This window comes from Pseudorasbora parva, chromosome 20 (genome assembly GCF_024679245.1).
Source record: "Pseudorasbora parva isolate DD20220531a chromosome 20, ASM2467924v1, whole genome shotgun sequence".
In the NCBI taxonomy this organism is placed as follows: Eukaryota; Metazoa; Chordata; class Actinopteri; order Cypriniformes; family Gobionidae; genus Pseudorasbora; species Pseudorasbora parva.
In genome coordinates this window covers 24,922,392-25,066,570 of record NC_090191.1, presented here as the reverse complement: position 1 = coordinate 25,066,570, position 144,179 = coordinate 24,922,392, and the positions used below count along the sequence as shown (strand labels likewise).

The 144,179-nt window shown below is 37.2% G+C and overlaps 4 protein-coding genes and 1 long non-coding RNA gene across 5 annotated transcripts in view; 3 read left to right on the top strand and 2 right to left on the bottom strand.

The window, feature by feature from the left end:
- Positions 1 to 1,812: 1,812 nt before the first annotated feature.
- On the bottom strand, positions 1,813 to 5,030 carry LOC137049805 (uncharacterized). Its single transcript, XR_010899722.1, has 6 exons — positions 4,892 to 5,030; positions 4,311 to 4,403; positions 3,559 to 3,701; positions 3,255 to 3,376; positions 2,628 to 2,741; positions 1,813 to 2,187 (listed from the first exon to the last, which is right to left on the bottom strand). It is a non-coding gene; the product is annotated as an uncharacterized lncRNA (long non-coding RNA).
- A 29,011-nt stretch (positions 5,031 to 34,041) lies between these two features.
- Positions 34,042 to 37,244, top strand: myf6 (myogenic factor 6). The gene is made up of 3 exons (XM_067427179.1): positions 34,042 to 34,555; positions 34,709 to 34,802; positions 35,852 to 37,244. The coding sequence occupies exons 1-3, from the start codon at positions 34,046 to 34,048 to the stop codon at positions 35,965 to 35,967; spliced, it is 720 nt and encodes a 239-aa protein (XP_067283280.1). The 5' UTR covers positions 34,042 to 34,045; the 3' UTR covers positions 35,968 to 37,244.
- An 8,338-nt stretch (positions 37,245 to 45,582) lies between these two features.
- Positions 45,583 to 48,883, top strand: myf5 (myogenic factor 5). Its single transcript, XM_067427262.1, has 3 exons — positions 45,583 to 46,075; positions 47,923 to 47,998; positions 48,125 to 48,883. The coding sequence occupies exons 1-3, from the start codon at positions 45,623 to 45,625 to the stop codon at positions 48,316 to 48,318; spliced, it is 723 nt and encodes a 240-aa protein (XP_067283363.1). The 5' UTR covers positions 45,583 to 45,622; the 3' UTR covers positions 48,319 to 48,883.
- A 7,518-nt stretch (positions 48,884 to 56,401) lies between these two features.
- On the bottom strand, positions 56,402 to 118,236 carry lin7a (lin-7 homolog A (C. elegans)). The gene is made up of 6 exons (XM_067427253.1): positions 118,079 to 118,236; positions 90,548 to 90,666; positions 75,411 to 75,482; positions 64,999 to 65,208; positions 62,654 to 62,869; positions 56,402 to 58,327 (listed from the first exon to the last, which is right to left on the bottom strand). The coding sequence occupies exons 1-5, from the start codon at positions 118,116 to 118,118 to the stop codon at positions 62,654 to 62,656; spliced, it is 657 nt and encodes a 218-aa protein (XP_067283354.1). The 5' UTR covers positions 118,119 to 118,236; the 3' UTR covers positions 56,402 to 58,327.
- A 10,051-nt stretch (positions 118,237 to 128,287) lies between these two features.
- The window catches only part of acss3 (acyl-CoA synthetase short chain family member 3), a 44,196-nt gene continuing 28,304 nt past the window's right edge, over positions 128,288 to 144,179 (top strand). Inside the window, exons 1-8 of the mRNA XM_067427568.1 lie at positions 128,288 to 128,775; positions 129,799 to 129,943; positions 130,357 to 130,545; positions 130,666 to 130,800; positions 133,506 to 133,646; positions 137,056 to 137,136; positions 138,666 to 138,761; positions 141,656 to 141,807. Of these exons, the coding sequence (XP_067283669.1) occupies positions 128,375 to 128,775; positions 129,799 to 129,943; positions 130,357 to 130,545; positions 130,666 to 130,800; positions 133,506 to 133,646; positions 137,056 to 137,136; positions 138,666 to 138,761; positions 141,656 to 141,807 (1,340 nt within the window). The 5' untranslated portion in view covers positions 128,288 to 128,374. The remainder of the gene's footprint in view (positions 128,776 to 129,798; positions 129,944 to 130,356; positions 130,546 to 130,665; positions 130,801 to 133,505; positions 133,647 to 137,055; positions 137,137 to 138,665; positions 138,762 to 141,655; positions 141,808 to 144,179) is intronic.

Here is a 144,179-nt window from a genome sequence, read left to right as displayed (position 1 = left end):
TATATATATATATATATATATATATATATATATATATATATATATATATATATATATATATATATATATATATATATATATATATATATATGGGCACTACATTTGTATTTAAACTGTTTGACATTAAATATTGGAATATGCTTACAAAATTGTGTGCATTCATTGTGCTTTTGTTATATTTGTTTTAATTCCAAGAGTTCAGATTGTAAAGGATGGCTTAAAGAAGTTTATGCTTGTAGACCATTGCATAGAAAAAGGTTTCTCTTTCAAATATATTTATTATGCATCAGTTTAACCACACAAAGAAGACTTTCGTTTTAAAATGTGAGTTTTATTATTTAATTAGAATAAATAAATATTTAGCAGCCTAAATATTAAATATTTAAGGAATCTACCCCTTCAGTTGAACCGGATGAGATGTGATATAATTTACCATAAATGGACAAGGAAGTGTGACGCCTCTGTTCAGCTGGGTTGTCATTGGCTGTGACTTTATCGCAGAACGCGCTGTGATTGGACTATCTGTTTTAACCATATAAAACGGCGTTTCATTTTACAAAGTATGTTTTGGTGTTATTATTACGTCAGTTATACGTTAAGCTAACTACAAAGTGTCGCTATGTTGTGAGAAATGACTCCTTTACTGAGAACCCAACCCTAACCCTAAGCATTTCAGCACACTTCTATGAACTACAGCGCCATGTTTCCCATTGCATTGATACAATGACAGATATATGGGTAATGTAGTTTAAAAGGTTTCATAATGAAACAATAAATGTTAAGTAAATTACATATTTAATGGACAACTGGATATTAAAATATGTTCATTGTGTAAACCTTTATGACATATATGAGGGCCAAGCTGAAATTGTATATTTTACTGTGAGCACTTTTAAATAAACCTTTATGGCAGCTTTCCATATATGTCTGAAAACTGTGGCCAACATTATTTAGTAAACATTGCATATGCAGTTGTCCTGCCAATTTTCTCTGTGATACGCTAACCAGACTTTGAGTTAAAGCCATTTGAAATATGCTTTTTTTTTGCTCTTCCAGGGGCCACTACTGGGTCCCTGGAGGTGTAAGGGCAGTACAACATACACAGATCTATTCTCCTCATCACGTACAACAAACTTTGAGTCACATTTAAATATCAGAGTATTTTGTCTTTTCTATTCTAACGTCATGCTTGTGTACAGGTTTTGATATTGTAAGACCATCTGATGAAATACAGAAATATTTGAAAGAAATGTTTTAAAATTATAATTATTAAGTTTTCTTTTCTTTTATGGATAAACACTAATAAATATAATGGATGAACCTGCAACAACTTGCCATTATCCACTTTCCAGAGTAAACAAAAACTATTTATATTATTTACACTTCATTATTACTATTAAATATAGGACAATGCACCATTAAGTAAAATAACAAGAGACATTGTCACAATTTCATCTACACCCTCTTCACGTACCTGGCATCGAAAATGTGCATGCTTTAATTCTTATTGCAGTAGTAGATGTACCAGAATGATCAACATGGATCATCTTCAGTTAAGCTTGAAGTGTTTGTAATCCTTCCCTTTATTTCACTGAAAACTGACATACTTGTCACAGCATGCAAGTATATACAACTTTTTGGAGCATTGTACCAAATATAATATAACCAGATAAAAAATGTTTACTTCTCAAGTAAAATATTCTTGGTAATTAATAAGATAACCTAAATAAACTGGTTGAATGTGTATTTACTGTACCAAACACCATACACAATACTCACCATACTTTATCACTCAACACTTTATTGGAGGATACAGTATACAGTTAATAAAGTAGAATAAAGTCAAATAAGATTCAAGATAAATAAAAATGGGTTTTAAAAAACACATTAACATCATATTAATCCATTCACAGCTGCTGAAGCCACACAAATGAGTGCCACATAATCCCATCCAGTCAACTATGATACAGAAAACAGATTCGATATAGTGTTGGAAAATAATGATTCATTATTACAACTAGACTGGTTTCTGTCTTTTCCCTCTATCATGTTCTTCTTCTTCTAAACAGTTCGCCCACTTGTACCCTACAGTATAATCAATGTACAGATGATGTGATCACTGATGTTGTGTAGCCTTATTTCAACCAGAGGAAGAAGTCGTATAATCCGGCGTTCTCCAGTCCTGGTCTAAAAGTAAAACAACAAACACAATTCAGATTAAGTTTAATGTACAGTCAGGTTAACCTATGTTCTTCAGTAAACTCTCCACCTCAAAATGGGCAGAAATGCCAATTCCTGATTTAAATTTACAAAGCAGCAGTCAGTACATAAAATAATATACACATTGAAGCATTATGTATAATATTTAAGCCCATAATATTAGCCAAGTACTGAACAAAAACTAATTTACCCATATCAACAGCAACCTTTTAAACAGTAGATCTTTTAAAAGATCTTTTAGAAAGGCATGGTCTCTTCTGAGCCTTTGTCAGTGATGCTAGATTTCTTTAGTTACTTGTTTCAAGAGCATCACTTGTGATAGCCTTTACAATATAAAATTGTTCAAATACTGCAATACAACTTTCATTGACAGAATTAAGAAATAGGTACCCAGGCACCAGACTTACCATGCTTATGAAGCACCCATGGCCATGTATAGTTCTCAGAGTTTTTGCCTCTTGTATTCCTCCTTGGCAGCACATCTTTTTCCTGTAGAATTTGTGCCTTCTCTTGCTATCCATCTTAAAACACAAATGCAATGTGTTTAGTCTGTGGAGTATAAGGCCTTGTTTCAAGCCAAAGAACTAACCAGATATTACACATAATTCAAAGAACATTTACTATTTGATTCCTAATATGTCCCAACTCATTATCTTCTAAAGCTACCCAGAACCATCCATGGTCTACAAAACAATGGAGAAATACATGGAGTTTATAACAACTAAATGCTTTTTCCCACACTTGTCTGCTTTTATCTAAGACAAACAGACAGTGCAGTTTTTAAGAACTGAAGGCCAAAAGTGTAATAATAATTGTATCAAAAAGGGAAAACAAATATTTACCATTTTAAATAAATCCAAGATACAGAAACTCATTTGCTTGTTTTAGGAGTTATTAAAAGATTTAGACATGAATAATGGTACGTATTTTATCAGAGTAGAAAGAATGATCACTGTTGAAATGAATAGTCCTTTGAGAGATCAACATCAAATTTTGTACTACATATTACAGCATTGCTTCAATACAAGACATACCAATGGACTTGCGCACTTTTCTGTCTTCTTCGGGCACAAGATGTCCATCTTCCTTCCTCACCCTAAACAAATGACTTATTTTCTTAGCTTGCTTCGATATAAGGTCTGGTCTTTCTTCTCTTCTGTAAAACAAGAAAGTCTCACTTACTCTGTGCAAATACTATTGTTTTTAAAACATATAAATTAAGACAGTTACAATAAAGTTAATTTACCATAAGATTAAGGTGAGCATTTGATGATTATATATACTAAAAACTGTATATACTTTAGTATATATACTGATACTGATAATATTCAACTTTACCTGTGAAGGGCTGATTACGGCAAGATTCGCTGAGAATCACTAGAAGCTCTTGTGAGGGTTGACTCTTAAAAGAGCTGTTGAGTTTGATATTGTAGAGATCTTTTAAACAAAAATAAATAAATAAAAGTAATCTGCAAGTAATCCTGCAAGACAGAAAGAAAGAGGAAATTGTATTACATTGCATGCAAGTTGTGAGTTCATACATAACTGTTTCTTGCTGTAAAAAAACGTTGCATAATTAAATGTTAAATACATTTATTTAGTAAGTTCACAGATATGTGTGCATTCCCATTATTAAAAGTATATAATAGCAAGCTATATCATATGAATTTGTTTGAAAATGTAGATAACTCACTTGATTTTGTGATCACATAAATTATTTACATGCAAACGGGACGTTATAAACATTGCAACTGATCTGATTAAGAAAAAATAATCGAATATCTGATGTCATGTGACCGAAGTGGCTTTTTGAGGCTTTTGCATCTGAACTCGTCATATACAAATACAGCTCTGGAAAAAAAAATCAAGAGACCACTTAACATTTAGAAATCCATGTTAAGTGGTCTCTTAATTTTTTTCAGAGCTATATGTACGAGAATCATACGAATTTGACAACTTGTTAAATCTTGTGAATTATTAAGACTTTGGGAATATGTTCTTACTGATTGAGCTATAGGATTTGTAAGAATAAGTAACAACAAATGCTAAATAAAATGTTTGATAAAGGGTTCAAACCAACTCATACATACCATTACAAATATTTGCTGTTGCAGCTTTCGGTTTTCTCCGTTACTTCTCCACAAACAAGAATGGGTTGACTGAGTCCGAGAGGCTCTTTTGGTCTTTTCAGGTAAAAAAAAAAAAAATAGAAAGAGAGAAAAAAGTCATAATATATAATATATAGCATTATAAAGTATACTATTTAAATAACAATATTTGGATTTTACATTAAAATGCATTTAAAGCATGGTAATTGTTGTGGCTACTGTTTATTTACAACAAATATCACATTAAAACTACCAATACTGTGGTAAACGCATGGCAAGTGTTGTTTTTTTTTTATTTTTATTGTGCTTCTACTACAAATGCCACGTTGGAACTACACTAGTAATTATTATTAAATATTAACAACTGTTTAAAGGTCTATAGCACGTCACGTGACAGTGTTAAATTACCCTATTATCAAGGTGTGTTTATTTAGAAAGGAAAGAAATGCAAAGCCTCAGTGGAGATGATGACAGATACAATGCAGTGACTGAACATGATCAATAACGACAAGCAGAAAATACTTTATATCAAATATTAGGACATAATATGTATGACTACTCACCAACATGTGGCACACGTGATCTGATGCCAAACATCGCGATGTGTTCTGAATGAGACTTCTTCAGCGCGATTTCATACCGATAGAATTGCCGTCTAATGTTGACGCCAAAGGTTTCCCACTGAAAGCAATTGGGTTCCCAGTTCGTCCATCGCGTGACGCCGAGGGGTCTACCTGTGGCGTCTTCAGTGTGACACACGGGCGCGGGCCGCGCGCTGCGCGCCGCGGATAGAGACGGTGATTGCTTTTGGGTCTTTTCTTCGCACAATTCAATCGTTTGGCCTCGGAATAGTTGGACTTTTTCAATAAAGTGTGCCTGTTGTCTGTTACAGCCTGTGTTTTATATCATATAATACGCAAATGGGTAGGTTTAGGGCGGGGTGGGGTTTGACTACTGTTTCAAACGTGTATCATAGCGTAAATAAATGTAAATACAATTGTGCTGGCTGATTAAATTGAGAATCACACTCCAACATGTCATAATGGAAAAATTATAACCCAATAAATTCCATCATGACGATAACATGCACATGCCCAACACGTCTGTTTATGACGTCCTAGGTTTCTCATTGAAATCAGTGGATTACCCAGTACGTCGAAAAATGGCGATTTAGGGGTACCCTGTGCGTCAACAGCTGACGACAGGGTCCCTTGACCGTTCGGCAACATTTGACGAGTAGGGGTGAGACTGTGTTGCTGTATCTGATTAAAAGCCATATTTTTATTTTGAATAAAGTTTTTCCCGCTGTTAGGGATGACACAGCTTTACGACGCACTCAACACAATAGCAGCGGCGAGCACACGTCATTATTTAGCTCCGCTCACACGATACGCCCCCACCCGCTCTGCTTTTTTCGGAAAGACTCGGAACAGCGCATCTTTCTTATATAATTATTAAAAAAATAAAGACTTTTCGGAGATATGCAGGATGCAATGCTACTCTATAGGTACTCAAAATTGACATGACACTGACTGAAACTGAGTGTTTCACCCCCCCTTTAAGTTTAGGTATTTGATTGGATTAAGGATGTTGAAAATGGCCATGCCAAATAAGGCATTAATATGTGCTTTAAGTACTAATAAACAGCCAATATCCTAGTAATAGACATGCTAATAAAAATAGTGACAATTGGACCCTAAACTAAAGTGTTACCGATTGATAATTTGCTTAAAAGTTAAGAGAAGTATAGAGAAGTATAGTGAATTTTTGTGGGATCTCAATACTGTATCATCTACCAGACATTAGATAGGAGTCCTTTCCTTTGGTCAGATGTCTGACACGTCAACAATAACAATACATCAGGATTTAGTCTCAAATCGGGGTTGTCATCTCTCTCTTCTCTCTCTCTCTCTCTCTCTCTCTCTCTCTCTCTCTCTCTCTCTCTCTCTCTCTCTTGGCTCACTCAGGGGTCATCCTGCTCATCTGTGAGAGGTAAAGTGATCTGATCATTGTGTCATTCGTCATGTAACCCAAGTCCTTCAACCATAATAAAAAGGTTCATTTAGAAGTTCGACAGGCTGACCTGCAAAATGCAGATAATTTATACCTAATAAACTGTCAAATTTGACAATACATCTCTAAAAATAAGACATTCCTAGAGCTTACATTTATGGGTGCATGACCTGTGTATTCACAGGATTAGTGCTTGGTATCATGTGACGTCTTTTCGGCCTTGTTTTCTTCAGTATGTTCGATTTAACTGTGTATAAAATGTAATTACTCAGAAATGTAAATTAATATATACCCTTTACCATTTTAAGAAATTCATGCTGAAGCACAATTTAGCGCAAACTACTTTCAAACATTCCTCTCCAAACAGTGTTTTTGTTAAATCATGTGAGTGAAGAATGTCCAGATTTAGTGTATGTTTATGAAGTCATCTTTACACATATTTTTTTAACGGCGTATCGCATTGGTGAAATGTTACTATGGATTTGACCTTGTGAGACACTCTGAGACCATTTGATAGCCTATGAAGGGGGTCTGTGTGAGGAGGAGTTGACCCTAGAAGAGGGTCGAGGTTCCTGAGACTGACCTCACCATGACCTCTGTTTGTTTTTACAGGTTTCTGTGCTCCTCTTTGAAACCCAGCCTAAGACACCAGCCCCTTCCATTCGGTCCTCTAAAACCAGGCAGAACATGGGCTTGACAATGTGGCTTTGGGGGGAATGAAATCACTAAGAATGAAATGCACCTTTAGTTGCTTATAAGCACCTGATTCGCTAAAGGAACTATGCAAATGCGGTAGTGATGCAAATACAACGAATTGGACAATGCAATACCCAATCTTGGCTCAATCTCTTTCCTACCTTTCTAGGCCGCTATTTGCCCAGAATTTTAAAGGGATAGTTCACTTTAAAATGAAAATGCTGTCATCCTTTACTCACCCTCAAGTTGTTTCAAACCTGTATGAGTTTCTTTCTTCAGCTGAACACAAGGGAAGATATTTTGAAGAATGTCAGTAACCAAACAGTTAACTGGAGCCATTGACTTCCATAGTATTTTTTTTCCCCTAATATGGAAGTCAATGGCTCCAGTTAACTGTTTGGTTACTGACATTCTTCAAAATATCTTCCCTTGTTTTCAGCTGAAGAAAGAAATTCATGCAGGTTTGAAACAACTTGAGGGTGAGTAAAGATGACAGCATTTTAATTTTAAAGTGAACTATCCCTTTAAGTACTTTGGTTAATTTAATAAGCTGTGTCTGAAATCACCGTCCTCTTGCCCTTTTGGGTCGTCTCTGAATCCCCAGCTTCTGACTCCCTCAGGAGACGGATACTAAGGCACTAAGTTCAGAGAAACCTACAACTACTACTTCACTCTTTCATCATCTTTATTTCATACATCTTTGATGTATGAAGTGTGAAATGACCTGTGTTGCTGATTATATTTAAGAGGGTGAGTCTCTGGGAAAAGCCTATAAGGTTTATTTTCCCCCCAGTCAGTTCTCTGGCAGTTGATGCAACATGCCTGAAACTCTTCTTGCACAGCTGAAATACAATCACAGAGAACTTTGGCTTCATCCAGCTCTTATGTTTTATGTCTGCGTCGACTTTATTTCAGATCATGAAATCTTTCGGCAAGTTGTGTCTGGCCAGAACGAGCAATTTCAACTTGTATGTTTTTGTGACAATGTGTGATGTAACACTGCAACTTAAAATCTCTGGGATGCAGCCAGAAAAGGCCTCCATAAACACGCTGTATATGTTGTGCTTTTTAAATTTGGTAACCATATATAAAAAACAGAGACTCTTTTGAAATGATTACCTTATCAGTGACCCTAATCAGTGTAATTTTAGTATTATGTATAATGGTATAATATTTATTAATATTTTAAATTAGCTTTAATTTTTATAATTTTAGCTTTCATTTTAATTTAGTTTGAGTTTTAGAATTTTAATGTCCTTTTGTCATTTTTAATACAAAACAATATATATATATGTGTGTGTGTGTGTGTGTGTGTGTGTGTGTGTGTGTGTGTGTGTGTGTGTGTGTGTGTGTGTGTGTGTATGTATATATATATATATAGTTTTAATTAATTAATTAATTTTGAGTTTTAGTAATTTTAGTACTTCTTTTTAGTACTACAGTTCTTCTTTCAGTTAGCTGCCATGCTAAAATTTTAATGCTATGCCATGCTAAGCTCTTATTATAATATTAATTATAATATTCATATTTTCTTCATTTCAGCATTATTTCAATGGTAACACTTTATTTCGATCGACATTCTACTCACTAAAAGTAACTTTGCAACAGGCCCGGTTCTACAGGGGTGTTAGAGGGTGCTAAGCACCCTTAAACGTAAGCAAGAGCCCACTCAGTTGATACTGTAATAACATATTGGCGAAACTGATTTGGCAAGCGCTCCAGAGTTTCTGGAGAACTTCAAATGACATCTATATATAAATGCTGGATTCACTTTGCACGGGACAGAAATATGACATGTTAAAATAGTAACACATTAAAGTAATGTGAAGGCAGACTAATATATTAACAGAAAAATATATTTTTTTAAAAATCAAATTTTATTTCTATGATTTCTAAAAGTGATGACTTAAGTGTCTCACAATACACTGCTATGGTGAAGTCATTGCTTTTAGCTTACCTTTGCACTTTACTAGAACACCCTTAGTAATTTCAGAAGCACCTTCAGTGATCTGATTCTGGAACCAGGCCTGCTTTGCAACTACATTCAAACTAGAAGTTATGAGTATTAGTAGACTCCTTAATATCTTTATTTTGATGCTCCCCGACAGACATTATACTGACTATAACTTTGCAACTACTTGTCAACTTATTTTACTAAACCAAACCCTAAACTAACACTCTACTATAGTCTACTAACACCGTATAACTCGTACTACTACTCTAATGACTGGTAAAGGAGGGCTGTTTGCCATATCTAGGGACCAACATAGAAACTTGGGCCAGCTAATACCATTCAGGACACCTTCTGGGAACCACTTAGAACACCTTCACAACCACGAAGAACACCTTAAAGTTCACCCCAAAATGAAAATGTGATGTTTATCTGCTTACCCCCAGTGCATCCAACATGTAGGTGTCTTTGTTTCTTCAGTGCAAATGAAGATTTTTAACTCCAACTGTTGCTGTGTGTAGGTCATATAATGATGTGAATGGGTAACGTTCTATGAGAGCAAAAAAAAAAACAAACATGCTTGGAAAACATGCACAAAGAGCCATGTGGCTCATGACGACATTGATATATTAAGACACAAAACGATCAGCTTGTGTGAGAAATCGAGCTGTATTTATATAATTTTTTACCTCAAATACAACGCTATATCCAATAGCCTGGAACGCGCTTCACTTCCGGTAAGGTCAACAACACACGTGCTGGATAGACACGCTTCACTTCTGGTAAGGGGGTAAGCAGATTAACATAAAATTTTACATTTTTGGGGGAACTATCCCTTTAACATTGCGGTAGTAATGTTTATTGTCGTAGTTGTAACGTAGACTCACTGTATTCTGTACATCACGGTATTCCGGATACTTAAACTTTTCCGCAAATTCTATAAATAAACACTTCCTGGTCACGGCATCTATATATATCTGTGTAATCTTTGCCTCCTCCTCTTTCAATTCCGACCAACCTTGTGTTCATAGAGCCAGCCATTTTAAAGAAATCAACGTTAGTTTCTAACATACACCAATGATGACTGTTCCGAAGATGGCAGGGGGAGGGTTTAGCAAATATTTGTAATTTTTTAAGGCATAGACACGTTCAATAAGGCACTTTGTGTGATATGAATTTGAGTGGCAAAAGGTAGGTAGTGAGGTTTTAAAGGTAATTTCAACACATCTGTGTAATTTCACGTTATCTGGTTAATGTTAGGACAGCACACACTAATAATAACATGTAATTTAACAACATATCAAGCCATTAAGTTAACATATGTTTAAGTTAAAGGAACTGTGTATATACTGAAATACATTTCTGTATGTAAGAAATGTATTTCAATTAATCATAAAATGGCCCTGATATGTCACTAGACATTAAGAAATCATGTTAATTTCAAATACTTTTATCATTGACAACAGTAGTCCGGCCAGGATATTGTCATTTAAAAGTTGTTGTTACAGCTCTCAACTGATGTTGATGTTTTGGCCTGAAGCTCCGCCCTCCACCTATCTACCAATCACAAAGTCAGTAGTGATTCGGCATCCGGGGGGAGGGGGATACACCGCTCAGCAGTCATTTGAAAGTAATTGCAGTACCAGCTTTGGCCCCAATCTTACATACACTTCCTTTAACATTACTTATAACTTAAGCCATAAAAGTAACGTTAATCATTAACATTAATCATAACATAATTTCTATAACAATAAGTTATTGACCTAAAAGGTTCTCAAAAGGTTTAGAAATTTTATTTCTAAAAGGAACTTTTAATAACATAAAAAATTAACACAAAAAACTATATTTATACTGCGTCTACTGGCAGTTTTTTCAAGTTTCTCCAAAATGATTTGTCCAAAATGTGTCAATCAAATTTTGAAGTGTATGGAAGGCATGTCAGATTAACCAATCAGGTTTATTTTACAGCGGATTGATATCTTACAGGACTTTTTACTGTGCGAAATGTCCGGAATACAGTGAGTCTACGTTACCAAGACTCCTCTTTTTAAGTTTGCATGACTTGCTTGTTGTGTATCACGTTTCATATTTGATGTCGACCTCCCACTCTGCAGAATCTGGGCATCTGAAGACCAATCAGGGCATCTCGCCAACTCTACGAGGAGCATGACCAGATGAGCAAATCCATAGGAATGCTCCTTAAAAACAAATTGTGCATGGTGCTCAGCACAATTTGTCTCTTTACACTATCTACTGGGACATATCCTTATCCTCAGACCGCGCATTCTGCTGGAATGTTCACACACCAGTTTTTGCTTTTGAAAGCATTCTTCATTGTGATGAATGTCATTGGGAATGTTATTGCTGAGTTGGATGTCTCTATTGACATAATCAGCGACTTCTTCCCAACTCACGCTTACAGAGAACACAGTCGGCCTCAAAAGAAGCAAAATGACAGCAAAAGCTAGTTTTGCTGGCTCTCAGGGCTGGTAGGCATGATGATGATTGGGAAGTGGCATCCGCAGAATCTCCAACACTAAAGTTACACCGCCCCACTGTGTGACACGGTGGGTGGGATGGAGATAAAACAAAGTGGAATCCGCAGTTTTGTTTTCGCTAGCTATTTGTGACCTGTTTTCAGACACACACCGAGGTGTGCAAAAGGTTAGTCACCCAAGTTTTTGGTTGCCTAGAAAGCCAAATTCACAAATTGAATCAGAGTGGATCATGACTGGAAAATTTGAAACGTCTTAACATGCTTGCTAAGTTTGCTTTGGGTGTTTTTAGACACATTTAAGAAACCCGCAAATTTTGAGGTGTGAAATTATCCACTGGAGGTCTCAAAGATCAAGCTTTGACTGTGTGTGGCGTTCTGTCCCCCATCTGTCCCCCGTGCCCTGAACGAAGAGGGTCAGTAGTGATCTAAGAGGGCTGTCCTTTCCTTACCCAGACTGTCCTCACCTCCATTACACAGTGTGAAACAACAAATTAACCAGCGGCCTTCCAAATGACACCCAAAACCAGCACGAGTTTGGAAAAAAAAAACTCTTCACCCTCCTGTGTGGTCTGATTTTTGAGCACAGTAGCTTTACATTGTAAAAAAATATTTAAAAAATAAGTTCACTGGTTGCCTTCAAATGTTGAGTTCATTGACTTTAAAAATTTGAGTTAATACAATGAATATTTTTGAGAATCGACAACCTTTATTCAAATATTATTAAAAGATTTTTATAAGCGTATTGGGTAATTGTGTGTGTTTTATTTGTGATGACGAAGTGATCTTCGTCATCACAAAAGATTAAGTATTTTCATGATTTATCACATTTTTTATGTCGTTCTGATACAATAATATTTTGAGTTTCTATTTATTAAACCAATTTCCTGCATTGTATCAAGTTAAAAAAAAACTCAAAATATACAAGTTCGATACAAGTTCAATAAACTCAAAATCAAAAGGCAACCAGGTTACTTACTTTTTTAAGTTAAACCAACAATATTTTTTTACAGTGTAGAATGAGGAACATAAATGTGTTTTGTGCTGTCCTTTTTTATGGGAACCATGTGAGTGGTGCATGTCCATACACTGGCCCAGTATTTGAGTACTTTAGTCACCCTTTATATATTTGTGCTATCAAACCAATGAAAAATATCAAACCAAATGGCACTATGAAAGGACAAGCACACTTATTCACAAAGAGTTTTTTCAGGTTTTATATGATAAAACAATAGATATATTGTTGGCAATGAAGACACAAAAAAAAAGGATATTTATGGTAGTGGTTTTCATATATTATTGGAACATGTCCACAGTTAATGTGATGAATTAAAACATGATTACTCTACTAGGACACCACTTGAGGAAAACTGACTTCATACCTTCATTAAAAGGACCTTGACACCAGATGGTTAAGACTATTTGGCATGACTAAATGGCTCAAGTTCTGAGAAATATGTTGTATCTATTGCAATGACATTCATGTAAGTCTGATTTAAGTGTACAATTTTATATACAGTCAAACACACACACACACACACACACACACACACACACACACACACACACACACACACACACACACACACACACACATATATATATATATATATATATATATATATATATATATATATATATATATATATATATATATATATATATATATATATATATATATATACTAGTGAGTTAATTTATCTAAGTTAGGATAGCAAAATAAAGTAAACTGTGACATATTATACCCAAAATTCTTCATACAGTGGACAACCAGTAAAACTGATAAAACTTTGAGACCCAAATTATTAAATTTGGGTCTCAAATTATTTCAAATTATTTCAAACTATTACTTTGACCTGACCATGTTTTGCTCAAGGGTTTTTTCTTTAACTGCTAATGTGACCTTTTACACCACAGGCTGATCAAAATGAAGCATTGCTTGTTAATTGGTTGACCTAAATTGGTATTATCTAATTGTGCACTTAAATTTGCTGACAGCTGATTGGTTGATTGTAATCCGTTGCATACCTTTCTATCAAAGTTATCTGACATTATAAAGATGAATCTGTTCTGACAGACTTTAACCCTGAGTTATTGTCATATTTTATTACCATTTTCTAAACTATAGCGAAATAACAGTGATAATGTAAGAAAATGTTAAAGTGTCTGAATACATTTTGGTCTGACTATATCTATAAAGTGTACAAAGAGTATACAGTATAATGTGCTAGCAACTTTACAATCAAGGGTTATTCTCATGGAAGTGCATTTATATAGTTATTTAGACCACCGTAAATGGTTTGAGTGGTATTCTTACTTCTGAATATGCTTGTAAAAACTCACACTTAAATTATATTCTGCAATTTTGGGATTATTGGCCAATTAAAGATGCTGGCCTGATGTAATTTATTAAGTAATAATGCTTCTTTTAAAATTAAATATATACAATATGTTTCGGAAGTGTCCTTGAACTGCTACTGGGATGACATAAATTCAGTATCACTCTGGGAAATGGGCATATCTGTGTGCTCCCATATATTCTGAAAAGACTTAAATAAAATAAAAAAGGTATTGTGTGGCAATGCTATAAATGTGTGTGTGTGTGTGTGTGTGTGTGTGTGTGTGTGTGTGTGTGTGTGTGTGTGTGTGTGTGTGTGTGTGTGTGTGTGTGTGTGTGTGTGTGCGCGTGTGTGTGTGTGTGTGTGTGTGTGTGTGTGTGTGTGTGTGTGTGTGTGTGTGTGTGTGTGTGTGTGTGTGTGTGTGTGTGTGTGTGTGTAAAAGCAAGGTGAGGTGACTGTAGGAATGGGTAGAGGGGTGGAGGGAGAGTATGTGCTCAGATTCCGGGGCCTCGCTACCGTTACACACATAAATCAGCGGAGCGTGACTAAATCCACGGTAACAGGAGCCGGAGCTGTGGTCCCCCCAGACCCCGCAGTGCACAACAGTGTGTGAGCACGCTGAACCCTCAGCCCCTGCCTCCAACCTCAGCGCACATCGCTAACCCAAACACTGAGGTCAGGCGTGGACCCCACTCACGGAGCACAAACACACACTGACACCAGGACCTAGACTCAGATAAAGCCATTAAAGCCATTAGAGACAGACATCACCTGAAATCTGCACTGGGGACCCACTGTGAGATCCAATGACGGATGGGAGGTTAAGAACCAAGGACACGCTATAGAGGAAAAGCAAACATAACTATTCATCATCTCCATGTTTGGCTGTATTTTAACAATGCATCATCAGTATTAAAATACTGCGCATGACTTGTGTGGTTTTCACTCAGTTTGTGTAGCTAGTTATGGAGAAGTGTTTAGTTTTACAATGTATTGAGGATATATTCTTTTACCTAGCAGATGATAAAATGAAAAAATCTTTTAAACCTACATTGAAGGTGGGGCTCGAGAAACCTGTTGTAGGGGTAATAAGTAACCACCTAGCAATCCTCAAGAACATTCCGCGGTGTTAGGCAGTAACTCGTTACATGTAACTTTGCAATTTAATTACAAAATAAATGTAACTGGAATCAGTTACTGAGAAAAAAATGTAGTTAAATTACAGTTACTTGTGGAAACGATTTCAAAGGGGGTTACATCTGAATATTTTCAGTAAAAAGTTAGGATATGTTGAATAATATGAATTTGTTGCTTTCCTTGTTTTTGACATGCAAGATGCCTCCTTCCATTTAAAGTCCGTTTAGTAAAGCGATGCTATTTCTGATGCTTTTTAGCATCTATCTTTTGAATTTCAAGTGCACCATGTCTGCCAATTACATCAATCCATATTGCTGCTAAAAGCTTTGGGCTACAACCTGTCTGAGAGTTGCCAACATGGCGAGTGATAAAAAGGCGTTTCAGTGCTGGAAATTAGAAAAGTAATCCAAAAGTAATCAAATTTAATCCGTTACATTACTTTAGTAATTGAAATGATTACATTTTAAATCGGCTAACTCCAAAGTAACCTTCCCAACATTGACATCCTAGTATTATCGTGACGACAACTTCTGCAACTTCTGTGATATTAAAAAATATAAAAATTCCTCATCACTCAACCCATCCTCATCATGCTGTGATCTCATCTTACTGTTATGGTTGTAAATATGATTTTCTTTTAAAAAAAGAGGAAATTTAACATGGTGAATATTTTCATTCTCTGACAGTATTATAGTCTAGATTCTCAGTTTCCCTCCCCATCGCTATGACTACAGTCACCTATGTCATATAATACCTCATAACACTCAACCTCACAATATCGGTACAATCTTTACTGTGTCAGAGCAGCTGGGCTTGACCACCAAGAGACTACGAGTTAAAGTGTGATGTGTTCGTGTGAGGGTAAGCAGCTGATCCATCTTGTCCAAGTCCTCTACAAGTTTGTTGTTTGTATTCAGTCTTGTTTACTAGAACCACCCCGGTAGTGCATGTACTACGAACCATGCTGTCGTCTAGAAGGAATTCGTAGAATGTGGGCTGCAGTTGGCACTGACAGATAATCATCCCTCTCACACCCCTTACCTTACACCCGTCCCCAACGTGCACAAATACACACCTCCCGATTCACAATCTAGGTTTACACAGTAAATTTAGACTCAAGTAAACCTGTTGAGAATAATTCACATATTGTCAAAATTAAGAACCCGGGGATACTCTTACCATTGTAAATTCCCTCACCTAAATGGTTGGACATAAAGAAGATCCTGTTTGTCACCATTATGGAGACTGGCTGGAACTCAGATTTCATTTATTACCAAGACTAGACACATACATTGCTGAGCAGACAGACACTGTAGCTTCTAGTCAGACCCAGATGGCCAGCTCAGGTCTGACAGAGGCTGTGTTACAGCACTTTATCAACATAGTGTGTGCAGCACGGTGCAACTGATATATCTGAACCATCCCAACAAGCATTCAGCCAGAAGTAAATGGTGGTGGTAATGCCAGAATCTTGAGTTTGATTCCCAGGAAATGGAAGAACTACTAAAACACTTACCAAGTAACAAATTCTGTGTTATGGACATAAATGATACCTCAAATTGTGTAGACTGTTGAGGAGAGGGGTTTGAGGTGGGCATACACCCAGAATCACATCTCAAGGGTACAGAATACCAAGAATAGATTCCAGTTGTGGCAAATTAGACTAATTTGTGGCAAGTTTAGTGAATGTGATGCTTCTGGAAGTCAGTCTTTTAAGAGTTGGAAAATCAATACAACTGCTGAGTTGGCTGTTATGATAGTGTCTAGGAGTTCATTCATAGATGAGAAAACAAGGAATGAATTTCCTCAGCAAAAAAGGGGTTGCTGAGAAAATTCTTCAACAACCCAGTGCACCTTACTAAATGCAGAACATATAGCATTACAGCTGTGGTGCAGTAGACTGCACATATTCTCAGAACACAAAGAACCTGACCTGCATGGGCCATGTCTACTTTTCTGTACCCTCTCCACTGTTTTAGGGTGCTTTTACATCTCTAGTTCGATTAATTTGGTCCAAACCAAGGGCAAACAATTATACAATGTTGCATTTTTCCGATTTTTTTGGTTCCTTTTCACACCACACTGATTGCTTTGGTCCGAACCAGTGTATTTACCACAGTATGCAAACAATAAATATAATCTGATATTTTGATATAATCTGAGAGCTTTCTGACCCCACATAGACTGCAACATAACTTTCAAGCTCCAGAAAGATAGTAAAGAAATGGTTAAAATAGTCCATGTGACTACAGTGGTTCAACCTTAATTTTATGAAGCGACAAGAATACTTTTTGTAAGCAAAAAAAAAGAAAAAAAGAATGACTTTATTCAATAATTTATTCTCTTCTATGTCAGTCTCCTATGCTGTTCACGTAGTAAACACAGTGCAGCGCTTCAAGGTTCAACGGCAGTAAGCTGGCTCAGTATTGGCCGGCTCCTGTGTCAGCACTGCACACTTCGTCGTGGAACTCACTTGGAGACAGAAGAGAAGAACTTGTTGAATAAATGTGTTTTTGTTTTTTTGCAGACAAAATTGTATTCTCGTGGCTTTATAAAATGACGGTTGAACCACTGGAGTCACACATACTATTTTAGCAATGTCTTTACTACACTGAAAACATTATTCAGTTGATTTAACTTAAAAAAAGTGAGAAAACCCATTGGCTTATAATTATTAAGTAATAAATGTCACCCGTAATAGAAAAAAATAAGTTATGTGAACTTGACAATTCCACATACATTAATTTTTCCAATAACGCATTAAGTTTATTTACTAATGTTTTCCTAATAAAACTAAGTTAAGTCAACTGATCACTTTTTACAATGTACCTTTATGTTGCCTTAACAATAAAACAATAAAACATTTAATGTACCTAATTATGTTGCAGCCATATGTGGGGTCAGAAAGCTCTCAGAATTCCTTAAAAAATATCGTAATTTGTGTTCTGAAGATGTTCTTACGGCTTTGGAACAATTATGAGGGTGAGTAAATGATGACAGATTTTTATTTATTTTTATTTTTTGGAAGAACCAACCCTTTAATAGTACCTTTAAGGGGAAAACAATGAATTATTTACTTGACTCGCTGAGTAAGTCCCCTTTGTCCAGTGGTGAAGCAAGTCCAGTTCCAGTGTTTTGTTTAATGTCCACGCTGCATTATGTGACATGACTGTATATTTTACCCACTGGGGTTAAGCAGGGATAACTTTCAACAAGCCATTAGGACAAAGCTGGTTTATGTTATTCCACCAGCATAAAGCAGACAGACCTAATAACACATGCCAGCAGTGGCTGGTCTCTTTATCTCCTCACTATAGAAGACCATCATTTATCAATATCCTCTTAGTTTCTTTTGGAAGCAACCAATGTGTCCCTAAAAAGTCTGTTGTTGTTTCTGTTCCATGGCTTAATTCTCGTAATCTTTGTTATAACACAGATTTGGTGTACTGAGTTACCATATATCCACACTCCTCATATTAGGAGACTGTTCCCTGCATTGCTGTTATTATGGGAATGGTCACACTCTGGTGGCTAATTGGTTTTATGGTGCCTTATCGTCAGTTGAATCATACACTCCCTGAGGCGAGCAAGATATTAATGGTCTTTTACAGGGTTTTACATCAAAGAACAAGCATAGAAGAAAGGCCAAAGGACTTGGTTGCATGGATTGTTTTGTTGGAAGTCAATGAGGGGGATCCCCTTAAAACATGGTGGATATCAGAAAGAACAAACCAAGACTCAATTTGCCAAACATGTAAGGGAACGGAGGGGATACAGACTGGATGGAGGTCATTGGTCAGGGAGTTGTCGACAGAAGTGGAAGTAAGGTCAAAGAAACAACGGGCAATACTATTGACACACTTAATGAAGGTAGAAAAGTAGGTTTAAACTATCCCCCATTAATATGCTGGGCACTTGCCACAGACTAAAATTTGATCCTTATTCTTTCAGAATTTCTGACTTAGTAATTGGAAATCGTGGGACCGAGGACTTTAGTTCTATCCAGTCGGTGCATTTTCTTCGGTCTCTAATCTCATGTGAGGTCATCGCAAGTTGGCCGGCCATGGAGACGCTAAACTTCGCTCCAGTGCTAACTGATGCACTTCAGCCGTTGTTCCTTTGAACCAACCCCCTTCAAAGCCCTATCCCATCAGGAGAATGCAGATGCCATCATTATTTTCTTGGCTAGCTTTGAAACTCAAACCCCCTCATCTCTGACCTGCACATCGGAGCCCGGTGATGATGACTGTGAGAGATGGCGTCTGTTTGCTTTGCTTTAGCATAGAGGAGCTTCACTCTGGGCTCTTGAGCCAGACGGGGCTAGTTGCAGCCACTGGAGGCCAAAGTGTAAAGGAGGAGATGCTATCACACCAAGGAATGGAGCCAGAATGGTCATGAGGGACTTGAGTCCTGGATGGGTACGAGGAGGCCAGGAGGACCATGTTTGTGCAGGCTTTAGTCCAAAGGGTAGAGAAAAGGGTCGGGCTTTGCACTGTGACTAGTGATAGCCTCTAAAGAAATACTATATCAGGAACTGGTTGAGCTCCTAATGCCTTGTGAAGGACAAAGGGTTTGGCAATGCTGAAATGTAGCCAAGGTCTTTCTGGATGAATGATAAATGATATTTTTTTAGGAAGGTACTGATTGAAATAGAAAATTTGGTAACACTTTATTTTAAGGTTCAGTTATTAATGAAAGGGCGATTCTAATTAACTTCATAATCAGAACCTTAATCAATATTTATCCTATATTATTATAATGATTCTTTCCAGTTATGATTTTGCTTTAAGTTTCTTGTTTTCTAAAGTGTATATTTGGTCTCTGAGGAGTGACTGAGGGTCTGGCCTAGAGGTCGTGTGTTTGGTTTTTTGAGGTATCACACACCCATAACATGTCAGGAGTGCAGTAACATGGTTCGCTCACTTAGCCCGGCTTCCAGAAATGAAATATGGATTTGTCTTTCATTTACTTTATTATATTTTATTCTTTTTATATTTCCTTTTACTGAAACACTAAAGAGTAAAGATGAATATTGCCTGTACTATTGTGTGTCCCTCTCACTGAAAGAATGCACGTTATCAGTATGCTTTGGTTGGAATTGGTCAGAACTGGAGCTTAATCAGCTCCAACCTTGAAGAGACTGTGTATCTGTGTATGTGCGCAATATTGTATGTTACACAAATTTACCATGACTGTGCATTTTCTCTGAGCCAATCAGAACCATCCACATTGCAATAATGACGTGGATAAAACCTTGAAAACAGTACAACTGTTGGGACAAATGTATATACGATATGGCGAGGCAACGAAGCGGTGAGAGAGGGAGCGCAGCCTACGAACTCCTTGTGAGACTTGAAGCTGGCTTCTGCTTTTGAAACTGCAAAATATTCTTAAGTCAATTTTTCTTTTAATTAATTACACTCCTGACTCTTGGTCTTCATTTCCTTACTACTGGTCCTGGGTCATAAGCTGTTAACCCCTAACACTATTAACTAGATGCTTATTAGCATGCATATTACTAGGATACTGGCTGTTTATTAGAATTTATAAAGCACATATTAATGCCTTATTCTGCATGACCTTATTCTACATCCCTTAATCCTACCCAATACCTAAACTTAAATGCTACAAAACTACCTTATAACTATTAATAAGCAGTAAATTAGGAGTTTATTGAGGCAAAAGTCGTAGATAATAGTGAATATGTGTTCCCCATAATAAAGTGTTACAGAAAATTCTATCGTCAGCATATTTGTATACAGTTAATGATGTGAAGAAAATGGGATGTGAATGAGCCATGATGCTAACGTAGCCTGAAAACATTTATCTCAGAGGGTAGCAATAATTCCATCTCTGAGTGCACTTAACCATTTAGTATCTATTTTGTGAAGGCATCTACAAAATAACTGTGATGTAGATGTCCTATAGACTAGCGTGTTGAAGGGTTTGGATTAGCTATGGTAGCTGTTAATATCTTGTCTGTTTCCTGATTGTACATATGTTGAATGACCTTGTTTCCACTTCATCATGGCAAATTGGAGCAGAGCTATATTTTACCCATAGGGGGACTTGACCTTTGATCTTACGGGTGAAGGAGGTCACAACCCAGGTGGGGCATTGTCATCACTGCCGTGACGTGGCAACTTAACCTCCAATTGGATGGTTGGATTTCCAGGTGTGAACAGAGTTAATATATGAGTTGTCCGTCATGCTGAATGAACTTTTCTCTGAAATTAGCCCATGATGTTGGAGCCTCCAGAATATGATGAGTTTGACCTGAAAGCTCACTGTGATGATGATTTCAGATTTCGGCTTCGTTCACACTCTGTTTATAGCTCTATGTGTCATAGTGATGCGCTGTGACCACATTCATGACTCCATCATTATTAACCAAATTCAGCAAGGTCACATCGAATGAGAGATGCATGGGGGTTAATGCAGTCAGTGGGGCCCAGGGTTGAGCAATCCTTATGGTGGATCTTATAGTTATAGTGAAGTTAGGAATATTGGTTAGGGCATGAAATCATGACTTTGCGTAAACATACACGCCACTTTCTAAAACCAAGTGGCATGTTATCTGTATGCATTTTAAACTATCTGTATGTATGTCTACGCAGTGTGATTATGCATAAATGTCTACGCCGAAACAAACCATTAAGTGTGTGTGTGTGTGTGTGTGTGTGTGTGTGTGTGTGTGTGTGTGTGTGTGTGTGCTTGTTTTTGTGAAATAACAGGATACAAATATGTATAATGACGTGTGTGTGCGCGTGAGTGTGTGTGTGTGTGTGTGTGTGTGTGTGTGTGTGTGTGTGTGTGTGTGCGCTTGTTTTTGTGAAATATCAGGACACAAATGTGTATAATGACATAGGTATGACAATATGAATACGAAATATGAGGACATTACCCATGGCCCCACTTTTCAAAATGCTTATAAATCATACTGGATGATTTTTTTGAGAAAGTAAAAATGCAGAATGTTTCCTGTGATGGGTAGATTTAGGGGCAGGGGCAGTGTAAGGGGATAGAAAATACAGTTTGTACAGTATAAAAACCATTTTGCCTATGGAATGTCCCCACATTTCACAAAAACAAACGTGTGTGTGTGTGTGTTTAAATTAACACGCAATCGCAAGGTAATGTAAGTCAATGGAGGCCAAATGACGTTGATAAACACGCTAAAAAGCGATTATGCATCTTGATAGCACGTCAAAATGGCATACGAATTGGCGTATCGTACATGCGCCAGTTCATGAGATCAGTCTGGATGGGGTGGGTTAGACAATCGTCAGCTCCACCATAACTTCTGATGCTGCTGTCACATATGATGCGCTGTGGTTCTGCAGTTAGACATGTCCTGTTTATTTCACAATTGAAAACTAGCAAAAACATAAGCAACGAAGGCATTGTAAAACATTTCCAAACATTTTAATGTGACTTTCATATAATAATAGAACAAACAATTATAGCCTATCTGTTCTCTGAAACCTAAAATCAGTCCCTATAGGTCATAAAAGTGTCCCTAGTTGAAGTAAGACCCTTACATTTGTGTGCGACCTTCATTGGAGGTATTGTCATGTGTATTTATATCTTGACTGCAATGCAGAAAAAGGACACTAGCTCTAAGCATATTAAGTGTTACATAATGGAAAGTTGCCATAAAACACAATAGTGCCTGTACATGCGTATTATAACAATGCTAATGCCAGATCTAAATCAAATAGAGATTTGTGGGATTATATAAAGGTGCTATCTTTTCATGAGCACACTCATCTGACATTCATTTGGACAATGTTTAAGCCAGTCTTCAAATGAAGTTTTGCTCACTGAAGAGTTTAGTTTAAGAGGTCATAATTGTTTCGATTGTTCTGAATGCATGTAGTAATTACTGTCAGTATTTTCATAAATGTAGCATATGTTCATCAGGTTGTGTGAACGTGTGCATTACAAAACGTGAGGTACCCACAACCTGGGATGCAGGACAGAACGACTCTCATCTCCGCCACGAATGTAGATGAGCTCTCTAACGACACATCCCTAGAGCTTTATTCCCCTTGGCAGGATATCCCATGATTCTCTCTGACAGCTGAAGCACCAGCTCCTTGACACGTGGAGAGATTTATCAGCAGAGGCGTGACACTCTGGAGGGGCACACTTGAGAATTAAGGAACAGACAGCATTCTCTATTCACTGCTAATCAAACATAACCTATACGTGCTTGCTAATGACTTTTTTTGAATGACTACACTTCCTGCTGAACAAAATGATCCCATTGCTCTTTAAAGGTGAAGTGTAGAATTTTTGTACGGCACAGATGCATTATGTTTGGGGTTTTGCAGAAAGCCATTCACAGAAATCACTCTTGTAGAGTCACGTGAAGTTCAATGATTTCACAGCATTTTTTGAACACCGATTTATAGTTTATAGCAAAATGGAAGAAGACGGGTGTCAAAATGTTCATTTTCTAGAGTATTCACATAAACAAAGTTGATTATGTCTTAAGTTAACGTAAACAGTTGGAGAATATCAGATATGTATCAGTGTATTGGATCCGTGCATTCGGACTTAAAGTGATAGACGCTTTGTAAAGAGCTTTGTAACTTTTCTACAAGTTTAAATGAGTTTAAGTTAGTCGTATGCTATTATGTCAGATGTAGCATCACTGACTGGCTTAAACCATCATGATGGCATATTTGACATTCATACAACAACAATAAAATAATGCCCTGAGATAAAAAAAAGAAAGTTTTTTTTACAACTTTCACTTAGCGGAGTAATATTTGACCAGTAGTACTTTTACTTTTACTCAAGTAATGAAGTTGTTTACTTTGTCCACCTCTGATACACACACACACACACACACACACACACACACACACACACACACACACATATATATATATATATATATATATATATATATATATATATATATATATATATATATATATATATATAATAATAATAATAATAATAATGCATTTTATTTAACAGCGCCTTTCAAAACACCCAAGGTCACTTTACAGGGAAAAACAGCAATAACAATATAAATACATAAATCAACACACTTAAAACACACATGCATCATAGAGACAGAAAAATAAGTAGTAAATCATAAAAAAGCCTGTGTAAAAAGGTAGGTCTTAAGACGAGATTTAAAAGTATGCAGACTGTCAATATTACGGATATCGAGAGGGAGAGAGTTCCACAAGCGAGGGGCCGCATGGCTAAAAGTTCTAGCTCCCATGGTCTTTAAGCGTATACGTGGTAAGACAAGAGAGAGTGATAGTGAGGATCGTAAAGTGCGTGAAGGAGTGTAAATATGAAGAAGATCAGTAAGATAGGGAGGAGCTAGACTGTGAAGTGCCTTGAATGTGAGAAGCAGGATTTTGAAGTCAATTCTATATTTCACTGGAAGCCAGTGAAGTTGCTGGAGAGTTGGTGAAATGTGCATGGTAGAAGGAGTTCTAGTAAGAACACGAGCCGCAGAGTTCTGAACCAACTGAAGTTTATGGAGAAGTTTGGAAGGAAGACCAGTAAGAAGAGCGTTGCAGTAATCAATACGTGAGGTAACTAGTGCATTAATAAGAATTGCAGTGTTGTTCATTGAAAGGGATAGACGAAGGCGATTAATATTACGCAGATGAAAATAAGCGGTACGTGTAATATTATTAATATGGGCTTCAAATGAAAGTGTGCTATCCAGAATTACACCCAAACTCTTAACCTGTGAAGAGGGATAAATGAGATGTTGATCAATATCCACAGGTATATAGTCAGAGTTTTTCAATGTGGATTTTGTCCCTACAAGTAGGACCTCGGTTTTGCTACTATTAAGCTTAAGGAAGTTAGCTGAGAGCCAGTCTTTAATTTCAGCCAAACAACGGGACAGGAGAGGTGGTGGAAAAAAGTCAGAGGTTTTGGAAGATAAGTATAGCTGGGTGTCATCGGCATAGCAGTGAAAGTGAATGCCATATTTCCTGAAAATATGACCAAGTGGAAGTAGATAGATAATGAATAAAAGTGGACCCAAAACAGAGCCCTGAGGAACACCAGTAGTGACTGTCGATGATCTTGATCGGAAGTGCTTTAATTGGACAAACTGAGTACGGCCAGAGAGATATGATATAAACCAGGACAGGGGTATGCCAGTGATCCCAATAGAAACTAACCTGTCAAGGAGTATTTTGTGCGAGATGGTGTCGAAGGCCGCACTCAGGTCGAGAAGGACAAGAATGGTTAATAAACCAGAGTCAGCTGCCAACAACAAGTCATTAGTGATTTTGACAAGAGCTGTCTCTGTACTGTGGTGCGGACGAAAGCCAGATTGAAACTGCTCAAACAGGTTATTTTTGGACAGATGATCATTTACCTGTGTTGCAACACATTTTTCCAGAATTTTAGAGATGAATGGCAAATTAGAAATCGGACGGTAATTATCTAGGTTAGATGGATCCGCCCCTGGTTTCTTAAGGATTGGAGTAATAATAGCAGATTTGAAATAGGAGGGTACATAGCCAGAAGCAAGTGAACAATGGATAATATATATATAACACTATGTGGAGATTTGACTGTAATAATGTGTCATAAATCAAAATATTGTTATAATAATAATTTTATAATGTCTAAAAATAGATCTAAATAAAAACACTTGTGAAAAAAATAGCAAATGAGCCATTGGGCCCTATCTTGCACCCAGCGCAATTGACTTTGTACACCGACGCATGTGTCATTCCTATTTTGCACCCGCGCAAAGCGCGCTTTTCCCTCCACAGAAGCACGTCGCTAAACTAGTGAATGAACTTGCGCTCCCTGGGCGGTTCAGCGCAAAAAAGGAGGCGTGTTCCGGCGCAAACAATCCCTGGTGCTATTTTGCTGTTCCATTAAACAATTGCGCCACTGACCAGAAAAAAACTGGTCTAAAGTCAGTGGCGCGTTGTTCATTATGCTTTTTTAAGGGCGCATGCTTGACCATAATGTATAGCGTGCACAACGCGCATACACTTTGCTCATGTAATCTACTCAGATGCAACAGTTATTTTTGCAAATCATAAATTGTTACACTAAAAAAAGTGCCACGAAGATGGGAAAAAATAGGCATAAATCTAGCTTACAAATTATTCAGGCTAATTGTAGTAATTAAGGATCAGACCTGTTTGCCCAATAGTGGCAAGACATATATGTATATAAGGACATCTGACAAATTGGTTTGTCCGTCAAGAACCAGGAAAAAAAATCGACTGAAAAAATAAAAAACTGTTTAACCGACGCTATTTTGGGTGGGTTTCTCCCATCCCCATACAACACAACTTCTCTGTCTTTCACTCCCTTACGAAAGAAAAATATATTTACCAATATATTAATTGAAATATATTTTAATATATTGTAAATATATGGAATAATATATTGATGGTATTATAAAATATATTATATATTCATGTAATATATTGCAAAATATACAAATGATTGCCGCTTTCAATATATTGCAATATATTGAAAGATATAAATATTAATTCCCATAAATGTTAATATATTTCCTAATGTATTGCATGAAATTTTCCAATATACTGCAATATATTTTTGTTTCGTAAGGGCTGCTCTTACAAGAACATCTCCTCGGCTGTGAACCGCTCCTGGTAAATACGCCATAATAATAGCAATCCATAATGGAACTTGCGCACCTGCTTTTAAAGGGAATGTTGGATGCCACTCTGATTGGTTTATTCACGTTACGCCCAAACCACACCTATGAATAATGAAGCTACTTCAGACCAACCCATTTTAGATTTGCGCCGGGCGCAAGAGCCATTTATCCCGCTGGGAAAATAGCAACAGCGCCGAGATCCGCCCACAAAGTTACTTGCGCTCCGCGCTTTGACACTTGCGTTTCAGATCGTTAAAATAGGGCCCATTGAGTGATGTGGAACTTTTTCAAGTGAATTTTACACAAAAAACTATTTTTATAAAAACTTTTTATCAATGTATATAAATCTGAAAACAATCTCAAAACACTGGGCATAGAGTAAAAACATTAAAGGGGGGGTGAAACACTCAGTTTCAGTCAGTGTCATGTCAATCTTGAGTACCTATAGAGTAGCATTGCATCCTGCATATCTCCGAAAAGTCTTTATTTTTTTAATAATTATATAAGAAAGATGCGCTGTTCCGAGTCTTTCCGAAAAAAGCCGAGCGGGTGGGGGCGTGTCGTGTGAGCGGAGCTAAATAATGACGTGTGCAGCAGCGCGCTGTGTGTTGAGTCGAGTCCGTCATCCCTAACAGCGGGAAAAAAACTTTATTCAAAATAAAAATATGGCTTTTAATCAGATACAGCCATACATCTATGATCCGGAATCAGACCCAGAGGCTGCAGTTGAACAGGAGCAGCAGCAAAAACGACTAGAGCAGGACGTCTGTATGTGGTAAGTTACAAGTTATACACTAACTATATAATATGCTTAGCGGCTTGTGTTATTTACATATTTATACTTGAATTATATCGTCGTATTTTTGTCTTTGAAGGTGTACATGTGGGAAGTGCAGTTGTGCACGTGTGTTTGTGTGTTTACGCGTGGTTTGTGTAGACAGTAAGCGGACTAAAAAAACACAGACATTTGAAGCAGTCTCACTCACCCTTCTAACGTTGGGACTGCTCCATCCTTCAGCATTAGGCGATTGGGAAAATGCGGCGTCGAGCTGGGCCTTGTTTATGAAACAGTCGGCACCGAAATGCAGCGAACAGATATAAACATTCGCGCAACTCAGTTGCTGATCCGGAAAAGCAAATTACATCCACTGTTGCCTTAACGCGGGGTTTTTGGCGAATCTGTGCAGGACTGTCTTGGTCTGGCAACCAAAAACGCACTTTTTTGGTGACATTGTTATGTGCACATCACCTGTCCAGCATCCTACAAACCAGCGCTTTGATGGGCGTAGGCTGTTGCTTTCGCTCTCTCCCTCGCTCTCTCTCACGCGCTTCCGGTAGAATTGTCCGTAAGGCCCATACAAGGAAATTCCGCCCCCACTAACGTCAATGGGGACGCATGATCTCAAAAAACTTGCCGAAACTTATGACTAACCGGAAGTAGTATTTTTGACAAAGAAATACTCCCATCAAACGTCCACCTTAACTTTTGAAACTTTGTCTATGTTTAGTATGGGATTCCAAGTCTTTAACAGTGTAAAAAGATCAGTATGCATGAAACAGCATTTCACCCCCCCTTTAATAAAAGTGAGTGATATTACATTTGTTGAAAAAATCACATTCCATTGTCTGGGGACTTCCCGAACAAATAGCTTATAAACATGATATAATGAAATGCCATGAAATAATAACACACCATCTTTTATAAAGAGAATGTGTAATAATTTAATACTTGCCTCAGAATAGGTAGTTCTAAGAAATAATTGGAAAGCCGCCAATGTGGGATTATGTGTTCCCATCCTGGAGTTGTGGCCATCCATTGGGAAGTTGTTGGCATATATTTGAGTGCCCTTCATCTATGCTTATGCCGTGAAGTGTGCATGCTGCCTGTTCAAGATTGTTTTATTGTTAGATATTACAGTGAATGAAAGAGACAAAAAAGATATAAGAGAGGCGGGACCCAAACTCATGTCACCAAAAGCACTCTTGTACCATCTTTAATATCTTTTCACATCTATACTAAATAAACAAGGCCCTTGCAGGGTAAATGCATTATATGATTTAGGCCAGTATAAGTCTATAACCAAGAACAGGTCTTAACTGGATCTATTCACAGGAAACTAATAAAGCCTTATTATATCCCCACATCTTAACCGGCAATAAACAAAAGGACTCATCCTGTATCACACTACATGGAAGAATTCTCAGAATGCAAGATATGTTTACTGCAACACATTTTATGTGACTAGCCTTTTACAACAATAGGATGTGGTTTACAAGAATGGATATGACTGAATTAAGAAGACTTGACTTTGTATTGCCTATTAAAAACAGTGCAAAAAGGGGTAACACTTAAGAATATATTCTAAATATAATATTACTAAAGTGATTAGATAACGCATTAACACTCTAGTAACTACTAACTAACAAGAACTCAACTATTTGATTAACAAACTACTAAGTAATAGTGCTTAGTCGAATGTGGTAGTTCATTATTAGCTATCAATAACTCTAGAGGACTACTAAGAACTATATACAGGTTCATAATTAACATGAATAATGTATAATATATATTTCATTCTGAAGTGAAGATCACCGTAACCCACTAGTAATGACTCAATTATTACCAGATCCTTCAGAGAAAAGATGATTAATTATTTGGATCAGTTTTCTAAAATTAAGTCATTGTAAACTTTTGAGGTTTTTGTACAGTTTTGGATATAATTCCTTCCAATGGATTAACACTTGAGTCATTACTTATGGGTTATCATAATCTTCACTTTAGAGTACTGATGGAGTGTATCGATTTAGTCCACTAGAGGCAAGCTTGCAAACCCAAATGCAGTTTTATTCTAAAATCCAAAACAGAAAACAAAGACTTGGCTTGGCAAAACAAGAAACAAAAACTAGCATGGCATGGCTAACAGAAAACACTCACCGAACCGCAGGCTACAATGTTAACACCAGATAAGGGGACAAGGCAAACATGAGGGCTTGTGCTGCGTTTCGGACAGGCTTTTGAGCCCGTAAGTTAAGACTTCAATACTCTAAAAAATGCTGGGTTAAAAAAAAAAAACAAGTTGGGTTGAGAATGGACAAAGCCAGAAATTGGGTTGTTTGAACCCAGTGAATGAACCTATTCAAACAACCCAATTTCTGGGTTTGTCCATTTTCAAATCAACTTGGGTTGTTTTTAACCCAGCATTTTAAAAATTGAAACCACGACTCACGACTTTGTAGCGTTCCAGGCGAAGTCACGGCAAACTGCCTGAATGCAAGGGATTGCGGTAGCTAGATGTAAACAAAGCATGGTGGACTGTACGGGGCTTATGCTCATTTACAATCATTTCTATCACCAAAGGTGTTTACTCCCTGCTTATTTGAGGGAAACAGAGGAGAAGAAAATGATGCATAAGGCAAAAGAAACTTTTATACCTTTTATTTTACGTTATTTGTATATTTGGAAATGTATTTGGTATTAATTTATTCTTGAACTCAATGGACTGAAAACTAGCTAGCGCTAGAAAAGCTGCTGATAATGCATACCATTAGCTGATAAATAACCTTAGAGTACCTTATTTTAATTAACGATTTGGCTTTTAATGTAGGACTTTTATAAACACTGCAAGGACTGCCATTGTTGTTTCGCAGGCTATGTAACGTCAAAACTCGTAACAGGAGGTACATCGATATAGTACGAGTTCACGGGTGAGGAGTCACAGGTTTGTTTGGTTACGGGTTGCCTGGAATGCAGCATTAAATACATAAGGACCAATAAGTAAGACAAGGGACACATGTGAAGAAGGATTAAACAATGAACTAATGACAGAACAGAACTGAGAACCCACATGACTAAATTAACCAATGACAACATGACACAAGAGACTAGCCCTGCGTCCCAATTTGCATGCTATCCTTACTAAATAATACTCGAAAATAGAATTAATATGTCCCAAATGAAAAGAGTATTCCAAAGATACCCGGATGGTTTACTATTTCCGGTCTGAATTCGAAGTGAGGATCGGTGCGCACTCTAACAGCTGATATTGCCCACAACCCATTGCGAGTTTGGACGAGGATTCGATTAGAACTACAAACGTGGATAAAAAACGTTAAAAACTACAAACATGACTGGTGCGAGTCGGATGGTTAAGTGGAGAGGTTTAGATAAAGGGGTTTGAGTGACCAACTATCAGTATTTACCCTAACAAAAATATATTTATTCAGTGTTGTCCACATTATATTTCACCTGCAGCAGCATTGTGAACTTTTGTAATGACAGGTTTGGCCATTAACTTTTAAATGCGTCATTACTGCAAACACATGAGGGGAGTCTCTGCATTAAAGACCCACACATGGCAGATCAACGAGCGGCTACATTTCTCTCCGATACGGTAGGAAATTAAACTGAATGTGGAGGATTTGAACTGTGTGATGATTGACAGAGCAGTTTAAATGGTGACAGGATGGATGCACGTAACTAAGCAACAGAGTCCGTTGACAAAGTAGAATGTCCCGAAGTTTGCATACTTTTCTGCTACACACTCAAAAGTATGTATTTTGTCTTCACAAAAAGGGTATACTTTTAGGACGTAGTATAATTAGGCGAATTGGGACGCAGCAGGGAATACATTGCAATAAAGCACATGGCAGGATCACATGAAAAACAGGAACAAACATGAACATGACCGTGTAAAAATGATTGTCTTGTTTTGGGAAAAAATAACTCAAAATTAAGAGATTTTTTGCTTAAAATAAGCAAGACAATTTTTACTTGTCTAGTAATTTTTTTTGAAATTTTTACTAGAAACAAGACAAAAATAACTTTTTAAAATAAAAACATTAAATAAAAAAAGTTTTTAAGTTGCAGTGTATAATTGTTATGTAAATACACACACATGCATGTACATATTTAAGAAACATGTGATTTATATATGATACATTATATAAGATAATTATTTGCATATACAGTATACATGCAAATATTTCTTGAATGAAAAAGTATGCATTTATATATACATAACAATTATACACACACAAAACACACACTTTTATTTTGGATGTCATTAATTACGATTAATCGATTGCCCAGCACTAATATATATATATATATATATATATATATATATATATATATATATATATATATATATATATATATATATATATATATATATATATATATATATGAATGATTAACACAATAGCTAGCACATAGGTGCTGACACGTTGCAGACTTAATTTTTAACTTTCTCCAGAATCACTTTCTCACAGTTTCATTTGTGCCTGTTTGTTCAACTGATTCAAGTAATATCTTTAAAAGTGGCAAAGCAATGAAACGCATTCATCACTCTTGGGCACATGCATCTCTATGGCTAATCCCTTGAGATCAAGTGAACATGCGTGGGCTGCTCTTCCTATGAAAAGCCTTGTAAAAGAAAACTATGTTCCTTCCCCGAGTGGTGAATGACCAGCTGATGGACTTCTGGTCGCTGGCAATGAAGCTGTGCTGATTAGATATGCCTGTAAAGCTTGAAAGAAGACAGCAGTCGGATTGTGGGAAAACGGTACTATTATAATATCATTTTAATGCCGATTAGTTTGCACATAATTACATGTTTGGAAATAAAAAAGCTAGTGTTAATAAAAGCAGCATTTGTATATCATTATGTAGAGAATTTGACATCAGTGACATTGCAGAAGATCATCACCTCTGTCACAAACTTTGAGATTTATTACAGAGTATTGAGCCTACGGGCCATAACCTTTCACAACAAGGTAACGGGAGATGTGTCCACTACGGGAGATGGCAACTGAATGATTTAACCCTATGCAATGCAGAAGGGTGAAACGGGTTGGTGTTTTCCGCACTTACTTAGAGATAAACAACAACGTTTTACACCCGTTATCGGCTATTTATCTTATTCCTCTGATATGAATAAATGATGATCAGTTCAGTAATCTATAGGTGCATTATTTGAAGAGGATGAAATTTAAACCATATGGGGTGTTTTATTTTTGCCTTATCCTGCCAATTGATCTGTTTGAATATTTAGGAACCGCATACACTAAAATGATCTGCCTAAGAGCAATATGAGCGGTCAACAACTCATACCCTTCTATAAAAATCACACACTGATCTTGTAGAAAAATTTCAGAACTCTGACACATTACACTTCGGAAAGGCTTTTCATGTGTTTATGGATTTAAGATAAATGGTTCTTATAGCTATTTTTACTTCACATGCGTGAGCTTTTCAAAAGCCATTTTGACTGCGCACATTCCAGGCTATTTTTATGGGGCGTGAAAACAAGACTCTCTTTCCAGTGTCCAGCTTTTCTATGTGTGTTTCAGAAATTAAGATTTTCATGAATTCAGTCCATAATGCAATGTACAGTAAAAAACAAAGTCTGTGATGTATTTGTCTTGGTAAGTTACTTATAGGCCTATAAAATCAAATCAAGTCACTAGTTTTATTTAGAGAAAAACAGTAATACTGTGAAATATTTTTACAATTGAAAATAATGTTTTTATTTTTATTTTAATGTACTTTAAAATATAATTCATTTCTAGGATGCAAAGCTGTATTTTCAGCATCATTAGTCTTTGGTGTCACATGATCCTTCAGAAATCATTCTAATATACTGATTTATTTTCAATATTGGAAACAGTTATACTTTTTAATCTTTTGTTTATATACTTTTATGTGAAATATTAATAAAAAGTAAAAAGCATTTATTTAAATATTTAATACAAATATTTTGTGACAATACACACCACCATTCAAAGTTTTTTTTTTAAAGAAATTATTTTATTTTTATTCAGCGAAGACATGTTAAATGGATAAAATTGATAGTAAATATTTATATGATATTATTTTTAATAAATGCTTTTCTTTTTAACGTTTTATTCGATGAATCCTGAAAAAACGGTTTTATAAAATACTTTTTCCAACAATAACTAAGTATCAAATAATCATATGAGAATGATTTCTGAATGATCATGTGACTGATGACTGGAGTAATGATGCTGAAAACACAGCTTTGCATCACAGAAATAAATGATATTTTAAAGTATATTAAAATACAAAACCATTATTTTATTTGTAATAATATTTGTTCTGTGTTTTTGATCAAATGAATGCAGGCTTGATAAGAGACTTATTTATATATATAAAAAAAAACGTTTCCAAATTTTTGCACACACAGACTGTCCATTTATTATAGTTACACCTATGGCCTATTGTTTAAGGTCGTGGACAATAATGTAATGTCCCCTTTAGTTATCACTCGGACTCCTGTGTTCCTGAAGGCCTACTGAAATGATTCTGAAGCCCTGCAACAGCTAAGCACTGGGTAGAATTTCACATTCTATATTTAAGTCCCCTGACTTGTGTCACAGGGCTATTTAAATGCCAACAGTCTTACTGTCAAAACAGCCTACAACAACATGATGGACCTGTTTGAGACCAACACTTATTTTTTCAACGATTTACGTTATCTTGAGGGGGACCATGGGACCTTGGATATGCCTGGTGTGTCCCCGCTCTATGAGGGTAACGACAGCCCTTTGTCCCCGGGACAGGATCCGGTCCCGTCCGAGACAGGGTGCGAGAGCAGCGGGGAGGAACACGTCCTTGCGCCACCGGGGCTCCAATCGCATTGCGAGGGTCAGTGCCTCATGTGGGCTTGCAAGATCTGTAAAAGAAAATCTGCGCCCACCGACCGGCGAAAGGCCGCCACTCTGAGAGAGAGAAGGCGGCTCAAAAAGATCAACGAGGCGTTTGACGCGTTAAAGAAAAAGACGGTGCCCAATCCGAACCAGAGGCTGCCCAAAGTGGAGATTTTACGCAGCGCAATAAACTACATCGAGAAACTGCAGGACCTGTTGCATACGCTGGATGAGCAAGAACAGAACTCTGACAGTGACCCTTACACGTACAACGCGAAAGAAAACCATGTAAGAACATAACCGAACCGATACACGTGCTCTGACGGCAGATGGATCCACGTGGTGCCACGTCTGCTTCCGTCTAATGAATGAATATTGATTAATTACTAAAAATGTAATTAAGAGAAATATTAATGTTTACCATCATGATTGCCTGTTCAGGTGGCTCCCAATGAGTATCATTGGAAAAAGACCTGCCAGAGCTGGCAGGGGAATCCAGATCATTCCAACTCCCAGATGGCCGGTCACAGAGAAGGTCGGTACCGAGAAACAAAGCTTACATTTTAAGGTTTTAACATTAAGAACATTTAATGACGGTCTTAAGTTGTTGGTGGTTGTTAATGTTCCACGCGCTGGGGATGTGCATACAGTGTAAAAAAATATTGTTAGTTACATTTTTTATTAAAGGGGTAGGGGTAATAGGAGGATATAAGTTTTACTTCTTCCTACTCCTTTTTCATACATGAAAAACATGCATAGCCTACATGAAGCATGTTTATACAGGAAAGAAAGATACTTTGCTGTTTTCCCTCTATTTTTCATCTTTACATTTTCTTTTTAAAATGTTTGAACATTATTGTATTTTTATTATTCTCTCATGTTCAAAAATAAAGATATCAATCAAACTTAAAAAAGTAAGTAACCTGGTTGCCTTCAATTTTTGAGTTTATTGAAATTAAATATTTGAGTTGATACAATAAATGAAATTGTTTTAATAAATAGAAACAAAATATTATTGTATCGGAACCACTTCAAAATTTGATAAATTAGGAAAAAATAGCACGTCACTGTCACTTTCTCTGTCATCACATATAAAACACACACAATTAAAATCTTTTAATAATATTTGAATAAAGGTTGTCAATTCTCAAAACTGTTAATTGTATTAACTCAAATTTTTAATTTCAATGAACTCAAAATTTTAAGGCAACCAGGTAACTTATTTTTAAAATCATTTTTACAGTGGTCTGAGTTTGCGCATGATTTTCCCTAAAGAAACGCAGCAGCACTATGATTTCAGACTCTCGTTCTCTCCGCTTTGATGATTGAAAGTTGAAACTATGAAGAAATTCTTTTCATTTCCGGTGTCGGTGCATTGCATTTTCTAATTTGTAGGGAAGATTTGTCTTTGCATTATTGCTTTGCGTAACTTCCAGTGCGTAATTATGTGTGCGAAATTTGTCATGCATAATTCCCTGCACGCAAGTGTACTTATGCAAGTCATCTGCGACTAATGCTCGCTGCATAATTACGGGTAATTTGTTTCTCTAAGCAAACATGACCCATGCCTAACGTGTGTTCCAGGAGCCGCGGTGGAGTCTTCAGCATCCAGCAGCCTCCGTCGCCTCTCCTCCATTGTTGACAGCATTTCCACTGAAGAGACGAAAGCTCGATGTCCCGACCAGATCTCAGAAAAGTGAAGCTCAAGCATCCCACCTCACATTTCCGACTTGTATTTATTTCCATGAGCTAGTGTGAATGTTTTTAAATGTAATAGGCGACACTTTCATAAACATGTCATTAACAAACATCCTTAACGGTTAGTTCACCCAAAAATTATTTAATTAATTACTCACCCTCATGTCGTTGGACACCCGTAAGACGGAACACAAATGAAGATATTTTTGTTGAAAGCTGATAGCTGAGAAAGGCTTCAGAAAGGCCTCCATTGGCATTCAGTACATTTCCACTGACCCACTCACAAGACACATAAAAGGCACTAAAGACTTCATTACAAAGTCTATCTCACTACAGTGGCTGTACAATAATGTTACAATGTGACAAAAATAGTTATTGTGCGCACAAAAATCAAAATAACGACTTTATCCACCAAGTTATTGACGTGAACTCGATGCATGCGCGAGAATATGAGGTCTTGTGAAGGGAAATGTTCTGAATGCCAATGGAGGCCTATCTGAAGCCTTTCTCAGCCATCAGCTTTCAACAAAAATATCTTCATTTGTGTTCTGAAGATGAGTCTTATGGGTGTCCAACGACATGAGGGTGAGTAATTCATTAAATAATTTTCATTTTTGGGTGAACTAACACTTTAAAAGTGATAATGGACCCACAAAACCAGTCATAAGGGTCTATAAGCTTTCCATTGATGTATCGCTTGTTTAGGACAATATTTGGCCGAGGTACAACTATTTTAAAATCTGGAATCTGAAAGTGCAAACAACTCAAAATATTATATACATTTTTGATATAGTTAAAGTAGGAATTGTATAACATATCTTCACAGAACATGATCTTTACTTAATATCCTAATGATTTTTGGCATAAAAGAAAACTGGATAATTTTGACCCATACAATGTATTGTTGCCACAAATAAGACTGGTTTTGTGCTCCAGGCTCACATATGATGCCTAACAGGTCATGTTTAATCTAACAAATTAATATAATTTGGCAGTCTATTTGAATGCAACTATGTGATCTGTTAAGCATTGGATGAAGTAATGTTATTACATTGCAAATGTTATGAAGTGTTCCAGTGAACTATGATTTCATTTTCATAATTGACCATTCAGTGTAGTTGCTGCAGGTAATTCCAGGTTCATTTAAGGGTCATTACTATCAGCAAAATGATTCCTGTCAGTTTTTGTGGTCTTCCTAAAATGTACATATTTTGTAATATATTGCTGTTACTTAAATTATTTTATAAATGAACAAGAAAGAAAGAGCACTTGATCACTATCGGATATCTTTCCAACATTAAACATAAAAAAAAAAAGTTGTACTCTGTATTTTTATTTTTTTATTTATTTAAAAAAAATCATTGTTATTTATTTAATTTACAAATATAATCAGATTTTTTATTTTTATTTTTATATAATGTTACCTTGGATGTCCCTGCATCATTCCAATGAAAGATTCCCTTGTAATTTTAAAATATACATTCGTATGTATTGTCTAAGAGTAGACATTCAACCTTGGTAAAGGGATAATTCACCCAAAAATGAAATTTACCTCACGACGTATTGGTCTAGGTGTATGACATTCTTCTTTCACATGAATACAATTGCCGTTATATTACAAAATGTCCTGGCTCTTCCAAGCTTAATAATGGTTTGTAAAGTTTTAAATATGGATATTTTTCTTACAAAAATGCACTGCTTCACTTCAGAAGGCCTTTATTAACCTCCCTGGGCTGCGTGGATTACTTTTATGATGATAGATGCACTTTTATAGCCTGACGTGGTCATACTCAATTCTAGTCAGAATGAGTCTGAAACTGCTCCATTGGGCTGTGATTATGGGGTGTTTTTCAACCGAACCAGGAAAGACATCAATTGGACAGACCTACAACCAATCAGAGCAACGAAGCGACGCATTGTCAAATGTCAACAGAGCGCAACTGCACTGTGTTGCCAAGTCCGCGTTTTTTTCCCCGCGGGTTGTTTTCTATATGTCCGCGGGTTGAATTTTAGCAGGCAACCTTGCCAAAATAGCACACATTTTACCCCCCAAACACCATTTTTCCCCGTAGAACCAGGGAAGCTATTGTTTAGGGCTAGTGGCGGGTTTTGTTGTAAAAACTTGGCAACCCTGTCTGCACGTGCGCTGAAATCAGGCTGGAATAAACGATCTTTGCCGGTGTTGTAAAAAAATAAAATAATTTAATGATACACAGAGTACTTACCCAACATGATCATCATTTCTGTGAGAAATTGTGAAGGTGAATGCATATACAAACAAGCTCACCGTTTAGGATTCGAAAAAATATAATCCAAGCCCCTTTGATGACGTGCATGATTACGTTACAATTTATCATCTGTCCGTCATTGTCTAAAGCCCGCCCTGATGTTTTTATTGGTCTGAACAGTTTCTGTTCGGGGATAATTACTCCTCTATGGAGCAAGGCCAGACCGAACCGCCCGACCTAAAAAATGTGTGGGCGGGGCTAAGTTCGGCTGGCATCCAGGCTAGCACTTTTATGGACTTCAAAACAGAAACAGCCATTCGCTGTCATTATAATGTCTGAAGAAGAATGTCATATACACCTAGGATGACTTGCGGGTGAGTAAATCATGGGCTAATTTCATAGACTGTAAACAAAATATGGACGTAGTGTCCGTGACGTCACCCATAGGATTCCGATAAGCCCTTCTGAAACTTAAAGTAGAGATGATCTCGGCGTCGCCATCTTGCGAGCGAGTCATCGCGCGTCACTCCCGGATAACAGAAAATGGGCAAAGAGGCGGGATGTGGGCGGAGCTTAGGTGACACAATATCCACCTGTCACTCAAAGTAACCACGTCCGTAATTATGCAGAACTTTAAAGGTCCCGTTCTTCGCATGTTTTTGAAGCTTTGATTAGGTTTACAGTGTGCAATATAACATGAGTTCATGTTTCACGTGTAAAAAAACACAATATTTTTCACACAATTGACTTATCTGTACAGCGCTGTTTTCTCTGTCCTAAAAACGGCCAGAATATTTCCTTGTTCTATGAAGTCCCTCCTTCAGAAATACGTAACGAGTTCTGATTGGGCCAGCGCTTCCCGTGTTGTGATTGGACAGCAGCTTAGCGCACTTTGCCCGGAAAGGTCCCGCCTCTTACCATAACGGGGAGATGCATAACGCGCTGAATGCGCACTCCACGTGAGAGCAACAAGACCACGCCCCCTATTTTGCGTGTACTTGTGGGCGGAGGGTTAGTCAACAAACGGTTCTAGTGACATTATTCAAGCAAGGAAGTGCAGGGGTGTAGTCCAAACCGGCCGTTCGCTGTAGGCTTGGAAAGGGAACTTCTGTTAAATAAAATATCTCGCTTTGCATTGAACTTTGAGCTTTATAATTTTACAGGTATTATTTATGCTCCAACAGCAACATTTCACACTAACTAAAGTTTAAAAGATGTAATCGCGAAGAACAGGACCTTTAAGTCTTTATATAACGTAAACAAATTAATTATAAAAAAATGCACCCCCCTCACAGTTGTTATGAAGGGCAAAATTAGCCGTATAGGTCAAAACCACAATTTGTACCAGGCTGTAAATTTGGGAATTTTAACATGGGGTTCAATGAGATTCTGCTCCCTTCTGGAGCCTGTCTCTAGTGGCTAGTCGAGGAATTGCAGTTTACATTACTTCCGTATTGGCTTCAAGAGAGATCTCGGGAGGTTGCCGCTTGGCTAATTTTCATTTTTGGGTTAACTATCCCCTTAAGCTTTAAAGTCATTTAGCACCCATGTAAAATCTTCATACTTGTTCAGTTGAATCTATTTTAATTCGTAACATTTACTTAAAGGTCCCAAGCTGAAGGTAACAGGCGCGTTTAGCTCGCAATAATGGCAGGCCACCAAATGTCCTCATTAAAACCCATTGAATTAAAAGCCCTCCATATTCAAGCACTAGCCTTGACCAGACAAGCCAGAAGCTACTCCAGATTTACGAGCATTAACGGAGTGTTAAAGTATGACTGGCCCTGAAATAGCCCTGGCCTTGCCTGTTAGTTCCAGCTGGCAGGGCCGGACTCGGGATTGGCTGCAATGAAACCCGCCGTCTAGCTCATGATCAGGAGTAGAAGGTTGGTCAGGGGAAAATATCGCAAAGCTGTAAGCAACATGACAGCTATCACAATGTTACAGGCTGCGAGGGTTTTCCCCTTGGATGAAGCATTGGGTTGCATTACATGCGTTGGTCAGGTTTAATTTGCAAGTGCGAATGTGTGTGTGTGTGTGCTTGGCAATTATCCATCGGTAGTGCTGATTTGTTGGTGTTCCCAAGTTCCACCGCGGCATTTCCATCTTGCACAGCGTGCTTTCTGTCAGGACCGGCTCTCTGATCTTTCCATTTAACACACTACAACCTTTGACCTCATCACAGACACAAGTTAACTTATGTACTCAAACTCTCAAATGACTCGGAATGACCAGTGACCTGCACAGCTCACATCTGGGAAACAAGGCCATAAAGAGAAAATTCATATTTCAATAGACCCTATCCTTTAAAAATCATTCTAATATGCTGATTTCAATGTTATCAATGTTGGAAACAGTTGTGCTGCTTAATATTTTTGTGGAAACATTTGTTTAGGATTATTTGGTGAAAAGTTCAAAAGAACAGCATTTATTTGAAATGATTTTTTAATTATTATTATTTTTTAAATATTGCAAAGTATTTTTAATATGAATATATCAGCATGTTATTTGACACACTCAATGATAACATTAATAATAATACCCTCAGCATAAACAATGCTAAATCCGCGGCCTTGGCGTCAGCACACGTCGGGTGATTGTCTGATAAGTTATATGGCATTAAGATTGGGACACTTCAAAGAGATTCATTGCTCTCTGCTTAGTGAGCCAGACTGTAACCAGATAGCTCTGTCTACAGTGTTGTTTTAATAGGATCTCGGAGATGTGTGATTTTATTTGGTTCTTTTTTTTCTTTTCTTTTTACTTATAATGCTCGACTCCTTTAGGAGAGAGAAAAAAAATCCCATTTGAAAGGTCTTGACAGATACATTGCTCCATTTGCATATGAACATACTCTGAAATACATAACAACTACAAATGTGTCATTAGCTACCATGAAAGGGAGGCACAGTGAATGTGATTATAGCATCACGCCATCTGGGATTCATCCCTAAAGAACACTGTATTGCTCAGAGGGCTTGAGAGACTTCATGAGGCTTTGTTTAAGCATCAGTTTTCTCTCGGATGCTTAAAATAAAATTTCAGATCAGATATAAAATTGGAGATCTATCTATCTATCTATCTATCTATCTATCTATCTATCTATCTATCTATCTATCTATCTATCTATCTATCTATCTATCTATCTGTCTGTCTGTCTGTCTGTCTGTCTGTCTATCTGTCCTATCTATCTATCTATCTATCTATCTATCTATCTATCTATCTATCTATCTATCTATCTATCTATCTATATATCTATCTATCTATCTATCTATCTGTCTGTCTGTCTGTCTGTCTGTCTGTCTGTCTGTCTGTCTGTCTGTCTATCTATCTATCTATCTATCTATCTATCTATCTATCTATCTATCTATCTTGTCTGTCTGTCTGTCTGTCTGTCTGTCTGTCTGTCTGTCTGTCTGTCTATCTATCTATCTATCTATCTATCTATATATCTATCTATCTGTCTGTCTGTCTGTCTGTCTGTCTGTCTGTCTGTCTGTCTGTCTATCTATCTATCTATCTATCTATCTATCTATCTATCTATATATCTGTCTGTCTGTCTGTCTGTCTGTCTGTCTGTCTGTCTATCTATCTATCTATCTATCTATCTATCTATCTATCTGTCTTATCTATCTGTCTGTCTGTCTGTCTGTCTGTCTGTCTGTCTGTCTATCTATCTATCTTATCTGTCTGTCTGTCTGTCTGTCTGTCTGTCTGTCTGTCTGTCTGTCTATCTATCTATCTATCTATCTATCTATCTATCTATCTATCTATCTATCTATCTATCTATCTATCTATCTGTCTCATCTGTCTATCTGTATGTCTGTCTGTCTGTCTGTCTGTCTGTCTATCTATCTGTCTCTCTGTCTGTCTGTCTGTCTGTCTATCTGGTAAAGCAAATATCTATAAAGCAAATTCCTCATGATTATTTTGAGATAGTGAAGAGGTCTGGAGTAAAACAAAGAGGACATGCAACTAAAGTTAAAGGATATGACTGAAGATGTGTTTTGGAAGAGAATAGATGGGATTTACTGACATTCCTTTGAATACCCAGTTATGGAGCCATTCTGATATCCCACATCACTGGAGCTTACAGAACACTTCCTCTAGCTGCCAGACAAATGCTGTTGCCAATCACACCATCAGATCATGTGATCAAATATGATACTGTTATTGCTGATGGAAAAAGTGCAGCCAATGGCTGGTCTTGGCAGGCAAAAGGAGGCTGGAGGGAAAAAAAACAAGAGGCTGGAGAAAACTCATGTCTTTTCGTTTTTGTCCTCAAAGATTGTGTATAGTCAAAAATGAAAAATTCGAAACAGTTCGACATTAAGTGTGTAATAAAGATATCAAATAAATGCTATTTTGCATTACTCTCAACAAACTGAGATCCCACACAGGAAAGAAACTTTAACGCCCACCCTCTCTGCCCTACACTTAACACAGTTCCTGACCCTTGACAACAACCGTCAGAAGAGCCCAGAAGTTCCCCAGAGACATCGCAATGTTCACACATCTCAGAGCAGGTTTGTGCGCTCACTCATCACAGCCGTCTCGGGGACCTTTGCGCGTTCGCCATATGCTTACGCAATCTGAGTTGGACTCAGTTATCGACTGCTGTCAGGTTTTCTCGTTGTCCACGATGTTAACAGTCAATTGTCTTTGATCTGAACGACAGCTAAGCAGGATTATCCCTGGCCAATGTCTTCTTCAGCTGTGCTCAATACAATCTACACCGGCTCTCCGTGTTTTCTTAGGTGCGCGCCGTTCCCAGACACTAGAGAGGCCAAACGTTTTAGCACGTTGTGAGAAATATCCGCATTGTATCTTTATTAGCTGTCAACACTGATGACTCGAGTAATGACCTCTATACAGCAATAGACGGTGAATTTAAGACACCCAATCAGTGTTACGGTTATAAACCTTGTGTTTTTATTGTGCAACTGCCATTACGCACCATTTGTAAGCGTTATTATGCACGTTATTTGAAGGGAATTACATAAAAATGTAATCTAACAAGCTGCTATGCAAATAAATGTACACAAATTGAACATTTCTTCAGCTTGCAGTACATAGTCAGATCCTAAATAATACAGTTAGTGCAGGATGTGCTCATGTTAACAGAATGTGATCATGGCCTTGGCCAGCCTTTAAAAGGATTCTGGCACACATTTACATAATGTGGATTTCTGATTGTGTGTGATGGCAGTGACACATTTTATTTATTTATATGTATTTATTTATTTATTTTTGAGTAAAAAGCTGGGCAGTCAGACCAGTCGATTATTTCAAAAAGTTAAAAACGATTCCCTGATTTTAATGCTTTTAACAAATTCTTGCAATTCCCTTTGATTTTATAAAGTGTTGTTAGTAATGATTGAGGAAAAGTACCCAAAAAATAGTTTGGATAGGGGACTTCTAATTAGGAGACTTTTTTTATATTATTTAGAAGGGGAGAGAAAACTTCCCAAGGTGAGGAATAACCCAAGTACATATATTAAAATATAAGCGTCGTAAAATCATTATGTTTAAAGATGTACAACTCACAATGTATTAACTTCTTTCTTCAACATTAGAATTTGAGGTAAGAAAAAAAACATTTTTTAGTAAGGAACAAATTAACTTTAGTACAGCCGTTCAAAATGTTGTAATCTGTAAGATTTTTCATGTTTTTTAAAGAAGTTTCTTCTGCTCATCAATGATTGATTTATTTGACAAAAAAACTGTAATATTCTGAAATATTATAAAAATGTAAAATAACTGTTTTCTATTGTAATATATTTTAAAATGTAATTTATTCCTGGGATCAAAGCATCATTACTCCAGTCTTCAGTGTCACACAATCCATCAGAAATCATTCTAATCTGATGATTTGCTGCTCAAGAAACATTTCTTATTATTGTCAATCTTGAAAACAGTTGTGTAAAAAAATTTTTTTTCCAGGATTCTTTGATAGATAGAAAGTTCAAAAGAACAGCATTCAGAGTCTTTTCTAACCTTTTTAAAATATCTATACTGTAACTTTTGATCAGTTTAATGCATACCTGCTGAATCATTGCATTCATATCTTTAAGTCCACCCCCCCCCCCCCCAAAAAAAAAAATCTTACTGACCGAAACCTTTTAATAGGTAGTACAATGTTACAAAAGCTTTCCATTTCAGATAAATATTGTTCTTTTGAACTTTCTATTCGTCAAAAAATCCTAAAATAATGTTTTACTCAACTGCTTTTAACATTAATAAGGATCATAAATGTTTATTGGCCAGCAAATCATCATTCATCAATGATTTCTAAAGGATCATGTGACACTGAAGACTGGAGTAATAATGCTCAAAATTCAGCTTTGATCACAGGAGTAAATATATATTTTTTGTATTTTTAATCAAATAAATGCAGCCTTGGTGCAGCCTATAAGGGCCTTACTAAAACATTAAAAATCTTACCAATCAAAAACTTTTGAAAGGCAATGTATATAAAATTCAGTTTAAAATTGTTTTAGTACAATGTAACAGCTCCTGAGCAATATATATAGTTAAACAATATAAATAAACAGTGTTTAATTCCACCCGAATAGCAAAGAGAAGCTGCAATCTTGCCACACAGCCGCTAATGAGCTACTTAAAAATTTAATGAGCGTGAACTAACACGGACACGCTGCCTCTGACACCTTCATCCACTGTCCGGATCTTGAGTTTTTATCTGTGTGAGTGTGTGTCTCTGAAACGCTACACCAGCCCTTACAGCTGGGCCGCATCTGCAACGCTGCTCTTTTCTCAAGCGTAAAAAACTGGCCAGCAAACACTGGAGTCATTCTTGACCATTTCGTTTTGAGGTAATAGAAATGTATGTTTGGTTTGATTTTGAGCGCACCGTTACTTAGGGCAAACTAAAATAAAACTCATCTCTCAATTTTTCAAAGGGCCCCATGCAGCGTATATATATTGCAGGGTAGTCAGTTCTTAGAACTGTGCATATATAAATGCACTCAATTGTCAAAACTCCTAAAGACTTTTAATAATCAAAACAAGTCTTGGACATAATGCAGGTCAAAATGTGTGCAGCTACAGATAAAAAGTCTGCATGTTCTACAATTTTCAAAGTAAAGTAAGATCTAAAGTAGACTTCTAAAACAAGAGTTTCTGCACATGAATGTTTATTGATGATAATTCCCTCTTGTAATGACCGTCACGCTGTTGAACTGAGTGAGAAACCACCCCTCCACACAGATGTGGGAAACTCAGTAGGGGTGTTGGGTTTGGGTGGGGATCTGGGTGGTGAGGGAAGGGGGGTCGCTGAGCCCTGCCTTGGCCAATGGGGGCATGGTCATTAGGTTTGACCAGTGCATATAAGAAGGGCCGTATGGCACCGGAGAAACCACATCACTCAGAGGTCGCCCACTCCCAGATCTCCTTCTGCGCCACACCAATAATGGACGTATTCTCCACATCCCAGATCTTCTACGACAGCACCTGTGCCTCGTCCCCTGAAGCTTTGGACTTCGGCCCCGGAGGGGAACTGACCGGGTCTGAGGAGGACGAGCACGTCAGGGCCCCCGGGGCTCCGCACCAGCCGGGACACTGTCTGCAATGGGCCTGCAAAGCTTGTAAGCGCAAAGCCAGCACGGTGGACCGCCGGAGAGCCGCCACTATGAGGGAGCGCCGCAGGCTGAAGAAGGTGAACCACGCGTTTGAGGCACTGCGGCGGTGCACCTCGGCGAACCCCAGCCAGCGACTTCCCAAGGTGGAGATCCTGAGGAACGCCATCCACTACATCGAGAGCCTTCAGGAGCTGCTTAGGGAACAGGTGGAAAACTACTACAGCCTGCCAATGGAAAGCAGCTCGGAGCCTGCCAGCCCCTCCTCAAGCTGTTCAGAAAGCATGGTAAATATTACTCCCGCTCTACTCATGTCGCACTGTGGGCTTTACATCGATAGACATCATATTGAAGGTCTACCAAAACTCAAAGGGAATTTTCTAAAGGTCAGGGCCCAAATACCCAGAAAGAGCCTTTTGAATCTAGATTTCTGAGGTTTTCATCTTTTTGTATGGTCCTTGTACTCGTCTCTCTGTGTTTTGGTCTTCATATTTTATCTCAATAGCGCACAGGGGATTTTACCCCTCAGATGGAGTCAGGGCTGACTCAGTATCAGCATGACAACAATAAATTGCTGCCCACATCTGGCTCCTTTTATACGCTAAGAGATATAAGCTTACTGCTGTTTGTCAGGGAGCCTGAAATCTGCAGTATATGCGATATTTTGAAACATATAAGGTTGATTTTTGGTATTAAAAAAATGACCAAATCAGAGTTTATTAAATAATCTTAGTTGTGTCTGTTTTAATGCTCACTTGACCAGCAATATACTGTTTATCATGCGGGCATTCTTCTCAATGCACATTTACTAATGACGCCCAGAAATATTTTAGCTAACCCTGGTATTTATGATTTTTTATATAAACTTGGTCATGTTCTTCGTTTTGGTTCTCGTAATACAGAAAGCACCATTTAGTTTTGCTAATTTAGCTTGATGCTAATATTTTAGCTAATAATTTGTTGACAAAGACTATAGTATACAAAACATTATGTAGATGTTTCCACATGAAGCACATTTTTAGGTTACCTGACAATTTTTTTCAGGGTATTTAGTTAGCATTTATTTATTCAAGTAAAATACTTTCTGATGTTAACAGTTTTTGCAAGTATGGCATGGCTGTTTCTACATTGTAAAAAAATATTTCAAAAATAAGTTAACTGGTTGCCTTAAAATTTTGAGTTCATTGAAATTAAAAATTTGAGTTAATACAGTGAACATTTTTGAGAATCGACAAACTTTATTCAAATATTATTAAAAGATTTTGTAAGCATATTGGGTAATTGTATGTGTTTTATTTGTGATGACACAGTGAAACATGCCAAATTATGTCATTTTCATGGTTTATCAAATTTTTTATGTGGTTCAAATACAATAATATTTTAGGTTTCTATTTATTAAACAAATTTCCTTCATTATATGAACTCAAATTTTTTATTTCAATAAACTCAAAATTTTAAGGCAACCAGGTTACTTACTTTTTTAAGTTAAACCAACAATATTTTTTACAGTGTAGGAAAGATTGCTAGTCATTGGTTGACAAGGGCAAGACTTCTAGACGTAATTGTTCTGAGCAAGTTCATGAGTTCGTAAACCTTGTGCAAGTGTGACCTGGCCAAGAAGACCGCAAACAGCAATGTTACAAACAATATGAAATGTTGATTCACAAAACATGACAAACTCTCAGTACAGGGTTTAAGATGTAGGCTAGTATATAGGTGGATATAGTAATGGCTTTCCCACTGGACTCTTTATAGCCTAATAAAGCCTCAGTAAATCCGGCCAACAGAGACTGGCAGGAAAGTGGCGGCCGTGCCGCATTCCTGACTGACTGCATGAGCTGCGCTGCTGCCAGGATTTTCTGCAGATTTACTCGGAGAAAGTGTCATCTTGCACAAACTGGTGTGGCTTCCACTGACTCAATCAATTCGCCACGCCTGAAGCCCAGCGTAGCGTGGGAGTCCCTAGCAAAGTAACCAGCCTGTGAAAGAAAGAGATACAGTGAAGCATACTGAACAACGCAGTGCTGCTCACTTGTGGCTCCAGTGATGCTCAAGTTGTGGTAGAGGAAGAGAATCAACCCATGTCTCATATATATTTGTGTATGCTGATGGATCCTTTGTGTTCTTCATTTAGGTTGACTGCAACAGTCCTGTATGGCCTCAGATGAATCCAAACTATGGGAATAACTACAACTTTGATGCACACACTTGTAAGAAATTAGATAATTATTATTATTATTATTATTATTATTATTATTATTATTATTTTAATGTGGAGCTTTGTGTCATATATTTGTTCATCACTAATTCAATTCCGTCTTTCTTGATCGATCCAGCTAGTGCGGTGGACAGAACTCCAGGAGCGTCTAGTTTGCAGTGTCTGTCCAGCATCGTGGACAGACTGTCCTCTGTGGACACGGGAGTTGCAGCGGGCATGAGGAACATGGCTGCTTTCTCTCCGACTGGAAGTGATTCCCAGTGCAGTTCTCCAGAAAGTCCCAGCAACAGACCAGTCTATCACGTCCTGTGAGAGGAGCGAGATTATCTGCTTGAGAGATTATCCAGCCTGGTTATCTGCTTCCACAAAACACTCGTCATTCACATTGCATGTTCATTTGGGAGTATTTTGGATATTTTCGTAATGCTTTCAGATATCAATCCTCTGTTTAGCACAATTACCAAGATTTGCCCTCAAATTTAAGCTTAAAAGTGTGCAACGAATATGTACATTAATTCTGAGCCTGGTTGTAATTTGGTTTATGTGGTCAGTCTTAAAACTAAATGGCAAAAAAAACAAAACAAATATCCATAAAATATATAATATTAAGGTACGAACAATGGATCTTTTACCGTGTTGGCTGACTATGTAGCTTAACTACACTGACATTGGTTTTATTTATCAATAATAATCGCTGTGGTACTTAGTAAATGTAGTTTTTTCTCTAATATAAGCTTGATGTTGTCCACAACCTTCCATCTCTGTGTTGTAAATAAGATTGTACATAATTTTAAATGACTGTTATTGTATTCATGTAATGTTGTTTCTGTCATATTTAATGAACATTCTCACATAAAATGACTTTTTTTCAATAATAAATCTCAAAAAGTTGTATTTAATAATACCATTTGTCACTATTTGATTTTAAATGAGGAATAAAAATGTTGGGGGCTTCTTGCATCTCTCAGTAAATATTGACTGCAGGTTGGGCACAATCATACGCCATTTGTCAGCTGCTCGAAAATCGTGGGTGTTGGAGGAGGACAGTTGATAATGTGATGAGTTGGATGTTGAAGAAATAGAGAGAAAAAAAGGAAATGAGCTCAGTGTGCCTGTTTGCTTAATGTAACCAAATGTTACACATCATTCACACCCTCTTAATACCATTGTCATGAACAAATGGCCACATGCTGACACTTCAAGGTGCTGCTTTTGTGTGTGTGTGTGTGTGTGTGTGTGTGTGTGTGTGTGTGTGTGTGTGTGTGTGTGTGTGTGTGTGTGTGTGTGTGTGTGTGTGTGTGTGTGTGTGTGTGTGTGTGTGTGTGTGTGTGTGCGTGTGTGTGTGCGTGTCTGTGTGTGAGATAAAGAGTGAGGGAAAGAGGAAGAAAGAGAGTCTTTGCACGAAAGCATATTAGTTGCATTAGTTTAATTTCATTAATGCTCACAATATTGAGTGGGGTAAGATGAGTCAGTGGGTCAAGTTGTTTCGCCCAATTAATTCACACAAGTATTGTTTTTGTCATGTGACCATATATTCAAGTAACAGTGGTAAAACCTATTAAAAAAATTATGAAAATATACTAAAACTATACCCAGAGAGAGAGAATTTAACACTGGATAATCAATAACAGTAAATAAAAAGCTCCATAATGTGACTTTATGTATTTTACATTTTTTTATTGCTATTTATAGAAGAAAAAAAAACACCTAGAATTTAGAATATAGTCTTATGTCACTAAATTCACTTTTTAGTGACATAAGACTATATGTAAGAGATCAGTAAAATATGGAAACTATATCTTGTTATACAATAATTTTAACAACAATACTAATAAGACGATTTGTAAATCAGTAAAAAATAAATAAATGATTAAATAAATAAAACCAGTGAAATACAACATTAGATTAAATTCTAACCTTTATCCACTGTTATGGCATATTTGAGTGTAATGTGCATTAATATTTAAATTTAATTTTGAGAATTTCTATCATCCCCGCTCAGTCCTTTTTTTTTAGTGTTCTTGTTAGTGAATCAAAAAGAGAAACACTTAACCTTCAAGTAAAAAAAATACTTGCAACCCCCATTAAAGTATTTACTTTCACATTTTAATAGGTGCCTTTTCAGACTCTGAGCCAGTTTTACTCTTGTAAAAAGTTTCAGTAATGCATTAGAGGATCTCGCTTAGAATCTTTCAAAGCGCTTTAAGTACAGTAGATTCAATTTCAGTAAGCAATCCTGTCGCCCACCTGGCTATAACTCCAAATGCAATGCGGGAAATATCCTTGGCTAAAGCTGTACTATAATCCATTAAATGACTCCTATATTGGATTTATTATTAACCCTTTAAAGGATTTGAAGTTAAATACCACAGTCTGCTTTGACATGTTACAAGTTTTTCGTTGTAGACCATAAAGGGTCTTAAAACAATGTATATATTCCTTTGAATATTTCTTGGGGTCAGGTTTTTGTTGTGTATTGGCGTATATCTTAATGTCTTGACAAAAAAGATTAACTTTTTAATCTTTTACAAAGATTAACAAAAAAGAAACAATATACTTATTTAGAAATAATATATTAGAAATATTATATATTCATTCTCTAGGAAAGATTGTTCACTGAGCCCACATTGACCTTTCTGCCTTGACAACAATGCACTTAAGAACTTTGGCCACTAGAGTGCAGTATTTTCTCGAGTGCATTCACAATGTTGTTGCTGCATGCGACTCCTGGTAGCACAAGGCCCTATATGCTTAGATGCTTTTTTAATATAAAATGTAGTTTTAATGTAAAATAACATTTAATATTTAAATGTAGTTTGTACTTAAGCAACTTTTTACAATAAGATATCATTTTTGTGACCAAGTTATCTGAAGCAACTTCTTTGAGAATTACTTATTTAGCAGATCATGGTCAAATCTAATTTTCTAGAAGAGAAAGTAGTAGGCTAAATTGTGCAATTCTTACAACACACACAAAAAGAAAAACTCATAAACTAGTTTTCATAATTTGCTCTTCCAATAATTAGATGTGCAGATCACAATTTGAGAGGTCCAAACAGTCAGTCTATGGAGATTTTCAGGCTTTCTGCAGATTACAACGTTACACCAGTAGGTGGTGGCGACGCGAGTCATTGAATCACTCAAATCAAACGATTCCTTAAAAATGACTCACAAGTGAATCACTTGCTCGGAGACAACGGTTGATTTAGCTTTGGCTTCGTTTGGATCTGCTTTCGTTGGCGCCGTAAAAATAGACAAAACAACGGCCCGCATTGTGTCAAAAATGTAAGTTGCTCTATAATAACCTTTTATTTATTGAACAGTTGTTGAAACATGATATGTTTGACATGGAATATAGCACTTTTTAAGGCTACTTTGAACAGAATCAGTTGCTTCCTCGCCATGTGGCAACCTTTCCGCCGACTGGTCACTAGACAGGCTCCAAAAGGGAGTCAATCCTGTTTGCCCTTTATGACAACTATGAGGGGGGAGTTTATTTTTAGTTTTATAACTCATCCATTTAAATTATAATAAGCATTAAATTTCTGCATAATTGAAGGTGCACAATGTAACTTACATCCGCTACACTCGTGCTAGTGCTGTCACTCGGTACAAAAGTGAAAAGGTACATCTTTGTGGTACATATTAATAATAAATGGTACATATTAGTACCTTAACAGTTACATATCAGTACTTTAAGAGTGCTAATTAGTACCTTAAAGGTACATAGTACCTTTTCGGTTTTGTACCTTAGGTACCGCCTCATTGACAGCAATGTACATTTTTTTTCTGACAGTGTAGAGTTCATAATTTACTGTAGTATGTAGCAGAGCAGGACCGAGTGTTGTGGGAGCTGAGCAAGGCTGCTGGAGCGATTGTTAATAAGATGAATGCAACACTGGATAATCAATAACAGTAAACAGAGTCACAAGCAACGGGACTTTTATTATGCCACAGTCGTCAGCGCTATTTCCGCCTTTCCGGTCACAAGTATGAGGTAACTCTGTTTATCACATAAGAAACATTTTAGTGTTTAAAATTATGTTAAGATGTTACTCTGCTATGAAACTTATTGCACACTGAAGTAAGAGTAAAGAGTTTCTGCAAAATAAAAACGGAAACTGAGGGTAACGCAGAAATGACAGGCGACTCCCTCACATATCCCGGTTCCTCACAAATAGTAGGAAAAATTTTGGATATTGTAAGTGTACACAGTGGCCTAGTGGTTTTTGGATATTTTACTGAAAAAATGTTACATAGCTCACCTTTAAGGTCGTGGTCACTGTGACAGGTGGATTTCCGACGCTGTCACTACTAGCCGTTTGTCTGCTCCACCCACATCTCGCCTCTTTGCCCATTTTTGGTTATCCAGGAGTAAAGCACTGCCAAGATGATGACGGCCGGCTTTGCTCACTTTTGGGCTTCAAAAATCTACGGACACGAACACTACGTCCCAATTATTATTTTTATTTTTTACAGGTTATGTTCTTCTCACTTTCGTAACTTCTCATAACTTGATCTTCCGCAAAAATGCTGTTTGAAAATGATGGAATGATGTCACTAGAACAGTTTGTTAACTAACCCTCCGCCCACAAGAACATGCAAAATAGGGGGCGTGGTCTTGTTGCTCTCTCACGTGGAGAAGAGTGCACATTGAGCGCTTTCATCTCCCTGTTAAGGTAAGAGGCGGGACCTTTCCGGGCAAAGTGCGCTAAGCTGCTGTCCAATCACAACATGGGAAACGCTGGTCCAATCAGAACTCGTTACGTGTTTCTGAAGGAGGGACTTCATAGAACAAGGAAATCATCTGGCCGTTTTTAGGAAAGAAGAAAACAGCGCGGTACAGATCAGTAAATTGTGTGAAAAATACTGTTTTTTACACGCGAAACATGAAACCATGGTATATTGCACACTGTAAACATAATCAAAGCTTCGAAAACACAAAAAACGGGACCTTTAATGTTTCACATTTATCTGACAATTTGAATATCATGCCAATCTTTGGAATTTTATAGATTTAAATGATGATAGGCTACTTATCTCAATTAGACAAGTATTAATATTAATAAGGCTATAAATGTGAATACCTCGTGATTTACTCACCTGCAAGTCATCCTAGGTGTATATAACATTCTTCTTTCAAACAAATGCAGTTGGAGATATATAAAAAATGTCCTGGCTCTTCCAAGCTTTATAATGGCATGAAGAGAATAGAGGATTTGATTTTGAAGTGCCAAAAAAGTGCATCCATCCATCATTAAAACAATCAAAATCCAAATAATCCAAATCTGTTTTCTCTATCCTCTGCACTTCCACATTTGTAAATATACAATGAGTCAGGTCAAGGGTTAATCTTTCCGCCGTAAATCGATGCTGTCTTTAGTTTATAAAGTTTTAAAAGTGGATATTTTTCTCACACAAACACACCGCTTCGCTTCAGAAGGACTTTATTATCCCCCAGAGCCATGTAGATATCTTTTATGATGGATGGATGCACTTTTTTGGGGCTTCAAAATCAAATCTTCTATTCACTGCCATTATAAATCTAGGAAAAGCCAGGACATTATTTAATATATCTCAGATTGCATACGCCTGACTCTGAAAGAAGAATGTCATATACACCTAGGATGGCTTGAGGGTGAGTTAATCATGGGCTAATTTTCATTTTTGAGTAAACTATCCCTTTAATGAAAGATTTCATATTGTAAGCCCTTGATCAATGAGAAAAGCACACTCTGTTTTATTGTATACCTACAGTTTCGACTCCATACACAAGCCCTCAGCAAGAGCTATTTTCCAATGTAATATTTCAGAACACAGAACAACTTTTTTTGAAAAAAAGATTGTAGGCTAATAATTTCCTTGACTTGTATAGGCCTGTAAATATCTTTTTTTTTTTTAACTCACTGACATTATAGGCAGTGTAGACATGAATATCATATTTTATCTAGTTTAACACTGAGATAAAACACAAAAGAGTTCTGATCTGCTGAGATTGATGTTACATTACGTTTAGATGTAAAGCTCTGATTTAAAATTCACCAGACCTACAAATCCGAATGCAAATCCACTTTAATCTAAGTAAATCAATCAGCTGCCTTGGGCGTATGTTTCTTAGTGATAAATAAAATATTTAAAAAGGTCTTCGCTTTTTCCAGTGGATATAATCTGTTGTCTGTTGTCAGGATTTTGCTCAGCCCTGTGGATTTTCTGACAGAGAATGTTACATAGACAGATTAGGTTTGTTTATTCTTTTAGAACAGATTTTGAAAAATTAAAAAGCACATTTAACAACTGGATCGCATCAGTGATTCACACTTATCCTGGGACTGGGTGCCCATAAACTTAGTTTCATTTGTCAAATGTTTTTTTCAAGAAACAGGTTCATTGAAAATGTATAACTGTCGTATGCCATGTTTAGACTGTTATAGGTGTAGATGAAGATTAGAGCTTTTCCCTGACATCGTTGCATCAAAATAACATTCATCATATCAGATTATACACTATGACATGCATTATTTAAATAAAATTAAAAAAACTACAGAAACCTAAATTTGAAAAGATAATTGAGGACATTTCTGGGCTGTTAAATTGTGGGAAATTCCAGACTGTTAAACTCCTTCTAAAGAACCAGCAAATTTCTGAATTAGTTTCACTGTCAGGTTCATCTGTAGCAATAGGACGAGGGCAGTTGGTCTATTTATCAGTCCATTGGATGCCTGATGAGTGCCAAAGAATTTCACTGCACAAGCCTATGACTTTAACCCCAGTTAAACATATAAACAAACTGGTTGTGTGTGTGGATAAAAGTATTTTCTCATCTTTTCTTATTTTTGAACCGGTTTATGTATACAACTCATTTTCTAAAGAAGACGTGAATAGTAGTGCAAAGCGTTCCAGCACGATGCATGAAGAAATTCATTGGGTCATTGAATCTTTTACTCAACTGATTAATTTAATTGCACGGATTCAATCAAGAATGACAAAACCACTAACACCATGCAACAGATTCAGCTGTGGTTTGCAACTAGTTTTGATGTCTTACACACTGCAATAAGGATAAATCTGTTAAGTATCATCATCATCAGGTATTTTGATTAGAACAAAGTATATTGATAATGCAATGTTAATGCGAAATAGCCTTTATCACAGTAGAATGCTACAAAGTAATGTATTTTTTGACTCAATCTGTTAGAAGCCTCAGATCATAAAAATGTATAAATAATTATTATAATCGGGTTTAATCAGCAGCATGCTTAGATAAGTGAGTTAGCATTTCAGTCTCCTTTAGACAAAATCACATGGCATGGTCTAAAAAGAAATCATTTAAATTAAGAGTTTTAGAATGGTCCTTTGATTTGAAAGAAAACATGGTCAGAACAACATTAAGCTATACCTATTTTATTTTATCACATATCCATGAAGATTCTCGTTGGAAACCAAAACACAACGTGTGAGAACAACTCCAAAATTTAAATTTTATCATGTGCATTATTCTTAATGGGGAAAATTAAGTTAAATATAAATTCCAATTAAATATGGAAATATTTAAGCTGCTGTAGTAGCTTCTAAATCCAGAAAGTGCTTCGAAAAAAACTCTTTAGGGACTTACTAACAGCTTGCGTCAGCGCAAACCCTCTTTTTTTTACTTTCAGGATTTACTTAAGACATGCAGTGATAAATGAGCTCTGAAAAGGAGTGGAAAGGGTTATTTTTGCTGCTGACTTTATTGCATATGTATCTGTAGGAGTTTCCCTTTCAGGCACAAAATGAATGGGAGGAGAGTATTTAAATGAATCATGTGAGGTGTTGTCAATTTACTAGTGTTTGCGGCATTATTTACAGGCCAAAGATAACGCGTCTTTAACCAGAGGCTAACGGGTAGATTGTGCTAGTCATGATGGAAATGATACGGCTGCGTCTGTGTTCATTAATTTGCATGTCGTCAGTAGATCACATGCAGAACTGTCCACTCCCATCTGCACTTTTATGGAATTGCACTCTCACGGTAATTTGCCCTAAATCCTTAAAGCCAACGTAGGGCTTTAAAGAACAGTTAATGAACAAAGTGCAGAGCTGGCAGCAAAGGAAATAGGTCAAATGTTTGCAAAACTCATTAAATTGCGCATGGCTTGGCCATTAAACTTGACCCTTCTCTGTAAAGGATGGCCCTATTGTGACTCACATGTTTAAGAAAAATCCTAGATCCGCCACTGGACTGACAGTTTGTGTCTAAAATGTAATTACACAATATCACCTTCTTGCTCATTTTGTTGAATAGTCATCAAGACTTTGCAATATGTGGTTGCTAAAGTGTTCTAAGTGGCTGTTAGCACATTGCTATGCATTCGCAAGGGTGTTCTGGATGGTTTCTAGGTAGTTAAAAAGACAAAGATTTGAAGCTTTGCACACACGCACATATATTTATTTATACAAATATAATATGTATAACAATTGCATATCACTTGTTTTTTTTCACTGTATAATAAGATCAGCTTGTCATTCATTAATAAGAAAGTCTGTAAGTAAACATATAAAAGGGAAGAGAATCCACTGACATGAATTGATTGACAATCAAGGAACAAATCAACTTGGCGTGATTTTGTCTATTAGGATGACACGTTTACATGTTACCCACAGTCTGAGATTACTCAAAAACCAACCAACAAAGGAACTAGCTAATTTAAGTATCTACCAAAGTCCTATGTCAGGAAAACCATCAAACCAAATTACAATAACACAGATACAATATTACCTTTGATTACTGGTGGTCATCAACTACTTGCTGATTTACAGTTTTGCTTATAAGACTTCAACTAACAGTACATCTACGGAGCTGCAATGGATAGACATTTTGCTAGCTTTTGACAGCTTGAGTTGAGGGAAAGATGCTGTGAAATAAAAATGCAATAAAAAAATGTTAGGAAATAAAACAAAATGCAGTACATTAACGCTGGCTTTTTAAATTGATTGTCAAAACAGGACAATGTTACAATGTTTCTAATGAATGAGGTGGTTGGTTATGTGAAATATAACATAATTGCACAACACCACAAAATAATCTTTAGATAATAAACTTGAAAATAGAATTTTAACATAACAAAGTACTGTTATGATTTACCTCCATTTGTAGATATCATGTATCTGTGTTTGACATTCTGTTTGTCCTCAAAGTAAATAATTTCATGATATAAACTATAACGTAAATATATAATTTCTAAATTCAGTAGTGATGTCACCATAAACCATAAAATCGCATCAAATCTGTACAGCTGTTATGCACGAAGGACCTGTTAAAGGTCAAGTGTGTAATTTTTGCGCCACTTAACGAAATTGTGAAAATAAGGACTGCTTTCAAACAGGTTTCCAAATCACTCTCCCTTTTTGCCATTGGTTTCCAAACAGGAAGTCTAGCCCAAACTCACACTACTTGTTGGATGCGCCAACAAATAGTGTGTGCAATGTTTTTGATCTACCAATGCAGTTTACACTTTTTACTTATGGTTTAATTTTTATATAAGTTGGTAAAATACACACTTTACCTTTAAATATGCCAGGCATACAATATGCCAAAGTTCTCTAATAATCTCTGTAAATGGCACTGTGATACAGTGATCTCATAAGAAAATTCTGTGCAAATGGTGTTTATGGTTTAGTCTGACTTATGTCACATGGTGCATAAGATACAGTTTTGTAGTAAGTTTACCCTTGTAAGATGAATCTTCTACGCTTAAAGTTCACTTTTTACCCATACTTTGACAGTAGAATGTGACAAAACAAGTGTTATTGCTAAATCTACTTTCTTTACAAAATATTCCTTGCTACAATATGGTATAAAATACATCAGTGTTATCCAATTACGGACTACTGACATAAAAAGCGCTTTCTTTTCACAGAGACACCAGCACCAAAAGAACCCTTCGTTACTGTACAACGCTGTGGCAACAGAAACATAAGAAAAAGAAAACAAACGGTTGAACGCTTTATCACATTATCACAAAACTACAAGAGGGACTTTGTACGAGGGTCACAACTTGCGACTGGTTCCAGACAACTGAAATATGAACAAGTAAGTGTAAAACAATGTACTCAGTGCTAGCCTTCCTTTATGCCATCATGCCACATTTTTCCAAGCACCAATTTGGAACACAGATTATGGAGTTTTCAACCTTTTAGAGGTGTAGGTAGTTGACTGAAAGAGGATAGTCTTCACTGGAGAACAGTAAGGGTCCTCTTCAGAGATCTCTTGGACCTCCTTACATCACGTCTGTGAGATTAAGTCTCACCCAGTGTCCTCTACTTTTTCTTCTTTTGGAACAGCCTGTGAAAAACCGAAAGGACAAAAGCTGAGAGACAAGTTTAAAGGCACTGTCAAAACCTTTGCTGGTATTTTTTGGTTATTTTCTTTATATAACACAAACACAGGGATATGTAACAGGCCAGACTTGAACCTTTGGCTCTATGTGAACACTATGGCCCAAAATGTCAAGGGCAAGTACCAGTCTGAGTCAAGCCCAAGGCAAAATTCAATAGCCAATAGCCCTGTTTCCACAAAAACTACCTGGAACCAGGGCCATAACCACCATAGACATTGAGGGGGACAAGTCCTCCCGAATAATTAGAAATGGCCAAATTGTCCCCCCTCAATTGTGTCAATATTCTTGATATTATTAATTCTACTCTGCTGTACTCCATTACACATCACTGTTTGTTGCTATAATTATAAAATTGCGGATAAAATTGCTAGGATAAAATTTCATATTTAAAAAAAAAAATATTTGTAAATAGTTTACTTCATAACTACAATAGAACTGGAACTTTTAACATTCTTATTTATTTAGCCGCTTTTGCACCGCAGGAACTTTCCCCAGGAACTATGGACTTTGGGGTGGTATTCAGGGACCAGGGTCTTAATGAAGTTCCGGGTAAATATTTCCTCCTCAAAACGGCCCTGCTCGCAAGGTAGTGCTTTTTCAAAGTTCAGGAACTTTCCGGGGTGGGACTTGGGTGCTGAACATGCTTATTCGATGAATTCACGCAGCATTTTGATTGGTCGACTCGACGCAGCATTTTATTTCAACCACTATTTTTAAAAGTATGTTACGGTGCATGCAGTAAGAGTTGATTGCTATTTAAATCAACAATGGAGTTTAAAAAATATGACGACGAGGTTCAGGCTTTATTACATTTATTTGCAAAGGATGAAAGCCTGTGGTAACTGTAAAGTCGACGCATGCAGTCCTACGTCACCGGACTAATCTTCACGGTACTTTAGACTGCGATGGAAAAGAAGACAGCAGCAGATCTGGGGGGAAAGAGTTCCTGAGACAAATGGTTCCGGGTAATTTCAGTGGAAATGAGGCTTTTTTCTTTATTTTCTTAAATCCCTTTTAATCCTTTAATAATTTAATTTCTTTAAATAAACCAATAAAACCAAAGTCCCACCCCCAAAATTTCCTAAACTTTGAAAAAGTACAACCTCATGAGCATGGACTTCATATGGGGTAATTTTTTATCTTGAACTTCATTTAGATCCTGGTCCCTACGGTCGAAACACACAGAGTACCACCTCAAAGTCCCTAGTTCCTGGGGGAACTTCCTGGCGGTGAAAACACAGCTTTTGACGAGATCATGAACATTTGGTTTTAGACTTGGACTCAAGACATACTTGAGATTTAGTTCAGACTCCAGTACTACAACACTAACAATTATGTGAATAACTGAACACTAATTGGGCTTTTCTAATTCTTTAGCTTCATAACAAGGTTTTCCTTGGCTGTCTAGACAGTGTGCTTCTGACATTTATGGCCGTACCAAAATTTATATTATTCAGAATATTCCTTGTTTGGGGCAAAAGGTGCCATTGCATGTTTCCTTCACAGACAAGTCATTTCCAGAATTCATTATGATAAGCTTTGAATACATTTGACATTTTCTGCATATAAAATTTGATATTTATTTGTTGGCGGGCTATATATCAGCCCTCTTTTTTTAAACTAGGAAAAATACAGTTTTGAATGGTTTCTATCGGACATCATGAACTTATTTTAGAGTTGGTTCTCAACTCTTGTAACTCCAAGGTCGCCCATTGTTAAAATCAATGCACACAGACCGCTAAAACCCCCAATAATCTAAGGTGTATCCTCTTGTACTGCTGAAATAACAACAACACAAGTTATTAACAGAAACTAAAGCCAAAAGCATACTTCCTTTGCAGAATTTGGCAATAAGCCTTTTAGTAAATTAACAATTTGTTAGTCAAGAGTTGTATGTTGCGTCCAACATTTTTTTAGAGAGCTCAGCAGTGTACGTTTTTTATATATATATATATATATATATATATATATATATATATATATATATATATATATATATATATATAATATGATAATTTAGTAGTCAATTGTTAAATAATTTATACCTGATAAACATTTAGCGCACACCCATCCCCCCAATCTACAAAAGATCTTGAACCGATCTATTTAGTTTTTCAGATGTGTGTGTGTGGTGTGGTTTAGTTTAATGTTGGCAGAGTGCTCTCTGGTCACTGCGGCTTTGCTGTTCGCATGCCAGTCTTGATAGGGGATGATCTGGGCTCAGCTCTCTCACCATGATCCTCTTGCCCAGACATAATGTCCCAAAAATACTCTGCAGCTCACAAGCACATATGATTTTACAGCCGAGGATTTAGCCACAAGCAAGAGATGCACACGGAATTCCATTAGGCCTCTGGTGCTAAGTGTACAGAGGACAGTGCCTCTGTGAGAAGTGTATCCACACGGACATGCTTTTGAGTCGGCACTGCTTATAGCTTCATTTTAGGCTTGGATGGTTTCTATAGCGAGGTTACAATGCTGCCAACTATACTGCTGCTCAGAGCTAACTATGGTGTGAGGAGGCAATGAGGCGAGAGATGGGCCGAATATCATTAATACAAAGAGATGAGCTTTGGTCTGTGGAAAAGACTCTGACTAATAGAAGTCTCTCCTATTGTATTGCATTTGCAAAGATGAAAGACATCTTGAGATTATGAGAGTGCTGTTATTTCAGAGCAGTGATAATGGACATGATAAAGGATGACATACTTTCTCTTTTTTTATTGTAAAAGGGACGCACTGTTTTAGAAGTTAATGTGTGATGAAAAGTTACTTGCAATGACATATCAATTAGCACCAAACAGAGAAAAAATATTTTAGCTTATATATATATATATATATATATATTAATTTAAGTAACTTTATTTTAGTGTCCTTGTTACATGCTACATGCACTACTACTTACCATAGTAATAATAACAACAACAACAACAACAGTAAATTATGCATAATTACATGCAACTCAGTACTTAAATATATATTACCCTGTAACAATGACACCTTAAAATAGTGTAACCAAAATGTATAATGACTCATAATTGTGATACAAATAATCTTTTCATAATCTTTACATGTATTATAGGAATTTTGCAAGGTTAGGTCCTTACACAGAGTACATGTTTGAATAACATGACGGTAAGTAAATTTCAAACTTCCATTATCCGCTTTTCCATATAGCAGTTCCTGTTATTTTTATACTTGAGCATGGTTCGGCACAGCACACTTACAAACCATTCTAGCTAACTGTGCTGGTAAAAAATTGTGTAGTGATGTCACCACTCAGAAATGGTCACTTTTCTGTTGCCTGTCTAGTTTTTCTGTAGCTGGCTAAATGCACTATTTGAGTGAAGTCAAGAATAAATGAATCCGCTCATCCTGTATAAGAGGTTGCTATTTACATCTCATATGTCTGTAAACTCATGTGTTACCAAGACAACAACTGACTTTTTTTTTTTTTGTATTACATTGTAAAGATCTCTATTATGAACCGCACGAGGGAAAATTTGCATGGAATGGAACGGTTAAGCAACGACAACGGATTGGCCCGATGGTGGAAAAACGGCTATTCTAGGCTAAAGAATAGTTCAATAAAAATGTTTTGTCATCATTTACTCCCCCTCATGTTGGTCCAAACCTGATGACTTTCCTCTGTGGAACACAAAAGATGTTTTGAGGAATGCTGTGGTTCAAACCACACTGGACCCCACTGACAGTATCATGTATGGGACCAAAAATTACTAAGACATTGTTCAGTATATCTTTTGTGTTCATCAGAAGAAAAAGTCAAAGACATTGGAATGATATAAGGGAGAGTAAACTATCACAGAATTTTCATGTTTGGATGACCTATGCCTTTAACTTAAAGCATTACTAACACACATGGTTTCATCAGTGAGATTTACTGACTTAAAAGGCCCTTTAGATGCTGTAATAAAATATTATTGATTTCCCATCTAACTTGTTCTTAATTTTCCCTGGAAAGTTTCTTAAATATGATCCCTCAATGTCTGGACAACTGCCTGATAAGCAAATCCTTTTTATTGAGTTCAATCTGTGATGTCATCAGCACTCCTTGCAAACTTTTTCAATTCAAATGACAACAGCTGAGCTTCAGACACAATAGCTGTCTGTTTTCAGAACAACGTTGCACTGGTGACAGGCCGCATACGGTACCAGATCTCTCACGGGCCTCAAGGGTTGGTAAGGCAGCTATCTCTCTGTGTGCCACCCTGTTGAGGTCCTGTTACCCTTAAAGCAATGAAAAGCCTCACCTACGACATGTGGTTCTGCTGGGCGGCCAGGTTTTGCTGCTGCTGTTGCTGCATGAGCAGCTGCTGCTGCTGGCGTCTGCGGGCAGTGCGGAGCTTCTCGAACCTCGCCTCCATCTCCTCCAGGACTTTAGGGGTGTAACGCACCACCAGTTTGACACTGTCCTTGGCTGCTTTCAGTAACTCCACAGCCTTCTCGTGGTGTTCACCCTCGACGCTCTGAGGGAAATAATTCAGTAGTCAGTTTTTCAGAGCAATCTGCTGTTTATTTTATCTAAATCCGTCTCTCTTTTTATACGTTCCATGGTTTGTTGATGACTCCTGGAACTTAATTATATCCAAGCTTAAAACTGCACTAGAAAATGCTCCATGGTAATGAACATTCAATTACATTTTGGCTCAAAAGAGCCATTAATTTCCTATTAGCTCAGGAACCGTAGCATGTTTAGTTTAATGAGAAATTGCTTCTCAAATGCTGTCACAAAATGCCTTCCTTTACAGTCTTTGACGCAAATGAAATCTAATGTATCATCTGTCATCTTCGAGCGAGTAAGCAGTGGACATTAGTTTCTATAAACTCAAATGACTCCTTCATGTGATACAATTGTAACAAAGTGTAATGTCGGTAGAGAAGACCAAAGAGACTAGCTTCAAAAGGCTTCCCTGCAGCAGTGACTTTATAAGAGTAGACAGCTTTTTTACTGAAAGATTCATTCAGATTGAGTCAAAGATTCATTCTCGTCTGGTTTCAATGACAGTCTCTCACATCTTAAACATTTACAGTGAATTATGAAAAGATAAAGTCTTTTAACATCTGTCCTTTTCAGTTCTCTCCTTTACATACAGTCCTGCTGTAAGCTTTCAGTCTTATTTGTCCAATTTTAGTATTTTAAAATGTCAAGCAGCCTTAGTAAAATGAAAGATTCTGAAAATTCAGTCTCTAATGGGTCTGAGATAATAACAGCTGCAAAAAATGATTTATTGGCATATTATGCCATGATGGGATCTGCCTTGTAGACTGTTCATTGAGATCAATGTAAAAATCTTTCTGCTGTAATAATCTCACTTTAGCCCAAACTGATCTGTATCGATTAAAAAGCCAGTGGGCCCTCCAGCATGAAGGCATCTTATGAGACAACTCTACACAGATTTAAAAAAGTGATCTAAATGCTGACAGGTCATTCTTACTTTGTAGTAACTTCATGTTGCCATCTTATGTCTAAATATATTGGATAAAATATATTAACTAACTAAGTGTACCAAGAAGTGAATTTTATATAGTTTTACTACTGTAGTTTAAGGGGATTTTTCCGTTTTGTGTTTTAACTTGGCAAAAAATGTAGGTTTTCACTTTTCACCCTATATTAATAATATCAATTTAACTAACAAAGTGATGACATCATCCTCAAAGAAGTTAATTTATTTTTAAAAATAGCATCAGTAAGTATAAGCAATGCATTGATAAATGTTGTGATGTTATGTGGTATTAGTTTATTTGTCTTAAAGGGGTGGTTGTATGCAATTTCACTTTTTTTCACTTTAGTTAGTGTGTAATGTTGCTGCTTGAGCATAAACAGTATCTGCAAAGTTACAGCGCTGAGAGTTCAATGCAAAAGGAGACATTGTCTTTTAAAGTTATGGATATTTTATTGCCTACAAAAACCGCCATTTCGACTACAACAAGCTTCTTCCTGGGTTGGTGACTTCATAAACCCTTGCTAGTCACCACAGATGTGACTTCTGCCCTGAAGGGTAAGGGGTGTGGCATTTCCAGCAACCTGTGCTTGGCACTTCAGCCAATAAAAATACAGGAAACTACATTTGGCCATCTAACCAATGTAAGACCATTGCGTTCTTCGGAGGGATGGGCTTCATAGAAGCAGGAAGCAAACGAGCCGTTCAAAGGACAGTGGAGACAGCGGTGTGGAATAAAGGTCAAATATAAGAAAAATACGGAGTAAAAAAAAGAGAAAAAAAAGAAGTATTAAGACATGTTATACTGCGCCCCGTAAACACAACCAAGCCTAGAAAAAAAAACACGGAACCACCCCTTTAAACATTCCATCCTGTCTTATACAAGAACAGAAATGATAGTGATTATATATATTATGAAATATCTAAATATATAAAATATCAAACTATTTTGAGTTAATACCCTCATTTATTTTGCTCTTTATTTCCATTTTGTTAGGTTTCATCCTATCATGCATCCTGTTCATTTTCTTGCCATTGTGTGAATAACCAAATTAGAATTAGTAAAGTGCCTCAGCTTTTTATAGAAGTATGTCCTTAAATTAAACACATGCGTATTCATTTTACAGAGTACAGGAACATCCCTGGCAACTCACCACTCCATTGACGGACAAGAGTTGGTCACCTCTCTTAAGACCACCATGCCTCTCAGCCACGCCCCCAGGGATGATGCGTGAGATGTAGATCGGTGAGTTCTGCTCTTTTCCCCCCATCACATTGAACCCAAGCCCCTCGTCCGTCTTGGGTAGCTCCACCACCCGCGGGTGAGAATGACCCTCGCTGGCTGCGAATGCTGCCACTGTTGCCTGTTGGAAACCAGTCAGTTCAAATGTCAGTGAATGTGTGAAACGTGACCGAGAAATATTGATTGAGCAATATATCATCAAGCATGATTTACAATATAATATGGCCATTTTGAGATGATCAGATCTTAACTTAACAGTATCTCTGTTTCCATCCACCTGTTTTCATGGTGATTATATGTAATTGTGGTGAGTGTGATTGAGAATGAGCATCACCTGCGAGGCACACCGGTCTCGAGTCCTCTCATGAGGGAGCTCGGAGGCATATAAGGACGAGAGAGGAACAGACCTGGACTTTTACGTTATGTTCAGTTTACGTTTATTATGTGTGTGCGTGGCAGCCGTCCGTGAGCCGCACTTTCAGTTTGTTCATTTATTTGATTGAAGTCTTCTAAATGTTTGCCGGTTCCCGCCTCCATCTTTTCATAACAACATACAGTATTACAGTAATTATATTACATTTTGGGATATTGCATAAAAAAAACGCTGAATGGAAATTCTAAGATGCGCATAAATTCTAAAAATGATGAAAACACATTTAGTGGATTAATTCCTTGATACGCATCAGAGAAGTCATGTGACTTTTTACGCAATGAGACCACATGACTGGACTATCTAGAGGACGGATCTTGTTCCACAGCATCTAAAAAGCTGCTCTGATCATTCTGGAGTCTATCTTCTAAGTGGTTCGGTGTAATTCCCTCCAAGAACTCTCTTACATGTAACGGGTATCCCCCTCCGAAAGCAACATGTCTGTATTTATTTGCATTTCGTCTGCACGTTCTTGGATGCAAATAGTTTATTATATACGGAAATATACAGTGGCTTCTCCTATTTTTCTTAGTGATATTTAGTGCAAGTGACGGTGGAAACGGTGCTTTATTCACAAATGTTTTATGCAATATTCCAATTTTGTGCATAAGTTAAATTCACAGTTTGGATTGAAACATAGCTATTGATGCACATTTCATTGATTTGTGATCAGTTGTACATTAAACTGTATCTTATGTAGTCTACACATTATTTTGGCCAAACTATGCCAACCTGCTCTTCAGAAACAAGCATCAATATGATCTCTTTTTTTAAAAACAACAGTTGATGTTGCTAAGAATAAGGAATCTCTTACATTCAAGACAGCAATTCTGGTGTGTTATTAGCATGATACCCCTTTCTCTTGAAACACTTTAAGGTGGATTGATTGGTATTCAAGGACCAGTAACCTCTAAAGCCAATATACACACAGAGCTTCGAATACTACATTCTTAAAAGCCAAATTAAAAATCTCCACATTGGCTTTTTCAAAGATCTTTAGATTGACCTTTGTGGAAGCTGATATACACTCGCCTAAATGATTATTAGAAACACCTGTTCAATTTCTCATTAATGCAATTATCTAATCAACCAATCACACGACAGTTGCTTCAATGCATTTAGGGGTGTGTTCCTGGTCAAGACAATCTCCTGAACTCCAAACTGAATGTCAGAATGGCAAAGCAATTTTGAGCGTGGCATGGTTGTTAGTGTCAGATGGGCCGGTCTGAGTATTTCACAATCTGCTCAGTTACTGGTTTACAAAGAATGGTGTGAAAAGGGAAAAACATCCAGTATGCGGCAGTCCTGTGGGCGAAAATGCCTTGTTGATGCTAGAGGTCAGAGGAGAATGGGCCGACTGATTCAAGCTGATAGAAGAACAACTTTGACTGAAATAACCACTCGTTACAACCGAGGTATGCAGCAAAGCGTTTGTGAAGCCACAACACGCACAACCTTGAGGTGGATGGGCTACAACAGCAGAAGACCCCACTGGGTACCACTCATCTCCACTACAAATAGAAAAAAGAGGCTACAATTTGCACAAGCTCACCAAATGTGGACAGTTGAAGACTGGAAAAATGTTGCCTGGTCTGATGAGTCTCGATTTCTGTTGAGACATTCAGATGGTAGAGTCAGAATTTGGCCTAAACAAAGTGAGAACATGGATCCATCATGCCTTGTTACCACTTAAGGGTGCTGGTGGTGGTGTAATGGTGTGGGGGATGTTTTCTTGGCTCACTTTAGGCCTCTTAGTGCCAATTGTGCATCGTTTAAATGCCACGGCCTACCTGAGCATTGTTTTTGACCATGTCCTTCCCTTTATGACCACCTACTTCCAGCAGGATAATGCACCATGTCACAAAGCTTAAAACATTTCAATTTGGTTTCTTGAACATGAGACAATGAGTTCACTGTTCTAAAATGGCCCCCACAGTCACCAGATCTCAACCCAATAGAGGGATGTGGTGGAACGGGAGCTTCGTGTCCTGGATGTGCATCCCACAAATCTCCATCAACTGCAAGATGCTGTCCTATCAATATGGGCCAACATTTCTAAAGAATGCTTTCAGCACCTTGTTGAATTAATAACACATAGAATTAAGGCAGTTCTGAAGGTGAAAGGGGGTCAAACACAGCATTAGTATGGTGTTCCTAATAATCCTTTAGGTGAGTGTATTAGCAAAGAGCAGGAGTCCAGATGTTGCTTCACTTCTGGTCATGTAGTGCATCTCTGAACGTTTTTTCTTTACAGCTTATAAGAATATCTCAACATGTTCTATGTGTGCTGTAAATTCAGCAGTAAGAGAAACTGCATCCGATTGCCTGCATTGTCATCCGAATTCCTGAGACTTCAGAGCTTGTTAGCCAGGCACAACCACCAGGAGACAGAGAATGTGAAAGAAGACAAAAGTACTTCCCGCTGAGCCACACTGTAGCTACAGGTGCAGCACTGTGGGACCCTGCTCATTATTAAGGCATTCATACACAGGAAACTGAGAGAAAAACGCACCAAAGATTTTCAGAGAATTTTCAAGGCGCCAGATTCCCAAATGGCAAACCAAGCAGTTTTCTGATCTGTGAAACTGAAAGAACAGCGCCTTCCCTGTCTCATGTGTTTTGTGCCACACTGAAAAAAATGCTGTTTGAAAGAGCTCGGCATGCAAGACACCCCTTTCCCAGATTTCCGACCTTTACAGCTACATCAGAAAGACACAAATATATAACAAAAAATATATAACAAACATTTTTAAAGTTTAGACTTCAATTTGCTTTCGTTGAAATGTAAATCATCAGGTTGCAGTTTTAAAATATGATAACTTTTGACACACTTACACTTGCCTGGTGTTATTTATTAATTTTTAAGATTTGAAGAATCTTCATGCAACTCTATCAATAGTTCATAGTTACAACAGCTGTCAAGACCCCCAAAGTGTAAAGAAACACCATAAAAGATTAAAATGTTGTTATTCATTGGTTTGGAAGGGACTAAATTACAGTGTTTATTACAGAGCTGGGGCTGTTTTCTAGACGTGAGCGTTACAGAAAGTCATCTGCTGCGTTTGTGTACATCACAGATATGTGACAGATATTAATTACTTATTGATGTAACTTTAATTTATTATTAAAATCTAATTTAAATAAACTTTGCTTTAATTTTTAGAAGTGGCTGTTTGCAAAAAAAACCACACAAGTAAGCAGAGACATCCAGACAAGTATAAGTTCCTGATATTAAAATGATATTAAAAATCACAGTTTCTGTGATTTGGCTCCATTTATGAATTTTATTAACAAGGCTAGCTAACCATGCTGAGAATCCCAGGCCCGGGAATGGGTTGTTATAGTGCCGTGCCGTACCAGGCTCAAGTTGAAATATAACTCGAACTGTTCCTTGCCGTACTTAGAACCGGTTGACACGACAGTTGGTAAAACTTTGACCAAGGTAGTTAATTGTTTTGTGCTATTATTTATTTATTTTTTGTTCTACAGCATTCACCTCTATTTATTTCATTGCATGGAAAAGAGCAGCATGAACATTTTTCAGAATTTCTCTTTTTGTGTTCCTCAGAAAAATAACAGCATAATGTGTCTGGAATGACACATGGGTGAGTGAAAAAAGACAGAATTGTAATGGGGGAAGTAACTCTTGAATGGCAACTGAAAGAATTATAGGACATCAGATAACCCAGTAGTATTCATAATATTTTGAGCAATGGCTCATTAAAGCCAATTGTAAGCCTTACAAATGACATCTTAAATAATTACACACACTTGACAAAGAATCTCCATTGGCAGTGAATTTTGGCTTTTAACATTTACATCAGCTATGCACTCGGAATGCACTTGGAGTATGGATGAACAAAATGCATCCCTGAGTAGCCAACTGGAGCTCATTGACAATTGCTGCAGGGGATCCCAAAGGAAAACTGGGGCTTTTAGAGCTGTTCTTCATCCTATTTATGTGCTATCGATTGAAAACTGTCCCAACGGCATGCAGACTCAAGCTGCTCACACATGCTAATTGCCCTTTTGCAAGTGATTTGAGTTCAATATGCTTTTTCGAAACCTGTAGTAACTTTTCAAAGTGACCAAGTCGGGTGCTTTGAGACTTTTGTAATTTACATCCTACATTGGAACTTTAATTGATATGCTAATTCTGCTCATCTTGCAAGACCTGCTCACTAAGCATACTAATTACAATAAGTGTTGCTGTTTTCTCTATAAGTGCCATTGTTATAGTATAGCTCTACATTGTTAACACCACTCAAATCGGTCACACTATCTGAAAAAGTTATTGCTTTGTTTTTTTATTATGTTCAAATCAAAATACCTAAATATCACTGACAATAACTGCAGTCTCTAAATGGCTGCAAGTGCCATTAAAAATGTATTATAACTCTAAATCAATGACAAGGACATTAATTCATAAAAATTCAGAAAGCGTTTACTGTGCATGAATTGCCAACCAATCAACAGATTAGGCAGAGGAAAGTCATCTTAGAACATAAAACCATAGTACTAAAATACATGTCACCTCTGAAACGTGTCTTTCAGCAATGACAGGATGTGGGCCTAATTAAATACTAAGGTCATAAATTTGTTTTTCATTTTATATTTCCCCTGAGGCCCACTTAAGTCAAGGTTGTTTGTTTTCCACTTACAATATAAAAGCTGGATCCTTTCCTCCCCCTTGTTTACTGTTGCTCACTCACACAAGCTTTAAAAAATGCCCTAGAGAAAAGAATAGGTGATTCCCAACGTGATTTTCAGTTAAATGTGCTCCAAAACTGGGTAGAGTGGGCTGGAATGAAATGACATCTAGCATTTTGTTAATGAAATTGTTAAATTAAGCAGTAACGTCATTACTTTTACTTTCTAAAAATAATCTTTAGTCACTCGCTTTACAAATGTTATGCAGAGCCTCATGTTCAGCCAGGAAGAGAACAAACTTCAAGTCTCTTATGCTGCCCTCAAATGCACCTGAAAAACCTCGTACTCATACCTTTTTACGTCATGTCATGCTTTGAAGACGTAAACATAATGTGGAGCTAGCCTAAACAAAACAAAATGATTATAGTGAACAATAAACCCATCTGAAATCAAAGTAATGAGAATTATTTATTTATTTTATTATGTATTTATACATGATAACAAAACTAAATGTTTGTGAAATTCAAGTGATTAACTTTATAAACTTAAAATTATTTTATTTCATCATGTTAAATTAAAATAACTTGCCAAATTCAGACCTGCTTTCCACTCACTGATCTCTATTATATATATATATTATCTATATAAGACCAGGGTTTTCACAATGTTTCAAATTAACAAGCACAACTCAGCAACTGATCTAGAAATCAGAGTTTCCCGATTTTAAATATGACTTTGTTTGGTCATTCATGTGCTCGGAACTTGTAATTATTATATTTACAACCCCACTATAATTACTCTGATCCTGCGTCCCAATTCGCATACTATCCATATTAAATAGTATTCAAAAATACAATTAATATGTCCCAAATCGTAGTATGTTGAAAAGAGTATTCCAAAGATACCCAGATGGTTTACTATTTCCGGTCCGAATTCGAAGTGAGGATCGGTGCGCACTCTAACAGCTGATATTGCCCACCACAACCCATTGCGAGTTTGGACGAGGATTCCGTTAGAAATACAAATGCGGATAAAAACCGTTAAAAATTACAAACATGACGGATGTGCTAGTCCGATGGTTAAGGGGTTTGAGTGACTAACTATCAGTATTTACCCTGACAAAAATATATTTATTCAGTGTTGTCCACATTATATTTCACCTGCAGCAGCATTGTGAACTTTTGTAATGACACGTTTGGCAATTAACTTTTAAATGCGTCATTACTGCAAACACATGAGGGGAGTCTCTGCATTAAAGACCCACACATGGCAGATCAACGAGCGGCTACATTTCTCTCCGATACGGTAGGAAATTAAACTGAATGTGGAGGATTTGAACTGTGTGATGACTGACAGAGCAGTTAAAATGGTGATGGAGTTAAAAAAAAATTAGATGTTTATCTGCTTACCCCCAGTGCATACAACATGTAGGTGTGTTTGTTTCTTCAGTAGAACACAAATGAAGATTTTTAACTTCAACCGTTGCTGTGTGCCAGTCATATAATGGGGTGAATAGGTAACAAGTCTATGAGAGCAAACAAAAAAAAACATGCTTAGATAACAGGCACAAAAACCCTGCTGCTCCTGACGACACATTGACATGTTAAGGCACGAACCGATCGGTTTCTGTGAGAAACCGGACAGTATTTATGTGATTTTTTTATCTCATATCCCGACGAGTCTCATCAAGTTTTCCCATCGGCTGTAACTTCCGTCTAGTGAGGTCAAGCTGATCATAGATATACATATAGAACCTCTGTTGTGTCTGCGTAGATTGGTCGAATGAGGATTCTACATAATATATATCTATGATTGTGTCCGTTTGACCTCACTAGATGGAAGTTACAGCCAATGGGAAGACTAGATGAGACTCGTCGGGATATGAGGTAAAAAAATAACATAAATACTGTTCGGTTTCTCACAGAAACCGATCGGTTTGTGTCTTAACAAATCAATGTGTCGTCAGGAGCAGAAGGGTTTTTGTGCACGTTATCTAAGCATGTTTTTATGTTTGTTTGTTTTGCTCTCATAGACTTGTTACCTATTCACCCCATTATATGACTGGCACACAGCAACAATTGGAGTTAAAAATCTTCATTTGTGTTCTACTGAAGAAACAAACACACCTACATGTTGGATGCACTGGGGGTAAGCAGATAAACATCTAATTTTCATTTTTGGGTGAACTAACCCTTTAATGTGTAAATGTGGGCGGTCATGTTCAAAATGGTCTTTTTGGACTAGGGTGATACAGTCAGTCAGTTTCATAAAGTCTTTTTTAAAAGTCTTTCATTTAAATTAAGCCAAAGTAAAATCAAGTACAATTCGATTTCTCATAATATGACCCCTTTAAAAAGCACTAATTAGTCAATCTCAGTAGACATTTTAACATTTCATTCATTATTGAAATGCAAAGAATGGCCTCGATAACTAGGGAAGTCTTCTGTTTTTACTCAGATTTGCATAATTAACAGACTATTACTCTGAACGTAAGCCTAATTGGGATCAAAACACTATTAGAACAACACCCACAAGAGCAAGCCTATTGAGCTATTCAAAACAGGTATCGCATCCTTTGTAGCATCCAGGCGCGCTTTGTGTTTTCTGTCTCGCTTGCCATTCATCGCTTGGCTCTTTGTGTCTAGAGGTGTAATTGTGCACGAGTCTGCTGGTCTGTGCGTCTGTGCAGAGAGAGAGATGTGGGCGGAACTCTCTGGACGGTCCTGTGGCCTTTAACTGGCAGGACTCTCGCATTTGGCCGATTGGTATATGTCCCAATTAGGGTCAGGATTCTTTCATTCAAAAACAGCAAAACATAGCAGGAATTGAATAGAACAAGGTGTTAAGATACATATTTAAGGTGAGTTTCTGGTCAAAAGTCAATCTGAGACATCGTTTAAAAAAAATGCCATGGGGAATGTGACCCATCCCTTAAGAAACCAGTATTGTGGCGTGGCTGAAATACTCCCACTAAAGATTCAGTAAGGCACTTCTGCTCATCCAGTATTGAGCAATTCTATCCCCCCTTCTTTTTATGCCCCCCTCTCTTTCTCACAAGAGTGCACTCTTTACACAGTATGAATTTGAATGAATTCTCTTTCAGTGACAGTGTCTGAAGAGCAATTGCCAAGTGTTTGCATGCAGGTCTGGCTAATTGCTGATTGTTTATCAAAGACGGTTTGCGGAGAAACATTTGAAAATGTTTTTAGTTAATGGATTTCTTCTTATTGTAAGGGTAGGGACACACCAGACCAATGGGAAAGAACTAGCGCTGATGAAAGCTGACTTTATTGTCGCCTCGCGTCGCCTGCGGCGGGGGAAAAAATCTGTGCTTGAACACACTGAAAGGACTGTCAAATAGCATGCGCGTTCTGCTCCTGCGTGTAAAGGAGATAACTGTGTATTTAAGCATATATATTCATCTATATTTATTATTCAAAAAGGGAAAGCAGAACTAAGACTGTGGGTATACAAACCATAAAAAAGCATCAGTTGCTCACTGTTTTGTATATCAATCATGCTAACCACGTTCTTTATTTCACTCCGCCCATGCTATTATGAAAATATTCGCATAGAGGAATTCTCTGGTAAGATAATGTCAAATTAAAAGAGCGTTCTGTCTGTACCGTCTTGACTTCTTGCCTAAATATCTTGCCTGTACCGGCTTGCTTGCTTTAATCAATTTTGCTCTTATTCTTATTCTTGTTTGCTAAACTAAACAGTTAATCAGAGTTCTCTCTCAGCGACGGCAATTCTACAGGTTGAATCAGCCAAAAAACCCAGACTGCTTCTGACTAGAACCAACGGGGTGGAAAACACTGATAAAAGCAAGTCAGCCGACAGTCGGCGTAGTGTGTCCCTAGCTTTAGACGTCAGGAAAGGGCTGCTATTATTTTAGTGAGATACAGGTCCTTCTCAAAAAATTAGCATATGTGATAAAAGTTAATTATTTTCCATAATTTAATGATAAAAATTTAACTTTCATATATTTTAGAATCATTGCACATCAACTGAAATATTTCAGGTCCTTTATTGTTTTAATACTGATGATTTTGGCATACAGAAAACCCAAAATTCCTATCTCAAAAAATGTGCATATTTCATCCGACCAATAAAAGAAAAGTGTTTTTAATACAAAAAAAGTCAACCTTGAAATAATTATGTTCAGTTATGCACTCAATACTTGGTCGGGAATCCTTTTGCAGAAATGACTGCTTCAGTGCTGCTTGGCATGGAGGCAATCAGCCTGTGGCACTGCTGAGGTGTTATGGAGGCCCAGGATGCTTCGATAGCGGCCTTAAGCTCATCCAGAGTGTTGGGTCTTGCGTCTCTTTCTCTTTATACTTTCTCTTCATAATATCCCACAGATCCTTCAGGCATTTTGGCATTTCCTTCTCCCCAGTCTTCCTCCAGACCTTTGCTTTCATCCGAAAAAAGTTCTTTGGACCACTGAGCAACAGTCCAGTGCTGCTTCTCTGTAGCCCAAAGTGGCTTGACCTGGGGAATGCGGCACCTGTAGCCCATTTCCTGCACACACCTGTGCACGGTGGCTCTGGATGTTTCTACTCCAGACTCAGTCCACTGCTTCCGCAGGTCCCCCAAGGTCTGGAATCGGTCCTTCTCCACAATCTTCCTCAGGGTCCGGTCACCTCTTCTCTTTGTGCTGCGTTTTTTGCCACACTTTTTCCTTCCCACAGACTTCCACTGAGGTGCCTTGATACAGCACTCTGGGAACAGCCTATTCATTCAGAAATTTCTTTCTGTGTCTTACCCTCTCGCTTGAGGGTGTCTGGCCTTCTGATGGGCCCTCTGATGAGAATGATGGCCTTCTGGACAGCAGTCAGGTCGGCAGTCTTACCCATGATTGCGATTTTGAGTAATGAACCAGGCTGGGAGTTTTTAAAAGCCTCAGGAATCTTTTGCAGGTGTTTAGAGTTAATTAGTTGATTCAGATGATTAGGTTAATAGCTCGTTTAGAGAACCTTTTCATGATATGCTAATTTTTTGAGATTTTGGGTTTTCATGAGCTGTATGCCAAAATCATCAGTATTAAAACAATAAAAGACCTGAAATATTTCAGTTGGTGTGCAATGAATCTAAAACATATGAACGTTTAATTTTTATCATTACATTATGGAAAATAATGAACTTTTATCACATGTGCTAATTTTTTGAGAAGGACCTGTATGTGTAATACAGAAACACAGGGCAGGTAATGTGGAAATAAATAAACTCAGACATACCTTAGCCGTGGCACGTGCTTGATACTCCGGACATCCATTCACTGTTATCGTTTCATGCATATATTGATAGACCTACAAACAGGGAAAAAGAGACTTTTTAGTTTCAGTTAAATTGTTTTCAATGTGACATAAAACATGGTTGTTATGTTAGAACAATGTTCTAATTTAATGTTTTACCTTTCTCCAAGGTAAAGGCTTTAAACAAGTATGTCAACCAAATGCCTGTAAAGTTTGATTTCACATATCTTGAAATAAAATTATTCGCAAGGCAATATCGCAAAAAAAAGTGTGTGTCAATGTGGCCACAGGGGACGCTGTAGTGAGTATTAGGGTAATGAAACTTTACTATGGTAATCAGATCGACTACGGCTGCATCCAAAATTGCTTACTCTTTTGAGTAGGTACCACTAAAATTTCATGAGCACTAAAAAAATGTATGTCCTATATAGGCCTAGTATGAATGTGCATCTGCAAAATGTAATGGAGATGTAAAACATTCGCAATGTTACCCTTTTTTCTACTCTTGTATATGTACTGTAAATTTGGACATACTGCTTTTGAGACATACTGTAGACATTCTTCTCTACTATAAATAGAGAAGTATGCGATTTTTGTATGGAGCCTACTGTCAGGGCAAAGATTTAAAGTTAATCTTGCTTCTTGCAAGATTCAGTTTCTGCAAACCTTTGTCATGCTTTTATATTGTTTGGTCTAAAGAGTAAAGTGAGATTAATCCAGTTCCATAAACTCCGAAGTCTCATTTCTAAAGTTCACACATGCAATGGCTTTCATCACCGATTCTATATTTTCACGACCAGGTGCATGTACACAGCCCTTATCTGCTTTCACATCACTCAGGGATGAGACTATTAGCTTGAGGTCCTTTGAGGATTTGAAGAACCTATGTTTATCTCATTAACCAGTGCTTCTGAAACACAGCTGGTGCTACAAATTCAGTGCTCTCTCTCTCTCTCTCGCTCTCTCTCGCTCTCTCTCGCTCTCTCTCTCTCTCTCTCTCTCTCTCTCTCTCTCTCTCTCTCTCTCTCTCTCTCTCTCTCTCTCTCTCTCTCTCAAATAACAAGGTTCTCTTAAATCTGTCCTCCAGCACCTTAGGCAGAATCTTTAGCTTTTTTACCAACCTCCTACTGAGAGATTAGAGTGATAAAATACATAAACGTCTCTTTCTATGCCTGTTGCTCCGTAACTTTAGACCACTTACTCTAAACGTTCTCAACATACAGAAACTATTGGATGGCTTTTAGAAATGAAAGAGGCTGCTAAGTGTCTACGATTACAAAATAGAATGTTACTTAGGATGGTTGACATCCTGCATGTGAAATATACTCTCTGAAAGCTCCACTGTTTAAGCAAAGCATATTCTACAGAATGTTGTACAGATATTTATTTATCGCAGTTGTTATGTTTTTGTGTCTGACTTGTCATCTTTTTAAAAATACAGCATGTTTGGGAAGCCTCTTGAGGTTTTGCTCCAAATGTGCAATAAAGTCTCACTCTGTTAAAGTAACAGTTCGCAGAACTTTGCACCCTAAAAATTCACCCTCAAGTCCTTCTGTACCTGATTGACTTTCTTTATCGTGGAACAACCAACTATGGCATATTATATGATAATTTGATACAGTAGATTTATGGCTCCTGACTGTAAATTTAGGTAGGGCAGATTTTGGGTCTAGTTTATAATAAATATTGTGTAAACTTCATACTCTAATCTCTGAACACATGCAGACACACTTTTGCCAGAGGTCTAACATCTTTAAGTTATTTAGACTGAGGGAGTTGATTGACAGTAACACATAGATTGCTTTCTAATATTGTCTCCAAATGTTGTTTTAGAATGTTACAAGTTATGGAGGAATTCCAGTGAGGAAAATAGAATAATTGAAGTCATTTAAATAGAGTTTTATAGAGGTCTATAATTTGGACGAATATTTTGGGTTCTGCCTTTAGAAGCTGATTTAATAACAATAAAAGCTATAGTGCCTTGCGAAAGTATTCGGCCCCCTTGAACTTTGCAAACTTTTGCCACATTTCAGGCTTCAAACATAAAGATATAAAACTGTAATTGTTTGTGAAGAATCAACAAAAAGTGGGACACAATCATGAAGTGGAACGAAATTTATTGGATATTTCAAACTTTTGTAACAAATCAAAAACTGAAAAATTGGACGTGCAAAATTATTCGGCCCCTTTACTTTCAGGGCAGCAAACTCTCTCCAGAAGTTCAGTAAGGATCTCTGAATGATCCAATGTTGACCTAAATGACTAATGATGAAGATAAATAGAATCCACCTGTGTGTAATCAAGTCTCCGTATAAATGCACCTGCACTGTGATAGTCTCAGAGGTCCGTTTAAAGCGCAGAGAGCATCATGAAGAACAAGGAACATACCAGGCAGGTCCGAGATACTGTTGTGGAGAAGTTTAAAGCCGGATTTGGATACAAAAAGATTTCCCAAGCTTTAAACATCCCAAGGAGCACTGTGCAAGCGATAATATTGAAATGGAAGGAGTATCAGACCACTGCAAATCTACCAAGACCTGGCCATCCCTCTAAACTTTCAGCTCATACAAGGAGAAGACTGATCAGAGATGCAGCCAAGATGACTCGCTCTGGATGAACTGCAGAGATCTACAGCTGAGGTGGGAGACTCTGTCCATAGGACAACAATCAGTCGTATACTGCACAAATCTGGCCTTTATGGAAGAGTGGCAAGAAGAAAGCCATTTCTTAAAGATATCCGTAAAAAGTGTTGTTTAAATTTTGCCACAAGCCACCTGGGAGACACATCAAACATGTGGAAGAAGGTGCTCTGGTCAGATGAAACCAAAATTGAACTTTTTGGCAACAATGCAAAACGTTATGTTTGGCGTAAAAGCAACACAGCTCATCACCCTGAACACACCATCCCCACTGTCAAACATGGTGGTGGCAGCATCATGGTTTGGGCCTGCTTTTCTTCAGCAAGGACAGGGATGATGGTTAAAATTGATGGGAAGACGGAGATTTGTCTTCCAACAAGACAATGATCCAAAACATAAAGCAAAATCTACAATGGAATAGTTCAAAAATAAACATATCCAGGTGTTAGAATGGCCAAGTCAAAGTCCAGACCTGAATCCAATCGAGAATCTGTGGAAAGAACTGAAAACTGCTGTTCACAAACGCTCTCCATCCAACCTCACTGAGCTCGAGCTGTTCAGCAAGTAGGAATGGGCAAAAATGTCAGTCTCTCGATGTACAAAACTGATAGAGACATACCCCAAGCCACTTACAGCCGTAATCGCAGAAAAAGGTGGCGCAACAAAGTATTAACTAAAGGGGGCCAAATAATTTTGCACGCCCAATTTTTCAGTTTTTGATTTGTAAAAAAGTTTGAAATATCCAATGAATTTCGTTCCACTTTATGATTGTATCCCACTTGTTGATGATTCTTCACAAAAAACAATACAGTTTTATATCTGTATGTTTGAAGCCTGAAATGTGGCAAAAGGTTGCAAAGTTCAAGGGGGGCGACCATTTTCGCAAGGCCCTGTGTGTGTGTGTGTGTGTGTGTGTGTGTGTGTGTGTGTGTGTGTGTGTGTGTGTATATATATATATATATATATATATATATATAGACTTCAATAGAATCAATTGAACTTATATACTACTTATATAGTATATTACTTTATATTATACATATAAGCTGTATATAATATTGTGTGTATATATATATATATATATATATATATATATATATATATATATATATATATATATATATATATATACATATATATATATAGACTTCAATAGAATCAATTGAACTTATATACTACTTATATAGTATATTACTTTATATTATACATATAAGCTGTATATAATATTGTGTATATATATATATATATATATATATATATATATATATATATATATATATATATATATATATATATATATATATATTTTAACATGTGTGTGTATATATATATACTATAAAGTGTATACTATTACTTATATGTATAATATAAAGAAATATATAATATAAGTAGTATATAAGTTCAATTGATTCTATTGAAGTCTATTGACTTTACAGATCTATTGAAGTTGAGTCAATAAAGGTAAATTGATTGAAGTAGTAAAGAAACTTCAATTAATTTACCTTTATTGATTCAACTTCAATAGATCTGTGAGGGATCAATGCATCCAGATGGAAAAAATCAATAGATTAAAGACCTAAGTAAATCTTTCAGGAGCTATACATGCGTGCATGTGTCCCCCCATGGGTGGGGGATTGTGTGTCTTTGAGTTTGGGAAATGCATAAATATCAATAAAAGGATAAGCCTTTTCAATGTGTAATTCATATGTTGTGTACGATAAAAGCTAGTGGTTGAAATACAAATTAGATTAATAAGCTTTTAATTAAAGCTATAAAACAAAGCCAACAATAAAAAACATAATTGAGGCGATTGCTGCATGTCAAAATTTTTGTCAACATATTTGTGATCTGAGATTGAGAAAACAGATCTTGGGAACTATTTTGTTGTACTTTATTGGAAGACAATTTATTTGTGGTTGGTAATGTGAGTTTTGGACTCTATTTAATCACTGTTTTCTATTTCCACTTTGGTGATAATGCCCTGCTTTCAATAATTTATGGAAGGAAAAACAATATAATAACATTTTGATGATTTTCATTACCACATTATGATAATGAGAATTTGCTGAAAATGAACTTAAAGGGATAGTTCACCAAAAAAAAAAAAATGTGATGATTCTCTGTTTAACCCCAGGGCATCCAAGATGTAGGTGTGTTTGTTTCTTCAGTAGAACACAAATGAAGATTTTTAATATAATGCATGCCAATGGGGTGTTTTCTATGACGGTCACTATGAGAGTAAAAAACACACACGCTGCGTCCCAATTCGCCTACTTATACTACGTCCTAAAAGTGTGTACTCTTTTTGTGAAGAAAAAGTATACCTTTGAGTGTGTAGCAGAAAAGTATGCAAGCTTCGGGACATACTACTTCGCCACTCTGTCGCTTAGTTACGAGCATCCCGTCACCGTTTATCTGCCCTGTCAATCATCGTCAGATTCATCACAGTTCAAATCCTCCACATTCAGTTTAATCCCCTACCGTATCGGAGAGAAATGTAGCCGCTCGTTGATCTGCCATGTGTGGGTCTTTAATGCAGAGACTCCCCTCATGTGTTTGCAGTAATGACGCATTTAAAAGTTAATGGCCAAACGTGTCATTACAAAAGTTCACAATGCTGCTGCGGGTGAACTATAATATGGACAACACTGAATAAATATATTTAGTCAGGTTAAATATTGATAGGGTCACTCAAACCCCTTTATCTAAACTTCTCTACTTAACCGTCGAACGCGCACATCCGTCATGTTTGTAGTTTATTAACGCTTTTTATCCGCGTTTGTAGTTCTAATCGAATCCCCGTACACCTCGCAGTGGGTTGTGGGCAATATCAGCCGTTAGAGTGCCCATCGATCCATACTGTGAATTCGGACCGGAAATAGTAAACCATCCGGGAATCTTTGGAATACTCTTTTCAACATACTACGATTTGGGACATACTAATTCTATTTTCGAATACTATTTAGGATGGATAGTATGCGAATTGGGACGCAGGGACAGACATAAGAATCCTTATTAAACCCAGTAACAGTATTTATGTTATTTTTTACCTCATATCAGACGAATCTCATCCAGTGTTACCAATACCATTACATATATATATATGTATATGTATGTCTTAAAACACAAAGCGATCGTTTTTTGTGAAAAACTGAACAGTATTTGTGTTATATTTTTATCTTATATCAGACGAATCTCATCTAGTATTCCCAATGCAATTACAATGCCATATTCGTCTGATATAAGGTAAAAAATAATACAAATACTGTTTGGTTTCTTGCAGAAACCGCTCGTTTCATGTATTAAGACATTCATTTGTCGCCACAAGCCACAGGTTTTAATATGGATTCTTATATCTGTGTTTTTTACTATAGTGACCATCATAGAAATACACCGCATTGACATGCATTATATGGCAACAGTTGGAGTTAAACATCTTAATTTGTTCTACTGAAGAAACAAACACACCTACATCTTGGATGCCCTGGGGGTAAGCAGATACACATCTAATTTTCATTTTTGGGTGAACTAACCCTTTAATGCTTAAAATTGTTACAATGAAGAAGAAAAAAAATACCTTGATGAGCCTAAAAACAGGTATACATTTCTTTACACAAAATATAATTTCTTATTTATTTCTTTTGGTCTACATTTTTGTGAGATTTAGTGTCATTCTTCCAGGTTTCCTTTGTCTACCTACAGTCATGCCCTTGTTTCTCTGTCTTCCTGCCTCCTATGTCTCGAGGGATCACTCTATTTCCTCTCAGCTCACTGGGTATTCGGTTGGCTTTTATCTGTTTTAACTCCAGTGAGATCGGCACACACAGAGGTGTATCACTCTGCCTTCTCACTCCCGATTGGAAAAACCCACCCACAGGCCTGCAATGAGGTACTCTGTGTAACCATGGTGCCCTGTCTATGAAGAGAAATATGATTTCAGTCGTTTTCATTTGAAACCTTGTTCTCCCTCCTCGCTCTTAAATCTTTCCATCTTCTCTCACCGCTCAGAGACGGGCAATTCAGTGAAGCCCGATTCACAGCAAAGCTTCTAATTTGCAAATCCATCCTGCCAAGCACATAAAGGCTATTCCACAAAAACGCACACAATTAATAAAAAGAGAGGGTGACATCTCTGACCCTGTAGCAGCGCGTAGGCATTGATGGACTAAGCTCTCAGTTGATAATGGCCCTGTTGTCATATTCCTCTAAGAGTTTCATTTGAAATCATACACGTTTGCTGTGGTGATGCTCTGAGAGACTGGATTGTGGGAAATGGTTTTCACAACATAAAAGCATCCCATCTGAATTCTTATTTGTGAAAGAGATCCTTGAAGGTCAGTCCGTTTGTATTCCTGAGAAGTGTGCAATAGATTATACCACTAGAAATCTAAAATTAGACTTATTTTGCAAATGCTGTACTGTAAACAAAAATGTTGAGATGCGGTAGATGATGTCCATGTATAGCTAACCTTTTTGAGTAGAGATGAATAATGAGTGCATTTTGAGGATACGTTCTGGCCACGGTTGTCCTTTTTCTGGCAATCATTTCACATGGCTAAGTGAGCTTGATAACTCATCTGAATAGGCCAGACTAAGACCTCTTGTCATGAAGCACTAGGTGTGTGACGAGATCTCGTGCCATGAGATCTCGCAAGACTAATCTGTGAGAAGATTTGATTTGCAATGTGATTTGCAATTTTTCTGTGATGGGTAGGTTTAGGGGCAGTGTGGGGGATAGAAAATGTGGTTTGTACGGTATAAAAACCATTACGTCTATGGAGGTCCCCACAAAGATAGTGAACCAGACGTGTGTGTGTGTGTGTGTTGTAAATATAACTTATTCTTAAGCAATATTCTCAACAGTTTTCATTCAGCTTTGACATATTAAAGGTGCACTATGCAACTTTCCGTCTGCTAGAGGGCGCCTATTCAAAACAAAGGTGTGGTTTGATGATGCAAATTTTGAGCGCAGCATCTTGGGACATGTGGTCTTCACCTCACAGCCGGTGGAAAATAGGACTCGGTCAGAAATCACGTTCATGGATGCGGTTATTAACGTTACTGTAGTATGAAGCAGAGCAGGACTGAGTGTTGTGGAGCTGAGCACGGCTGCTGGAGAGATTGTTACACAAATACCCGCCTTGCGAGCACCGGGACTTTTATTATGACGGGACAGGACATAGTCGCTGGGCGCCCACACTATTTCCACTTTTCCGGTCATGATTATGAGATAATGTAGCTCTGTTTATCATATTAGATACATTTAGGTGTGTTGAAAATGATGTTATGACGTTACTCAGTGCATTCATTTGTTCACATTGCTATGAGTAAAGCGCTTCTGCCAAATAAAACCCGAAACTGAGGATAGCGCAGAAATGACGCAATTGACAGGCGACTTCCTCAAACGCTATGCTGACACGTCTCGGGTCCTTGGTTAAAATAGCAATTTTCTCACAATTTACAAATAGTTGGATACATTTTGGATATTGTAGTTACTCAACTGAACACAATATATAACACTGGCCTAGTCATTTTTGGATATTTTACTGCAAAAATACCACATAGTGCACCTTTAAATCTGCATATATGTGATATTTTTACCTTTATAAAGGGCATTTCCTCCTAATCTTATTAAATATAGGCTATGCTTCAGGTTTCATATTATATTCTTAAATTTGAGGTATAGCCTATGTTAAAATAAGACACTATAGGGCTGTTACAAATCAAATTAAATAATTTACAAGAAAAAATAACAACTGCATTTAATAATGTTATGAAATTTATATTTTTGAATAAACAAAATAAATGTTGAAAAATATATGAATTTAAACCACCAGTAGGTGGCAGCAGGTGAGTCTTAATGAGTGAGTCATTGAGTCATTAATTCAAACGATTCATTCAAACGACTGATTCATTCAAGAATGAGGCAGTCGTTTACGAATGGGTAATTGTTTGGAACAATTTTCGCTGCTGAAATAGAACAAAAACACTCAATATTGCATCTAAAATGTAAGTGATTTAATAAATAATAAAAAAATGTAATTACTTTCTCTTTTTACCATACTTTCCCGCTGCCCTCCCGTATTAGTATTTTCCTGTAAATATCCCGTATTTTAACCTGCGTTATTGAAAAACAATTATACCGGAGGAAAAAAACAAAAACATTTACAATCTGATCGCGATAACTGCCATCTGCAGTAGCCTACAGTACTGTGTGAGGTCAGATGACGAGTGATAACGCGGGGAAAAAACAAAACAAAATAGAGACAGATGATGGACGTAAGACGGAATGCACTCCTGCCAAAAAACCATTACCCTCATGTAAATACCGTGATCAATGGGACAGCGGATTTTATTTTCTGAAGAGGAACAGGGTGAGGGACAGTCACAAGTTTTGTAAGTTTTGTAACTGCGACTTCAGCATCTCACATCCGCATCATGTGCGACAGCGGAAGATCTTTTAAAGTGACAGTAACCACTTATAATGACAATGTAAAGAAGTAAAGTAATTGCTCACTAAATATGCTCTGCTCTTGCTACCTTTAATAAGGATTAACCTATATATAATTCATAATTTATGCAGTGCAAACTGATAACAATTTATGTATATTTCCTACTTGTTAAGTTGTTTTACAAGTAGGAAGAGAACAGGTACAAATTAAAAGTATTATTATGGGTCTATGTGAGGATTTATATTTTGTTATTGGCATTTTAAGCAGGCTTTTGTCCGTTGGGCAAGTAAAATTCTCTTTCACTTGTCCCTTCAAGAAATCCACTTGTCCCGGACAAGCTTAATGTCGAGCCCTGATAAGTTAAAACATTTCAAATGCACCAGCAAACAATTTTTCTGGTCATGTATTTCATCATTGAGGATTTCTTAAAGGGATCCCATGGTGTTGAGACTTGTATGGCTTAATATAACATAAATGATGTATCTTACTGAATTATGTGGTAGAAAACCCATGAAAGATCTACGTTATTTAAAAAATCGATTTTATATTTGGACCATGGGCGGCGCCATTTTGTTTGCGTTCTAGGTTGATGACGTAGAGTGGTTGAACTCCTCAATCAGCTGGCGTTACCCGTTGCTATTTTTACCACAACGCAACTCGAAAATTGTTTCAGAGTTAAACAAAACAATTGAATTGCTTTGTAATTGTACTTAAAACACACTCAAACATACATGTGCACACAAACTCACCTACACAAGTCACAAACAGATCGGCGGGCGCGCACACACACACCTGCTCTGTCTCAATCGCATGCATCATCACCAAAACATCCTGCCTCTCTTCCTCACGTTACTTTATCCCATCGTCCTACCTAGATATTTCCCTCTGCTGGTCACATTAGGCATTATAGTTAATCTACTATCAACAGTCTATCTAGGGAACAGGATGTGTTGAACAGGATATCAACACGTACAGGGAATAGATTGAGGGTTATTTATGCGCGCGCAGTGCGTGCGTGTGTGTGTGTGTGTTCGCGCCGATCTGTTGGGGTGTGTGTGTGTTCGCGCCGATCTGTTGGTGTGTGTGTGTGTGTGTGTGTGTGTTCGCGCCGATCTGTTGGGGTGTGTGTGAGTCTGTGTGAGAGAGAGAGAGAGTTTGTGTGCACACGTATGTTTGAGTGCGTGAAGTCGGACAGCTGTTTGTAAATCGGCTTTACTCGTTATTGCGGTGGAACGTGAGACTGAATGACTGCACTCGAACATGTCCACTATGGTGTCGGACAACACTACAAATGGCCGTCCCTTCAAATAATGCCCTATTTAAGGGTATAGGGTCGATTTCGGATGCAGCCCCTGTCGTGGAGACTGAGCAGCCCAACATCTCGATTGAGACAGTCGTGTGCGCGCCCGCCGATCTGTTTGTGACTTGTGTAGGTGAGTTTGTGTGCACATGTATGTTTGAGTGTGTTTTAAGTATAATTACAAAGGAATTCATTGGTTTTGTTTAACTCTGAAACAATTTTCGAGTTGCGTTGTGGTAAAAATAGCTACGGGTAATGCCAGCTGATTGAGGAGTTCAACCACTCTACGTCATCAACCTAGAACGCAAACAAAATGGCGCCGCCCATGGTCCAAATATAAAATCGATTTTTAAAATAACGTAGATCTTTCATGGGTTTTCTACTACATAATTCAGTAAGAGACATCATTTATGTTATATTAAGCCATACAAGTCTCAACACCATGGGATCCCTTTAAAAATGCTATCTAAAAAATCTTCTCGTGAACCCGATCTCGGGTCTCGTCTCGTGAGATTAATGTCTCATCACACCCCTATGAAGCACCATAGTTTATGATAGCCTTGATCTTGAAGTTTGTGGCATCTAATTTCCCCCTTCTTTAAATGTTTTTGGTAGAGGACGTTTTCACAACACATTTTATCATATTGACATTGCCCATGCAATGCAGAGCTGTGCTGTTGGAGCTGTAAATTGAGTCGACGCTGTGTCCTTTCACACCCTTGTTACGAGAATGTAAGAGACAGATTGCGCCATATGATACCTTGTGCAATTGCCGGGCCATGAAATGAGCTCATAGGGCATCCATGCACAGCTCGGTGAAACTCGGCCTGATGGATCTTGGGAGTGTGAATTGATGTCCTAAAAAGTATTATTACATTAATGGACCGTGAATCGCTTTGATTGATGAGAAACTTTGCTACAAAATGATACTGTACTTAACAATTTATCTGTTGTGTCATATGGTGTGTAGCAACCTATAAACTGAATCTCATATCCAATTTAAAGCATTTCTCTACAGATGTTCCAAGTCCGGTTTTGGCACATTTCCTCATGCATAGTTATAGCAACATTAATCTCAGCCACAGACTGTATACCAGCAAACTGTTTATGGACCATCTGATGCCCACAAACACGGCAAGAGCTTTTTCAAAATCACAAGCTCCAGTCTTGTCTACACAGTTCTTTTTTTCTTCTAACAACGGTTTACTGTTTTTCACAAGGTATTAGACTTCGCATTTCTGAGACAGAAAGGGAACACAGAGGTATAAACAATGGTGGGAAGAGCCAGGGTGGAGACAGGAGTAGCCAGAGGATGACGTGGAATTAAGCCAGGATGAAGGCCGAATGGAGGAGCGAAGATGGAACCAGAAGCCCGACCGAGTGAGGTGGAGGTGTGCAAAGTGGAGACCCAGGCAGAGCCAGGGAGACAAAGTCTGAACAAATCTGTTTACTTGCTGAGTTTCTCGATCACATAACCTCTAAACAGCCAGTGAGAAGTGTTTGAGTAAAAGCTGAAAATCTCTCAATTTTTTCCGTTTTAATTTAGTTTAAAGCCAGTTGAAATTGTGCTGACTTAACCAACAACACTAATGTGCAAATCAGGAGAAACATTGAGCCAATCCAGTTTTAACCAACAATTCAATTCACCAACATTTATGGTAAATGAACTGCATTTATATAGCACTTTCAACAGACCCATGGCCACCAAAGCGCTTTACATATTGCCTCACATTCACCCATTCATACACCGACGGCGGTGTCAGCCATGTAAGGCGCCATCTAGCTTGTCAGGAGCAGCTGGGGTTTATGTGTCTTGGTCATGGACACCTCGACACTTGGTCAGGTGGAACCAGGGATGGAACCACCAACTTTACGGTTTGTGGCCAACCTACATGAACCACTGAGCTACTTCCGCCTTATTTATCATGGATTTACTGTAGTAACACTAACTGTAACTCTGTTTTGTGAGTATTTTTCCCAGCTATTTTTCATATAGCTGGTCATGATTCTCCCATACTGTTTCAAAATAAACAAGCACAAGATTATATGTGCTCTGCCCGCTAGTGACAGAAAGCACAGCTGTGGTGTCATACTTAAAGGCAGCATATAATCATCCTTGTAACAATGAATTAAATAAACAAGCTAATTAACATAATAGGTTTCTTTCCTCGCCCATGTGATGTGCCGCACACGCACACACTCCTAAATGGAAGAGGGCATTTCCACCAGAGTAACACTGTTCATATGTTCACTTGCTCAGGCAAAAGTACAAAAATGTGTCTGTGTAAGATTGGTTTTTAGTTGTTTGCTAGTGCCGTTCTGGTGTTTGAGCATGGAAATGGACGATGGAAACATCTAAAAGCAGGGAGGATGTTGCCCCGGTGCTGCTCTTAAAAACGCAGTGACCCGGGTCAACCTTATTCTTTGAATAATTGCATTTCTGCAAGTTCACTGCAGGAGCAGAGTAAAACAGGCACCAGTCGCCACTATCTCTGCCTGACAGACACACTCCTGTCATCGCACCCTCAACGCACATCTGTCACTAACGTCAACCTCAGATGATGCCGAGATCCCGTCCCATAATTGATTCTCGGTCTATTATCTACCAAAGCCTATGATGCTAAAATTCTTCATATACATTACAAAAGTGACTGTCTGCTTTTTATTGTCCTTGTAAGGCTGGCTGGATAAAAAACTAGCAAATGCCAGGCTGTCTGATTGAGGACCGATTACTCCCCGAGAAGACAAAGGACACTTTCTGGAAATAAATATCTGAACTGACTCTTACAAAATTAGTATCACCATTCGAGACGCAAGTCTCACCTCAGTATCATCCTAATCGACATCTTTCTCTATTTACCCCCTCTCCCCCTACTCTTAATCTCTCTCATGCTGAGATAACCTAAAATTCATCCAAAATCTATATGGTTTAATGTGAACAATTATCATACAGTATATACATATTTGGTATCATTTGAAATGTCTCAGTGCGACTTAGTAGGGGGGGGGGGGGGGATTTCAGGGTGATTTGTAGCTTAAATCAGAGTGTCTGAGGATTTTCAGATCAGGTATACATTTCTTACTCTTTACTTCAGAGTATTTGATGTATGTATCAATTATCTTTGAATTGATTATGTAATTGACATGATACATTTACCTGACTAATAATAAATTGTTACATTGATTTATTCTAACTTTTAGTGCATTACGATGTATGCTTTGTTACTGCATAACGGCCAGTGCGAGGACCATGTGCGACTCTGAAAACCGAATGAATCATTTCAATACGAGTAAAGAGTTAAACAGATTAATCAAATGTGTAGTTAAATTGTTGTACAAATGACCTAATAACCAATTTGCATTCTATCCTAAATTCGAGGTCATGTTAAAATGGAGTCAGAGAAAGATAAATTGGAATTAAATCACTATCCTAACACTGCTTGCTATATGCTAGCCTGACAAGCCAGACCTACATCAAGATGTTTGGTCTGGAAACTCACCATTGACAGGGCTCAGTCCGAGGGGCGGGATAAACGGTTGTCTTTCAAACTCCCTCTGCACGACGTGCACGCAATTGGATAGCACTACAACCAACCAGAGCAACGAAGGTGAAGCGGAGCTAGTTAACAGAATAAACTTTGGCCGTATCCGGTCGGCAAAACTCGGAACACATTTTCCCTTTTTAAGACTTCAGTGCCGCTCTTTGTTCTTTTCTCAGAGAAAAGATTGATTAGATTTTCTGCCACTAGGGTGCGTCTAGATTTCTAGGCTATTTGCCCTGCTGAAAAAACAGAAAACGCAAGAAACCTTCACCCACCAGTCGTAAGCCTTACATCCTTAAATTTGGAAACATTTTCCCTTTAATTTTCTTAATTGGCATTGAAACTGGTAATACATATAATTCATGTTAATTCAGTGCATTGATTTATGTTTTAATAAACTATTGTAATTGTTCAATCAGAATAAAGTAGCTCAGATTTCAGTTTGTACCTAAATATACAAAAATGATATGATATTACCAAGAAGACTTGGTATTGCACTAGTCATGTGTACCACGTTTTGATTTTTGTAAATGCATGAAAACATCTATTTGGACATTTTTCTAAAAATCTTGTGACCCTGGACCACAAAACTTGAGATTAAGATTTATACATCATCTGAAATCTGAATAAATAAGCTTTTCACTAATGTATTGTTAGGATAGGACGAGATACAACAATTTGAAAGTATGGGTTCTAAGGGTGCAGAACAATCTAAATATTGAGAAAATCACCTTTAAACTTGATTAAACCAAATTAATTTCTTAGCAATGCATATTTTTTTATATATATTTACAGTAGAAAATGTACCAAATATCTTCATGGAACCTGAACTTTACTTAATATCTTAAGTTAATACTATCTTTATTTAATAAATGTTTTCTTATATATTAAAAGAAAAAATCTATGATTTTGACCCACACAATGTATTGTTGGCTATTGCCACAAATATACCATGCAACTTATGACTGGTTTTGTGCTTCAGGGTCACATATATTATATATTTCACATAAAATAATGATTAAAATGTTTGTTTTCAAAAGACATGATGGTGAGTCAGTTTTGACATACTTTTCATTTTTGGATGAACTGCCACTGTAATATAATTATGAAAATATCTTAACTGTGTCACTCGTAGAATATGGTGCTTAACTTTGGAGGCGACAGCAACACTTAATGTAGGTCTCACCTCTCTAATAGCGGTGCAGAACTCGCTCTGTAGAACCTTCTTCAGGGACTGCAGCTTGTGACCCGGGACGTCACCTGACTCCTGTAATTTTTCCAGCAGCTCAATCGCCCTGGTAACATCTGAGATGGAAAGAGAGAAAGAAAACACAGATGTGTTTGAATAACTGAGGTTCTGTGATTCAGATAGAGAGAGAGAGGGGGTAAAGTTTGAAGTAAAGGGCAGAGAGATGGTGGAGCTGCAGCGAATCGATTGCTGGGAAAATGAAAATAGACTCACTGAAGGCCAGAGGGGCCACTGAAAGCAATCAGTGCTCTCTTTACATGAAGCAAAAGACACATCACTCTGCTGTACCCCTGATATTCAGCAGTCCTACAGGACACATCCGCTGGGGTCAGTCATGGCTTGTTTCAACAAATACATATGGGTCTTTGCCACTGCTTTGGAATATACTTGGAGAGAGCTAACCGTAACTATTCTCATTCCTCTAAATGGCAGTGTCGTGATTGGCCAACCCAATCTTAACACGAAAACTTCATTATTTTAGCGATTTTGTATGAATTTCAGTAGTACAGAACAGGATATTTAGAAAAGTATGCATGAATGTTCATCCCTAAACATAACCGTACTAAACTGTATGAAACATACAAATTAATTAGCCACTGCCAAATTCTTTCAAATCATTAAAAAGTCTTTATATAACTTCTTTTGCACTCCGTTAAACAAAGGAAATCATTCTAGTATGTCATGATGGTGAGTAAAGGACATAATTGTACTTTTTTTTAGTGAACCATCAATTGTATGTAAGATTTTCTACCTTGAAATATCAGTTTCAGTATCATTCTGATGGTACACTGACCTCTAATAAGGCAAATGGCTTCTGTTTGTTACCCATGAACACCCAAGTTTCAACAATGCAAGTTTGGTGAGCAGGTACAAAATTTGGCCAAAGGTGTAGATTACTCTACAGCAGTACATCACACAATACGTCACACCAACATAGATTTAGTGAAGGAGTATTATACTAGCAAGGAATCTAAGAGAACGAAGAGAATGTTGTCATTAACACATGGATTATATTTTTAAATTATACCAACAGAGCGATGGACTCCATTGTGTTCAGAGAGCGCCGCTCTTTCTGTTTATCCCGAAACTGTCGCACCATAATGACGTAAGCGTGCTCCGGCACGAATGCTGAAACCCTATGTGAGTGCAGGCCAGCGGGCGAGTGGGGAGGGGGGACAATCGTACTCGGGCCCAGTTCATGGCAAACGTGCCTAGTGTGAGTACACCCTAAGACGTTAAACCGAGGTCCTGACTCTCTGTGGTCGTTAAAAATCCCAGTGTCCTTCGATAAAGAGTAGGGGTGAAACCCTGGCATCCTGGCCAAATTTGCCCATTGGCTGCTGTCTATCATGGCCTCCTAATCATCCCCCTCTCCTGATTGGCTTCATCACTCTGTCTCCTCTCCACCAATCAGCTGGTGTGCGGTGAGCGTTCTGGTGCAATATGGCTGTCGTCGCATCATCCAGGTGGATGCTGCACATTGGTGGTGGTTGAGGAGATTCCCCCTTCTTTGTAAAGCACTTTGAGTGCCTTGAAAAGCTCTATATAAATGTAACTAATTATTAATTGAACTAACTAATGCAAGGCTGCAAATTGTTTATACTCTCTTGAAGTCAGTTGTAGTTTTCTGTCTCACGACTAACTAGAAAAATCTGGCAGCAGCTTGACCTTCCTGCCAGTGTAATTTATGAAAGACAGCAATGTAGGCTATGACCTTATCTGCAGTCCCAATATCACAGAGTTTTGCAGTTTGTCTGGGATGTCAAAAGGTAATTTAACAGTCTCATTTTAGGGTGGCAAGCAAATAAATACTTACAGTACCTTGGCTGGAAAGCTTTGAAAGTTTACAACCTTGTGAAATCACTGTCCACTGCCCTATCCTGTAGCTACCATTTAAAGATGCAGTGTGTGAATTTTAGCGCCATCTAGCTGTGAGGTTGTGAATTGTAATCACCCAAAGCTCACCCCTCCCTTTTGAAGCACATAGAGAAGCTACGGTGCCCGACACAGGACAAAGATGTCGTCTGTGACAGCAGAGAGTTGCTAGCGCTCTGTAGAGAAGTTTGTCAGTTTAGGGCTGCTGTAAAAACATAATGGCGCAAAATGGTGACTTCACTTTAAGGGGACCCGCGGTTTATGGAGATGGAAATGGCTCATTCTAAGGTAATAAAAACATAATGGTACATTATGTCAGGTCTTTATACACTCTATACACCACTGAAAACATAGTTATGTATTATATTCCATTTCTGTCAAAAGGTCCACATAAATACTACACACTGCACCTTTAATTACACACATGCACATTAAAACGTTTAGCACTCAGTGTATACAGTATGTGAGTATGTGTAAAGTATGTGAAAACATAAGCAGTATTTCAGCTAAACTAAACATTTCTGTCATTCCTGTTATGGTTTTAACATTGCTCACAAGGTCGACATGGTTCTTCCTGCCTTTTGAAATCATTTAGCTTGCCAACAAATCTTTGTGCATAGCAAGACGTGAACGAAACCGATGAATATTTCTAGTGCATGCAGAAATATGAAAAAGCAGTGCAATGGAATGCAAATCTTGGTTACACTTCATTTTAAGTTTACAGTGTAATTCAAAGTACTCCGTAATATTAAATAACAACATACTTTACTATAGAAATAGGGTAGGATTATGGTTTAGTTGAGGGTTAGTTGCTTATAATTATGCATGGTTTACTGTTATTGTGGTAAGTACATGTAACATGTAACAACACTAAAAAAATGTACTTGTTGAATTTACTTAAATGCATGGTCAAGTGGTTCCGTGCAACTATATTGAGTTATTTTTACAAATAAATATTTAGTTATATGAACAAAAGAAGTTTTATATAAATGTAATATTTGCTCTACAAGTGTAAGTGGAAATATATTAAATAACAACAAGCATATTTTTAGAAACAAAATCCAAAAGTAACTCATTAGACAAACTCAATTTAATTGAGGGCAGGAATTCCATCCAATAAAGTGCCCACAGCCTAAACACAGGCACCATTGTACTGCATAATGGTAACCACAAAATTACTCCTCTAAATGTCCAACATAACTGAACACTAACATAAACTTCTTCAAAAACTTCACTAAACATAAATCTTGCCCTTTGCTGAAAAATAACACAACATTCACTCTCCTAATGCAGTCACTTGCAAAGCATGCTGGGAACTACAGATCCACTGCTCAGTTTGTTCGTTTCACTCAGCAATGTTAAGTTGACCAAACAAACACTTATCAGTCCCTCCAGGATTTCACAATATTTTTTTGTGATTTTTGCGATCAATATGACTGATTTTGTGGTGGTAATTTGCAGAAATGTGCGAACAATTTTGCAATGTTTTTTTTTTTTAATTATTAAGATACCACATTTACCACATTATGTATTATGTTAGATGCACAATAGTCATACACGACAACAGAACAAACAAAATGCACAAATCTTTTTTATTTTGGTATCTTAGAAAAAAAGGCTAGTCCAGTGTTGTAGCCTACTATAGCTTTAATAACTATATCTTGGAAATATCTGGGAAAAGTAAATACAGCAATAAGCAATGCCTAATATAAAAAGTTCTCAAATAATTAATCAAGTAAACAGTCAGTAATTAAATAAGAACTAATAAACAAATGATACGAGGACAAATAAATACAACATAAAGATACAGATACAAACATTGCTTTTTTGTGGGGGGGTTTTCTTCAGTGGTTGTTATTTGATAGGTAGCCTGCTATAACCTATAAGTTGCTTTTACTTAAAGATTACTGGCTACTATAATACACAGACCTAATAGCCTACAGTCTGTCACACGTCCCAAACCTATTCACTCAAGACACCTCCAAGACGGACATTTAGGGATAATCATGTGTGTATTTGATTTTGATTGATCAAGGGCATTAAGCCTATAGAACAGATCTGTATACTCGCGAGCGCTGATAGGCGGCAAAAGCACAGAATCCTCAGCAGTCTGACATCGGTCCGTGTGTAAGGAGCGAATTGAGTTTGGTATACAGCGCTTTTATGAACTCTTTTTTAGTGTTATCAGGCATATCATAATTTTATTTGGTCATTCATCCATCTAGAGTAATCAATTCGCCCGGTCCTTGGCACTTAGGCCTATGCGAGACGAGATGGCAGGCGAGAAAAATTCACTTTCGCTTTTACAAAGACCATACACTTTGCAAGCACCACAACGTCTGTAATCGGCATAAAAACGATGTATTAAAGCTTTAAATAAATTCGATATTTATTTATTTATTTGTTATAGAACATATTTTTTGTGATTATTTTGCGGTGAAATGGCAAATTATGCAGGATCGCAAAAAATGAGACATTTTGCTGATTTTGCATTGTAGTCAGCGATCGCGGAATCGCGAAAAACTGGAGGGACTGATTTATTAAGTAATTGGTGTCAATACTCAATAGTAGTAGAAACAACTCAGTAAATTTAAGTTCATGTAGTTCAATTAGTTTTTAAGTAATGTGAACAAGTATGATTTGATTGCAACAGTGCAATCCAACAATAGTGAAAAGTCATTTTTTTGAGTGAAGGGCACTCTGTAATGCCTGGCTAACACTACAGGAGTTTTAAAATCCTCTCCGATTGTAAAGTCTGGTTGCAGCACACACTTCAGGAGAATCTTTGCAGATTTTCTTGACTCAAATCTTAAACATGCTCACACTACAAGATTTGAAAATCGAGGAGCATCACACAGTACAAACTATTATTAAGATTATCGTGCCAGAGGAAGTGCGTCACGTGATCTACGCAGCAGATCGTAAGTGGGAAAACAAAATGGAAAGGCCTACTGTAACATGAAAACATTAACTGTATCAATAATGATCATTTGTTGTGGAAAAAACAAAAAGCGTAAGAATAAACCAATGGATTCGAAAATGGTAGGGTAGATGGGCTCAACATGGATTGTCAGTTCTGCAGCGAGAAATTGAGGTAATTTTATTGACCTTATTTGATCCTGTCGTTCTGGCGCTCGTTGTGTGTGTTAGCAATGTATTTTCCCCCTCGGAGCTTGCTGCATAAAGGTGGAGCATGCGCACTTATTGTACTGGAGTGTAGCGGGTTTTTCAGGCTGGTTATTACGCGTGTGACCGAGAATAAAGTTAAGGAACATTCAAACGACTGTCATTTATTGTTTTCTTATTTCTCAGTATTTAAGGCGAACACTGCACGGACGCTTTGTCACACTAGTGTGCCAGAATGTTTACCGCTGCCTAGTTCAAAAGTGATCATCACCTGTTAAAGTGTAGATTTGTGCTGTCAAATGAAAAGGAAGAAATGCTGATATTCTCTCTCTCTCTCTCTCTCTCTCTCTCTCTCTCTCTCTCTCTCTCTCTCTCTCTCTCTCTCTCTCTCTCCCTCTCTTCCTCAGAGCTACAGCAAACTACGGCAACTCAACTCGCGGTCGCCATTTCGAAATGTCCGTCTCGTCGTAGACTTGTTTCCTATTGGCTATTGTGACCATAGACATCATGATTGTGACAGTTCTGACGTTATTACAATCTTGCTCATCCCGACAAATATCAAACATGTTTGATATGATGGGGGCGAGCCTGATTTGCGTGAGAGCAGATTAGGAGGTGCAATATTTGATCTGTGAACGGCTCACATTACCAGATAATCTGTGCCCAACATCGGAACCGATCGAGTCCTGGAAAATATTTTGTGTATTTTTTGGAAAATAAGCCTCGGGAGGGGAAAATCGGGCATAAATCGGCCTAAAACTCCTGTAGTGTGAGCCAGGCACTGATTGATTGATTTGACTGATTGACTGATTGATTGATGAAGTACTTACAGTAGTAAATATATATTTTAGCATACAAGCTGGTCTAACAGTACATTTTAGCCTGCATAGTAAAACTGTCTGCATCGTAGAACTTTCTCTTTGTATTTTCAAACTCATCCCCGTTTAAAACATTATTACTACAGGCAAAACATCACCTTTGTAAAAATAAAAAAATAAAAAGTAATATATATATATCCTCCCAAAAACGGATTATACATAATAGCAGGAGCATATGCAGTCAATCTACAATAGATTTACCATTAATTATATCTAATTTATAGGGACTATAAATTAGATATAATTAATGGTAAATCAATTGTAGATTGACTGCATATGCTCCTGCTATTATGCATAATCCGTTTTTAGGAGGACTATAATAAAAGCGTGTTTATGTGATGAATATCTGTCACTTAGCCTGTGCTTTAAAAAACAAGTGCCGTTTTACAAATAGCTAAAGATCACGTTATGGATGGTTGAGCCTCTGGTCACATTTAGTGCTCAGTACAACTCGCGGTGATTTGTTTTTGTGTCAAGGCAAGCATGTGGCTAATTGTGCTCGTTCATCTTTGGACCGTGAAAAATTACAGCCATTTTATGTAATGTGCAACTGTTTGGGGTGAAAAATGAGAAAAATCCTTTTAAATTTTGTCTCAAAAATTGACAAAAATGAGGGTCTTTCTGTCGGTCTCATATTAGCCTGCATTAGATAATAACTTTGTTCGAACACAGACAGCAAAGCAAAGTAGGCCAGACTCTGACAGGAACTAATAAAACCGAACCCAGCGAGACTAGGAGAGGAGACACAAAAGCTATTATGGCCTGTGGGCACATGGGACAACAACAGATGCAACAATCGGAGTAAAATCTCTTGCAGTTTGAAGGCCTTTCTGTCAGTCACATTGAGAGGAGACTTACAACCTTTTGCTCTAATCTTCAATCCCCAAATGGGTGGTTTTGGTTCATTTCTCATTAATATGTCACATTGCACTGTATTTGAAAGCTTTTCTGATAAAATGATAGAATCAAATTAAGGCTTTTCTGTTATTAAAGCAGCTTAGATTCTATCAAAAACTGACAGCAAGATCCATAAGTGAGCAGTGTCCTGGCATGTCCAACTTGGCTCTGCCTCAGAAGAATGTCAGAATGACATAAATCACTCTATTGCCACAGCACATCAGTAAACATTGATGACTGATGCTTTTTGGTGAAAAATTTAACATGAGGACATAAACTGCGGCCTGTTGCATGCTTGAAGAGTGTTGTTATTGTTAACTAACACAAAAATTATAACAATTGTTTTTATTGCTTGAAATAAAATTCACACTAGTGATTACCAGTGGGTTAACACGATCTCCACTTTAGAATACAGTTCCAAATAATTAGTAATTTCTTTGAAGAAGGTATTCAAAGGTTAGTTCACCCAAAAATGAAATTGATGTGATTAATGACTCACCCTATGTCATTCCACACCTGTAAGACCTCCGTTCATTTTCAGAACACAGTTTAAGATATTTTATATTTAGTCTGACAGTGTATCAAAGTGTATGCACACTATACTGTCCATGTCCACAAAGGTAATAAAAACATCATCAAAGCAACGAAAATAAATTTTGGTCCATAAATAGCAAAAACTATGACTTTATTCATTATTGTCTTCTCTTCCGTAAGTAACACTTGAGTTATTATATTCAAAACCTTAGTTTACTATGACTTCAGCCAATACTAGAAGGTTATCATGCTTTTCACTTTAGAATACTGATTCAAATAATTAGTAATTCCTTCTAAACGATCATACATAAATTATACATTATGCATTATTCACATTTATCATGAACCTGTAGTAATTCTTTGTAGTCCTCTAGGAGATATAAAAAAATAATAGTAGTTAGTGATTAGCAAATAATACAAATGAGCACTATTACTCACAAATTTGTTAGGAGTTTCTTGTTAGTTGAAGGCACAATATGTCATTTTTACGGTGGCCGAGACAGCTCAACACGCTGCAAATGAAGAAAGCACCAGCAAATAAAGAAAACATCTTCATCAGTTTGGCAACACGCGCGCTGCAAAAGTTCACAACACATGCAAATACAAAAACGCGCTACAAATCCTCACAACATGCAAAAACAAAAACTGACCTGAAAGTTGAGTTTTTTTTTTGTTTACTTTTATATCATGATGGTATAATTGCTTAGTCGTTTCGATATTGTTGGCCTAAATATATTGTTACACTGTATAAAAAAGACCATATAATCATACTTTCAGGATGTTTAAATAAACAAAAAAAAAAACTCACCTTTCAGGTCAGTGACAACAACACAGGTGACAGGCGAGTAAACAATAAGGTCCCATGGGAGTTCGTCACTCAAAGGGGTCCCCTTAAAACATTTCAGTTGTGGTCTGTGTTATTTGCAGCGTTTTTGTATTTGCATATGTTGTGAGGATTTGTAGCGCGTTTTTGTATGTGCATGCGTTGTGAACATTTGCAGCGCGCGTGTTGTCAAACTGATGAAGATGTTTTATTTATTTGCTGGTGCTTTCTTCATTTGCAGCGTGCTGAGCTGTCTCGGCCACCGTACATTTTTCACCGCTAGAGGTGGCTTATTCCAAACAAAGGCATAGCTTGATGACACCTTGATTTCTTAGAGCTTTTATTATGCCACAGACGACTTTCGCTTCCGTTTTTTACGGTCATGCGTATGTGAGGTAACCCGCTGTTTCAACAGATTAAATATATTATTTGAGCGTGTTGAAAGTTATGTTAAAAGGTTTTCTGTGCATTCACTCTGCAGCTACTATGAGACACTTGGTGCATACTGCAGTAAGCTATATTGATATTAGGCACGGTAAAACATGGTACTCGTGGTAAATCAAGAAAACGAGATTGAAGACCTGTTCACACCGGGACAATTTTCATGTGCGTTTATCGCTACCATTAAACGCCTCGTCATAAAAAGGGCGCCAATGTGAATGCGCACACCGACACAAAACTTTTTTTTCACGTGCCTGGAGCCGCTGAAGTTACAGTAAAACACAACTTGGTGGCGCTCAAGCACAAAACGGTCTTGCCGAGCGCACATTGATACGTCGAAGAGGAAGTAAGTAGACAAAGATGATGAGCTGCTAATTCTGCTTTGCCAGTTAGCAAAAAGTGTGTGAATGGTTTTGGCAAGCACGTAAATACTACTTCTTTTGTGTGAAAAGCAAGTGACAGAAGCATAAAGTGGCACAGCACCACCTTGTGTGCCGGGGGCACCATCTACTGAAATTACACGTGCACTCGGTGCATCGGCAGTGAAAATCGTTTGGGTGTGAACACTCAAGACGCTCCGAAAAACATCTCGAAAAATGCTGCCGATAAGTATGGGAGATATTTGTCCCAGTGTATATAGGCCTTAACTGTGTTGGGCTATGTAACAATAATTCGTTTTCTGTTGATGAATGTATCCAATCATTTGCTCACCTGTTTAATAAAACAGGCAATATATTAAAGCTTCTTTTGTGTTTCCGTGGTTTAAAAAAAAAAACTAAAAAAAAAAAAGGGAAGTCAAACTTTAATAGTGTTAATATTGCATTACTCATTTGTTCCTGTATAGTTATTCATTAATGATGGAACAGTATTCTAAAGTACTACCACTAAAATTGCTAACTAATAAATGAATGAACTGTAAATATAAAAATAAAAGCTATACTACACTACATACTACATATTTAAAACAATATTACACACTATATTAATGTATTACTATATTACTAACTATATCATAAGTTAGTTTGTAATATTTTGGTATTTTATGACTGGTCAAAACTTTTTTACATAAAAGAAGCAAAGCGTATATTGAAAAATGTTTGACATTGATTATGTTTCATAGACAAAATAAGGGCATGAGGATGAGTAAATATGATCCATTTAATGATTTTGGTTCACCCAAGAAGAATAGCTGTGGGAATATTATGATTTGGAAATAATGAGAAAAAACAAACACAACAACAGCCAATGAATCTTTTGAAGGTCAGTGGTGATGTGGTCATGAGAATGGCATTGAACCAGCAGAGTTATGGATGTTCTGGAGGTTATTAAGCCTTGTAATGATGTGCCACAAACAAGGCTGTTGCAAAAGTCAATTCTGGATGTAACAAAGGCACGAATTAAAGTTTCATCAGCAGAGAGGGATGATGGACGTTTCATAAACAAAATATTCATAGCTGAATTGCATTCATTTTTGCTTGAATATATTACATTTTAAGCCTATACTGTATATTTCTAAAGTATACACAAATGTCCCATGTTTTATTCAGCAAGGATTCATTAAATTGATCAGAAGTGAAACTTTTACATTCTTGCCAGATTAGTAAATGTCGTTCTTTTGAACTTTTTATTCATCAAAGAAAGCTGAAAAACTGCATCAAGATTTGCACAAAAAATATTAAGCTTCTCACTGCTTTCAACATTGATAATAGTAGTAAGAAATACTTCAAGTGTCAAGTCATCATATTACAATGATTTGATCACGTGACACTGAAGACTGGAGTAATGATGCTGATTTTTTTTGCCATCACATGAATAAATGACATTTTAAAATATATTACAATAATTATATTTCACAATATGAGCCCTTATTAATTATCAACAAAAGGGGCATTTTGTCTTTTATTGGGAGAGAAAAAGAGACATGAAATGACAAAGGAGAAGGGCAGAAGAGGATTGGGAAAAGACCTGAATCACCTGTAACACGACTGCCATTTTGCAAGCGCTGCTTATGACCACTTTAAAATGCTTACAGACTCGCAGCACATTTCCCACAGTGCAGGTTTCACTCACCAGTGGATGGATCAATTCTGTGCTATTCAGTGGCTTGCACCCACCATTTAACGTTTGAACTACACTGTCTAGTGATTTGTATACCTAGTAGTGCTCATTTGTCACAATGTTAAAGTCCTCACTTCCTTCCTTTCACTTCATCTCCCTCACAGTGCTTGCTTAAGTCCACTTTTACATTATGGATGCTATCTAGGCTGTACAAACTTGCTGTTTGTAGGCAAGTTTTATAACAGACTTCCTGTTTGGAGTGTGCCTATGATGCTTTAAGGGGTTGCTGTATAGGTTATGGGACAGAGTCCTAGACTCAATGGTACACTTCATAATATTGACAATGTAATGCTCAGAATAAAGGTCCAAGTTACTACAATTGAGCGACTTTGAGATCTTTGGCCTTTCTGCAGGTCTGATGCTTAAAATACCAGCAGAGTCTTATTGGAAATATACCAACATTTTTGAGAAATTCAAATAACATACGTTCTTAAAATGAACAACTAGAGGCAGTATAATGCCAACAACTTTTATTATTTTTAATTATAATTTCAGGGGCAGATTATAGATTAACAATGTATTCACTTTTACCATTGTTTTACCATAGTACATGATTTGGAAACGAATGCACTTTTACATATGCATCACATAGATAGTTCCGTATGGCTTTTCTGATGTAGTAAACTGGCTCGGTTGCTCACCTGGTACAACACTGCTCATTGCAGAGCGCCTGGGTGCGAGTCCCATGAAACACAAGTTCTAAGACTTAGTTTTGCCAACCGGATACAGCGAATGTTTAATCTACCAACGAGCTCCGCTTCACAGTGCTCTGGTTGGTTATAGCTCTATCCAATTGCGTGCAGAAGGAGTTTGAAAGACAACCGTTTATTCCGCCCTTTGGATTGAGCCCTGCCAATGGTGAGTTCCCAGACCAAACATCTTGATGTGGGTCTGGCTTGTCAGGCTACCACAATAGATAGCTACCAATGTAATAAAATGTTGCCAGATTCACCTTCATCTGTATAAAACTGAACACACTTTTAGCTCAGGACATTTTATTCTGTTTTTCCAACAACAGAGTGCATGACATCAGATTAGTGAAGGTGACCTTGCAGTCATGTCCTGTGGCAGCTTTCATAGATCCGCATATGTACAGCAGCTCCACAGTGTGTGACAACCTTTATTTCATTAATCCTGCGCTGCCTGAAGCTCCGTCATTACCGGCGGATTTCTGCCAAGAGGATGGTCTGGAGTCATGTATGGGGTAATGAGCCATCTTGGACATGCTGGTGTCCTTTCAGCCAGCACAGGAAACTGTGTGAACACTCCTTTTCACGTTTATGTCTCATTACTGGGAGGTCAAAGAATGACCAAGGATGATATTCTGCAACTTCTCCCTTTTTCCTTGTGACTCATACTTTTCTTGCGTGTCTTGATTCAGATGTCTCTGTCTCTGTTTGTGGTCATTTTTGAAAGTTACTGTATTTAAGCTGCTTTTAAGCTCAACTTTTAGATTAAAAGTTAAAAATATGTTGTGCTATACACATTGCCTAAGACCTTCCTTCTTGTTTATAATGAGCTGAGCATCATCTTACCATGGGTGTCACTTTTAATTGGGGGGGGGGGGGGTACAAACAACCAACCACTGCAGTGTTTTTTCAATGTAATACAAGACTGATGTCACTGTTGCGCCCTGTCTTGCTGTTTTATCTGTCTTTTTCAACTTTCAAAAACATGTATTAAGACCTTGCATTCTTTTCCTTTAATTCTTTTCCAGTCGCTCCACTCATGTTTCTAAACACAAGAATGCATTTTGTCCTCTTAAAGGGACACTTCACCACTTTTTCATATTAAACTATGTTATTCCCTAAACTAGGAGGAGAACTATAATATATTGCGGAATAGCACTTCTGAGAGTACTTCGACTAATAAACGATGAATTCATTGCCATAATAAGTACACACGCAAAACATTTATTTAAAATATTTAATTGATTGCTATAATGGGAGCAAAAACATGTTCTGAATTATATACTTATATAAGCACTTTTAGCTTCAGTTATATACTACTAGTATATGAAACAAATGCTTTGTAAGACATTAAAGACTATTTTAACACAATTTAAACAGTAAAAATCAAAACACGATTGTGTAAGAATTGTAATCAGGCTCTGAACAGATTACCTATTAAAATTTCTTTCAGCCAATAGAATCGCTCTGGGGGTCCTTGCGGACACGATTTCACAGGGGGACAGGATTTTTCATGACACCGGGAATTTTTACTGCGCCGAGTCGAAGTACTCTCAGAAGTGCCATTCTGCAATATATTATAGTTCTCCTTTTTAACCCGCTTAGAAAAGCGCCACGTTTTATTTTATGTCACCATACTAGGTCGTTCAGCTATTCGTGTAACTGTATTTAAATAGGGAAAATGTGGAGGTGTTTGGTGGCTTCTAACTTGATCTCTGTTTGGTACCATAGTAAATGAACTGGGCTTAGTGGGCTATAGCTAAATGCTATCAGATGGTCACCACGCTTAGAGCGATTACGTGTACGCACTCAGACGAGAGAGGTATGCATCAACTCATCTTAGTTAAGGGAATAACATAGTTTAATATGAAAAAGCGGTGAAGTATCTCTTAAGGGCCTGATATACCAACCCAATCTCACGGGGTGGCTAATTCGTATGAATTTGTACAAAGTCATTTGTACGTTTTTTGCTAAATCCTATAGATTTGATGAGTTGGCCAACTCATCTTATGAATTTCCTAACCCTAACCCTGCCCCTAAACCTACCCGTCACTGCGGTTTAGACAAATCGTATGAATTCATAAGAGTGAGGTCATAAAAATTTGTGCGAATTAGCCACCTTGTACAAATCCGTTCAAATTGATCATGAGATAGCGTTGGATATACTCGCGGCAAAGGTTTTTTCATTCTTCGTTTAAGGGTAAAACGAAGTTCAAAATACATGACCAGCGATATATCAGATGCCACCCACACTGCTGAGAGTGACGTTTAGATGAATATGTAAATCTGTGCTGCAGTCCTCTCAATTACAAAATAAACACATGACCAAATTGAGAAAACAGCAAGCATTTTAGTAAAGCATAAAAAAGCATCTGATCATAGCAATGTGGATGTTTTGCTATTTCAAACTCCCAAAATGAACTCAAAACGCATTTCATTCGGCCGGGTTTTGTTCAAAATGACGTCACACCAGTTCGTTCTTCAAATTCGGTCTTCTGGTATATCTGGGCCTTTAGTTTCCCTTTTTATTACAAAGAAATCTGAATTCAGTGTAACATGCTTTTTATGAACAGATAGTATCTTGATAATCTTTGGCTGAATTGCATTTGTACCTTGTATTTCAACAAGGGGCCATTCATGCTAACCAATTCAAATCCAGACCAGCAGGTGACTGTCAAAAATAGTCCTTTGGTCTGACAGTGATGCTTTTTGCATTAAATACAAGGGTTTTGGGATTCCAGACTGCAGATGTACGTCAATGAATGTTTATCAATATTTGTTTGGGAACATATTTGTTCTCTAGAATGGATAGACAGTTGTGGAAAAGAGAGTGGAGCACGTGTATGTGGGAGAGATTTTGTCAGTTGCTTTGCGCAGCTAATGACAACTGTAACAATCACTCATAACACAGAAACTAAATGAATACTCATGCTCAGCAATTGGTGATGCTTTCTCTGATGCTTAAGAAGTTGTAGATACATCCCTACTTGGGATTTCAGAAAGTTGTAGGGAAATAATCACCTTTGGCAGAAAGTAATAGGAACATGTTGCATATTTGACGGCAATGTATCTTACAATTGACCTTATCGGTAAGCCCCGCCCCCTTTAGCAATGTTGCTAACTCACACAAAAAATGTCTTACAATGACAGCTGTCACGTGTGAAAACTTCATCCCAAGATGTTTCTGGACACAAAATGTAGCGTATAACCCATCTGAATGATGACCAAACTTTACTGATGGTTTATGAAGTTTATTACATTGTTTTTCACTCCAAAAATCGCCGTAAGAGCTGGACAAAAAAAACGTGCGCATTAACGTCTCATTCACAAACTCTCTCTCTGTTGCATTATCATTAACATACACAGCAAATTAAATGAAAAAACTCATACAACTAACAATAATCAAACATATACAGACCATTTTCCTTTTCGTTTGTGCAGTTTAAATCTGTATCTGCAAAACAACTCCGATAAATCTGTGTGCGAGCTCTCCCTTTCACTACCCGCAAACTTTAATACCCATGAAAAAGGAGTCCCTCAACTATAGTAAGACAGATAATGTAGACTTTAAACATATTTAAACTCACAGAAATATCAAACATGTTTACAAAAACAAACTAAACGATAAAGAAGAATATACGGAAATTACGATGATGATAACATCCAGGATCAACACTGTTCATGTACCACAGGGTTAGGTTAAATTAATTTACATGTAACCATCTTAATATGGAGATGCACAGAAATGTAGACCATCGTTTATGTGTTTTTATCTAACTTTACACTGTTACATGATGTGAGAACAGTTACCTATCACTAACTTTAATCGTACAGCCAAAATGACAACCCCCAAAAAAATCCTGATACCTGGAATCAGTGTTACAGTACCCCAAGTACATTGTTTTACCATTTTTGCAGCAGAAACGCCATCAAACCGATGAGAGCATCAGATTTTCCAATGCTTCTCTATGGCGCTGAAACCTAAAGATTTCTGAGTTCCTGTGAACGTGCAACTGATGCTCAACTGCTATTGGCTCATCTGTGTTTGAGGGAGGGGCTTACCGATAGGTCAATGTATCGACTAAGTCGACTTGCTTATAATATCCCTACTTTATTATATAGCACTATAATTAAAAAAAGGTAAGAGAGCAGCCCACACTTTTTTAGCCTATCAGAAACCACTGCCTTTTACAGATATTGGCTTGCTTGAATGATGATGCATGGTTGAAGGAATGGGATTATCTAATTGTAATTGTAAAAATCACTTACAGCACTTTTAACAATGTTGAGCTGAAACTCTATAACCTCGGGGAAGGAAATGATGTCTAATGCCTTTATATTAACAAACTGTCCAAAGATCTATCACTATAATGTCATTTAGTGGGCAAAGTTATTTACAAAAAAATAAATGGACTGATTAGCGCATTTGTGGAGATTTGTAATGACTATATATATATTCGAGGGAACACGAAACAGCATTTTGAAGATGAATTCATCCATTAACAAAGTTATAAGATGAAAAAAGCTTCTAAAAGCATTTCAAGCTCCTGCATCATGCACAGCATTTACAGATGGGATTAATTCTCTGCGGCGCCTCAGGTTTTCTTCAGGCTTTTCGTGAGCAGCAGCAAACCTGAGTTTGGTTTATTAGTACAAATCTCATCCCAGTCAAGTCTTTTCACACACATCTTAGTGACACGTGTCATCCTTTAGCAGGAAAAGAGAAACATCATAGCACACATTGTTATTCCAAGACCAAAATCTGTCGGATTTAGATGTGCATGTTGGCAGCTCAAGGCCTTGAGTCGATCTAGCCTGGGATTTACATCACATCTACTAGCGCAGGCTCACAAACAGGACATTTAAAGGGCTTAATACACTCTCCAGGTTTGTGATTGGTAAATTAAACTACATTACTATGGAGACCAGTAAGTGCAGCGGAGGGGGCTGAAAATGCGTTGGCAATTGAGTGGAAGAGTACACTATTACGTATCTGTTCTCGTAACGTGTAGTCTTCCAACAAGGAATAAGACAGAGTGATTGCGTAATTTCCGCACCTTTAAATGTAAAACCTACATGGGCTTGCCTGCCCACATGGATCTGTGAGTAAGCACAGGGAGCAAAGATAGCACAGAGATAGAGAGTATTCAGCTTTCCTGTGTATAGAACTACACTACGTCTATGTGACCCGACTCTCCATTCAAACCACTGTAGCCTTCAGCATGCTGTGAATGGTGCAGTGGCCACCATGATCCATTATTAATTTTTTTTTCGCAAACACATTCTGGATTGAGACCACAAAGTAAAAACACATCTTAAACAAACCATATTATTTAGATCATGTGTTTAAAAAAAAATAGTATCCAGTTTTCACATCAATCATGTTTAGATTGTCTCAATGAACTATGGTATCCTATCAGGGCAAGTTTGAGGTTTAAAGGGGGGGTGAAATGCTGTTTCATGCATACTGAGCTTTTTACACCTTTAAAGACTTGGATTCCCATCCTAAACATAGACAAAGTTTCAAAAACTAATGTTGGACTTTGATGGAGTATTTCTGTGTTAAAAATACTCCTTCCGGTTTCTCACAAGTTTCGGCAAGTTTTTTTCGAGTATGGGTCGACTTGACGTTAAATAGATGGAAGGTCCTTGTATGGGCCGTACGGGCTCTTCTCCCGGTAGGGTGCGCGCGCGTAACTAGAGGGAGAGAGAGGAAATGCACGCCGTAAACAGTCTCTCAGGTGCACAGTCGTCCGTGAACACTTATGACGCGCCGCGCTCCACTTTATTCCTATGAGTGACGTCGAGCGACTTCAACGCTTCAGCAGAGCATTCCGGGAAGGCAGCGCTGCATTTGAACCAATTTGAACGCAGAAATGATGGGAAGCTTCAAGGCATCGCTTCAGTCGCGTCGCAAAGTGGATTTCCACGGTCACTGCTGTCACAGGACCAAATCATACCAAAGAAGTGTGTTTTTGACAGAGCGGTCCCAGCGATAAAGGTTCGGTCCTGCTTTGGAAGCAGCCGGTGAGTAAATCAACTTCAAATGTCTCTGCTATTGGCTACCGTCGCATGAGTAAACATCAGTAAACGATACGATCGCGTGCTTCGTCATTCAAATGCGCTAACGGTTACTCCATTGCTGTTCTGTATAACGTTACACTATTCTGACTCTGACGAGCAAAACCGTTTTGCTTGCTACCTCTAAGGTCTAGTCACATACAATAGTCCATAAACCGAATCATGTCCTCATAAACTGCGCGTAAAGACACACAAAGGCCCCTAAATACAGTACATACCACAGAGACGGACATCCTGATGTTGCCGTTTCTCCTGTTCAATTTATTTCAGCCTCAGATTTGATTGTGGATCATTATCTGTATTAGCTGAGATAGATGGGTTTCTCCACGCTTGAGGACGTCACCGCTTTGTGCACATTCGTCATTCTTTAGCTCCGCCCACACAATACGCCTCCAGGCGCTCGGTTTTTTCCGGAAAGACTCGGTACAGCCCATATTTCTTTTATAAATATGATAAAACTAAAGACTTTTCGGAGATATGAAGGATGCAATACTACTCTATAGGTACTGAGATTGACTGAAACTGAGTGTTTCACCCCCCCTTTAAAGAACATAATTTGACCTTTTGTTGTTTACCTGACAACGACGTATAATAGGATATTGCGAACAGAACAATTTTTCTGGTTTAAGGTTTCTATTACTAATTTATGTTCAATTTGTTGAGTCACAAACTTCACTTGTTTCTCCTAGACAGCTATGAGATTGACAACAAATCAAGAGTTTTGCTGTTTAATTCCCATAGAGAAAATACCAAAAAAATGTAATGTGTGAATAATAGTCTGCAAAGTTACACTGTAAAACAGATGTTTTAACTAACAATTTTTAAGTCAGTTTTACTTAATGTCTTAATTGTAAAAATCGAGTTATTTGTACTATTCGCATACTATGCCTTGTTTACTCAGAAAACCTAAGTTAAGATTAAATGATTGCTTTTGAGTGCCATTTTGTCAAGCAAACCTTTTTTTTTAGGCAGGGCAATTCTTAATGGACTTCTCACTCATTTCCTCCACTTCTGCAGTTATCTTTAGTTGTATTCACTCATTTCCTCCACTTCGGCACTTATCTTTAGTTGTATTCTCTCATTTCCTTCACTTCTGCAGTTATCTTTAGATGCATTAACTCATTTCCCAAAGTCATCTTAAATGAAATTGTGTAGCGCTGATGGAAGCAGCTCTGATGGAGAAGAATGACTGTATATCAAAAACTTCGATATGGCAGACAGCTCATATCTTGTTGCTGTAAGTTACCATATATATATAATGTTACCTGTTTGCCTTACAATTTTGAGTTCATTGACATAAAAAAATTGAGTTAATACAATGAACATTTTTGAGAATCGACAACCTTTATTCAAATATTATTAAAATGTTATCATTAATTGGGTAATTGTTCTATTTATTAAACCAATTTCCTTCATTGTATAAACTTGAATTTTTAATTTCAATAAACTTAATTTTAAGGCAACCAGGTTACTTACTTTTTTTAATTAAACCAACACATTTGTTATATAATGTGTATGGGTGTGAGTTCGGTTATAGAATGTGTTTGTCACTCCTGTAAATAACCGTACTATGTGTAAATGTCACCGTATTAGGGACTAAGGACTGACAACCATATTCTGCTGCTGTCTGAAAGTGGTCAGATTTTACAGTGTAGATACCAAAGACTGCGATCAAAATTCTTCCTAAAACTTAAACCAGCTAAAACCATAAAACTGTCTTAGGTTCTTTTTTCAGGGCTGTATATCAACAATCATTTGGTTATTGTTTATTGTTTAAATTCTTAGGAATTTTAGAAGAAACATTTCAGACAAAGTTGATACCTAAATTAAATTCATCTGCGAACTCTCATAAGTCTCATAAGTTTTGTAAGAGCAATAAAATTTTCATCTGGGTACCCCACTTCCCACTATTCAAACAAGACACATTCATAATGAGGATTTGAATTTCAATGAGGCTGACAGTAAGAGCAGGTTTTGCATTGGAATTTATATTCAGTATTCACAGTGCGGTCTTCTAGAATTCATTTGCATGATTATTAATTACTTTATAGCTAGATGAATCCATTAGCATAAGTGGAACAAGTGAATATAAATTGATCTTGGTATATGCATATAGCAAACATCAGACAAAAACATGTAGAGTAAAAAAGAGTTTGGTTGTTTTTAACAAAAAAATTAAGTTTATTTAAAGAGAGATGGGTGTTATAGTAATTTTAAAGGATGAAGGAACTTTTAAAAGTTAAAAATATACTGTGTAACACAATCAAATACCTACAAAGAAACCTCAGCACTACAAATCAAGAGCAGCAGGACGCTGTTTGTCTAGAGGAGTGACCAGATTTTTGCAAAGACTCAGTGTTGTCTTTTCAACTCAGCACGGTGGAGGTTTCCTCTTGTAGACAGGATTTAATAACAAACACATCAATCTCCGTGGCAAGATTGTGGCGAGCGTACATATTGCAAGCCCACAATTCAATATCGAGGACTGAGTCCGTAGAAGATTTTTCTGTTGGAAACACTGTTGAAGGTTTGACTGGGTATTGTGTGTACTGTATTTGAATGGCAATTTCCCTGCTGACATATAATCCGATCTGTCTGTATAGTGCAATACAATTTGCATATGTAACATAAACTGCAAGTCTGTTGTTCCATTAAACTTGAAGAGTTTGAAATTCTATTTGTCCTCGGAACTGGGAAAGTCCTAGTCCCCACTCTCCAGTAGGAACTTTTAACTGGAATTTCCCCTCAAGTCGAAGTTGCAGTTTCCAACCTGCAACTCTGATCCACCGAGATATTGGTGTATGGCTTCACGAGAAAGTGGTGGCACACAAAGATTTACACATTTAATGATATAATGAGTCAAAGTTTCCTTTTTACAGTACACCTGTTTAGCACCTTTGCAGAGGAACCTGAGTAAAACAGGGTAAATTAACATCTCTGTTGGTCATCACACATCTGCAAATGTTAGCATTGCATAGTATCGTTTATAGGTGCAGTGTGACAAGAGACATCCTTGTTGACAATTGAACATCTCCAAATGAGATGTAACAGGAGCCAATTTTTACTTACATTTTTTTTTTTTTACTTTAAATGTAAGTGTAAGAAAAAGCCAAGCTGCACCAAACAAGCCATTTGTAACCCATATTTAGTTATTTTACTGGTGGTGTATTCCGTAGAGAAACTTGATATTCCAAAATAACTTGGGACCAGACTTGATTTTATACATCAGGAACTGATTGGAACATCCATAAAACTTGGTCATGATGGTGATATATACAACCCCAGTTGATGAATCAATGCCTTATGAAATAAAACTATAGGGGTGTAAAAAAGATTATATTGTAGAAAATATTAAACGTTAAATATTAAATTCTGGGGTCATATAGATTAACACTGTGATCGCTTTGTGGGAAATTGATGTAATAAACATTTACTTAACTACATGTACTTACAATAGAGTTGGTTTAGAGTTAGTTACTTGTAATTATACTTAATCTGCTGTCATTATTTTAGTAAGTACATGTATGTAACTAGGTGACCTTAAAATAAAGTGTTCCAGAGATTTTTTTTTTTTTGGGTGTAGTATACCTTAGTCCAGGGTTTTTAAACTTTATGATGCCAAGGACACCCAAATATAATGACCCTTAATGAGGGACCCCCTTCCTAAAATATATATATATATTTTATGTATGAAAAAACATTTAAATAGTGTGACATTTATAAATATGATTTATTGTTTCCAGACTTAAATTAGCTATATGTTAAATGAATAAACCTGAAGAAGAATATTTTCAATTAAAAATAATTTGAAAAAGCAGCTTTCACAATAAATGTATGTAAGCAGCTTACATACTGCGTTTAGAATAGCCTCTTGCCTTGCAAGCCCAGTGAGCAAGAAAAAGGGCACTATAGTGAGAAGAGCTCATTAGAAAGATACAAAGCAAACATATACAATTCTGGAAAGTGTATATGGCAAGAAAGGAGAGAAACATTTAGAAATGTTCGATAGAATTTAACCATTTTTGCTATGTCTTTTTACTCTCTAAGTCTGTTAACACCAACACGTTCGGTACAAAAGTGTGGTCAGATTTTCGCATGCAATTTGTTGCAATGTAAAATACAGCAGTAGACAAGGGCTGCAGTGCACAACTTTCAGTTTCTGACACCCGCTTGTCACAGAGAACAAAGGAAGACAAGTCAAATTATATTTACATATTTCAAACAGCAATTCAGATTTTTGTATACACCACCAAGTCTTCGTTCTATATCTCTTAACCCGCCAAACATGGAATTGTCTGTTATTTGTGACAAAACGCTTCCACGCCAAACACAGAAATTTCTGGGTTTCCATATTTTCACTGTTAGGCACTAGGGGGCGCTATTACGCATCTTCTGAATGAGTACAGAATCTCCTGATCAAAACACGCGAGGAAGACGCAGTAAAACAAGCAATCGCATGTAAGCAGATGCATTTGTAAAATAACATGATCTTCAACATTAAACATCCATATAAATCAAAACTATCTAATGTTGAAATGTGGACCCAGGACAAGCAACAGGACTGGGCGAGCATTAGGGGTGTCGATGGACTCGATCTACTCCATCTGTGTTTGATCATCGTTCTGAACAAAAAACATTATCAGCTTTTTGTTCAAAATGTTGCTTGTTTTAATGAAACGTACCCATATTCAAGTATTTAAAAAATGAACGAAAAAGGAATGCATGAAGCTAGAATAAACGTTTTTTTTTCTTCATTTTTTTTTAAAGAGGGTAAGCTCTTTCTTTTGATATATTGCGTGCTAAGATAATTATAAAACTAAATATTCTATGGGTTATTACATTTTTGTGAAAATGGTCAAAAACCCTGGCAGTTGCTGGCAACTTTTTGTTTTTAAAAGCTGGCAGGGAAAGAGATATAATAGCTGCTGCTCTGGGCATGTGACCAAAAGTGTGACTCTCAATTCAAAGGTTTCTTTGCAGTACAATGGCATAAAGAATAGCACCTCTCTTTAAAAAAAAAAAAAAAAGGTGAATGTTTGTGTCAGTCAGGCGTTCATTCAAATTAAAATATTTATCGCATCACTTTTCTGCACCGAACATTTGTCTTATTTTGAACAGAAATTTAGCAGTCGAAAAGGAAACATGTTTCAGAGACAGTTCAAGTTATTACGTTTTGATGTTGTGCACAGCAAGACCTTGAACATTACTTTACATTTTTTGGTTGTAAAAAAACATGGTCAGCCAAGACATTTTTAATGGAAGTATTTTCCTGAGGAGCGCATTGTCTTCCTCATTGTATATGCCTGAATGTATTTCCTGAGAGAGTGCTGGCCATCTGCCACTTTTCAGATTCAGACGGCCATCCTTCACGGGTCAGGCAAGCCTGAAGAAAAAAGCTGCTCTTTGGACAGCAGGCCTGCCAAAACAGCAGGAGTTAGTGCAGACACACAGCAGTACAGCATCCACCCCTGGTGTCCAACACATATCCCAAGATCTCACTTTATCAAACACTGTGAATTATCCATAATTGGCCCAACTGTGACATTCTCGACTGCAAAGGGCACATAAATCACCTCGCAGTATAATAGCTCAGACGGAGAACTATGGAAGTCCCGCACAAATGACCTCACAGAGCGCCTGTCCCCCTATGTCAGACTGATACCACTGTCTGTCTTTCTAGACCCTTTCTTTTTCATGCACGCAATTACTGGTGACACAGACAGTCTTGTTCGGATAAAAATAGTCTTAGATATGATCCCTTGATCTCGATCTCAGTCTGGTCTGGGCTTTTATCTTCGAATGGATGGACTGAAGAGGACAGAAAATGTTCAGAAACAATTTTGCCTAAAGGAAAGATTAAATCACTGCTATTTTATGCCATACAACTCGACAGTACGTTGCATGAGTTGTATAACCATACAATGGTTGGAAATTGTATTCAAAGCTTTTGAACTTGTGCTTGATGGCTGTCTTGATATTGTCAATATTCTCTGAAATTCTTCCAAAAGAAATTTGATCAAATTCTAGCCTGTCAAAGAGGAACACTTCATGTTTCATTTAGCAAAGGACTTGGAAGAATTTGTCTTTCTGAATAAATAAAGAGTACTTCGGACCAAAATCAATATGACACGAACTATTGCAAGATCTTGAAAATAAAGAAATCCATTTTGTGCAAATGCAACCCTTAAGACAGACCGGAAAACTCTGTTAGCCTACAAACTATCACCTGCTGTAGTCTAGTTAAAAATATTGCCTTACATTGCAGAGAAAAAGCAATTAAATGGAATAATTAAAAGGAGGAAAATGCCATGCAATGCTAATCACAGAGAACCATGTTTTAATCCCACATAATTATATTGACATTTTCAATAAACTAGTGATTGGAGGCACATATGATTGCATTTATGTTTGTGATTTTACTGACTTGATTAACTTGTACACCAATATTAGCATAACATGAAGTAGGACTGCAGAATATATCATTTTAGCATCGATATCGCAAAGTGTGCACCCACGTGTAGATTCGCAGGATGAGCAATGTCAAGTATAGGGAGCATAGTTGATCCATGATCCGTACAGGCCAGCTGGCCCCCGGTTCAGAATGCATTTGTTATTCGCGGATTAATTGCAGTTTAACCATCATAGAGTGAAGGTTTATCATTTGCAAGTCGAGGCAGGCATAAAGACTGTAAAACACTGTTTTCTGTGCGCACTCACAAAGCCACCCAGACAGCACGTGAACGCCGAATTCAGGTTTCTTTCTTTTTCTTTTGAGCTTAAACGGTCACCTGCATGCAAAATGCCCTTCTCTGTGAGTATCCTCGTAAACACAGTCGGTTATGTATTGAGAAAGAAAATTATTCTAGAATTACTGTATTACAAACCCGATTCCAAAAAAAGTTGGGACACTGGACAAATTGTGAATAAAAAATGAATGCAATAATTTACAAATCTCATAAACTTATATTTTAATCACGAAAGAATATAGATAAAATATAAAATGTTGAAAGTGAGACATTTTGAAATGTCATGTAAAATATTGGCTTATTTTGGATTTCATAAGAGCTACACACTTATGCGAGTAAAACATGTTTTTTTATATATAGTATTGCATTGTTACAGATAGTTTTGATTATGTGTATGTGAACATACCTTAGTACGCTGTCACGGGCTGGAGGCTTGGATAATTGCGATTTGGGATCAGACTTGGACATGTAATGTTATGGGTTTTCCAGATGGGCTACCAAAACATAAGCCCATCGGCATGCAGGCCGGTGAATCTTAAATATTGAAATAACGTTCCTTTCTTGATCTATGTTGTTCACTCTCTTGACTGATATTTGAAAAGTGTGTGTGTGTGTGTGTGTGGTTTGCGCTTGTATCCACCAATCGGACGGGCCAAGTAATACAAAAATAATATTCCAATCAATCGCGGGTGAATAAGAAATAAATCATTGTGTTTGTTTGATAAAGACATTTACGAGCCCTGTGAGAGAATCATTCCGGTTGCCGCTTTCAAAACAATCTCTACCTCATGTGAACTGAACTGACAGGGGAGCCGAAGCTCATTAAATATGCGAATCTTATCCAATGCTAGCCGTGGGCGTTTACTTTTCTAAGTCTCCAGTGCGGCACGCCCATCAAAACCCAGCGTTGTGGAGAGAACCTCAAAACCAGTGTAGAAAATAGCCTATTATTGTGATCATTATAATGTTTTTTTAATGTAAAAACCGCACAAACATCATTAGTTGACCTCAGACAACAGTATAAAAATAAATAAAAAGCCAGTTAATGACACTGTTAAATCTTTACATAGCACAGCGCTGTTTTCCAAACACAAGCATTCCATCCTTATCTAAGATCTTGTTCGGAGTTTCTTATTGGACTATGAGTCTGTACTGCACAAATGCTGAATAAGTATTGATTTTTTTTGTTTTGTTTTATAGATTAGTTCCATACTGTACTTTAGTGACACCTTCCTGGATTACACAAACACAGGGAGCCGTTCTTATCTTTGAACATCTGTTATTTAAGTACAATAGCAGGAAAGTATAACAACCTTCAGTTAACTGTCCGCACCCAAAATGAAGGGACACACAAGGTTATTTTCTCTGTGATCAAATTATAGCTACAGTTCATTATCCCTGCTCCACACTATCCCTGTATAACCTCAAGCAAAGCAGTTTTATTGGAAGAGATGTTGAATAATGTGAGGCCTGTGGTATTCTGGATCTCTGCTGTCATAAAGCTGTCTGTTTAAACGTGTTATCATTAAGCAGTAACAATTACTTGGGGTTTCTGGCAATGCTTAAAATATGTCAACAAAATAAATCCACTTAAATGTAATTGTTTCTGGAGATTCTGTTTAAATAATATACTGTAAATGAATAAGAACTACCTTTCTCTTGCACACTTTTTAGAAGTCGAGAATGTGAGTGGTCATTTTTGACCGTCTGCTCTATGAGCAGTCTAATGCACTTGTAATGCAATGCAACTGATTACTGTTATTTCAAAATATGATTTATTACATTGCACAAAATACAGAGCAAACAAATCAACCCACATTGACTAACGTGACAAACTAGAGTGCTCCTATTAGCGTTCTAATTGGTTGAATGGGTTGCCGATGTCATGATTGCATTGCTTGTAGTAAGCAAACAGTGCCTTTATAATTAGTCATGACTCATGGGAAGACAGACTCATTTTCATGCACTGGTTCAATTGGAACAGTTCATTTAAAAGAATCAGTACCAGCAATTATTTTATGTTGCTGACAATCTCAGTGTGGTGCATTACATGCTTTAAAATGTCCTAATAAAGCCATATTATGTAGGCAGAATTGACTCAGCTCATAATAAATAATTATTTAGAACCTACTTCATTTTCATTAACAATAATCTAATTCACTCGATGGATTAAAAAAATCACGCACATTTCAACAAAACATTATGTACGACGTCATATAGTAAACTTGTTACATTTTGGAAATTACTTCATTTTCTGATCATACACTACTAGACAATATTATGGGTTCACTCCGAATCAGTTCACTCATTTGTCCTCTGCTCATTGTCGTTTCCAAAAAGAGACGGTTCCCGGTTCAACGAGTCAGTTGATTCAAGCCCGCGGACGAATCGTTCAGACAGGTTTTGTGAGTCGGTTCAACTGATTCATTTTTTTTTTAGAACCGACTCAAAACAACAATTCGTTCATCGCTACTAGTTGCAATGTACAGTTTCCACATATCCACAGCACGTCGCGCGCACATGCTAGAGGTATCTTATTTCTCTATAAATATCTCCATCGCTTTGCTTGAGTGACGCTTGAAATAGTGTCCATAGACTACTGTTAGACCTGCTGTATAATCGTAAAATAGTAAATAAAACGCAGTTCATTTGCTGGCCCATATTGTTGCACTCAATGTCTCCTCTGGCTGATGTGACAGTTCAGATCGTGGACACTGATCGCGCTGATAATAAATTTAATAATATCAAAAAGGTGACATAATTTGAGTCACGTTGGCATATTTCTCTTGTCTCAAATGTAAAGAAGCATCGCGCGCGCAAATACAGCGCTTCTTCGTAATCTAATCCTGTTTTATTTTATTGAAGTATACAACGGCTAAGCTTCAAATTCAGTTTTGCACACAGAGAAGTTAGAATCTTCTATAAAGTGAAATAACGGCGAAATAAAGAAAACACGGTTCCTTTGAGCATCAGCAAAGTGCGTGTATAAAATTAGCACCTATAAGTGCTTTATTAAAAATAAACCCAATACATATCCCATTATTATAACGCACACTGATGGATCCTGAAGCACAGAGCATGTTCATCCTTCTCATCATCATCATGATACCTGACGGACAGAAACCGAACCGAGAAGGCAACATCATCAAAACATCAAAAGCCAAGTCCAATAATGCAAAAATCCGAGAAACGATTAGCGCAAAAGCTTAAAGTTGCCTCCAGCAGCGAGGACTGAATGGACGTGGTTTGTCAGTACTCACCTCGCTCCAGGGTGAGCGGTTGGACTGTCACTGTCGCCATGACTGTGCTGTGTTATTATCGCTCAGAAAGAGAGAGAGAGCGAGAGAGGCTGGAGCTGCGACATCAGCGCGCGCACTGTAGCGGCAGAGAGAGCGAGTGAGCGCGGATTGGAGCCCGTGCGGATGATGGGAGTGGTTGGGAGAGGAGTGAGATTATTTACCACCCGCTTATGTAGCGGACTATTTTGAATGGTATAGTAAATCATTTAATTGTACATTTCTAAGATTTGTGACAGGGGATAATTCAGACGTTAAACATGTTTAAAATTGTTTAAAATCTACATTTCTAAAGGTTGTTGAACTGTAGCCAACATAATTCGGATGTGTAAAATATCGAACATGGAATACTTTTTTTTTTTTTTTTTTTTTCTTACAAACGTTTCTAATTTAAAAATCTATTTTTTCTTGGAATTGTTTGGAATAAGATAGCTATACAAAATGAAACGTTAGGTCATGAAATAAATAAATAAAAATGTTTAAAATGTAGACATTTAAATTTCAAATGCTTGTTGAACATAGATGAATAAGATGAATTATATAGCCTACAGATTGTAATTTAAAATTAAAATAATAATAATTTCCAAGGCTCATCGAACATAGAAACAATCAGAAGTTTAAAACATCAGTCATCAAACTTGGGATGAGCTTATTCAATTTATATGTACATTTCTAAATTGGTTGAATTAGATATTTAAAATATATTTTTGCGGGATAAATGAAGTTTTTTTTTTAAAAAACATTTAAATTAAATTAAATAATAAGTTGTTACATTTTTATCCTTAAAAATCTTATTTTTAAATAAATCAAATGTTTAAATGTACATCTAAGGCTCATTGAAGGTCTTTGATGACCCGAGACGTCATTCACTACCCTCCTCCTCATTCATTTTTAAAAAAAAGTTAGACATCAACCTTATTAGTATTTCTCAATAAACTCATAAACAATATAATAAGAACCAAATAATACAATTATAAAAGGATGCCTGATTTCCCATTATTTTTTTTGTAAAAATAGTATAGGGTCGCTAACGACCCAAGGTGTGTAACAGTGCAATTATATTTTTATTATACGTTCGTACGTATAATAAGCCATAAAGTGTGTATCATATGCACGCGAAAAACAGTAGCATATGCACGCCAAAATGAGTTTTGGTGTATACATTCCACGACATTGCACACACAAACTATTTATACGCATTTTCGTGAGATCCGGCTGAAATATTAGTGTCACTGTCACTTGATGGTGGATCTGGCGAAGAAGCTGTCAGAGATCAAAATATTGATTTTGAACATGTTGAAAATTAGCCTAGAACTCTAGACGCACCCTAGTGGCAGCAAATCTAATCTGCTGCGAGTGTGGTCTAGCAAATCTCAATTCACTTCTGAGCTGTAAAAGCCAAACTCTGGTCGGGCCAATCACATCGTGTATAGAGTCGGTGGGCGAGGCTTAACATAATGACGGACGAGTTGCGCTTGCTTCTAGTAAACCTTCGTTGTTCTGGTTGGTTGTAGCGCTATCCAATTGCGTGCAGAGGGAGTTTGAAAGGTGAGTTTCCAGACCAAACATCTTGATGTGGGTCTGGCTTGTCAGGCTGGTTGAAAATGATAGTTTTGAGAATATGTTTGAGATAGCGAATATGAACCAGATGCTGCATGCACTGGGAAACGAGCTGTGACAAGGACAGTGATGATGGTATTAAACACCTGCTCAAACTGAACGCTTCCAAGCTCCAAAAAGTAACAAAACATACTTTATTTTATTCTTCTGTATAGTTGTTAGTCTAATGTCAGGAGAGTTTTGTATTATTGCGACACTCAAGATCCATCCATGTTAGATGTAGATCCAGGCCGCTAAACACCCGACTATAATTTGCAAAATATCCATGCATTTAAAGGGATAGTTCACCCAAAAATGAAAATATGATGTTTATCTGCGTACCCCCTATTGCATCCAAGATGTAGGTATGTTTGTTTCTTCAGTAGAACACAAATGAAGATTTTTTTATTTCCAACTTGCAGTCTGCTAGTCATAATGCTTGTGAATGGGTAACAACTCTAAGAGAGTAAAAAAAACACGATTAGACAACAGGCACAAAAACCCTGCTGCTCTTGACGACACATTGATGTCTTATGACACGAACCGAATGGATTTTCATTTTTGGGTGATCTATCCCTTTAGTACTAAATGTGTGTTTTAAATCAGACTTTTAAAATGTTGTTTTTTTGAATGTTGGGTCAATAATGTTTATATTTTAAAAGGGAATATGTTACACTTATTGATGATGGGATAAATCATAGTAACGTAAAGTGGAATATGATGGAGCAGTTTGAATTCAACCATTTCATTTCAATTTCAATTCAACTCCATGTAAATCAGTTGTTATATGTTCATGGGTTGCAGTATTTATAATGTAGTTTTATCAAATTTCAAACACACAGCAAGTATCAGAATCACACTGATGAGGGTTTACTATATTATCTCCATGAATATACGCAAAGCTGTTTTCCTGGATGACAGCATCACTGTCTAAACGCAAGACTGCAATTTAGCAGAGGCAAGTCCTGTGCAACCTGGAGCTCTAGACACCGTGGCACCTGCAGTGTGAATGCATGCCTGTATTTCATATCCAATTGTTTGGTGTCTGTGAAATGCATAGTGAAAGTAATTATGAACACTAGACAAGTCTGGCAGCTTCTCTCCAGTTTATGAGAGGTGTGCTATATTGTAGAGACGTCAAAAACGATCCATTCATGATTAGATAGCTTCTCTCATATGTAGTTCAATTTAAAACAGAATTTCGTTTTTTTTAGGTGAATTATTCCTTTAAGAAAATTCTTCAGATGCTTCAAACTGCAGTTTACAGGCTGGCTTCAGAAATAACAACACTGATGGATTGCTCTGTCAGTTCTCCAGCTGCAGACAGATGTGCTAACTAATGCCATGGATGGATGGAGGGCTTAAAGCCAGAGAGAAAGAGGCCACTGGGAGATTATGCTCTCATGGCCATATGGGACATAGCCTCTGGAAAACATTCTGCTAAAAAAGGTCTGATTAACAGAGTGCGCTGGGAAGCTTTCCCAATGAGAATGAATTGATTTTTGAATGGATGCGCAGATTTGAGAGCAAACTGACAAAGAATGTGTAAGCTCAAATATGAGAGAGAAGAGACTATTTTTAGGTTGTGTGAATGTGTAAGAGGTGGGAAGGTGTACGGTAGCTCGCATGTGTTTAACAACTCTGATTCATATTTCTCTAAAAAAAATATTTTAGGCCTCAATGTAGGTCAGGCTTGAGCAATTTTCCAAATTTTGAATAAATTATATTCATTTAAGCTTCAAGAGGTGTAATGTGAGAGGTGTAAACTGGCCAAAATTCATAGTATAATGTTTATCAATTAGAATGACACAATGAGGGATTTTCTTAATTTAAGTCACACAGTGAAATAAATGAGTTGTGTGACAAAACATATTATATATGACTGTATGTAATGTATACATGTATATATTGGATATGTCAAAACCAGTCATAAGTGTACATGTTTTGATGATTTGTATAGATTTATACTGAATAAATACGTTTTCCATTGATGTATGGTTTGTTAGGACAATATTTGCCCGAGATATTTGAAAATCTAGAATTTGAGGGTGCAGAAAAAATCTACATATTGAGAAAATAGCCTTTAAAAATGTCCAAATTGATCCTTAGCAACGCATGTAATGATATTATACATTTTTGATATACTACTGTAGGAAATGTACCAAATATCTTCACAGAACCTGATCTTTTCTTACTATCCTAATTATGAGTTTGGGCATAAATGAAAAACTGATCATTTTGACCCATACTAATGTATTGTTGGCTTTTGCCACAAATATATCCGTGCGACTTTTGACTTGTATTGTGTTCCAGGGTCACATATATAAACAAAGGTTTATATAAATATTGTATATTTTTATTATTATTAAAAAATAATAATACATACTAACAATATTAATCTGAGGCCGTATACGATCTTTGAAACGCATGGGGTTAAATTTCATTCCATTTTCATTTTACTTTTTACACTTTAATACCATTTACATCCGTTTTACTGTCTCAATTCAAATGCAAGGATTTAAAAGGCATTTTCAATTAAATACTGAATGGCGAGAGAGAATACACTATAATCTTTGGCCTTTAGCAAAGATGTTGCCTTTTTTCTTTATGCCTGATTTCAGAAAAGTGAAAGGAAAAGCTGCCTTATTATTCAGTAGAAATATCGTTCATTAGATGTATCTGCACATTCCTCAAGAAAACAGCACCTAGTCATTTGGCTGTCAGGATGTTTTGGAACATGACACCACGTTCAGTGCAAGGACAGAATACCGTGAGATGAAAATGTCTTGAAGGGGGCAGATACAAGACGGCTGCTGTTTGCTCACACACAGTGCTCGTGCTTTGAGAAACAGCCCACTTTTGTTCTTTTTCCCCTGTTTAGCACGGCAGAGGCAGATGTTGTTGTCTGATTCATGAAATGTCGAGATGAATGGAAGTGTGCGTGTTACTTTGACACGTCTCAGAAAACAAACCAAACGGCATGTCATTGTGATATTTGCAATGTCAAACACGGCCTGCTTGAATGCGCTTCTTAGTGGTGTTTGTTAAGGCAAGTGTCACATATAATCATTTGTGAAATGTAGCAGTTTTTAAGAGAAAATGTTTCAAAGTAAGTCCTACACCAATTTCTTTTCAGCGTGTAATGATGTCTGTTTTACCACTATTATTTCGTAAGCATTTTAAACCCATCTTGCTCTCTCACCATGTCTGACTCAGGCTGTCCATCAGCTTCAGCTGCACTGAATCGGTAATCATCAAATCAGATGTTAAATAGAGGAAAGGGAGCCTTACATAATGCACTGTGAGTGCCTTTACATTGTAATAAGATCATTGACACCCTTCCACATGTTCACATCAGGGCAGCAGACGAAATAAAAAATGAAACATTTCCAGTCAATGCAGCTGTGCTATTACCGCCAGTGAGAGAAGGAGTTATGGCAATATGAATGGCTCTGTTTTAGAAAGCCTTCCTACTGACAAATTGGTGCTGGTAGCAAGCTGATGGGCATTAAGGCTTGATTCTTGTCTAGAATCCTGCAACACAGGGAGGAAACTAATTGAAGATGTACAGTTCGTGTGATGTGCTTGCTGAATACAGATCAGAGATGACGACATGCTGTAAGCCCATTGAAAATGCAAAACCTAAAACAAATGCATGCAAATGGAGATCATTATGTTGAGGTGAATGTCAGATGCCAGGTATAGAATCATGTACTAATTTGATTGTTCCGCACAAAATGGTTGTTAAATGGGTCCTGTTTTACAAGATGTAAAATAAGTCTCTGATGTTCTCATAGTATATGTGAAGTTTTAGTTTGAAATAAATGTTTTATTTCATGTTAATGTTGAGGTTGAGTAAAAACGTGCCAATGTGTCTCTTTAAATGCGAATGAGTTGCTGCTCCCGGCCCCCTTTCAAGAAGAGGGCGGAGCTTCACATAGAAAAAAGGGGGTCAAAATTTTACCTTTAGGGGTACAACAGCTTGTCGCTGGGGCACTACCTTTAAAAGGACAGCTTTCTACCATTTTTACCACAAAAAGGTTCATACCTTAAGATACGCATTTGTACTCAAAGGTACTAAAATGCACCTTTTAGGAGTAAAAAAAAGGTACAAAGATGTCCTTTTAAGGGTACTGCCCCGGCGAAAAGCTGTTGTACCCCTAAAGGTACAATTTTGACACCCTTTTTTTCAAGAGCCTGTGTTAGCATCTCGGATTATCTCATGCAGACACGCACTGAAAATGTCTGAAACTGTTCAAATCGGAGCTTCGAGCCAAAGTCTTTCCAATGATGGAGAAGATCAGTGACAACATGAATACATGTTGTTTTTGCTCAAACAGCAACACACTAACAGTTAAAAAAGTTTAATCATAATCAGCAACCACTCCATTAAAAAAAGCTTGTATTATAAGGAATCAATTTGAGGTAAAAGACAAACTTGAACTTCAAGAATGGAAAGCATCCACATGCAGTTCAATAGGGACATTTACTGAAATTAGGGCATTGTTTTCTCAACTACTGACATCAGACACATCGATGACTCCTTGCTAGGTGTTTAGAAACTTGTTCCGGACATTTTCAAGGAGGAGGAAGCCAGATAGATGCTGTTATTACTAAACACCAGAAAAATGAAACTAAAATATGAATCTGTTTAACCGTGTGCTGTCTCTGCCTGTGTGTAGCATCCACAACTTTGCATATTCTTCTGAAGGATCCCAATCTCTGGAAAGAGTTATCTTAAAGGGTTAGTTCACCTAAAAAAAAAAGAAAATTCTGTCATTAATTACCCGTAAGACTTTTGCTCATCTTCAGAACACAAATGATGATCTGTTAGATGAAATCTGCTTTCTGGTCCTCCATTGGGAGCTATGCAACTATCACTTTCAAGGTCCAACTTCAAGGACTTTCAGGCCACTTCCAAACAAACTCTGGTGCAGTTCATTAAAATATGAACGAAACATGGACGCAAGACATCTAAACAAACCAAAAACAGGATGTGATGTCACAATATGCAACCCTAAAAAAGGACAGAATGCTCAAGTATACCTGGCGTGGGGGCTACATAGCCCATTAGAGTTTGGTACAGCTGTCGGAACTGCATCTCCTTGCAGATCTTCATTTGTGTTTGCAAAGGATGAAATCCTTGTGCCGTTTTAACTGCTTTACACATTTAATAAGCTCCTCCAGTGTTCTCAGCTGGTAAAATTACCGGCACATCGGGTGTTTACTTTAAATGCAAAATGGTTATGAAAAACCATATGAGAACTGGGCACACAAACTGTACTTGGATTACAAGTGGACCTCAAGTGGGAAAAAAATTATAATAGAAAGGTATGCCAATTATATATTTTTCAGCAGACTCCACATTGTGTTTATTTCTTTAACAGCTTTTTATGCTGCTGTTTTGTAGTAACAGTTGGTTACATCATCGTTTTGCAAGCAAAAAGGGTAAATGGCATCAGTCAAGCAATGTGCATCATTATTCAAGATATATTCATCTTATTCAGCTCTATTAAATCCTGAGCAATTCACTCTGTAATCTGCGTACAGACAATCTGCCACACAGGACTAGGACCACTTAGCATTAATCGCCTCAGCCACTCTAATAGAAAACATTGCACAAGCGATTTGTAAATCACATCATCCCTTAACTGCCAGCAAGATTGATGAATGACTCAATCACAGTGTCCAGGTTGCAGTTAAAATGGTACTGCAGTCAGCAGTCAGAGAGGTGTATGGACACAAACAGCAGGCATTAATGAGTGAAATGGCTGGTGTTGTGAGAGCCATGGATAAGTCATTGCCTCTAGAATTCAAAAAGAATGGTCCACTTAAAAATTGAAATGGTGCGGTGGCACATATTGTACGGCATAGAAACAAATAGTTAAAAGTTTTGAAATTAGGCACACTGATAGAATTCAGTCTAAACATTCATTGCAGCAAATTTGGAGTCTCTAATTCAATCTCGCTAGAGCACCAACAACTGTCCAAAGATTAATTTACATATATGCTAATAACTTTTGAATCGGTAAGGCTAGAAAAACAATTCTTGTTTCCTCTTATTTCTTGGCTACCGCCCCCCCAATTTTTTTTTCAAACTCCTGGATTGTTTGTCATGAAAATGTTATCAGATCATCTACAGACCATGCTGGTTAAAAGTGATCAAAAGATTTTTTTTATAAACCCAACCATTCTCGGATAACGAATGTGACGAATATATAATTGTGACGAATGTATGAATGTATGAGTGACGAATGTATGAATGTGACGAAGAACATGCCAAATTGGACACAAGGCTATATATTTCCCCGCTTTAATGACCTGAGGCTACTTGCAGCGTTTCGGCACAGCACCACCTACTGGTCAGAAGATATGAAAAATGTTTGCTTATAACTTCTAAATGTTTTCTCCAAAAATCATAAAATCTTGTTAAATTCGGTTCTGCATGCCGAATGAGTTAAATGATACAAAATTTTCTCATATCGGCCTTTTCGGGGCTTCTGCCATTTTAAATTTTGCCCCAAAATGCTGTATTTTAAGAAGGCATTAAAGGAAGTGTAAGATTTTGGCCAAAACTGGTACTGCAGGTGTATCCCCTCTCACCCTCCTCCCAGACTCGAGGTTGCCAGATAGGCTGCAGGATCAGCAGGAACGTTTGTAGCTGCAGCTGTGGTAACTAGAGAGATCTGGCAACACGGATGCTGAGACACTGACATTGGTCGATAGGTAGAGGGTTGAGCTTCAGGACAAAACACAACATGTCAACATCAACATCAGTTGACGGCTGCAACAACAACTTTTAAATGACAATATCCTGGCCTGGTCGGACTACTGGTGTCAGTGATATAAGTATTTGAAATGAACATGATTTCTTAATATCTAGTGACATATCATGGCCATTTTATGATTAATTGAAAAAAATTTCTTATGTACAGTTCCTTTAACATATCATTACAAAACTGAAGATACATAAAAAAGTTTTAATACCTTGTGGTCAAAAGTTATGAAATTGACAAAAATGCTAATAACTTTAGAATAATTGTAACTATTTTAATACAACTGGTGATATCAATTATGATACCAATTATGCCATATTTGCTGGAACTTGCTGTCTGCTATTTTAAATTTCTTTGAAACCCTACTTTTTCAAACACCTCTTAGACTCAGATTTACGGCAAAATTGCCTCATATCATTTTCAGACCATGCCAGCAAAAAGTTATCAAAAGCTTTTTGATAGACCAAACCGTTCTCAAGTAAGGCATCAACGAATTTGTTGGCATAATGCCAAGCTTATTCGGAGGCTATAACTCTGCAATTCTTTGGTGCTAATGCTAAGTATTAAGATAGTTTTCCATTTTGAACACAGCCAGATAGAAAGATAGAAATAGGACCACAAACTTGGAGAATAAAGATAATATCCTGTATGCCATTAGCCATTAATTATTCTTCCGTATGTTTTTACATGATAATAGTAAAATAAATATTCAGGCTTTTTTGACATACATCCATATTTAAGCATTTTCATGTGAAATTAGTATTTACAATCTGTTCCAAAAGGCTTAAGGCAAACCACAAGTGTGTAAAGATGAGCTGGTTGGAGTGACCTTATCCTAATGCCCCCAATGGATGCCCTCATTGGCTCTCATTAACCAGGCAGCATGATTTTCCAATACAATTTCTTTCTATTATTGATTTGACTTTAGGCCAGGGAGGCACATGGGTGTGGGGGTCCTTGGAAATTTTCAGAGACCAATAGTGTAAAACATACAAACATCCTCAACATTATTACTATTTCATTCTGCTTGGGTGTAGTGTTGTATTATTCCATGGTTTCTGTTCGCTGTTACCTTCAAGCTTGTTTGACAGGGTTTCAAGGCAAAGCTGCTTTGGAACAATATTTATTATGAAAAATGCTGAAAAAATAAATGTCCATTGAATTGGGTCTCTTTTTATATAAAGCTAACAATGCTCAAAGTAGAAAAATATTCAATTTATTACAAAGTAATTAATTTCCATATAATATTTGACAAAATTGTCATTGAGTGCTGTATAAAAGCATTATTTTTGAAGCAACAAGTTGTCTTTTTAATCATATAAAGCCAACTGTAAGCCTACTTACTTCTAACGTCCTATTGTCAACATGATATACACTTCAGATATCCATACATCTTTTGTTTTCTTTTCAAAATCATGTGATAACGTGATATGATACACAGTCTTTTGAGTAACATTTATATTTGACTTTTCTTATTTCTTGGCAGGATTAATCTAACGTTCTTTATCGTAATATATTGTTCTCACAACTCACATTAGCCTATATGGGACTGTAGATATATAGCTGCCTTCATATTTGGAGGTTTTTGGAATTCGAAACCGTTCAAAAACACCTGGTATAGGCTATTTTCCTAGACGCATTTATATGCATACTATAGCACTGCATAAACATTGTGTTTCATAAATCATGCAGGACACCTCAGAAAGCCCCAACATTACGTAACGATCGCATTGCATGGATTGCAGTATCTTGGAGTGGCCTCTGGCTGTGATCTGAAGTATTGAATTATTGCGCGGCCATTTTTGAGTTGGGAAATTTGGAGCTCGCTATTGTCAGCAAACATTGGGGCTGAAACGACCACTATTCTGAATAGATTACTCCAAAAATGCGTCTATTCCAAACTACGCGTTTTAAACACATCTGCACTGGAAATTTAACTGTGTCTAGAGTTGAGGAAAGCAACAAAACAGTGAGTGCTGTAGGTTTTAGAAGTTTGTTGGGTCTGAAGTTTTCATGCACAGGTGCGTCTGGACCGTGCTACCTGCAAAAGGTAAAGACAATCGGACATGGATGTATAAAATCCCCGGCTTATGCGCCAAACACAAATTATAACGCATACAGGAAGCATTTTATTCGTGCATATTCATCAAAACACACATATGAGGACGCGTTTGGCCTGGCACGCGACAACCCCGAAAAGTTCTGGAGTGAAGCGGCTCATGGCATTACTTGGTTTGAACACTGGACCAAAACTCTGGATAAGAGAGATACAGTATTTCCAAAATGGTAAGTACAATATTAGGGGGCATTGATATATTGTGTTTTTACGTTCAACAGCAACAGCATGGAATTGAACGATGCAGGGGTCTCGGGCGCGATACCTGTTGTTGTAGGGAAGTTCACCCAAAAATGTTGCGGGGCACAATGACAGCCTCAGTCACCAGTCGCTTTCATTATATGGGAAAATAAATGCTATGCTATGATAGTGACTCGAGCCATTTAACATTCTTCAAAACAACCGTTCTACTGAAGGATAGTAAATCAAATGGCTTGCGGGATACATACATCATTAGGGAAAGTAAATTATGACAACTTGTATTTCTTTTTAACTTTTAAAAACGCAACGCTAAAGGCGCGCGACGCAGCGGAATGACGTATGTCTGACGCATGTGTGTCTAGACCAATCAAAAACAGCGCAGACGAACGCTTCTGTGTAGGCAACAGCGTTTTCTGATGCTGCTTTCACGTGGAAATTTCGTAATTACTAACTCATTGCTTTGAAGTGAGTTACTTCAAAGGCCGTTCATGTGCAATTGTTAACTAGGAAACTCGTCTTTACGATAATTCCGAAAGCACGTGAAGGCAGCAAATCGCAGTCAGTAATATTAAAGTGGTAAAATATTACGTGTTAGATTATGTTTATGCTTGTGTAAGCTAGTCTTATTTATTGACAATATATGCAGTTCAGTTCAGCAAGAGGATATCTTTAACAATTGTCTTTGTACAATTTTCAAATACTTCGTTAGCTTTGTTTTAATGCTATGAATCTACCCTGATTAGGATATGGTTCATGACTTAATTTTCTTTCAAATACTTTAAAAAATGCTCCAATAGGAAATATTTGTGAAGTTAAGGCATTTCAAAAAGTTGGTGGGCACTACTGCACTCTATTGAAATTAATATTGATTAGTGCATGATGATAAATGGCATTTTAAACATTTTGAATGGCATTTTTTAAAATTGATTATGGTCAAGGTGTCATGACATAAATATTACGTCCGTTCAGCTATTTCTTTGTTTCTATTACAGGTTTGTTGGAGGAAAGCTGAACGTGTGTTATAATGCTGTGGATCGGCATGTGGAGAATGGAAGAGGGGATCAAGCCGCTGTCGTTTATGACAGCCCTGTTACAGGCACTAAACAAGTCATCACATACAGAGAAATGCAGGAGCAGGTAAAACACTGAAGGCATGGTCACATTAGCAAAGTTTTGCAGGCAAAAATGGTCTAGTCTGTGGAGATGTATGAAGCGCAGCTCACACAGAAGGTGCTTTCAAACAAAGCAGCTCTGCTGATCAATGGAGTGAATTTGCTCATTTAACTTGAATAAACCTGTATGGGGAATCTCTTGTGCAAAATTCCCAATTGTGTGAGCTCAAATTTAAATTATTGAATTTTTTTCCCACGAAAATTCAACAAGATCAAATGTTGACCACACATGTATTCTTTGGAACCAAGAACCTTCCTACACTTCTAAAATACTGGACCAATTTGCATTCAGTGTCATTTTCTGTTGTTTTGATTACTAGATATTGTAAGATTTCTGACTTGCCTCCAGTTTATCAGAATTTGTACACTCATCCATAGGTGTCCAGGTTGGCGGGGGTTCTAGTGAGGCATGGCGTGAAGACAGGTGATCTGGTGGTGATCTATATGCCCATGGTTCCTCAGGCCATGTTCGCCATGCTGGCATGTGCCCGTATCGGTGCCACCCACAGCCTCATATTTGGAGGATTCGCCTCCAAAGAGCTCTCCGTCCGTATCGACCATGCTAAGGCAAGCCAGTGGGTTTTCTTTTGATGAGAATGAATAGCAAAAAAAAACTATTTTTGTAAATGTGTGTTTGCTGAGGTTGCGAAAACCACTTCCTCTCTTAAATCATCTTTTCCCCTGCAGCCCAAGTTGCTGGTGACAGCATCATTTGGCATCGAGCCGGGCAGAAGAGTCGAGTACATTCCCCTGGTGGAGAAAGCTCTGGAGCTCAGCACTCACAAACCACACAAAGTCCTTATCTACAACCGGCCCAGCATGGTGAGCTCCCAGAAACCCCACGGCACCTAGACGCCAATCTCATTGTCAAACTGGCACAGTTTCCACTTACTATTAACTGTTAAAAGAAGATAATGCAGTGAGAAAATACAAATGCAAATGTGGTCCCCTTTCTAAAAGAGTGTACCTCTAAATTCAACCTTCACGTCGTCCTTCTCAAGGAGGATGACATTTAACCAACATAAATCGTCGTAGAAGGAAGTTAGTCTTTCTTCATTTGTACATTTGCTGTAATAACATACCACTCAAAAAACATTAGGAAATCTAATGTTCAAAGCTTTTAGCATTTCAGCGTACTCTAGCTTAACTCAGTTCTTTTTCCTGTTTTGGTGTCTGTTAAATGAGTTTTCTCATGTTGCTACATCTTCAATCAGTATGTTGATTTCACAACGCAGGGAATTGCTTAAGATTCATCTTGCGTTGTCATGGAAACTGTTTGCAAATAGCTTTTTGATTTTCCAGTGGTTTGGGGTACAGGATGAATCCCGCATGGTTGGTGAAGATGAACACATCTCGGAAATCAGCAAAAAAATATTTGAGTTAAAATTACATGGGAGGGAAGAATTTGCCAGCCGCAGAAGTGCCCGTTAGAACTTTAGAAGATTAGTAAAGGGCAGGATCTTAATCACAGACGCTTTCAGTATATTCAAAACTACTTGATTGGAATGAAAACGCATCTATGCACTGCCACAACAATCACCAAAACACTTGACTAACACATTTATTCCATAAAACAAAGTTACATTTTGAGTCTATTGCTGGGGCAATAGACTCATTAGCCCTATTTGGACAGTAATTGTTTCTTGTGGGGTTGTAAGGTATTTTCATAATTGTAATTATTGTGATTGTGATTTTATTGCTGTCCAAATCCAGAATATATGTGTTTTTCTCCCACCACCCGCAAAAAATCCCCAGACGAATTACCTACTTTTTTTTTGACAAACACCATGGTCGTGTGGACATTTAATTGCTGTCCGACTCCACATCTGAGTTTTCAAGAAAAGATTGTGTCAAAATGAACTGTTTATATCCTTTTGGACCACAGCAGAGCAATGTATTGTTGCGTTGCTCTTTAATTTGGATGCATTTTAAAGATCAAGCCTACATTTTTATTACTTAAAAACTGCGGAAGTATTTACAAGAATAATCTTTCATCATCAAAAAAAAAACACGTTAACATATGAAATGAGGCATTATTACGGCAGTCATTAACGTTATATAGGTTACATTTTCAGCATTGTATTAACTTTTTTCCGCTCATTTCCACATTTTTAAAAATTACATCTTCCTTTTTTAAACAGATTTAAATTATTAATAGTTTCCTATTATTAAATCAAATATGATTTTATTCTTATTATTCCAAGCATATGACATTTTCATAGCAGACAATCATTTGACTGACCGTATGAGCAGTGTTTCAGGTGCGCAGGATCGAAAAGCTCCTCCACCGTGAATAAATCGCCATCCGAATACACGAGTTTTATCACTGAGTTGGGATGCAAACTTATTTTTACGGACGTCCACATGAGAAACAGTTACTGTTCGAATAGGGCTATAGTCCCCCCTACACCCCTTAATTAATTAAATTAACAAAAAAAGTCAATTTGACTTAAAAAAGCTTTTTTTTGTGTTTTTCACAACTGAAGGCGACATGCCTGAAATAAATGTAAGGGGGAAAAAAGAGAGAGTCAATTCATACAACTTTAAAACAGCATCTCTTTGCATTAATCATGGCAGAATTTAATATTTTATGAAATATTCCTTTAAGGCACCTGAAACACTGGATTTGCACTTTGGACTTTCCATGAAATTGAAACAAAATAACTTTTATGTTTGTCTGACAGTATTGCTATTGTTAAAGTGTTAGTTCACCCAAAAATGAAATTTCTTTTATTAATGACTCACCCTAATGTCGTTCCACAGCCATAAGACCTCCGTTCATCCTCGGAACACAGTTTAAGATATTTTATATTTAGTCCGAGAGCTTTCTGTCCTTTGAATGTGAATGTATGCCCACTTTCTGTCCACGTCTAGAAGGTAATGAAAACATCTTCAAAGTAGTCCATATGTACAAAAAATGACTTTCAGCATTGTCGTCTCTTCTGTGTTCCTCAAATAAAGATTCAAATGGTCATGAATCATGACTCGGATCGCGTGTCAAACTGGCAAACTGCTGAAATCATGTGACATTGGCGATCTGAATCATGAATCAATACGCTAATTCATGACCGTTTGAATCTTTATTTGAGGATTGAAAACAAACCCGAAAGAGAAGACAATGCTGAATAAAGTCGTATTTTTTGTTATTTTTGGACCAAAATGTATTGTTGACACTTCAAAAGAGTCTTGCTAACAACTGATGTCACACATGGACTACTTTAAAAATCTCAAAAATTAGAAATGTGCATTGGCGACTAATTAAAATATTAGAAGTAATTACCAGCTGAAAATTAAATTAATACTTAATTAAAAATAAATAAATAAAAATTATTTAGAGATATTTTAAAAATGAACTAATGAAATGCCAAAAGCACATATTAAAATGAATTACAAAAACAAAAAGGATCAAATAACTTTAAAATCTAATTTATAATATTTATACAAATAATTTGTAATAATACCGCTGTGTGGAATGAGCATTTTGCTTCCTAATATCAGTCTCTAAGCATTATTTTATTTTTTCATAGGAAAAGGTGTCCACACGTCCTGACCTGAGCTTGGACTGGGAGGAGGAAATGGCCACTGCCCGCCCTCATGACTGTGTGTCCGTTCCTGCTCATCATCCTCTGTACGTCCTGTACACCTCCGGCACTACTGGCACTCCTAAGGTAAAATCTTGTTTATGACAGTACACAGCGATAAAGCACACAACTGAGGTAATGGATAAAATTGTTTACTGTGGAATAGATCCCTACTGTCAGGGGCTTTGTTTATTGCATATTGTATTAGCAGGATACCACGAGCCATACGTCTTTATAAAGTCTCTTGTGTATTCAAGATAAGAAGGGAGGAGCTTGTTTTAGTATAAAGGATTTTGCCTGTGATGTTGCCATAAGCTCTGTAGGCTTTTCGCTAACAAAAAAAGTTTTTTTTACTCCAAGTAATACGTTTTGGCCATGCACGTTGCAGTACCATGTAAGTACTATTTGTTTTTTTTAAGAATAAATGTAAACTAAACATTTAATTTAAAAGAAAAAAGGAAAAGTTATTCAAAAGAAAAACAAAAATCAAAATGGGTAAAAAAAATAGTTTTTCACTAGATAGACACATTTCATAATTTTGAAACAAATGTTTGTTAATGTTTTAATACATTTTCAATCGATTCTAACTTTTTTTTCCTCCGAATTGTGAGAGATAAACTCACAATTGCGAAGAATAAAGTCTGAATTGTGAGAGAAAATGTCACAGTTAGTGTGAGCCATTGAAAATAACAAAATCTGTTTTCCAGGGGTTTAGTTTTACATACACAAATAGTGAACAGCAGTGCCAAGTCACGCACCTGCAGTGATAGTGCAGGCGCCTCTAACACACACATTCACACGTACAACTTATCACCTCTAGCATTCCTAACTTTACTTCACAGCCAGTTTATTATCAAAATATAATAGTCAACCAAACATATAAAAAGTTGCACAGCTCAATTTAAATTTAATGCTGGTGTTCTGACAATTCACTGCTTTTTTACAGTCAGTCACGACAGAAAATCAAAACACTGTCTTCAACTCACTAGAAGAAAGGCAGCGCAATTCTCCTAATATGACATCTAAAGACAGCTACCCAGAATTTTTGTCCGAGAGCTTTTTTTACCCATTTTTGCCCATGTGAAGGATATACAAAGATATTGGAAGCCTAGTATACATAATAAATAATTGTTTGGCATCCAAATACATCACAAATATGGAAACATTTTTATTTGTGCCTACTGAGAGAGGTAGACTACGTAAGCACAACGTGGTTTCTGTTTCAGTTTCTCTGAAAATTTTGTTTTGGCTTGATGTTTATATAGCCTAACTACTTTTATTTTTCATTCTTGCTTCTGTTCCAAATATTACATTTAAATTTAAAGGATTTGTTGTGGAGAGGAATAAGTAAAATAGCCTGTAGCTATAGTTATAAAATGTATTGATTGGTCAAAAATCTTACTGCTGATTAACTCGTTTTTTGTCAATGGAAGCCAATGTTGAGTAGTCTATGTCAAACCGGTTAAAACTGGATACATTTGTCAATGGTCATTTTGTGTTCTGTTCTGAGAGAGAACTTCCTGAGGGGAATCTTCCTGAATAACATTAAGGTTCGTTAGATTGTTTTCTTAATTTCTTATTACTATATAAACCGGAAAATGTCTACATTTTCGCATAATACCTTTTTTGTTGACATGTGCCTCGCAGCTAACATCTGCTAGCCTTCTACATGCACAGCATAGACCGGATCTACACTCAAAGCGAACAACGTGCTATCATTTCATTTCACCTCCCTCCAAATGAATGTGGAGACGAGACATGTTAACGCTGTCATAGCCTATGCAACAAAGTTGACGTGCTCATTCAGTTTATACAGTACAGCTCTGTTCACTACAGTGGAAGCGCTCTATTGATCTAGTTACACTAGCATTGAGTTTGATGGGTTGAAACTTTAATGTTTGGTAGACGAGATGACACAAGGTAAAGCTGTTTTGATGTAACTTTGCAAACATGATTATTAGCATGAGATTGTATGATAATGAACTGGAACAGACATACTATATTGCCTACTGATGCCAGTTTTCTTCCCAAAGATTCTCAGAGGCCGATCCTGCCTCTTTCTCAAACTTGTTTGAGTATTTTATGATTGTCAAAGACTGACTTGTCATTGAAAAAAATATATTTTATATCAACTGTCTTATATATTTAAGAGTGATTTTTAGATGTATTATTTAAAATGAATAACCTTTAATATTAGCTTATATGACAAATGGGTTAATGTATAAAATCCTAAATAAATTGTGGTTTTGGGCTCGTACGGCTAATTTTGATCTTTATGACAACAGTGAGGTAGGGCGAATAAAAAAAAAAAAACTCATTATATAAAGCCTTAAGGTTCTTCATAACTAAGGGCGTGGTCACTTTGAGTGACAGGTGGATAGCTGTTTGTCTGCGGTCTGTTAGTCATCGCATCACCTCAGCTCCGCCCACATCCCGCTTCGTTGTCCATTTTCTGTTATCTGGGCGTGATGAGCGATTATGCGCTGCCAAAATGGCAATGGCCAGCTCGTCTATACTTTAAGCTTCAAAACTGCTCTTCAGAATCCTATGGGTGACGTCATGGACAATAAGTCCATATTTTTTACAGTCTATGGTTGCATCGAATATTTACCCAAATAAATAACCAAGCAATAGTTGTTTCTAAACATTTTTAGCTGTGCATTCTTTAACTTATTACTACATGATGCCATCATATTTCCCACCTTACTTATTCTATCATTCCACCCCGAGTAACATTTAATTTTGTTTATTTAATATTGTCCAAGAGGTGAATATAGCCTTGAAATTTACGTGAGCATGCCTCAGGTGCTGTTCAGTCCCTAACAACTCACTTTTATATGTACACTGACTGGACTAGAAGCAAGGCAAGATAAGGGAGTACAAGGAGCACATGAGGAAGTTACAAGGCCTGAAGGCAGAGCGAACAAATCACGGCTCTCCAATGACCCAGACTCCAGCCAGTATGAAATATGTGGCTCAAGGCAATGCTGCCCTGTACATAAACCACTTGCTAATGGCCCACACACACACACACACACCCCTTAGATTTATGGATCTACGTCTGTTTGGCACACACAGCATCTAATTACCACCCTAAAATTGTGTGCAATTGTGTTGTTTTGTTCATCTCACATTCTTGACACTTGTCATTTTCTCATTTATGAACATAATAAAAGATATGATATCTTGAAGGCCTAGTTAACAGAAACTGGGTAGAATAATTATCAAATAGATTTTTTTTAAAGCAGTAGTTTTTCTTTTAGGTCTGTGCCCCTAATAAGGTCTGATAACAATATAGTGCTAAATATAAATGACTATTTAGAAAACAAAAACTACAGCAAGCGCTTGTAATAAACTGAAAGATATCGTCCAATATCTTTTTGTTGACGCTAATATAGTTATCTCACTATATTGTTTTTGTTCTTGGTGTGAACGGTCCTTAAAAGTAATATTTGCTTCATATAAATAATGTATTTTCTTTCTTTTTACTCATCAGGGTGTAGTCAGAGATTCAGGAGGATATGCTGTGATGTTAAACTGGACCATGTATAACGTTTATGGATTGTCTCCTGGTGAGGTAGGTCATGATCTGTGTTTTTCATGTGGTAATGTTATGAAGAACTAAATTTTCTTCTTTGATGTACTTTCAAAACATACTTTCTCCCAATGCTCATTAAAAAGTTAATTGAAAACCTGCATAAAATGCATACAAGTAAAACTAATGTAGCACAAAACTGTGTAGCACTGCTTACCCCTTTTGAGAATTCCAATGGTAAGATATGGTCACTTTTGCCCTTGTTTGAAAAATATTTATGATGTAATCTGGTTATTTCAATAAAAATCTGCAGCATCTAGATTTTTACATGGGCATGAAAGATTTCCCATGTAAATTCGTCGCATTGACCAACAGAAAGCTGGAGAACTGCTTGGTTTAAAAGTGACTTCTGTGTTAGCTGTGCTTCATACATCGGCACACTATTGACGATAGACAATGGGTAGCCTGGATGCTAGCGGAACTTAGCCCCGCCCACAACATTTTTAGGTCGGGCGGTTCGGTCTGGCCTTGCTCCATAGAGGAGTAATTATCTCCAAACAGAAACTGTTCGGACCAATGAAATCCTCAGGGCGGGCTTTAGACGATGACAGACAGATGATCAACACTAACGTAATCATCACGTCATCAAAGGGGCTTGGATTATATTTGTTTGAATCCTAAACGGAGAGCTTGTTTGTATCCTAAACGGAGAGCTTGTTTGTATATGCATTCACCTTCACTATTTCTCTCAAAAATCATGTTGGGTAAGTACTCTGTGTATCATTAAATTATTTTATTTTTTTACAACACCGGCAAAGATCGTTTATTCCAGCAGACAGGGTTGCCAAGTTTTTACAACAAAACCCGCCAACTACTAGCCCTAAACAATAGCTTCTCAGAGGGGTTCTCCGGGGTAAATAAATGGTGTTTGGGGGTAAAATGTGTGTTTTTTTGGCAAGGTTGCCTGCTAAAATTCGCACTCATGGGTCTATATATCACATAATAGTCACTTCAACCCACGGACATAGAAAACAACCCGCGGGGAAAAAAATGCGGACTTGGCAACACAGTGCAGTTGAGCTCTGTTGACATTTGACAATGCGTCGCTTCGTTGCTCTGATTGGTTGTAGGTCTATCCAATTGAGTTCGGTTGAAACACACCCCATAATCACAGCCCAATGGAGCAGTTTCAGACTCATTCTGACTAGAATTGAGTATGACCACGTCAGGCTAGACAGGGCTTTTTTGCCTGCAAAATTTATTTTTAACTTGCTTTTTGATTTTAGTCCAACCTTGGTTGACCCTGTCAAAATGTAATGCAATCTTAATTCAACATTACACTTCCTCACGTAAGAAAAGGGTGTTGAAAGGGGGCTTGTACAGTGGCAAAACTGCCTGTGTATGGAAAAGATCCATGTGAAGTTTCTTTAACAATAATTGTTTTGTGTTCCACGGAATAACTGCACACAGGGTTGGAAAAGCAGGGAAAAATGATGATAAATGCATGACATGACCCCTTGAAAAAGCTTCTGTTTTGCACCATTTAACATCCACGTCTCTTTCTCTGTCAGGTCTGGTGGGCCGCGTCTGACCTTGGCTGGGTGGTGGGCCACTCATATATCTGCTACGGTCCGCTTCTATACGGCAACACAACCGTGCTCTACGAGGTACGGGGCATGTGTGTGCAAAAACGTGAAATAAGTGTGAAAGCTTTACAACATTTGACCTGTGGACCGCTCCAGCTAACTCTCAATTATCTGCTGTTGTGGTTTTGCCGGATACCGAAGCTCATGCTGAACTGAGGTCTCCTAAGTCCATACTGTGGAATTTTACAGACTCCTAACATTCATTTCTCTAGGGGAATGAATGCAAGGAGGAACGACTCTCTAAAGCAGAATTCCAGTATCACTGGCTCAGTTTGACTTTCGATTTGCTGTTGCTTTTCATAAGCTTTTGTACTGGTAACAGAGCAGCTCTTATAGTATTAAACTAGTTCTCCTCATTGAGTCTTAGCTGAGATCGCAGCATGAATACTAAAATCATTTTCACTCGGTGGGAGACGATCCGACTGTGTTTGGTTTTCTGTCAAGGTGAATTCAGCACTGGCATCTCCTCTGCTGATTAGATGTGTTGTTTCGCTCCACAGGAGAAAATGGGAGATGCTTGCAGAATTTATTAGTCTGCTGTAATGGAATTTTGATTTTAATAGATCTCTCATACAATGTTAATGTCCAGACCAAAAGGCCTTTGTTCTGTTTTAATTAATGTCTTTTGTAATTATGCACATCTATGGTCATAATGTCTTTAAACTGTCAACTAATGCAACATGCCACACCTGATCTGATTTATTCAGTAGTGATGTTTGCCAAGACAAGGGTTTTCAAACTTTTTGACCCCAAATATAATTGATTCCCTTGCAAGGTAAAATATTTACTATGTAAGGATAGTAGTGTATGGGGGGTAACAATACATTGTGATATAAAATGTGACGTTATGTATTGTTGGTGTAAACTATGAGTTGCGGTATAGAGTTGTTTTATCCAAGGCTCAGCTTGCTGTATGGTATAATTCAGAAAAAGTATTTAAAGGAAGTGTATGTAAGATTGTGGCCAAAACTGGAACTGCAATCACTTTCAAATGACTGTAGAGCGGCGTATCCCCTCTCCCCCCTCCCCCCTGACTTGAGGTTGCCAGATTGGCTGCAGGATCCAGCAGGAACGTTTGTATATTATTCAAAGCGATTAAGATGGTTTATTCTTATATGTATAGTGCATTAATTGTGGAAGAAGCAGGACATGGCGAGCACCAGAAGAGTCTGTGTGCACGCAGCTTAAGAGATTCAATGCCTGCATTGAAAGCGCAAGAAATGCGTGAGGGGAAAAATAAAGTTTACAGAGTTTCAGTGACATTACTACATTAAATGTCTATATGTTGAATATAATCCATAATAATGCAATGGGGGAATATTTGTGGGTCATGATAATAATACAGTAATAATAAAATAATTTTAATTATAATAAAAAAGTGAAGAAAAAAAAATAAAACTCTTATTTTGGCTTAAAATATTGTGATACACATTGTATCGTGAGTTTAGTATCGTGATTTGTATCGAATCGTAACACAAGAGTATTGTTACACCCCTAGTAATATTGTGGAGATAACGTCATAAATAATGGGTTTGTACACGACTTAAGCTGAAAAGAAATTATTAAAGTAATATCCGGGCACTATATATCATTTAAAATAATTTTAATCATTAGTGCTTATCACAATAAATATTCGTCCATTTTTTTTCCCCTTTACAATTTTTTTTTATCATTAGTTCACTAATTATATAATAATAATATATAATCCTTCTTAATAATATATTGTGTGTTGGTTTGGGATGACATAATGATGAATAAACAATGATAACATTTTCATAATAGGATGACCACATAGTTGAGATTATACTTTATAAGCAACTGGCCATCATACTGTTTTCCCAGGTGGACTTTTAAATGGGCAAACAAAAAACAACAACAGCGTCAGTATTTAGAGACTGGGCTGTTTTGCTATGAAGTAACCAACCAGATCACACTAATAATTACTTATTAGTGCTCTAGCAATAACGAAGAACCCCCTAAAGACCACTTTGCAATGTACTGAAAACCCCTCAGAACACTTAACAGCAACTGAAAAACAACAACTTGGCAACACACGTCTTTGAGCAAACATCCCTCACTTCAAAAATCAGAAATCCATTTAATATTAGATCATTTATTTTACATAGCAAGTGATTTAGTGGGGTAAACAAAACAAACATTAAATGCCTGCCAATTACTGATTGACGCCGACGTGCAACAGATGCAGATCCTTGTTTTGTACGTTGTAAATTAAGAGCAAACCTTTTAAATCTTTTTGTTTCTATAACAACACCCAAATGTCACAATAATTATTAGATTTCTTTGTTCAAAGCTCGTCTTCGAAAAAAATCTCATAGCTTTGAAATTGATTGGCCTTTTTTCTCACTAAAACGCACACAAACACTGTTCTAGATATAGAATAAGTGGTTCATGTGTGAGCCGTGTCTGATTGTTCTCGCCAAAATGAAGTCATCGTTTAGTTCTAAGACTATTCTCTCTGAGCAGCATGGCAGAAACATGAATATTTGAACAGCTCAGCGTTGTTCAGTGCTACTTGTGTGTGCAATCTCTCTGCAACAATGTTATTCCGTTTCTTTGCCATAAGTTTTGGCCATCTGCCACCCAGACACCTTTCTAAGCCACTCTCCATTTCAAACACATCCTTGATTTAAAATTCACTCACCATCCAAATGCCATTCTGATCCAGTCTGACACTGTGTACAATTCAATGATGTTGGGAAAATTGTTGTACTTGCCACAAAGGGCTGCGCAAAATATTAAACCGTAGCAAATTCGGTAGGAAATAAAATTTAAGTTTTATTCAAAAGACTCTATTGGGAAATCTTTAGTAATTCTGTTGCCTTTTTAAAAACATAATATTTAACTTCTTTTCCATGTAGACATTGGTCTCATTTATGCAGTTGCTGTCTCGGCAGGGTAAACCAGTGGGGACACCGGACCCCGGGGCCTTTTTCCGTGTGATGTCTGAGCACGGCACAGCCTCCATGTTTACTGCTCCCACTGCTATCAGAGCCATTCGCCAACAGGACCCTCAGGCAGACCATGGAAAACAGTTCCCTCTCAGCAGGTAATGCATCCTCAAATGTATCCGTACCTGTTCACATAATGGTCCCCGACATGTAACGTGCAGTGAGGCATCTGAAAACAAGATTGTGTTATTTTTGTATCAGTGGTGACTACACAGGAAAAATGGCTTCCCCTAAAATATGTTTACTAACAGTATATTCAAATAATCTCTTTCTCTGTATATTTACAGTGGTTCCAAAAAAGTGTTTGGACACTTAAAAATATCTGAATGCCATTGCATTAGATTCAAAGCATCAAATCATGTGGCTTTCCACAGAAGTAACTACTTTTCTAAGATACGTTTTCAATTAATTCATCACCGAACAAGTCGGATGTTTTTCATAGATGTAAGTCAGTTTCCTTCATAGTGGGCGTCATTTGTCAATCTAACATAGAAATGAGCGCAGAAATCATATTATGATGGGGTTCATGTATATTGAAACATTCATATGCCGCCAATCCCTTTGTACGAATGATGGCGTTAAAACGGTCGTCATTTAAATATCAATGTAATATAAATTCAAGCGTTAGAAGCCTTGCCTCTAAATTCTATGAAATGGAGAAATGTAACCCGTCCAAGAAGAGGAAGTAATCTCATGAAAGAGAAATTGATCTTACATCAAAACACCCGTTAACCCTTTGCAGTCAAATATCGCAGACGGCCTCAGATTACTGATGCCAACATTCAATGCATGTTAAAACATCACACTCATCAGGAAAAACTTGGTATAATTATAAAGATTAAAGCCACCAGCTTTGTTATTTGACCAGTGTTTATGATAAAATGAGGTTGCAAAGACATTAATTTCTTAATTTATTTCTGGAATGCAAAATAATCATTCTGTAATGAACAATATTTTGAGTGGTCACATGCACTAAACAGCAGCCGTTTGGGCACAAATTTGGACAAATATAGATTTATCAACACGTACAAAATAACATTTCTATTCATTTCTCACTGAATTATGCTGATCTGAAGAGCTGAATGAAATGCACAGCGATATCCGAGTCTGTTTATGTCCTGCTGCACGTCACTTATAATCTCAGAGCTCTCTCATTCGCTGTACAGCTGTCAATCATCTTACGTGACTCGACGTGACAATACTCCTGCCCCATCACCTGGTCATGCTGTTTACTGAACAGCATGACCAGGTGATAGGGCAGGACAGAGATAAGAACACTTCCTCATTCTTATCTCTGTCTTGTAAACATTGCCAACACGAGAAAACAAAACTATTAAACATACAATTATGATGGCATATGGTTTGTGCGTTTTGCATGTGATTTGGTGCATTTTCATATGAATAAAGAATGTGTCCAGTAACATGCTAACCAGGTATAGCGATTAGCTCCATATAAAATTGTAAATATAACATTTTAACATCATTGAACATCACTGAATCCCACAGTATGTCACGATTGGAAGTAAATACAAACACTCGCTGGCTGTTTAAAGGGAGTTTGGAGTTAGTGTATTATTCATTTTTTATTTTGTGTTATGTAGCTTGATGTTAACTTTAGCTCTAATGCATCTGTTACACCAGGAGCTATATTTTATTTCACATAAGGTACCACCAGCAAGATTTTTTTATTTGTCTAGTTGCGAAAAAGACTTCAGATAGTAGGTTTTAATGTAAATTGGAATGAATGTGGGGTTGATGGCCAATCCAGAATGCCTGAATAGGTTATAATGCTTGAATATAGACAAAATAATTCCTATAAAAGATTAATGAGGATTAAAGGGATAGTTCACCCAAAAATGGAAATTGATGATTATATGCTTACCCCCAGGGCATCCAAGATGTAGGTGTGTTTGTTTCTTCAGTAGAACACAAATTAAGATTTTTAAAGGTGCACTATGTAGTATTTTTGCAGTAAAATATCCAAAAACCACTAGGCCAGTGTTATATATTTTGTTCAGTTGAGTACTTAATATCCCAAATGTTTCCAACTATTTGTAAATTGTGAGAAAATTGCCCCAAAATTGTCCCATCATAATAAAAGTCTCTTTGTTTGTGAGAGGTGTGTTTGTGTAACAATCGCTCCAGCGGTCGTGCTCAGCTCCACAACACTCGGTCCTGCTCTGCTTTACACTACAGTAACGTTAATAACCGCATCCATGAACATGATTTCTGCCCGTGTCCTTTTTTCCACCGGCTGTGAGGTGAAGAACACATGTCCCAAGATACTGCGCTCACACTTGGCGTCATCAAACTACGCCTTTGTTTTGAATAGGCGCCCTCTAGTGGACGGAAAGTTGCATTTTGCACCTTTAACTTTAACTCTTTCTTGTATAATGCATGTCAATGTGGTCTAATTGGAATTATTATTTTTTAATGTTTTTTATAAAGTGGTAACACTTTACAATAAGGT

Coding starts and splice junctions, on each gene's coding strand:
- myf6 (XM_067427179.1), top strand. CDS start 34,046: ATGATGGACCTGTTTGAGACCAACACTTATTTTTTCAACGATTTACGT. Junction 34,556..34,708: donor ACAACGCGAAAGAAAACCAT/GTAAGAACATAA, acceptor TTGCCTGTTCAG/GTGGCTCCCAATGAGTATCA. Junction 34,803..35,851: donor GATGGCCGGTCACAGAGAAG/GTCGGTACCGAG, acceptor CGTGTGTTCCAG/GAGCCGCGGTGGAGTCTTCA.
- myf5 (XM_067427262.1), top strand. CDS start 45,623: ATGGACGTATTCTCCACATCCCAGATCTTCTACGACAGCACCTGTGCC. Junction 46,076..47,922: donor CAAGCTGTTCAGAAAGCATG/GTAAATATTACT, acceptor TTCTTCATTTAG/GTTGACTGCAACAGTCCTGT. Junction 47,999..48,124: donor CAACTTTGATGCACACACTT/GTAAGAAATTAG, acceptor TGATCGATCCAG/CTAGTGCGGTGGACAGAACT.
- lin7a (XM_067427253.1), bottom strand. CDS start 118,118: ATGGCGACAGTGACAGTCCAACCGCTCACCCTGGAGCGAG. Junction 75,483..90,547: donor TCTGCACCGCTATTAGAGAG/GTGAGACCTACA, acceptor CCCTGTTTGTAG/GTCTATCAATATATGCATGA. Junction 65,209..75,410: donor AAGCACGTGCCACGGCTAAG/GTATGTCTGAGT, acceptor GGTTTCCAACAG/GCAACAGTGGCAGCATTCGC.